Source organism: Primulina huaijiensis, chromosome 4 (assembly GCF_012295235.1).
Source record: "Primulina huaijiensis isolate GDHJ02 chromosome 4, ASM1229523v2, whole genome shotgun sequence".
NCBI lineage: Eukaryota > Viridiplantae > Streptophyta > Magnoliopsida > Lamiales > Gesneriaceae > Primulina > Primulina huaijiensis.
In genome coordinates, this window is record NC_133309.1 from 25,828,034 (window position 1) to 25,951,420 (window position 123,387).

Sequence of the window (123,387 nt, forward strand, 5' to 3'; positions counted from 1 at the left end):
TTCTAGTAAAAGGACTTCGATAGATAGGTTACCACCATCATTTGGTACTGGACCTTTTTACACTAAAAAAGGACGGCCAAGGTAATGTCAAAACCTTTAACCGACAAAGAGAAAACGATCAATCTAATTAAAATGTCTAAGAAAATATATTAATATGATGAAAACTTTAGAAAGTATTAGTCTCGATGATCTCCAAAACCTTGTAGAATTTTTTGCAAATAGCAGGGTCGTAGATCTAAAGATGAATACAACTGGGGGTGAACCATCCGCAATAACATGGGCATCTTCTCATGAACCACCAAGAGAAAGTATGAGATCTCATAATACAAATACGAGATGACCCCAAACAGATTTTCATGTTGGTGGAGAAGCACACACAACGGAAACCAAATCAAGGAGAAGTCAAATTCCCTTGCACCAAACAACTTATGAGAAATCTGTTTAGAACTTATACATCCTTATGGGGTTATGCTTAACTTTGATGTACTAGACTTCAAAAATAGAGAAGATCACATAGATGATTGGACATCGGTTATAAGAATAGTAGTAGGAACACTTGATCTCAATATAGAATGATTCATTAAATTTTTAGAAACGAGTCTTATGAGATATGTTAAAATTGCATGAGACATGACTTTGGTAGAAACCAAAGAGTCGCTCATGGCCAGAGAATCTCTCAGTGAGATAGAATAATGACTACGATATTTAAAACACAATTTATAGGGGTAGACTATTTTAACAGTCAAGACATAGAGAAGAAAAATAAATATACTCAAGCTCTGTATAGTCTTGAATTACATGAAATCTGATTAATAGATGAATATCTTATGTTATTCACTGAATATAGATGTAATTCAGATGTCGAAGAAAACATAGCAATGTAACTTTTCTTTGCCAAAATGTTAAGTCCCTGGAGAGAAATGCTAATTAGGAAATATGTCACCGGTAATTCAGATACTTTGGCACGGAGAGCCTCTTTTCTTAAAAGAAAATTAGCATAATGGTGTCATATGACACCATTACAAAATAATTACAAACAATTAAAGTTTATTAATAAACGTGCTCCTTTATGTTGTAAAGAAAATGATCTCCCAACAATCATTGTAAGTAAGCCAAAGGTGGAAAATGATTAGCTTTAGTTCTCATCCTTATACCAGAAGTGAAAGAAGTTATTGGAAACCAAGAATAATATGTTCCAGACAAAAAGCCAGATCATATAAATTTGGGCAGAGAAGTGGATCATCAAGAATTAGGATGTCATCCCAAGCGTTGAGCATGGGAAAACACCTACAAAGAAAACTTTCATTAGCTCATCATCAAGAATTAGGATGTCATCTCAAGCATTGAGCATGGAAAAACACCTACAAAGAAAACTTTCAGAAGAGCTCACACCCGAGCTTTTGAAAGTTTTAAATATTGTAATTGCTGGACATGTGTAGCAAAATGTCACATTTCGACAATTGTCTAGAAAATGATAGAAGGGGAATAAAACGCTTCGATCCGATCCCGGATATTGAAAAAACAATTTATTACCAAGATATTGTTCATTTATACATGTTTGAGGATATTGCCTCATATGAAAGTATATATGAAGAAAAAGAAGAACTTTTGATTCAGGAAGAATCTGATGGAACAAAATCAGAATATGAATGAAGACGAGGTGTTTCAACACGAAACACATGAAGATTTGTTTGGTTTATTTAGTTAGACAACAATATCTCATAACATGGTCCAAAAGATAATGAGGGAAAATCCTAGCCTAAGAAAAAGAAAACATAATCTAATCTATAAAAATTTCCAGAAGAAAAATGACAGTCCAATGGAACTTACGGAAACCAGATGGAGATGCAATTAATTGCTTATGAAGAAATTAAAGAGGAATTACAAAAACTCAAGATAGAAGTAGCACAACCATGTCCTGGATTTATATTGGAGCAATCCAGATTATGATAAAAGCTACTTTTAAAGAATGAATAGATTCACCAATTGACATTGCTATATGCGATAAACGAATGGGTAACATTCAAGATTTAATACTGGGAACTATCTTAGGGAATCTATGTGCATGAAAAATTATAGGAGTAATTTATTCAAGAATTTTCTACAACCTGGCAGATCGAGACTTCAGCCGAGCTTTGACATTGTATCAAAACTTCAAGGAAAAAAACTGAAGAAAGAGATTAATAGACCATATTCTATTACCTATCAGATTTCATATGCTCTATCTAATATACTTCATTCAGAATTATTTATTAGAAATGAGTTTATTGAACTATTAGAAATATTTGGAAAAGTTTCTTAGACAATTTTTCCAAAAAAAATCGAGTTTCCTATAATACAGGAAACAGATATCAAGATCCAAGACAAACCGATTCTACAAAGGAATCAAAGTCTAAAACTAGAACAAAGAAGATTACCTTTTCAAGAAGATAGAATAAAAAGTCACAGGTAGGGGAAAACACTTGTCCAAGAAGTCCAACGGATAATAATTTTTTTTTCAACAATAGGAAAACTTAGATGTCTGGAAAGATGCAGAGAAATCGAAATAGTATTTGATATTACAAGATAAAGAAATCAATTTTCTTATAATACTATATAATACTTGGAACAACCTATGATAGAAACTTACCAAGAAATTATCAATATCGGAGAATTGGAAGTTTACATCAAAAGAATCCCTGGAAAAGAACCAGATCAATTGGTTCTTGGACTAGAGTAGCGAGTAACACAAACCATAAAAACGACTGGAGATTGGGCTGAAATTCATGACATATGATAGAATGTGGAAGATCCAATGATCATGAGCCCATTCTTGATATACATCACAGTATAGATGTTATTTGAACAATATAAGACATAATATTTTGCTGCTTATATTGATTCAAGAGTTGAAATCTGTACAACAGAAAGAAGAGTTTTTTCAAAAAAATTGGAAGAAGAATTACCTCATATTGCCGGACGAGATTTCTCTAAAAGAATCTCAATATTATGTTAAGTGATTAAGATGACAAGAATTTTAATTGCAGGTGCTGGACTAACACCTTGGTACAAGAAAAAACACCATCGATTTATTTTCATAATACAAGATTTGACATTCTGTTAGGAAATAATTTCCTACAAATGTTTAAGTCTATACACAAGAAAATGAGATTAAAATATCAGTGTTCACAACAACATGTGATCACAAAGTCATAGTCCAGAGACTAAGAGAGACATTTTACATAAAATTGTCAATCTAGTTTCGCAACAAGTATGGTGATAAAGGAAAACTTCTGAACCCAAAAATAAAAGAATCTAGAAGATTTGTAGTAACAATACTCCAATTGAGAGCAGATAAGGACCTTCGACCAGAAGAAAAAGAATCTCAAGATAACTCTATACAACAATGATGTAGAGTTTGAATTGAAAGTATTCTTAGAATATTTCAAGAAAAAGATCAAAGAAATTTACAATGAAGATCCCTTGACATCGTGGGATAAAATCAACTCAAAGCCAGCCTTAAAATCAAGGAAGATAAATAGTATGAATTTGTCAGATGCAAGCCTATCCTGATTAACATAGTTGATAAAAAAGATATGCATATTATTATCAAGGAACAACTGGACTTTGGTTTAATCAAAACGGAAATTTCACCGCATAACAGTCCAAGATTTTTTTTTGTAAGAAATCATGGTGAGATAAAAAGAAATATACATAGATTAGTTATTAATTACCAAGAAATTAATAAGATTCTGAAATTTGATGGATATTTTATACCTAATATAGAACATTTAATCAGTTGTATACACAACGCTAAAATATTCTCTAAAATTTGATTGTAAGTAAGGTTTCTATTAGATACAGATGCAGGAAGAATGAAAGAAATTCAAAGCTTTCTCCAAACCACAAGGACATCATATTTGAGAAGTCTTACTAATTGGATTGGCTAATTCAACACATATATCTCAAAGAAAAATAGATAATCTATTTAAGGATTATTTCAAATTCATGTTTGTCTATATTGATGATGCTTTAATAGCATATAAAAATATGGAAGAACATATTAAACACTAAGAGATTTTCTCTAAAGTTTGTAAGAAAGAATGACTGATTTTATCTAAAAAGAAACAGTAATTGCTAAAAGAAAGATTGAATTCCTCGAAATAGAAATCAATGAGTCGGAATAATTATGCAAGAACACATAGTGGAAAAAGTACATAATTTTGCCAGATAAACTGAAAGAAAAGAAACTACAAAGTTTCTTAGGGTTCTTAATTTTGTTGGGATGTTTATTAAGAACCTAGCAAAACATAGAAAAATGTTTAGTCCATTATTGAAAAAATATGAAAAATTTATATGGACAGAAGAACGCAAAAAAAACCTTAACCAACTAAAGGAGATGTGTAAAAATCTTCCAAAAATGGCTATTCCTCAAGATGATGATGATCTGGTATTATATACAGATGTTAGTGATTATTTGTGGGCATCAGTTCTTACGAAGCTCACACCAGATGGAGAACAACCATGCATGTGTTATAGAGGTTTATTCTCTGATGTAGAAGCTATAAGATGATATATCAACGAAAATGAATTTTATGTAGTAAAAAGAGCTTTGAAAAATTATCATTATTTTTATTTGCAAAGAAATTTACCTTAAAAGTTGATAACACACGGGTAAATGCTTTCTTAAAGAATATAATTGAGTCTAAAAAAAATGAGAAAGCTATATTATTAATATGACATGCTTTATGTCAAAATTATATTTTTGATTTTATTATTATTAAATCTCATAAAAATATTCTTGCAGATTTTTTAACAAGAGATGGACAACGGTGATATTATTGTTATCATAAAAATGCAGAAGCATTTGAGAGAACACCTTGAAATAATCAAAAAAAGTTTAACAAACGTGTTCTAAATGTAGAAGTTGCGGGTATGTTACAATAAGCTAATAAGAGAATTGTTTCTGATTGAATTACATGATGTTTACATGTTTATACTCGGCTATATCTGTAATGCAAATACCTATCATCCAAGGCATTGAGAAGCCACTAGTTTCTCAATAGAGAGTTTTCGAGTACATGACTCTATACATGTAGCAGGGGATTCATGTACCATAACACAAGTGTTAAGTCGGGATCATCTCCAGATGAGTCGGCCAAAACAAAAATTTAAACTCCATATCCTTATCTCGAGTCTTCAAGTCAACCCATCACCTCGGGGATTGAAAAGAGAGAGATCAACCTTAGACCTCATATAGACAAAGGTAAATCTAAGTTTGGTACTAATGAATTTGTATTTTCTCCATTTTAGGTATATCAACAGAACTGGAAGAAATTGAAAACAAGAATAGACATTAACACTGCCACAATCCGGGTTGATGTAGCAGGAAAATATCACAGGGTATGGATGAAACCAAATTCATATCCAAAGAAAGTCAATCCAGGACATGGTTGTTGTTCTGGTGTTGTACTGAAATTTCTAGGAAGCTGGGTGATGTAGTATAAACTGAGGCAAGAGCGTTAGCTTGTATCTTTTGAAGCTATACTTCTTCAGTACAACACCAGAACTAATACATAATGGCTCATGAAGCATTTCATTTTATCAAGCTAATGAGATTAGATAAAAATATCAGAAATTCTGCAAAGATCATCCATTTGAAGAAACACACTTTGTTGCTTCATTCATTGAAGATGACATCTCTATCAGAAGAGCATGATGCATATGAGTCTGTCTAACCAAGATGGACAAATTCAAGTTTCCATTTAAGTTCTATTAGAATTCTGTAAAACAATATTTTCTGTTAAATACTATGACAGGAAAAACAATAAATTTTGCAGAAGACTTATTTGAAAAGAAAAGAAATCTTCTGTGGAATAGTAAGCTGTTGGGCAGCAAAGAAACTAATCAGAAATTCTGCAACATGGCTCCAGTGGGAAGATAGTCAGAAAACATCTGTCGAGAAGGCCCGAACCAAAAAGAGCCAGAATTGATAAAGGCTTTCTACCAAGAACAGACCAAAAACATTTTACAGAGATATGACCAAATGGTGAGAGATCACTTAAAAAAATTTCCTCGAGGACCATACAAAAGCAGAATATTCCCCGATACATATATAGCAAGCATGTGATCCAACCGCTCCATTAGCGGAGGATGGACCACCACTAAAAGATGATTCTATTAACTAGTGGAATATGGACCACTCAACCGCCCATAAAGAAAAGCCACTAACAAGTGGTTCAAGAGACCACTACTCACAAGATGCCGTCAGCCATAACTAGCAGAATAATTCACAAGATTTGATGTCCATATTTAAAATCCACAATACTTCTATAAATACCAAGGCATAAGGAAAATGAAGATATCATTCAACATTTTCATTTTTTTCTCTAAATAAACATTTGCAATAGTTTTCTTTATTATATGTGTGTTCAAATTCTGGCTACTATAGCTAGCTAAGCAAGTTCCCCATCCTCTAAATAATCCTCTACATGAGACTACTATGTATTAATAAATTGTATGTTTGAATAAAAAGACCAAGTCTTACTGCCCCTCTCATGTATTATTTTCAAATTGAACCAATTTACTATATACTCTGAGGTAAGAAACGAAACAGTGTTGTGCTAGGTGTGGTTGCAATTGTGTAGTTGGGCTGTGATGAGCAGTCTATAAAACCGATATATACAACCCGGCTACACTCCGATCAAAGAGGTAAACTGTTCAATATATTATAGTAAATCATGATGAGTCATATAAAAAATCATCTTAGTGCAGTTGCATGTCTTTGGGCTATATGCCTTTAAGAACATGCTCGATAGCTATAACAATGTCACATAAAATCGATGATATTTTTGAAAAATTGAAATGATTAGGAAGCTCAAACACCTCAAACAAATATTTGAAGAAATAGAAAATGATGAGAAAATAAATTTAAAAGTTGTATTGTCAAATTGCACATGTTATAATCGTGGAAATGAAGCTTAATATGACAATATTGACAAGTGGCAAAAATATGTATTCAAAAGCAAATAGTCGGTCAACCCATGTTAAAGCAAATATGAAGATTGCTCATACGCAACTATTTATAAATCCAGTCCAGCTGATTTGTATATGAAGCTACTGCTATTATCAATTTCGAACTCAAATATATTCCCGATTCGTTTTCTTCTCGATTCGTTTTCTTCTCCTGCTTATGGATTGTTGCTGCAAATTCACCGTATGAAGGACGATTCCCTTTACTGTTGTAAGTCTTAAATCTGTTCAAGAATCGAGATTTCTTGCTTACTCAAATGGGTTTTCTCAGGTATTTTTCTTTTTGTAGTTGTGGGGTGGCGATGATGAAGAGAAAAGATTGATTTTTTTCGCTGAAAATGGTGGCGGGGGAGAAAAGGGACTTTGCTCTGAGACCCGTACTCGTGAAATTTGGAGTGGGTTTTGCTATTTCGCTTGGTGGGATTCTTTATACCTTTTTTAGAAGTAGAGGAATCAAGCCTTCTAAATTAAAACCTCCACCGCCTTCTCCAGGTTAGATTTTCTTCAAATTTCTGTTTTTGTTTCGTTTCCTGATTTTATTCTTTCTTCATGGGGCATATTAATTTGATTTGCAGATAAGGTCATTCTGTCTGATTCAATTAGAGAAAGTGAGAGGTTCGGTGCTGATGATTGTGCTTTGAAAAGGGTATTCATTTTCAAGTAACTTTGATTGGTAGTATAGATTTTTTTCCATTGAGGAAAAGAAATTGGTTTGATCGGTGGGTTTTGTTGGTGCTTACTCAAAACTTTTCAATAAAATCAGTGTGCTTTTGAAAGACAACTACAGAGATAGCTTTGCCTGTTACTGATGAACTTCTAAATTTTTGCATAAACGTGCAGAGCCGAGCTGATGGAACACATATGAATTTTCATTCACGGAGTAAAATGTTTTCATACTAGTTTATCAAATTGATTTATTTTTATCTTTCAGGAGTCATCTCTCGCGGAGATTAATTTTTTGACCAATCTATCTCCAAGCGTTGAATACAGTGGAGATAGATATGGCTTTCTCTTGCCAGAGTTTACCAAACTTGTTACAGAATGCGATTTGGATGTCACAGCCTGTTCGATTCCTCCAGAGAAAAATCTTGGAACTCAAGTTCTTGATGTAGAATCGCCACAGGAATTCAAATGTTCTGAACCTGATGAACACAATAGTGAGATTAATAGCCTACGGAACCAGGTTGAAATTCTTGAGGAAAGAGAGAGATACTTGGAGATTCAGTTGCTCGAGTATTACGGTCTTAAAGAGCAAGAAACTGTTGTCGTGGAGCTCCAAAACCAGCTAAGAGTAAGCAACATGGAGACTAAACTTAATAATCTGAAGATCGAGTCTTTGCTATCAGATAACAGAAGATTAGAAGCGCAGGTGGCTGATTATGCTAAAGTGGTAACTGAGCTTGAAGCTGCAAAAGCTAAGATACAGATTCTAAGGAAGAAACTTAGATTTGAAGCCGAACAGAATAGGGAGCAAATTCTATCCCTTCGAGAAAGAGTGATGAAACTTCAGGATGAGGAAAAAAGGGCCATTGAAAATGGTAATGATATGGAAATGCATCGGCAGAAAGAGAACGAATCGGAGGAGTTAGAGGCGGTGAAGATGTCCAATCACGATTTGAAGCTGGCAAATTCCGAATTGGCTCGAAAATTGGAGTACTTGCAAATGCTTGCCACATCTGCATTAGACAATGAAGAGGTAAATCTACATATATTATTCTTTTCATAAAAAATGGATTATGAGTATTTTGTGCAAGAATTATGCACTTTGTTGTATCAGGCACAAGAGCTTAAAGAAGAGAACCAGCGTCTACAAAAACAAAATAAAAGTTTGTCAGAGGAAATCGAGCATGTGAGAGCTGATCGATGCACAGACATCGAAGAGCTTGTCTATCTCAGATGGATAAATGCTTGCTTGCGCTATGAATTGAGAAATTACCGGCCTTTCCCTGGTAAAACAGTTGCAAGGGATCTCAGCAAAACGTTGAGCCCGAAATCAGAAGAGAAAGCCAAACAGCTCATTCTTGAATATGCAAGTAATGAATGTTCTGACTTGTCAGAGTTTGATCCTGAGCAGTGGTCAACTTTCCATGCTTCACTTACAGATTATGGGGAGCACAATGATTCTCTGTCAGCAAAAACGACACCCCCTTTGAGCAAAATGAAATTTTTTGCCAAGTTGATGAAGGTATTGCGAGGAAAAGACAGCGATCATCATAGTCAGACATCTATACCTGTAGATAATGTTTTAGAGAGATACTCTAGTGACTCTCTTTCAGTCATTTCCGATGGATTCTCAAAGATGTTGCGGACTCCATGGGAGGAGTCTTCTCGCCTTTCACTAGAGCTACAAAGATCTTATTCACGAGGTGAAAATAGTATTGTTACCGGGGAAAGCCACGACTCTTCTCGAAGAACCAGTGAGGATAGCTCCTTGAGTATATTTAGACAAATCAACTCGATAACAGAAGATATCAACGGTTTTTCTCTAGAGAATCAGGATGCTCAAAACACAACAAAAAAAAAACTGATAAAATATGCCGAAGCTTTGAAGAACTCGCACATGAAATCATCATTTCATCGTAGATCAGCACCCCCGTTTAATTCCTTTTGACATTTTATGGATCTATGAGAACAAAGGTGAATGACTTTCTTGTGTCAAGAAATGTTGGTATATAGACAAGTAGCTTGCCAGTTTCAAATTTATAATACATATACATGTGATTACTCTGTTTTCTATGTTGGTTATGTATATTTTTGGCTGATACAGATTCTTTCTCGAGTGTAGATATATCATATTATTGTACTTATGCACGTTGTAATATATTTTCTGAACTAGTAAGGTGTACGTGTCATGCATGTGCCTGAGGAGCCTATAATTAGATATATGTTCATATAAGATATATGTATGATAATTATCTTTTATTAAATTTTCAAAACTAAACATGAGAAACATAAAACCCAAACTGAATAAACATCAACAAGTTTGAATATTTGTGTCAGACATTGCTACACAAATTTACATTAGTTTTATATGGTTAAGAAAGCGTACAAAAGCATCAGTGGATGTTGTACGGATACGATTGTACGAGCTCTGAATTGAGATATTTGGAATTATATATATTATTTTTATGCTAGAAATGTAATAGAATGATAAGTTGCAACGGGTTGCAGAATGTTAGTTGAATAATTTTCCATTATATATATATATATATCTCATAACTGATAGTTTTAAAATTGAATATGATGGATTTATCAAAGATTTATTCTCTATCAGTTACAAGAATATCGTGCAGGGAACAAAATGACAAGTTTGTTTTGTTTTAGTTTGATCCCAGGAATTTAAATAACCACCCACTGTCTTTTAAATGGGGGAGGTTATTTTAATCGATCAGTTGATACCTTATTACATTTTAAAGGAAATAACAGTTGTTATCATTACTGCTTATAATGAGTTATTGCAACGATGATATATGATAGATAATCGAACCTACTAGTGATTATTATCATGACGTGGTTCGATTATGATTGATTGATATGTTTAGGTGAAATTTATGTCATGGTTATCCGAGTTGAAATTCCTTTGATAGATGATAATCGGACTTGTTGATTAATAAATTATGAGTTATGTATTCGTGATCGAAACTAATATTTAATAACACATTGGCTCGTTGGTATATGAAAAACTCAACGTAACTAGCATTAGAGCTATTTTTGACTACATTTGATTAAGACCTCGAGCTGCTTCCTGCCCTTATATATCAGATCTTGGATGAGGGATGTCCGAGCTTTGGTATATCTGCACACTTAAGATAACAGAGATCGTTAGTGGGGCGCCAGAATAGTCTCCGGTGTACCAATTCCGACGCTCAAGTCAGTCACGTGATTTTATATCAGGAGAATGTATAGAGAGTATGCGTGTTTACATAAAATGTCTGAATAAATTAATATCAAGCAAAACTGATATTTATAGGAGAGAAGTCAATGATGACTTTGTTTTCAATGCCCAGCTGCTACTCATGGCAAGATGGTCGTCTATGCTTCTATTCACTGATATTGTCAAGTCTTACAACTCATACCTACTTCAGCCTAGTCACATCACCCTCACGTGCGCTGAAAGACCTTCCAATGATGATAAAGACAGGGCGCCCCATACCTGTGAGCTCTTACTACTCGGGTTGATCTACATGCTGGAGGGCTTTGCTCAACCTTCCCGGCTTCCTGACTATCCAGAATCCGGACTAAAGATGATCAGAGTATCTCTTTGATGCCCCGGATATATAAGGGGGTATCACCACTCCCCTCTTAGATAGTCGGGCTAGAGTCCTACTCGCTGTCCCGAGCAATTCGAATGTGTTTAGGCAGGAAATTCATGTGATGTTGGGCTGATGTTAGCATGAGGTAAGCCATAGGAGTCGAAAGATCGGACGTCGCTTCGAACTCTGTACCCGTCTTTTCATACCTCGCAGAATTTTCGAGAAGCGTTGTGCTTGCTCATTTGTTTATAGATTAACGGTCCAGATCGAATATCTTCCATCTATATAAAGTGATCGATTCTCCCCATTTTTCACTTTTACATTTTTGCGTTTAGTTCACTAGCTCTCCGTACTCAGGCGTCTTCTGTTCCCTTCTCCGGTGATTGTCACGTTCTCCGTCCAGCCTTATTCCCAACCATTCGTAAGTTTTTCCTCCTTTTTTGCTAGAAAAACGTCTAATTCCACTTCTGGAGCAAACACACGTGGCTCATCTGGTTATGAGTGTAGCGATGCGTTCAGCTTCTTCTTCCCCTTCCTCCAAAAGACCAGTCATCCTTCCTGCCAAAAAATCCAAGAAACCAAAAACAAAGCCCCAATCTGTCGAGACTTTCTGGGCTTCGAAGAAGGGCAAGGGTAAGGCCCGCACCTTCAGCTCTTCTCAGCCCGATGTCCCGAGTATCCTCTGGTTTTCTTCCATGGGGAGCACCCTTCGCCCAGGGGCCGACGAAGACCTTAGAGTTCTCGGGTCCATCCCTTCCTCCTACCAAATCCTGATTCCTAGACCCTCTAATCGGGTTGATCAGACCACGGAGGGTTTCTTTACCTACCTCCTGGATCAGGTTCGCAGTGGTCTAAGATTTTTTTTTCCCCATTTCTACGTTGAGGTGACCCACTTCCTTGGGATCCCCATAAACCAACTATACCCTAATTCCTTTCGGATAATGGCCTCAACCTATATCCTCTTCAAAATGAATAATCTCCTCATTAACCCACTTATTATTCACTATTTCTTTGTATGCCGGTTTGGGGACAATGCCTTTTCCCTGTCTGCCTGCAAAAAGCCAGCCAAGCACTGAGGAAGGGAGGGGAGATTGATATAAAAGAATATGTTTTTCCATCCCTTCAAGGAAGAAGATATATCATCAAGGAATCGATTCTGTAACCCGGCAATTTGGTGGCCCATGGGTTGAGTGCCCGGACAGAGGACCCTATAGACAAGGTGATCGATGAAATATCTGGCTCGGACGCTTAACTCGGTAATTTCTTTTTTTCTCTATGTACTTCTTTCTTACCTTTGGCTCTTTTCCCATTTTACTACTTAACACTTTTTTTTTTTTTTACAAATAACTTGGAGAGGCAGGAAGCTTTTGCCAGGCGGCGCGTTGCTGAGAAAGCAACTAAGGAAAAGAAAAGGGCCGCTCGGAAAGCGGCTCTGGAGGAGAGAGTTTTGGCCCGACAAGTGGCTATGGAAGCCCGGGCTGTTGCTGAGATTTAAGCCTTTGGGGGTAAGCCCGTTGACGAAACTAGGGCGGGGGGCCATAAAGCAGAAATGACATAGAGCCCTAGCTCTCCCGGGGACTCCGTAGACCATTTTCCCCTCGTCCAGAAGAAACGAAAGGCGAGGTCCAACCCTGAGCTGGTCCTACTCAAAGTTCTTCTAGAGCAGTTCACTTTGTTCCCTCATCTTCTGCCCACCTTCCCATCGAGTCTTGCCAACCCAGCCCCCGAACTAGATGGGGTTTCTTCAGCCGGGGTTAGGCTTGTGCAGGGCTTACTCTTCCCCGCCGAAGGAACCCATCTGCGGAGCCTGTTTCCTAACCATAAACTGTTCGAGGGAACCTCTCAGGCTCTTCTAGTAAGTTCTCCTCCTCAAACCCTCTTCCTTTTGCTTCTTTATCAGTTGTAATTTTTCTTACCCATCATTCTGTGCATGGCCTCCAAATGTTGATAGCGGCTTATGAGGAGGTGCTTCTCTGGCCAAGAAAGAGGCCAACCGGGCTCAGGTTGCTAATAAGCTTCATCGGCAAGTACAAGGTGAGCTGGAGCGAGCCCGACACCTTCATGAAGAGGTAGTGATCGGCTTGAGGACTATCTCGGAGGTAAATTATCAGCAATTGGAGGTGGCCCATGGGGATCTTCGACTGGTCCGGATAGAAACTGAAGCTGCCAAAGTCCGGGCTGAAACTCCAAGGGCCCAACTCTGAACTTTGGAGGCACATGTTCAGTCTTTTGTCGAGGAGCTCCACGTTGAAAAGGTCCGAGCTGCTGAAGCTGAATCTGCCCTGGTTGCCCACCGTCAATCCGAGGAACAATGACGAGCCGCCTTTTCCTCTGTTCAGGTGAGTTCAAGGCAGCCGTAAAAGACAAGGCTTACTCATTCTTTCGGACCGGCTTCGATAAATTCCAAGAGCAGTTTGCGAAGGCCGGGCTTATTCCAGAAGATAGGGAATGCTTCTCTGACTTTGATCGAGCCATCTATTTTCTTTCGAAAGAAGGTGAGAAGCAGCAGACAAAGAAGCCAGTGGGTCTGAAAGTCCAGCTCATGTAGATAGGCTTGTAATCAATCATGTATTTCCGGCCTCCGGGCTTTATTAATGAAATTTCGTTTTGCATTTTCGTTGTTTTCTTTATTCTAACTACCGGCTAATTAAACCGGGCTCAAATCACATTAAAATCTTATAAATCTTGAAAAAAAATCTTCTTAGTGTTTAAGAATAACCGGGTTATTTCTGTTTATAAACACTTATTCCAATACAGAATTCTTAGAACCTTGGGTTTATAGATCTTATTGAATTTCCAAGTATAAGGAAGTAATCGGGACTTCAAGCCTCTCGGGTTTAGATAAAATACTAGGGTTTCATGCCTCTCGGGTTTAGATAAAGTACTAGGGCCTCATGCCTCCTAGGTTTAGGTAAAATCCCGGAGCCTCATTCCTCCCGGGTTTAGGTAAAATACCGGCTCATGCCTCCCAGGTTTATATAAAGTATCGGAGCCTCATGCCTCCCGGGTTTAGATAAAATACCTTGCACATATTTGAAGAGAGTGAAATAACTTCATTAATATTCTGATAATAAATACAATTTAAGCATAATAATTTTTCAGATGAAAAGCATTCCTGAGTCTTTTCAAAGATTGACCCTGGTCATCTTCTAAATATAATGCTCATGAGCTAAGTCTTCGCACCATTTTGTAAGGTCCTTCCCACCGGACCTCTAATTTTCCCACATCTCCAACTGGGTTGGTCTTCTTCAAGACAAGATCACCGACTTGAAATTCTCGAGGTCGGACTCGCTGGTTATAAGCTCGTATGACTCGTCGACGATAAGCTTCCGTGCGGATAGCTGCTCTTTCTCTTGTTTCTTTTATCAAGTCCAATTCTTGAGCTCGAGCTGCATTATTTTCTTCTATCCACGATAAGTTTCCATCCGAATAGCTGCAAATTTTATCTTTTCTCCCGTGAAAGAAACTAGAACGACTTCCACCCCACTACCTTCCTTGCTGGCCGCACCATCAACAAACACTCTCCAAACTTCTTCCTGCCAGACTGTGCCATATCGATTAGGAAATCTGACAAAGCTTGAGCTTTTATGGCGGTCCTCGGCTGGTAAGTGATGTCATACTCTCCGAGCTCTATTGTCCATTTTATCAGCCTCTCCGTTCGGATTAGTCATGATTTTCCCTAGTGAGCTATTGGTAAGGACAATGATAGGATGAGACATGAAGTAGGGTCTCAATTTTCTTGTGGTTATGATCAATGTCAATGTTATCTTCTCCAGCTCAGTATACCTCAACTCGGGACCTCTAAGAGCATGTATCACATAATACACGGGCTTCTGATCAGTTACTTCTTCTTAAATAAGGACCGAGCTGATGGCATATTCAGTGGCAGACAAATAGATTAGAGTTTAACCAAGATGGCAACCCAGCTAGATGATTCTTCAAGTCTGGAAAGGCTTGCTCAGTTTTATCATCCCATCCGAATCTTCGGGCTTTCCTCAATGTATGAAAGAAAGGATAACTCTGATGTGCTGATCATGATATGAACCAAGACAAAGCTGCAATTCTACCCGTTAGCTTTTGTACATCCTTGATAGTTTTAGGATAAACAATCTCCTAAATAGCCTTCACCTTCTCCAGGTTGACTTCAGTACCCCTCTCGGTTACTATGAAGCCTAGAAACTTGTCACTCTTCAAATCCATAAACTATACTATTAGGAGTTTCTCTAGTAGCAGTCCGGAGAGGGGTTCAATAAGCCCATAGAACAATGGACACTTCTTCCACCCAATCTTTTCCAATACCCTAAAATATGGCCTTTAAAGCTTGAACAATTATCCGGTTAGTGACTCTAGTTTTCCTGTTAGCTTGGGGATAAGCTACTGAAGTGAAGGACTAAATAATCTTCATTTCTTTACACCAGACCGTAACTTTTCACCCTTGGATCTGTCGGCCGTTATCAGATTTTAACTTTCTTGGTAGCCCGAATCTGCAAACTATGTTTTTCCATAAAAATTTTAATACTTCATCTTCAGTGATTTTGGTCAAGGGCTGGGCCTCCACCCACTTAGAAAAGTAGTCAACTGCTACTAACAGGAATTTCTTCTGGGCTCGGGCTACTAGGAAGGGCCCAACAATATCTAGGCTCAATTGATCAAGAGAGCAAGATGCTCGAACATGCTTTAAAGACGAGGCCGTACTGTGGCAAAAATTACCACGACGTTGAAATTCTTCATAAGACCAGACCATCTCTCGGGTATCTGTATTCATAGCAGGCCACCAGAATCCAGCGAACAGTGCTTTTCGAGTGAGTGCTATGGTCTCGAGATGGTCTCCACAACACACATCATGAATTTTTCTTAACACATATTTAGTTTCTTCCGCGGCCAAACACTTGAGCATTGGACCCCGGAATGATCGTCGGTACAATTCTCCATTGATGAGACTGAAATGGGAACATTGCCTCTTAATTTTCTGACCTTGTTGAGGATCTTCCGACATCCAGTTTGTTGAAATGAACTCGAGTAGGGGCATTCTCCATGAATTTTCTTGAGAAGTCACTGGATCGGTATCTATGGTTGATACTAGCTTGGTGTGATAAATAACATCCTTGCGTGCATCGGCCTCAACATTTTCTTCCCTCGGAAACTGTTCTGCACTCCATTCAATAAAACTTTCCGATAGTTCTTGAATGACTTTTAAATATTCCTTTAACATCCACTCTCGGGCCTCATAAGAGCCTTTGACTTGCTGAATAACTAGTTGAGAGTCTGAATATAGGATGATTCGGGTAGCTCCAGCTTCCCGAGCGGTCTTCCTGCCGATTACCATTGATTTATACTCAACCTCATTATTTGAAGCCCGAAAGTCCAATCTCATTGCAAATTTTATCTTTTCTCCCGTGGGAGAAACTATAACGACTCCCACTCCACTACCGTCCTTGCTGGCCGCACCATCAACAAAAACTCTCCAAACTTCTTCCTACCCATATTGTGCCATCTTGATTAGGAAATCTGACAAAGTTTGAGCTTTTATGGCGGTACTTGGCTGGTAAATGATGTCATACTCCTCGAGCTCTATTGTCCATTTTACCTGCCTCCTCGAGATGTCCGGATTAGTCATGATTTTTTCTAGTGAGCTATTGATAAGGACAATGATAGGATGAGACAGGAAGTAGGGTCTCAATTTTCTTGTGGTTATGATAAATGCCAAAGCTATCTTCTCCAGCTCAGTATACCTCAACTCGGGACCTCTAAGAGCATGTATCACATAATACACGGGCTTCTGATCAGTTACTTCTTCTTAAATAAGGACCGAGCTGATGGCATATTCAGTGGCAGACAAATAGATTAGAGTTTAACCAAGATGGCAACCCAGCTAGATGATTCTTCAAGTCTGGAAAGGCTTGCTCAGTTTTATCATCCCATCCGAATCTTCGGGCTTTCCTCAATATCTCAAAGAAATGATAACTCCGATATGTTGATCTTGATATGAACTGGGACAAAACTGCAATTCTGCACGTTAGCTTTTCTATATCCTTGATATTTTTAGGAGAAACCATCTCCAAAATAGCCTTCACCTTCTCCAGGTTGACTTCGATTCCCCTCTCAGTTACTACGAAGCTTATAAACTTGTCACTCTTCAAATCCATAAACCATACCATAAGGAGTTTCTCTAGTAGAAGTCTGGGCAGTGGTTCGATAAGCCCATAGAACACTGGGTACTTCTTCCACCCAATCTTTTCCAATACCCTGCAATCTGGCCTTTAAAACATGAACAATTAACCGGTTAGTGACTTCAGTTTTCACGTTAGCTTGGGGATAAACTAGTGAAGTGAAGGACTGAATAATCTTTATTTCTTTACACAGGCCGTAATTTTTCGCCTTAAGAACTGTCGGCCGTTATCGGATATTAACTTCCTTTGTAGCCCGAATCTGCAAACTACGTTTTTCCATAAAAATTTTAATACCTTATCTTCAGTGATTTTGGCCAGGGGCTCGGCTTCCACTAACATGAATTTTTTCTGGGCTGGAGCTACTGGGAAGGGTCCCACAATATATAGGCTCCGTTGATAAAAAAGGCAAGATACTCGAACATGCTTCAAAGATGAGGCCGGGCTGCAGGGGACCACACGAAGATATCTACAGTGTAGGATATTTTCCCCAAACCTTCTCTTCCCAGGCTCTTTCAGCTGAGGGTAGGCTTGGTGCGATTTCCGAGCATGGGCTCGGAATTCGGGCCAACGGGGTCTAACCGGGGATGATTTTTTCTCAATTGTTTGCACTCGCTGGTGTCGTGGAAACATTATCTATGGAATGTACATAACTTTAAAGCTGGCCTCGGGCCCTGGGAAGGTCGGTGAGAGCTGGTTGCCTTCACAAAGGTGCACTGCTTGGTCCTTCGGCCTTCTTAGAGGAGTATAATCGAAAAAACGCCCCAAACGATTTCCCTTTTGCATTCGCTCTTCCATCTTCCCGGTCTGTCACTTCTTTCTTTTCTGACAACCTCCCTCTTCTGTTTCTGAGCCTCTTTCATGTTGATATATTTCTCTGCTCTTTTGGCAATTTTTTCACCAGAGACCAGAAGAAATCCTCTTCCTGGAGCCCCTGTGTGAACGCCATAGTTTTGGTCTCGGGAGCGCATGAAGATACTTCCAATGCGGGTTTATTAAATTTGCGGATGTATGCCCTCAATGATTCATCCCTGTTCTGCTTGATCTCGAACAAACTAAAAACAGTCTTTCTTGTACCTTTTGTTATTGCTGAAGTGATTTAAAAAGACGCATTTAAGTCCTCAAAATTTTGTATACTCCGGAATCTAAATTGTCAAACCATCGTTGGGCTGAATCCACCAACGTGGTTAAGAAAGTCTTGCACTTGATCTCATCACCATAACAATGTAACATGGTCATATTCTCAAAAAAGGCCAAATGCTTTTCAGGGTCCGAATTTTCGACATAATCCTTGATATTTGCTGACTTATAGTGGGCCGATAAGGGCTCATTGATTATGCGGGTGGAGAAAGGACACCCTCTTGGTTGAATTCGAGGATTTTGAGAAGACCTGGCTTGTACTTCCAGCTTCTTCACTTTCTGTCTCAAATCTTCCAGTTCTTCCTCCTCCTCCTTTGTTTGTCCTGAGCAGGAGATTCTCTTTGAAATCCTTCCTCACGGGGTGCCCGGCTGCTACTCGGAGGTAACTTTTTCTATCATGGCCTTCTGGACAGCCGCTGCTGTCCATTGAGTCAATTGTTCGAGATTGATCATGAAAGTTTGCTGGGGTATGGGGTTGAGGACTCCCTTCTGGAATTGTCCATCCGAGCTGATTTTCGAGGGGAAACCATATATTCATTTCAGATCTATTTTTTCCCACAGACGATGTCAATGATGATGATCGGGTGGATTGGGTTTGAGAGAGGTGGGCAATTTCACCGGGTTATATCGGATCTTGGCTGAAGGATGTCCGGGCTTTGGTATATCTGCACACTTTAAGATAACAGAGATCGTTAGTGGGGCGCCATAATATTCTCCTTCTGTTCACTGATACTGTCAAGTCTGACAACTCATACCAACTCCAGCCTAGTCACATCACCCCACGTGCGCTGAAAGACCTCCCAATGATGATCAAGACAGGGTGCCCCATACCTGTGAGCTCTTACTACCCAGGCTGATCTACGCATTGGTGGGCTTTGCTCAACCTTCCCGGCTTCTTGACTATCCAGAACCAAGACGGGGGTATCACCACAACCTTAATTTAGCATGTAAATTGTAGCTTGCTAATGTTGAAATTAACCTTTTGATGTTCTACACTAAACGATTAGTTATGTCTCCTAAACTAGGAAGATAGTTTTGTGCGGTAAATCTATTTCATTGATAAGATTGTGGATTAGACTCGACACAGAAGAACAAATTTCAGATTCATTGATTTTGTTTAATGCTAAAATATGTTTGATTGTATTTTATTTCATTCAATGTCTTCCGATTATAGTTCTAACTTGTAAGTGTTTGTGATAAGTACAGGTGAGATTTCGAGAACGAAATCTTTTAAGTGGGAAGAGAAATATAAGGCCCACGTACCGTATTATTGAGAATCATGTATACTCATAATAATCATATAATAACTATGATTCTCATAGTCGAGCTAAATCTAAGAGTAACAAATGATAATGTCTTCAATATCAAATTAGATCATGCGACGTCTTTTACATTCAATAGAACCCATTATTCTGGACTAGATTTGTAAAAATTTAACCAAGCCACTTAAAGAATTAGAAAAATTTCCGAATGCAGTCCAATAGTTTGACTTGGGAATTGAAAGGCAAAGATAATATAAACTCTACCATCACAAACAATATGATATATGAGTTCCCATCAGTGTCAAAAAGTGTAAATAAAACAATATGATAGAAATGCCATCAATCAATCAAGAACCTAAAAAGCAGAACACATTGGAAAATCTTATTTTTAACAATTTCTTTTGTAATTTCAATAATTTTTCAGTTTGAAAACTCAATTGAATTCCGAAAATATTTCACGAAATTTGTAGAAAATGGAAGAAATTATAACATGAGGAATTCAGAAAGTACCTCAACCGCCTGCACACATTCCAACTCCGGCTCCTCCGTTTTCTAGCAAAATCTTCCCGGTGTCCCATTTATATAGTAATGGGAAACAATGCAATTTGAGAATATGCGCATGCGCAAACTTATATTTTTGGGAAGTTTCAATATTAATTGTATTTTTGTTTACATATATTACGGGAAAAAAACTTGTAAATATTCATTAATTCATTAATCATTAAATTTCTAGAATCTAAAAAAATTGTAAAAGTATGAACTTTTAAACATAAATTTTTGTCAAATTTATAGAAAATAAAAATGTTAAAGCTAAACATTTTAAAATGAAATAAAAAATTTATTTGTAAAGATTTAAAATAATAAAGAAAACCCAGGCGAGTATAATGTAAAACATATCAAATTTTCTCATAAATACTTCAAGAATACAATCAATTTTTTTTTAAAAAAAAAATCGAAGGCTTAAAAACAAAAAAACCCAAGAGATGAGAAAGCATAGATTGAATAAAGACGACACCCCGATAAAAGTTCTAGTCCAAGGATTTCTAAACTCGGTATCATCAAGTTTCCGAATCTGATTAATCAAATTCTTAGGATATTATCAAAAGGAAAACACCAAAAGCATAAAAAAATCTACAACAAATGTAATGTCTACCATTTACTTATAGCATAAATCTCAACTCATCGCAATTAGTATAATCAACCAGGCCATAAGTTCTTGTTTGAATAGAAGGTTTCAGTGTGTAAAAAAGTTCAGGAGTTGCTCCGATTCAAACAACAAATGTGCAAACGTTAACCGTCATTCATGACTAAAATGTCAATTTTTGTTCATTAAACTTCAAAATCATATATATGAGAATGAAAAAAATTAATGATAAAAAACAAATGTACGATAAATAACAAATGTACGAGATTTAAACATCTATAAAAAGTTGAAAACCGGACTGTTAGCGACGTAAGTCGAACAGAATATTCAATACTAATTATGTTTCAAATATTTTCTGAAAAAGAATGAGAAAAATTATCTATCATCAAAGTTTTGTTGCGAAGATCAATAGAAAAGTAAAAATAAACAAGCTGATCATTTTAAAATAAAAATTTTTTTTGAAAAAACTATTCATAAAAAATTATAAATTTAATGATATATGAAAATTTTACATGACAAGGCTTCAAAAATTAAGGTTATAAAGACTGAATAATTCATATGCATGCTAGGCTAAAGATTTCATTATGTATATGTAAATATAAATGACCATCCACAATCAGCCGACAACCATTCCAAACCAAAACAACCAAAAGTTCACGTATCGATTAAGAGGCTGTGCTTAAAGTTCTAAGGTCGTAACTAAAAGAAAATTCAAGAATATGGAATCAAGAAAATCTATTTCATTGATAAGATTGTGGACTAGACTAAATACAGAAAAACAAATTTCAGATTCATTGATTTTGTTTAATGCTAAAATCTGTTTGATTGTATTTTATTTCATTCGATGTCTTCCGATTATAGTTCTAACTTGTAAGTGTTTGTGATAAGTACATGTGAGATTTCGAGGACGAAATCTTTTAAGTGGGAAGAGAAATGTAAGTCCCACATACCGTATTATTAATAATCATGTGTAAACTCATAATAATCACATAATAACTACGATTCTCATAGTTGAGCTACATCTAAGAGTAACGAATGATAATGTCTTCAATATCAAATTAATTTCATGCGACGTTTTTCTCTTTTACATTCAATAGAACCCATTATTCTGGACGAGATTTGTAAAAATTTAACCAAGCCACTTAAAGAATTAGAAAAATTTCCGAGTGCAGTCCAATAGTTTGACTTGGGAATTGAAAGGGAAAGAGAATATAAACTCTACCATAGCAAACAATATGATATATGAGTTCCCATCAGTTTAAGAAAATGTAAATAAAGCAATCTGATAGAAATGACATCAATCAATCAAGAACCTAAAAAGCGAAACACATTGGAAAATCTTATTTTTAACGAATTCTTTTGTAATTTCAATAATTTTTCAGTTTGAAAACTCGATTGAATTCCGAAAATATTTCACGAAATTTGTAGAAAATGGAAGAAATTATCAAATGGAATTCAGAAAGTACCTCAACCGCCTGCACACATTCCAACTCCGGCTCCTCCGTTTTCTAGCAAAATCTTCTCGGTGTCCCATTTATATAGTGATGGGAAACAATGAAATTTGGGAATATGCGCATTCACAAACTTATATTTTTGGGAAGTTTGAATATTAATTGTATTTTTGTTTACATATATTATGGGTAAAAAAACTTGTAAATATTCATTAATTCATTAATCATTAAATTTCTAGAATCTAAAAAAAAATTGTAAAAGTATGAACTTTTAAACATCAATTTTTGTCAAATTTATAGAAAATAAAAATGTTAAAGCTAAACATTTTAAAATGAAATAAAAAATTTATTTGTAAGGATTTAAAAATAAAGAAAACCCAGGTGAGTATAACGAAAAACATATCAAATTTTCTCATAAATATTTCAGAATAAATCAAATTTTTTTTTAAAAAAAAATCGAAGGCTTATAAACAAAAACCAAGAGATGAGAAAGCATAAATTGAATAAAGATGGTACCCCGCTAAAAGTTCTAGTCCAAGGAATTTCTAAACTCGGTATCATCAAGTTTCCGAATCTGGTTGATCAAATTCTTAGGATATTATCAAAAGGAGAACACCAAAAGCATAAGAAAATCTACAACAAATGTAATGTCTACCATTTACTTATAGCATAAATCTCAAATCATCGCAATTAGTATAATCAACCATGCCATAAGTTCTTGTTTGAATAGAAGGTTTCAGTGTGTACAAAAGTTCAGGAGTTGCTCCGATTCAAACAACAAATGTGCAAAAGTTAACCGTCATTCATGACTAAAATGTCAATTTTTGTTCATTAAACTTCAAAATCATATATATGAGAATGAAAAAAATTAATGATAAAAAACAAATGTACGATAAATAACAAATGTACGAGATTTAAACATCTATAAAAAGTTGAAAACCGGACTGTTAGCGACGTAAGTCGAACAGAATATTCAATACTAATTATGTTTCAAATATTTTCTGAAAAAGAATGAGAAAAATTATCTATCATCAAAGTTTTGTTGCGAAGATCAATAGAAAAGTAAAAATAAACAAGCTGATCATTTTAAAATAAATTTTTTTTTTTGGAAAAACTATTCATAAAAAATTATAAATTTAATGCTATATGAAAATTTTACATGACAATGCTTCAAAGTTCTAAACCAAAACAACCAAAAGTTCACGTATCGATTAAGAGGCCGTGCTTAAAGTTCTAAGGTCGTAACTAAAAGAAAATTCAAGAATATGGAATCAAGACATTAAAACTGACCGGGAAAATAGAAAACTAAGTTTTCGATTTGCGATGGACAGAGTTAACTTGACTGTACCTAGTCTAAAATAAGGTTCAACCTACATTGGAACTCATAACATTTTCTTTTTACAAATTAACTCGTTCTTGTCAGGTTACCACAAGGAATAAGAATGATTTAAGAATACTTACAGCCAATTAACTCATTCCTTGTACCTATAAGTGTCTAGTTCACTTAAAGTGCTAATAAAATTCAATAAAGTTCAACATAAGAGAATACACGATGCAAGGATTACATACTCTTCCTCTAGGGGTCTCTGCTCCTACGGACACTCCTACTTCAGCTTCTTACTGGACTACTACCCTTGTATCCCTTAACCAAAAGTTAATGGTGAAACCAAGCACATGCCCAAATAAAAAATTACAGCTCATGGTTTTTAGCATTATCGAATTTACAAAGACATCAGAGAAATTTCAATTCACCATATTCTCTAACAGCAAGTAGTGAAATTCATTTATTTTGTCATATGTTACACTTTAAAATCCAAGCAAGTTTGCAAACATAAGCGAAAACTGGAAGGTGAAAATTTTAAATTTTAAGGTCAGTCAAAAAAAATTTATAAAAAAAAATTTAAGTCAAAAAATAAAATACTTGGGAAAGCATAGCTTGAATAAAGACTTTACCCAGATATAAGTTCTAGTCCAAGAATTTCTAAACTCTGTATCATCAAGTTTCCAATTTGATTGATCAAATACTTCGGGTATTATCAAAAGGAAAACACCAAAAGCATAATTAAATCTACATCAAATGTCTACCATTTACTTATAGCATATGACTCAAGTCCTCACAATTAGTATGCTAACCAGGCCACGAGTTCTTGTTTTAATAGAAGGTTTCAGTGTGGAAAAAGTTCAGCAGTTGCTCCTATTCAGACAACAAATGTGCAAAAGTTGACTGTCATTCATGACCAAAATGTCAATTTTTTGTTCATTAAACTTCAAAATCATATATTTGAGAAGAAAAAAATTAATGATAAAAAAACAAATGTACAGGACCTAATGCTATATAAAAAACGAACATGAGCAAACAACTATATATAAAATTAAAAAGAAGAAAATGTAACACCTTCAGAGTCGAGATAAAATTAAGCATAACAGACATTCCCTGCTTTTCTTTCTCATATGATCCTGAAATGTTACACAAGTAAATAACACAATAGCTAAAAAGATAGGTGATAATCAACTGACCTTCAAATCTTGCCAAGAGGACGAAGAAGGAACAAAATGTCTACCATTTACTGACAGCATATTTCAAGTCCACATAATTAGTATAATCAACTAGGCCATAAGTTCCTATTTGAATAGAAAGTTTCAGTGCCGAAAAAATTTCAGAAGTTGCTACTGATTCAGACAACAAATTTGCAAACGTTGAACTTCATCCATGACCAAAAGGTCAATTTTTTGTTCCTCAAACCTCGATATCAAAGATCGAAGAAGGAAAAAATTAATGCCAAAAAGGAAGTGTATGGCTTGTATTGATCAATAAAAAAAACACAAAAGCAAAGAGCCATACATCAAATTACAAAGCTAAAATGCAAGACTTCAGCAAAACATACATCCCTAGCTTTATTCATATGATCCTGAAATGTTACACAAGTAAATAACACAAGAGCTACAAAGACCAAAACTTACAGCTTACAAAGCCAGGTGATAATCAACTGACCTTCAAATTCCTCCCCATTGCACCTACGATAACCACCACGACGATTACTTGAAGATGGTGGACATCTGCCACCGTGTGGAAGCTCAACCTAAATTGAGTGGTAATAATAATTGCAAACTTACACATTTCCTTGCACTACATTATAAATTTAATGATATATTAAAAATATTTATACCATATAAACATCACAAAGCCTAAAAAAATAAAGGCAATGAAGACGGAATAATCCATATACACAATATCCAAAAATACGTCTTCAACTTCCGATTCTCTAATTAAAACTTGTAAAATACTTCTTCAACCTCCGATTCTCTAATATCAGTAGGATGGTTGACAACATAAATCATGTGAGATCACCAACCACTCATTCTTGGTTCATGTGAAAGACATGAAAGCAAATACCGCATGGTAAAAATTAATCATAAATATGAGCTCCAAAAAAATTTAAAATATTTTAATATGAGTTTTACAACAAATTACTTATTTAAATTACCAACTGGTAAAAATCTTGCCAAATAAAATAGTTCCTCTAGCATAGAAAAATCCCTTGGGATGAAAAGTGTTAGAAGAATTATTTTGCAAAAATCAAGTTCTCACGTCAAATAAATCATGAGAGATTGTCGTCCACTTGTTCTTGATCGTTGTGGAAGACGTGAAAACAAATATTGCAAGTGAAAATTAATAATAAAGATGAGCTCCAAAAAATATTAAACTATTTTAATACGAGTTTAACAACAAATTAATTAGTAAAATTATTAATTTGTTGAGAATCTTGTCAAACAAAATAGTTCCTCTAACATAAAAAAATCCGTTCGGATGAAAACTGTTAGAATAATTATTTTGCAAAAATCAAGTTCTCATGTTAAAGTTTAGGTGACTTGGTTTTAGGATGTTTAATTATCTAACTTTCTTTCACCACCAATTTTGAAACGATAAAAATAAAGAAGAGGAAAATCACTTATCTTCGCTTGAAATGTCATAGAGTAATTGCACCCATAAACAAGTCTGCAAAACCCAACAACACAGGGGCAGAGAAAGGATAATTGCATTGTTCAATCAGACTTGTAAAACTTCAACCTCCGATTTCTATAATATCAGTAAGAAGATTGTCAACATAAATCATGAGAGATTACTGTCCACTCGTTCTTGGTCCTTGTGGAAGACGTCAAAACAAATACTGCAAGTAAAAATTAATAATAAAGATGAGCTCCAAAAAAATTTAAACTATTTTAATATGATTTTTTACAACAAATTACATATTAAAATAATTAATTTGTTGAGAATCTTGCTAAACAAAAAAATTCCTCTAACATAAAAAAATCCGTTGGAATGAAAACTGTTAGAAGAATTATTTTGCAAAAATCAAGTTCTCACGTCAAAGTTTAGGTGACTTGGTTTTAGGATGTTTAATTATCTAATTTTCTTTCACCACCAATTTTGAAACGACAAAAATAAGGAAGAGGAAAATCACGTATCTTCGTTTGAAATGTCAGAGAGTAATTGCACCAATTGGGTTTTAAAGACTTGTAAAACTTCAACCTTCGATTCTCTAATATCTGTAAGAAGGTTGTCAACATAAATCATGCGAGATTACCGTCCACTCATTCTTGGTCCTCGTGGAAGACGTCAAAACAAATACTGCAAGTAGAAATTAATTATAAAGAAGAGCTCCAAAAAAATTTAAACTATTTTTATATTATTTTTTACAACAAATTACATATTAAAATTATTAATTTGTTGAGAATCTTGCTAAACAAAATAGTTCTTCTAACATAAAAAAATCCGTTGGGATAAAAACTGTTAGAAGAATTATTTTGCAAAAATCAAGTTCTCATGTCAAAGTTTAGGTGACTTGGTTTTAAGATGTTTGATTATCTAACTTTCTTTCACCACCAATTTTGAAACGATAAAAATAAGGAAGAGGAAAATCACTTATCTTCGCTTGAAATGTCATAGAGTAATTGCACCCATAAACAAGTCTGCAAAACCCAACAACACAGGGGCAGAGAAAGGATAATTGCATTGTTCAATCAGACTTGTAAAACTTCAACCTCCGATTTCTATAATATCAGTAAGAAGATTGTCAACATAAATCATGAGAGATTACTGTCCACTCGTTCTTGGTCCTTGTGGAAGACGTCAAAACAAATACTGCAAGTAAAAATTAATAATAAAGATGAGCTCCAAAAAAATTTAAACTATTTTAATATGATTTTTTACAACAAATTACATATTAAAATAATTAATTTGTTGAGAATCTTGCTAAACAAAAAAATTCCTCTAACATAAAAAAATCCGTTGGGATGAAAACTGTTAGAAGAATTATTTTGTAAAAATCAAGTTCTCACGTCAAAGTTTAGGTGACTTGGTTTTAGGATGTTTAATTATCTAATTTTCTTTCACCACCAATTTTGAAACGACAAAAATAAGGAAGGGGAAAATCACGTATCCTCGTTTGAAATGTCAGAGAGTAATTGCACCAATTGGGTTTTAAAGACTTGTAAAACTTCAACCTTCGATTCTCTAATATCTGTAAGAAGGTTGTCAACATAAATCATGCGAGATTACCGTCCACTCATTCTTGGTCCTTGTGGAAGACGTCAAAACAAATACTGCAATTAAAAATTAATTATAAAGAAGAGTTCCAAAAAAATTTAAACTATTTTTATATTATTTTTTACAACAAATTACATATTAAAATTATTAATTTGTTGAGAATCTTGCTAAACAAAATAGTTCTTCTAACATAAAAAAATCCGTTGGGATGAAAACTGTTAGAAGAATTATTTTGCAAAAATCAAGTTCTCATGTCAAAGTTTAGGTGACTTGGTTTTAGGATGTTTAATTATCTAACTTTCTTTCACCACTAATTTTGAAACGATAAAAATAAGGAAGAGGAAAATCACTTATCTTCGCTTGAAATGTCAGAGATTAATTGCACCCATAAACAAGTCTGTAAAACCCAACAACACAAGGGCAGAGAAAGGAGAATTGCATTGTTCAATCAGAATTGTAAAACTTCAACCTTCGATTCTACAATATCGGTAAGAAGGTTGTCAACATAAATCATGCGAGATTCCCGTCCACTCGTTCTTGGTCCTTGTGGAAGACGTCAAAAAATATACTGCAAGTAAAAATTAATAATAAAGATGAGCTCCAAAATAATTTAAACTATTTTAATATGATTTTTATAACAAATTACATAATAAAATTATTAATTTGTTGAGAATCTTGCCAAACAAAATAGTTCCTCTAACATAAATAAATCCGTTGGGATGAAAACTGTTAGAAGAACTATTTTGCAAAGATCAAGTTCTCACGTCAAAGTTTAGGTGACTTGGTTTTAGGATGTTTAATTATCTAATTTTCTATTACCACAAATTTTGAAACGATAAAAATAAGGAAGAAGAAAATTACTTATCTTCGTTTGAAAGAAAGGTCACATAATCTCCAAGATAAGAAAAAGGCATGTCTGCCTCAGTTTCTTTATTTTTATACATAGTGGATAAAAGAATCAAACCATCTTCTTGTCAAGCTCTACGCCAAGCTTCTCAAAAAGCTTGATTTCCCGATTAACTACAAAATTTAAAACATAAGGTTATCGTCGCAAGTTGATGATATTCATAAAAAAAGAACTAGCACGTAAAATTATAATATTGAAGGATGATGCTAAAATATAAAAAAAGACTCCCTCTTGATTGGAAATCAACCTCTTCTTTCACATAAGTTGTTTCATTTAAGAATCTAGCACATATCATTTACAAGAAACTCAAAAAAAAAACACAAAAAAATTGATATTTTTGAAAAAAAAAATTGTAATGGCAATTATATTCAAATTACAGAAAATTCAGTATTAATTATGTTTTCTTTTCATGAAAAAATAAAAAAATAAAAAAGATCATTAATCATCAAAGTTTTATCAGCGAAGATCTATAGGAAAAAAAAATTAAAAAGTACCTAACATTTTATAATGAAATAACTTTTCACAAAAACTATTTTCTGCATACAAATGAAAGAATTTTTTACAACAATAATATTAAATGATTTTTAATTTTTTCGAAAAAATGGAAAAAAAATTATTGATCTTCAAATTTTTTTTCAGATGTACAGAAAAGTACAACATTGTGAAATGTTGCGATAAAATAACTATTTGTAAGGATTTAAAATAAAATAAAAAACCCCACTGAGTATCCTGCAATACATATCAAATTTTCTCAAGAATACATTAAAAAAAAAAACAAACCAATTTATGATATAGTTTTTTATATTAATCATCAATAATGATAGCAAACTGAAATATTTTCTAGTACTAGAATATAAATATGATGATATATGAAACTTTTCATACTTTATAAACATCACAGGGATTTCCAATTTATTATTTTGATTTTCTATAAATCATGAATAACTATTGCAAACCGTAATACTTTCTTGCACTACATTATAAATTTAATGATATATGAAATTTTTATACCTTAGCAGGTAACGCCTCATCAAAGCCAGCGCCAAACCTCTCAAGAAACATGATTTCCCAGTAAACTTCAAAATTGAAAACCAGAACGTCAACGACGCAAGTTGACAACAACAACAACATTCCACTTACAGAATATTCAATTTTAATTATGTTTTACAAATTTTTCTGAAGAAAAATGAAAAAAATATATCAATCATCAAAAATTTTCCAGCGAAGATCATTAAATAATCTATTGGTAATCTAATTACAGAAGTCCACCGCTATTGGTAAAAATAAATTTCAACACAATGCCGAATACCAGAAACAAAATTAAAAGTTCAAAACTCGGTGCAACGATCAGATTCAAAAGTTTTGCAACACGATGAACAGAATATGGGAACATTGAAGTTTCAAAATATAAAGCTTCGAAGTAAGAAATTTATTGTGATAGGAAGAGAAGACGCGAACCTAATCAAGAATCGTTGATTCTTGAATGCCAAGAAATCTGTCCAACTCGATGCCAGAAGTAGGAAGAGAGGAGTGGAGACGGATAATCGATAAGAACGTTAGGTTTGAAAATTGGGGGAAGCATCAAATGGGTCTTCTTCTCACCTTTTCAAGCACTCGATTCTTGAACGCCGGAGAAATCAGCGCGAATTTGGGGGAGAGGAGCGAAGAGGGATAATGGATCAATGGGTTTTCAAGTGTTGCCATTTATTTGGGGCTGCGATTGCTTCGTCATTTGACCGTTGTGATGAGAGTATTTTTGGAAATAAAATCCGATAAGATTTGACATACCGTAACAATTCATTTTTGTAAAAATATTATATTTATTTAAAAATTAATATTATATTATAATTATAATTATAATAAGACATAAAATAACTTACTCTGTATATTAAAACATTAGTATATGTAATAAACGGTTATTGCAATAAAAAAAAATAAGAAGATATTTCTATAATAAGAAAATTAACCAAGGTTAAGGAAATTTTAACGACACAATAATCTGAATTTTCCATCCCCAATTTTGAAAATATCATTTTTTTTAATTGATGCTATTAATTTATATATTTCATCTTTTTTAAATATTTCTGATATCCATCAAATATACTATATGTAAAGGTTGAGATTATTAGTAATCCAACCTTGTGACACCAATGAATGTTTACAAAAATACTCTATCCATTTAAATAAATAATGTTTTTTTCATATAATTTACTCATAACTACAATATCTAATACATTTTAAAATTTTAAAAATTCACTTATTATCTCTACAAATTACATATTTAATAAAAATTGCATTATCATTATCTAAAAAATAATTAAAACTATAACAAAATTTTATGAATCAGCTATATCTATTAATGATCACGATCACGAATCATATATATAAGAGTCGTTATTTTACACACGCGTCGTATGTGTGTCGTTAGCTAGTATTTATTATACATTCATGCATTAGGCCATAAGTTCCTAGTTATGTAAGCTCAAAAAAATAATAACATACCATATAAATTCAATTGTTATAAAACTATAAATATAATTTAATCATAATCCAAAGACTATCAATTTAAGTAAATATTAAAATTTACATTAATATTTTTATTAATAAATAAAAGGAGAAGAAGAAAGTTTTGAGCTCAAAACATTTTTTTATTATCAGTTTTCTAAAAACTTCTTCAATAGTTTTTGGAAACATAAATATTTTGATATTTTGAAAGAATTTTTTATATCAATCAATTTTTTTCAAAAATTTAAAAGAAATAAAGAAAACCCAGAAAAACCAGGTGAGTATCTTGTAAATATCAATCAAATTTTCTCAAAAATACTTCAAGATATCCATTTATAATTTTCTCACCTGAGATTTTTTTTATTTTAAATCTTTACAAATATTTTTTATATAAATTTATTCCATTTTAATAATTAATAGTGATATATTAAAAAAAAATTTTGAAAGGATATATTAAAATTTTTATATCTTATAAACATCACAAGGCCTAAAAATATAAATGATGGAATATGCACACTATCCCAAATTTTCCATAATGTATAGTGTAGGGATCGGTTTAAAGCTTAGAGAGTGTGGATAAACTCTTTTATAATTTTATAAATTTTGAATTAGGCTATTAAAAATATTCTTGAACATCTGGTTTTGCTGGACCACTAAAAAATGAAAAAGTGTGGAAATGTTCGGCTTGACTAATGATGAACTATACGATGTAATTGACAGTTTAACAAGAAATAAATTGAAATTTGATTTGCAAGAATGTAAAGTGCAAAAATGTCGTACATATCATTACATGCTCAATTAATGTTTTTTGTGCTTTTGCAACTTTAAGATCTTGTTTTTCATCAAGCTGACACACCATGTCCGAAATATATAACTTTATGTCATTTAGGAATTAGAAAGATATTGTGTAATCATTCTAAATATGGCATAAGTTGAATGGCTTGACTTTTGGTATCATATTTGAAATAACTCATTTCTGATCGATGGCAGTGAAGTTGGACTTTCAACGATTTGAACACGTGTACTGCTGATCAATTTAACGGATGATATATTCTAGCTTGAATTCAGTCATTATACGGCTTGAATTCTATCCAAAATGTCTTGATCTTCTGATGCTCTTGTCCGAAGGGATTGAACTGCTCCAGCGGTTTGAAAACCTGAAAATATAAGCGGCTGTATATGAAACAACTCGATGATGTTATTTTTTCAATCACAAAAACTTTGGGTAATAGAAATATTCTAACAATTTTTTTTTAGTGATGACAAAACTAGACTGCAAGTTTATATAAAAATTTACATTAAGCAAGGTAGGCGACACATGAAAAAGAATGAATTTCATTGGATAAATGATATGTCATTTTTATAGGCGAGGTGAAATACAAGTCCTAATAAACCTACGAAGAAAATAGAAAAACCTCTATTATGGCTTGCACCTCCACCACTACCACCTCCTTCACTTCTTTTCTCATCCTCTTCCATTCTCCTCTTATCATCCAATCTCTTTGACTCTTCATATTTGGCTATCTTAGCTCGATGTTTCTGCTCTTTAATCTTTTTGTAATCCACCATTTTTCCTTTTTTTGGCATCAATACATTGCATATACTTAATAATTTCTTGCAACTGACTGTCCATAGTATCAATCCGCTCATTCATATGATGTCTGATCTGAGCATCTTGAGCTTTCAACTCAGTATTTATAAGAACTCGACTTCGTGAAATCTGAGTTGAAAGTTATATGTTCATGGTGACTGCTCGATTTTTCATTATGGTCTGATCGACCATGGTCAATCAGAATTATTACGTGATGAGTAAAGCTTGTTTGTATTTCAGAAAAATGAATTGAAAAACCGTTCACTTGATACAGAGTTTGTGTCGTGTATATATTCTTGTATTAACTACTTGCACATGGCTTGTTAACCAACCAACCGACTAACTAACTAGTAAGTTTTTATATCTAATATCCCCCCTCGAGATGTACTATAAATGTTTTTGATAGACATCTTGGAGAGTAAGAAAGAGAGAGTGGATGATGGCAATGGCTTGGTGAACATATCCGCTAGTTGTGAAGCCGATCGAACGGGGAGCAGCTTGATGGAGCCATCTAGGATCCGGCCTCGAACAAAATGACAATCTATTTCTATGTGCTTGGTTCTTTCATGGAACACGGGGTTATGAGCAATGTGTATGGCCGATTTACTGTCACAAAATAAGGTGGCTGGCTGAGAGGCATGAACGTGAAAGTCGCGAAGGAGATGAATGAGCCAAAGTATTTCACTAGTAGTGCTCGCCAAGGCTCGGTATTCCGCTTCTGTGGATGAACGTGAAATTGTGGCTTGTTTCTTGGCTTTCCAGGAGATCAAGGCATCACCAAGGAAAATACAAAAGCCAGTAATAGATTTTCTGGTATCTGGACATGACGCCCAATCCGCATCAGAGAAGGCACTTAAATGAGTGGATGATGAGGCTGAGAAAAACAAGCCCTGACCCAGTGTTCCCTTGAGATAGCGTAACAGGTGATGTATAGCATGTAGATGAGGTGTGCGTGGCTTAGACACGAACTGGCTGAGCTTGTGTACTGCAAACATGATGTCCGGGCGAGACAAAGTGAGATAGAGAAGACGTCCAATGAGACGTCGATATTGTGAAATATCTGGCAGCGGCTCTCCATCAGTGTTGTTAATGTGAAGTCGTGGTTCCATTGGTGTTGAGGTTGGCTTACTAGCCAAGAAACCAGTGTCCTCTAACAACTTAAGAGTATATTGGCGTTGAGATAGACAAATACCAATTTGTGACCTGGCAATTTCAAGACCAAGAAAGTATTTAAGGGAGCCTAAGTCCTTGAGTTTAAAATGCCCCTGAAGGTGAGTCTTTAATGCTTGAATAAGACTAGTGGATGGCCCTGCGATGATAATATCGTCGACATAAACCAGCAACGCAATAAAGGAAGACCCCATGCCTTTAGTGAACAACGTATGATCGGATTGTGACTGAGTAAAACCAGATTGCAGAAGAGCATGGGAGAACTTTGTGTACCACTACCAAGATGCTTGACGAAGTCCATAAATCGACTTGTGAAGCTTGCATACAAGTTTGGGCGATGAAATGTTAGCTGGAACTTGAGTGGTATATCCTAGAGGTAAGTCCATATAGACTTCCTCCAACAAGTCACCATTGAGAAATGCGTTGTTGACATCTAGCTGGGCGAGGCACCATTGTTTGCTGGCCGCAAGGGCTAATAATACTTTGACAATAGCTAATTTAGCCACGGGTGAAAACGTTTCAAAGAAATCAACACCTTCTTGTTGTGTGTATCCTTTGGCTACAAGACGGGCTTTATGTCTATCAACTGACCCATTGGAAGTATACTTAATCTTGTAAACCCATCGACAGCCGATGGCATGTTTGCCTGGTGGTAGGGGAACCACGGACCATGTGTGATTTGTTTCCATGGCATCAAGTTCATCTTTCATGGCTGCTTGCCATTGGGGGAGATGTTTGGCTTGATGAAAAAATTGTGGTTCAAATTGTGAGGACACATTAAGTGTGAGATTTCTATATGACGGTGATAGGGAGTCATAAGAGATGTAGGAGCTTAAAGGATGAGGAGACTGAGAACTCAGCTAGGCCTTTGATTGCAATAAGTTGCAATGGTAATCACGAAGGTAAGAAGGAGGTTGAGAGTTCCTGGAGGATGTGCGTTGTGGCATGGAAACTGTTGGAATTGAAGCCGGAACCAGTGGCGGAGTGGTGTTGTTTGAATCATTGGATGCTTGGGGATCAATCAATGCTGGAGTGACAGAGTCAGGGTTCGGTGTATCCAATGATAGCGGGAGAACCACCCCAGGAAAGGGATCAATATGAATCTTGGACAAGAGTGTTTAAAATGGGAATGTAGTCTCATGAAACGTGACGTCCCGTGAAATAAATTTTTCTTTGGTATTGATGTCCAGCAGCTTGTATCCTTTGATATTGGAAGGATAACCCAAGAGAACACACGCACGAGCTCTGGGAGAGAATTTGTCACGATGAGCAGCCAAAGTAGAAGCAAAGGCTAGACATCCAAATGTGCGCATTGAGGAATAGTCGAATGCTTTGTTATAAAGTAGCTCATAAGGAGACTTGTTGTGGGTTGTATAGGATGGTACCCGATTGATCAAATATGTTGCTGTTAACACACACTCGCCCCAAAATTCAGCATCTATATGAGATTGGAAGAATAAAGCTCTAGCAACATTAAGAAGATGTTGATGTTTTCTCTCAACCACAGAATTCTGTTGTGGTGTCTGGACGCATGATAGTTGATGAATGATGCCTCTTGCCACGCACAATTCTGTGAAAGCAAGTTCTTTTGCATTGTCTGTACGAAATGCTTTGATCTTTTTATGAAATTGAGTGCTAACCATAGTGTAAAATCGGGTGACAACTCTATAAGCATCGGACTTGTGTTGCAGCAAAAATACCCACGTAAATCGAGTGCAATCATCTACCAAGGTTAGGAAATATCGTTGATTATTTATTGTTGCAACATTGTATGGTCCCCAGATATCACAATGGACAAGATCGAAAAGAGAATCAGACATGTTATGATGAGATATAAATGCAAGTCGTCTTTGCTTAGCTATTGGACAAATGACGCAAGACTTACACTTATATAATGTGCTTCATTGTATTGTAGCTGGTCTTGTTAGGTATGTAGTACCTTAATAGATGGGTGTCCAAGACGACTGTGCCATGTCTCCACCAAAATCTGATTGATGAAAATGTTCTTAAGGCCCGAGCTTGTATCCAGAACGTAGAGTCCTTCGATTTTCCTACCTTTGCCAATCATCTTCCTCGTGATCACCTCCTGGACAATGAACGAATTGTGATAAAAACTGATCATAGATTTAGTATTGGCGAGAAGAGAGCTGACAGACAATAGATTAAACTTGAAGTGTGGTATAAACATGACATCCTCAAGAGTCAAATATTCACTAAGCGTAATGATGCCGCAAAATTTAACCTCAATGGTTGTGTGATTAGGTAGGGTAACGGCGGAGCCAGTGACAGGTTGTAGGGAGTTAAACAATGATGCATACGAGCAAATATGTCTGGATGCTCCGGAGTCAACAATCCAACACGACGGAGAAGATAAACCATTATGAGCATATGTGGATAAGCATATACCTGTGGTGTGGACTGTTGCTGAGTTACTGACAGAATTAGCATGTTTGTCAAGTGAAGAAAGCTGCTGATCAAACAGTTGTCTCAACTGATGCAGCTGCTCATTGTTGAATCCTTGAAGAAGATTCTGAGATATACCATCATTTGTGGTAACATGATCTGAGGAACCGCGTGTTTCAGATACTTGGTTTGCATTAGCTGCTTTGTATCGAGGCGTGGGTGTTCCTCAAAGTTTAGAGCCTGGAGGATATCCATGAATCTTATAGCACGTGTCCACTGTGTGGCCATGAATATTGCACTTGGTACAAAATGGTCTTTCCTTGGGAAACTTCGGTGGCCCTCGACCTTGAGCATGTCTCTGTGGTTGATCATTCTTGAATGCGAATGCCATGTCCCCTGTAGAATTATTAGGGGTTGTAAAGTGTGTACCAATTGTTCTTTGCCTTTCTTCTTGAACAACCAAGGAGAAAACTCGGTTGATGGGAGGAAGCGGATCAAGCAATAACACCTGACTTCGAATTTGGGCAAAAGAATCATTAAGTCCCATAAGAAAAGTCATGATATATTCCATTTGAATGTGATCATCCATTTTCTTTACCCCTTCACAAATGCATTTACCACAGCTACACATCGGACGAAAATTATTCAATTCTTCCCATAAAGCCTTGAGTTTTGTGAAATATACACTTACAGAAAGTTGTTCTTGACGCAAGTTCACGAGATCACGTCTCAATTGAAATATTCTGGGCCCATCACTTTGTTGAAATCTCTCCTTGAGATCATCCCATATGTTGGCTGCGGATTCGGAGAAGAGAATACTTGCAGAAATATCTTTGGATACAGAATTGAGGATCCAAGATATTACGATGTTGTTGTTTCTAGTCCAGAAACCCAGTAGATGCGTATCTGTCTCTGATGGTTTCACAATTGTCCCATCCACAAAACCCAGTTTGTTCTTGACTGATAGGGCAATTCTCATGGCTCTGCTCCAAGAGGCGTAATTGTCTCCAGTCAGAGATTGTGATACTAACGTGAGACCCGGATTATCTGAATGATGCAGGAAGTAAGGACTCATTGGATCGTCTATGACGGAATGACTGCCCAGCCGAGGAAATTCGGACTGATTTCCAGGTGCCATGAAAGATACAGCTCAGATTTTACCGAAGGTAGATGATGAAGAAGCTGTTCGATCTGGAGGGAAAAAGAAACTCACCAAGCACAGACGATCAGTGCATAGAAACCGAAAGTCGAAGCCTCGATTGACATTTCCGGCGCGGAAGCTCTGATACCATATTACGTGATGAGTAAAGCTTGTTTGTATTTCAGAAAAATGAATTGAAAAATCGTTCACTTGATACAGAGTTTGTGTCTTGTATATATTCTTGTATTAACTACTTGCACATGGCTTGTTAACCAACCAACCGACTAACTAACTAGTAAGTTTTTATATCTAATAAGAATTGAGATTCAATGGCACTTAGGTTCTTCATCATTTGAGCCTTGAAACTGTCGAACTGCACATGATAAACATAGTTTTTGACTTCTTTGTCATTCACAGATTGAGAGATTGTGAGCAATTAAGACATAAAATGATCAAAATGTGTCTTGGTTGAGAGTCTGATTGTTCGGTTAGAAAATCATCTGGAGGAGATGAGGAGGGACCAGCTTGATACGCAACACCACCACCGACTGGACTTGAGATGATGGCACTGGCGGCTAGAACTTGAATTATTCTAGCTCCTGAACAACCACTTCTTCAATAAAAACCTGCTCAATTTCTTCTCCATAAATATCCAACTCCTTGCCGGACAGATTCTCTGGAGAGAGCATAGTATCTTCAGGTTGTTTCATTAAGGTAGGAGTGGTTGATAGTTATTCCAAATTCAGATCTTCATATGCGTAATTTCCCCTTTCTCAATAGCAAAATCTTTATGAATGGGAGGTTAGGGATCCATTTTGCTTTCACTGAACTCGAACTGGGACTACCTCATCCACATATATTAAAGAAATCTCTGGGAGATCTTCTGATGGCACTTGATGCGGCGAGGAGGATGAAGCTTCTTAATTCAATGGTTTAGACCGATCCACTTGACCACCAGTTTGAAAGACAATTTCTTCAACTGTTGGAATTTGAGGGAATTATTCCACATGGATGGGTATCTCGGCCTTTTTCTCAAGCATTACAATCTCAGCAACAACTTGATTCGTAGGAGCTTTGATGTGAATGATTTCGGATTGTTTCGCATTCTGTCTTTCTCCTAGATCAAAGATTGCTTCAACTGTTGCTTCCTCAGCGGCTGGAAGCTCAAGCTCTTGTCTCATTACTCTTTATAAATAAAGAGAGAACATCCATCTCCAATTGGCTAATCACCGATGAATCGTCTACAGAGTCTAATTGTGAGCAACAAAGTGTTTCTATCTTCTGATGTATCAAGTATTGTAATATACTTTCTTTCAATTCTAGATCGAGTCTCGTGCTGCTGGAGAGCTTCAGAGATAACAACAATTTCAGCCCACTTGAACATATTCTGCTCGAGGGCAGCTACCTCCTTCACCTTCTTCTATTTTCTAATCACTTCTACTGGAAAATGTTCCGAAAATCCACTCATTTATCAAAACCATCCATTTTATGTTAGCACTTTGATTCCCTCGCACTATTGCGAGGTTAATGGATGCCTAAACGTTGGAGATTTTGGGCTCCACCACAATGATTTCCTTTACTTTGGATTTAGGATTGATAAGGGGCAGACTGGGCAGGTGAGAAGTTTGTTTTGGTTCCAAAACTTAAATTCCCTTTAAGCCAGAAATTGGGATGACTTGAATTGGAGCAGGTCGAAGCGGCTTAGAAACGTGTTTGATCAATTTGATCTTCTTTATTTTGGACTTTGTCATTCTCTTGTTCTTCTTAAAGAAGACTTGAGTGAAAGGAACATTCTCTCTATCATATTGAGAATCTAAAGAGATAACTAGTTTTCTCTTAGTCTCCTTGGCCGCTGTTTTGGCCCTGCCGACCTGTTTCTTCTTCTCCTTTTTCTCAACTTCCTCTTCTTCTCTCTCGAGTTTAACATCCAACAACTCGATTCTGGTTGACATCTGCTTCTTGCGGGAGCTTTCAACATTTGGCCAGTTCAGCCACTTGGTTTGTAAAGCCGAAACAAATTGACCAGCTTGACAAGCATCAACTCCAACAGATAGCATAGAAGAACTACAAACCTATGATATGGGACTTTCTTCTTCACCATGCAGGTGAAAGTCTTGAACATAATGTCGGACCAGTTGACATTGATTCTGGAGGAGATGGTCTCCATGACCAAGAACTTCTCAGTAGTCATTTGTCAAAAGCCCCAGTTTTGAACAACAACAACTTGTTAACAACGCCTGCCAACAACCGGTGTCCCACCTTCAATTCATTTTTCTCGGCGATGGAAGTAGCAATTGGAGAGCCTGACAAACTGAACTTTATCCTCCAGTGAGCAGAGTTACATTCTGGCGGTTTTGAGAAGGAGCTAAGTCCAACCGTTAGTAGGTCCAACATTTCTGCAAACAATTTATAGGTAATGCAGAGATTGGTTCCTTGGATTGTGCAGAAGATGAATCCATGCTCCATCCTTGTGGTCTCGAGTATCTCATTTAGAATTGTCTTTGAGTATTAGAAGCTGGATCCCAAAAACTTCTTGAGGCATGAAGCCTCTAACATCTTGAACATTGGCACCATGGCCTTGTCTGTCATGACCAAAACAGAGGCGACTTTAATTTCAAGAGTGTTGTTTAAGTAGCTTTTCATTTTGAAAGTTGGTTTGAATGAACGGTAAGAATTTTTGCAACAAGTTGTTAGAAGGCAAATAGAATAGTATTGTTCGAAGAATATGAAAGGATGAAATGTAATCGGAAAGAATGAAGGACAATTAACACTGAAATATATATACGATCTGATTTGATAGACATGATAGATCACATGTTTGTATGTCACTTGTGTTATTTTAAAATTTTGAAAACTCAAAATAATGACTTTCGGCTGTTCATATATCTGATTAAAAATATAATATTTAAATATGGATAATAACCATAAAATCAGTAAATGTTGAATTTAAATATTAAAAATTTAAAATATTTAAAATCAGATCGTTCAAAAAGATTAATTTGTTTCAAAGAGAAAAATTAAGAGCATTTGATAAGATTAAATTTCCACAAACTCTAGCCGGAGCGGTTAGAGTTGTGTACTGACTTAATACATTATTTTATCAACTTTAATTTTGTCCCCCCTAAATTTATGCATTAATTTAAATCAAATAAAACATAGTATATTTCGGAAATAATAAAACTTGGCGTCTGGAAGTGGTTTAGTGATTATGTCAGCGGCTTGATTGTTTGTTGAGATGTATTCAAACATGATATCCTTCTTTATTACATGATCTCATATTAAATAATGTTTGATGTCAATGTGTTTGGTCCGAAAATACAAGATAGGATTGTAGGTGATTGCTATGACACTTGTATTATCATGGAAAAAATTTTCTTTATTGTTCGATTTGATTATTAGACTGGCTATACCCGCTACCGCTGTTTTTACCAATTGCTTTTCCATACTTTTTTAGGGTGAGATACATGTTTGGTTTTGAGGTTGTTGATCAAGCCATATCAGATGCACGTAGTAATGCCAGCATTTGTCCAAGTGGATCTCAACCAAATCGATGAGAATTTCGGAGAATATTTTCCCAAGCCTGATATGGCCGTTACATGTTCTCTCTTTTTCTTTAGTTGCAATCTCTCTATTACGTCTTTGGCAAAAACTTGTGTGAGACCGTCTCACAGGTCGTATTTTATGATACGGATCTCTTATTTGGTTTTTATTGTGAATATCAGTAGAGTTAACCCGTCTCACAGATAAAGATTCGTGAGACCGTTTCACAAGAGACCTACTCTACGTCTTTATGTGGAATGTTGCATACTATCTCATCTGTAACAATCACTTGTACTGTTTAAAATGATGCAGATCCGAATCATCCAGGTATTAAAATTATGATATTAAAAATCATATGGGATATAAATATTTTCTAAAATCTCTGTATATATATATGTCGAGATAAATAAAAAGAATTGTTTTTTTCTCACCCTACAACCAAGAAAGATTTCCATTTTGGGGACCTCGAAACGCAAAAACGACCCCACAAATTACTGAACAAATTTATCTCTCTTCCACTTTTTTGCACTGCGATCTTTTGAGATTCTAAGGTGACCCTCGTCCTTCGCTGATTCTCATCTATCTATCTTCTCCACCTGTGGATTAAGCCCTTAACTCTAGCCACCTGTCTCTCACTTTGTATGATATGATCTTCTGTTCTATATAGTGCTGCATTTTCTTGGTTTCAGTTAAAAGCCTTTTTTTTGGCTGGGGTTATTTTACATTTGGTGATTTGTAAAGTGATCGGGATATTTTTCTTGTTTATGGGGCCTACCCGCTTGAGTTTACTGGTTGGAAGTTGGTTTTCTTGAAGTGAGTGTATCTAGGATGCTCTTAATATTCATGCATAATAAATATCCCACCTACAAACTTAATATTTAGCCCGTGCTCTTTGTTTGAAGATTTGATTGTGCGTTCAAGAATAGACTTTGGCTTGTCATTTCACGTACTTCGCTCATTGCTATTCAAGCCACAAGAACTGAGTTCTGAGGTCGATTGGTTGTCGAAGTCTCATATTTAATTTCCAGTTCCTTAATTTCCGTTGTTCTGGAAGGGGTGGATTTGTTTATGAAATAAGTGGGATTTGTTTAATTGGTCAAGTTTTAAGATAATTGTTAGATGAAAGGTGTGAAAGATGAAGGGAAACAAATGGATCATCCTCTGTTTCCTAGATTTCATGTCAATGATGCTGATAGAGGAGGGCCAAGGGCCCCCCCGAGGAATAAAATGGCTCTTTCTGAACAGTATAAGCATAAATTATCTACTCAAAATCTGAGGTACAAGTCTGGATCCATGAAATTGCTGCCTCTTCCACCAAGCAACGGATATAGTACCTATGTCCAACCACCATCCTCAAGCAATGTAAGCTATGGAAATGGCTAATCTTTATTATTATTATTTTTATCATTATCTTCATCTTTATCTATTTGAGTCATTTGTCTGTACCAGAGGATTTTCTTGAATCATTTACATGAGTGTGTGGACTTTGCATTCCTTTGGCCTTTTAAAGAGAAGATTTACCCCATAAATCTTATAGCTGAAACGGCATTGTCATCACTTGCTGACATTGATTACATTTGGATAGCTACATGTGCTTCGATTTAGTTAGAGTTGAATGAACTTGACACTAGTTTTCCTCAGTTGAAGAAATTCAAATTTTATGAGAATCTTATCAAATTCTTTATCATTATCTCTCCCTCGAACTAAAAAATTCGCCATGATGTCTCTCAAATTCTTGATGAAAACAGGCTGGAAATTCCAAAGCACTTCCTCCTTTCTGTAGTTTGTCAGGATCTTGTCACTCAGCGGACATGATTAATTATTCTAGTGGCTTAAATTTGAACATTGGATTAAAGAAATCCGAGTCACCGGTGTCAGGGAATACAAATGATCAAAATCCCCTAGTTTCAGGAAATTCAACGGGGATCAATGACTGTAAGTCCTCTCAGCCTCATGGTTTTTCCAGCTTTCGGTAATAGTTATGTTAACTTTCCTGGAGATGCAAATGATTGTCGTGTTCGTCTTTCGAGCAGATACGGCACAAAATTATTGCAAACTTCAATTATGCTTGGATAATGAAAGAAATGCTACCTTTAGTTCATTTGCTTCTGGGAAACTCCGTAATATTCGGTTGAACCAGTCAGATGAGACATGTGTGGCAGATCAACAAAATCACATTGTAAAAATCAGTCAATTTTCTCAAAACATTGATGATGAAGAGGGACAAAAACCCGTGATATTAACAGTTGAGAAAACTTCAGCAGATGCAACTCCAACCTCTCTTGCTGGAAATAAAATCTCAACCGACGATAGAGACCTTAGCTTGATCCGTGATACTAGCAGATTATATGATTCTTATGCACATCCGTTTCAAGAATGTAGAGTTCTGCAAGAAAGCAACGCTAAAACAACGATGAGGAAAAGGCAGGCATCTGAGATGGATGATTTGACATGTTCCTTTTTGCGATTTATTGACAACAATAGGCCACCTGAAATCGACTGGATTGGGGAGGGTTCTGAAGACAAGGATTCTGAAGCAATGCGATTAGTAAGTACTGGCAAGAAGCAAGAAAATTCAGACACTTCTGTGGAAAACTGTATACGTGGTCTGCATTTAACTCCTGATGACATAGCAGGAGTGATTGGTCAGAGATTGTTCTGGAAAGCAAGGCGAACAATTGTCCAGTAAGTATTTCGGTTGCTTGTTCTTGCAGCAGCAAAGTTTTTCGAATTTGAGGTCATCTACCCGTTTTTATTGAACTTCTAGTCTTTCTCTCATGTTTTTGCAGTCAGCAAAAGATATTTGCGGTTCAGATATTTGAGTTGCACAGACTGGTAAAGGTAAGTATGCCTGTATTCAACTGAAGCAACTCCTTCTGTGGCGCATCTGTCCAAATTTTGTGTTAATTTCACTCTTCTAACGATATATTTAGTTATTTATTAATCTCCATGTGATAATATTGACAGGTGCAGAAACTAATTGCAGGATCACCAGAAGTGATATTCGAAAAGAATTTCAATCTCAAAAAGCCGTCTATCAAGTTTCCCCCCATGAAAAAGCTTCTCTTTGTTACTCCTTTGGATCCTTCTCCAATTGTAGCCAAACCAAAAGTAGATGCCGTAAAGTCAAACCCTGACAAGGATGGAAAGCTTCTACCGCCCCTAAATGCTGCTGAAAAACGATATTTTACCCAGCCTCCTGCTTCAAATACACCATCTACATCAGCATCCACTCCCACAGACGGTAACTTAGCACCTTGGTGTTTCTACCCACCACCTGGAAATCAATGGCTTGTTCCTGTAAGATCTCCTTCCGAGGGACTAATCTACAAACCCTATACAGGGCCATGTCCTCCATCTTTTGGCTTCATGGCGTCTGTATATGGAAACTACACTCCTATAAGTTTAAGCACAGTGTGTGGAACAGCTTATGGTGTTCCTGCATTGACCCATCAGGGTAATGGACGTTTTTCTGGCGTTCCACTCAGTCAAAGCTATTTCCAACACACCATGCCTGTATCAAGTGTTGGTGGTTCAAATGTTGAAATCAAGCAAGCAATCCCATTGCATGGACCTCAGAAAAACTCACATGGGTCGAGCCAGCAGAGTGGTGTATTATCTGATGTTGGTGAAAAACTGCATGGATCCCAAGGCAGTAGAACAAGCAGTCCTGCCGAGCAGTTGGAAGGAGATGTGCTGCCTCTTTTTCCCACCACACCGTCAGTTCAGGACACAAAGGATTCAAGCAATGAGCCGAGGATACAAGTGATAAAGGTTGTGCCTCACAACCCCAAGTCGGCACCAGAATCAGCGGCTCGGATTTTCCGGTCTATACAAGAAGAAAGAAAGAGACTTGAGTAGCTTTTGTCGAAGCTTTTCTTGATCAAAAACTTTTTACATTTTTTTTTATCTAGACCCCTGTTGAAGCCACAATGGGTCAAATAGAAATTTAGAGTTGAGTTGATTTTTTCACAAGTAGCTTAAGTGAATTAGTTGACACTGTAAACAAATACACACACACACAAAAATATCACTAACATTCATCACTTTCAGTCCAGTTCGTTCTTGGCTTCTATTTTTTTCATATATTATAGTAAATAAATATCAATCAGAATAAATTCTTTTTACTTAATATTGGAGGATTTTTTTATATTATATTTAAATTCAAATACTAGCAAACATTTGTTGGTCGGTCATATTTATTATATATTTTATTATTCTCATGGTGAATTATATGTATTAAAAATTTTAAAATAGAAGATAGCAAATATACTATTTTTAAAGATAATTAAATAAAAAAAAATCATATGTTGAAACATACAAAAAAGTGTTGTGAAAAAGTAAAAATTTACGGTAAAAAAGTAAAAATCTCAAACTCTCAAAATTATCACACTACACACTTTATAATATTTTTCTCTCAACTCAATTGTGATTTTCTTCACAAATGAGAGATCTATTTATAGAAAATTTTTACAAATAATCCAAAAATAAAATACATCATTACCTACATCATCACACACTAATTTTCAATATTCAACACCTAATTTTACCTAATTTTCAACATTCAACATTCACATTTTCAACACAAATATTTAACACATTTTTAAATAATTTTTCAACACTCCCCCTTGTGATGATGATCATAATGATTGTATACATTACGTGTTTTTATACTGCCTCGTTAAAAACCTTACTAGGAAAAACCCATTGGGATAAAAACCATAGTAAGGGAAAAAGAGTGCAGTCACGTAAACTCCCCCTCATGTTGACACGAACAATTCTTCACAAATTTCGTAGATTGCGCATCCCAATATTATATATGTGCTTTCTGAATATTGTCGTAGGAAGTGCCTTTGTGAAGAGATCTGATGAGTTTTCACTTGATTGAATGTGACGAACATCAATACATTTATTCTTCTCAAGCTCCTTGGTGAATGCGAAGAACTTAGGAGGAATATGTTTAGTTCTGTCGCTTTTTATGTATCCTTCTTTCATTTGAGCAACACATGCAGCATTATCTTCATATAGTATCACAGGCTTCTCGTCGAATGATAATCCGCATGAGATTTGGATATGTTGAGTCATTGATTTTAACCACACACATTCACGGCTTGCTTCATGTAGTGCAATAATCTCGGCATGATTTGATGAAGTTGTTACAAGTGTTTGTTTCTGTGAACGCCAAGAAATTGCAGTGCCTCCACGAGTAAATACATATCCAGTTTGAGAACGTGCTTTGTGTGGATCAGATAAGTATCCAGCATCGGCATAACCAATTATACTTGGATTAGCATCTTTTGAATACAAAAGTCCCAAGTCTGTCGTTCCTCGTAGATAACGGAATATATGTTTAATTCCGTTCCAATGTCTCTTTGTTGGATATGTGCTAAATCTTGCCAATAAATTTACGGCAAAAGATATATCAGGCCTTGTACAATTTGTAAGATACATAAGGGCACCGATAGCACTTAGATATGGTACTTCTGGACCAAGAATATCTTCATCATCTTCACATGGACGGAATGGATCCTTTTCTATGTTTAATGATCTAACAACCATTGGAGTACTTAAAGGATTTGATTTGTCCATATTAAAACGTTTAAGGATCTTTTCTGTATAATTTGTCTGGTGAACAAATATTCCACATTCTTTTTGTTCAATTTGTAAACCCAGACAATACTTGGTTTTTCCAAGATCCTTCATTTCAAATTCTTCTTTCAAGTATGACACAACTTCTTGAATTTCCTTATTTGTTCCAATGATGTTTAAATCATCAACATATACAGCAATAATTACGCATCCGGATGTTGTTTTCTTAATGAAAACACAAGGGCATATTGAATTATTTACATATCCCTTTTTCATCAAGTGATCACTTAGCCTATTATACCACATTCTGCCGGATTGCTTCAACCCATATAATGATCTTAGTAATTTCACAGAATAACATTCTCTGGGTTTTGAACTTTGTGCTTCAGGCATCTTAAATCCTTCAGGGATTTTCATATATATATTACTATCAAGTGATCCATATAAGTAGGCTGTAACAACATCCATAAGACGCATTTCTAAATTTTCAGATACTGCCAAGCTAATCAAATACCGAAACGTAATTGCATCCATCACAGGAGAATACGTTTCTTCATAATCAATTCCAGGCCTTTGAGAAAAACCTTGTGCAACAAGTCGAGCTTTATATCTTACTATTTCATTTTTCTCATTTCGCTTTCGAATAAAAACCCATTTGTATCCAACAGGTTTTACACCTTCAGGTGTAAGGACTATAGGTCCAAAAACATTACGTTTATTTAGCGAATCCAATTCAACCTGGATGGCATCTTTCCATTTTATCCAATCCTGCCGATTTTTACATTCACCAAAAGATTTTGGTTCATGATCTTCATTATCATTTATGATGTCGATTGCCACATTATAAGAAAATATATCATCAATTTCTTCTATATCTTTTCGGTTCCATATTTTTCCAGTATTAATATAATTGATAGAGATTTCATGATTCTCGTCAGTTTGTGGTTCTGACAAAACATTTTCATCATCATGTGTTTCTTCAGGAACATCATTCTCTATTTTGTGATCATTATGTGTTTCTTCAGGAACATCATTCTCTATTTTGTGATCATTGTGTTTCTCTATGAATTTTCTTTTTCGAGGATTTTTATCCTTGGAACCAACTGGCCTTCCACGCTTCAGGCGTTTAATGACATCATGACTATCTTCAATTTGTTTCTTCGGAATTTCAATTCGAGCAGGGGCATTTGCAGCATGTATATATGATTTAGTTACCCCTTTTGTGTCTGCAAATGCATCTGGTATTTGATTTGCTATTCTTTGCAAGTGCACAATTTGCTGTACATCTTTTTCACATTGTTTTGTTCTTGGATCCAGATGTAACAATGATGATACATACCATGTAATTTCTTTTTCGGTATGTTTCTGTTCTCCCCCTAACATTGGGAAGATTTCCTCATTAAAATGACAATCAGCAAAACGTGCTGTGAACACGTCGCCTGTCTGTGGTTCAAGATATCGAATGATCGATGGACTATCATAACCAATATAAATTCCAATCTTTCTTTGAGGTCCCATTTTCTTTCGTTGAGGTGGTGCAATAGGCACATACACCATACATCCAAAAATTCTCAGATGAGAAATGTCTGGTTCTTTACCAAATGCAAGCTGCAATGGGGAGTATTTATGATATGCACTTGGTCTGATGCGAATTAATGAAGCAGCATGTAAAATTGCATGTCCCCATATAGAAATAGGGAGCTTTGTTTTCATAATCATTGGTCTAGCAATCATTTGCAGACGTTTAATCAATGATTCAGCCAATCCATTTTGAGTATGTACATGAGCAACAGGATGCTCAACAATGATTCCCATAGACATACAATAATCATTGAAAGTCTGGGAAGTAAATTCACCAGCATTATCAAGTCTAATTTTCTTGATTGTATAATCGGGAAATTGATTCCTCAATTTTATTATTTGAGCAAGTAATCTTGCAAATGCAACATTTCGAGTTGACAATAAACATACATGTGACCATCTGCTGGAGGCATCAATCAATACCATAAAGTATCTGAATGGTCCACATGGTGGATGGATTGGTCCACAAATATCACCCTGAATACGTTCAAGAAACATTGGTGATTCAGTTTGGATTTTGGCTGGTGATGGTCTTATAATAAGTTTTCCAAGAGAACATGCTTTACATTGAAACTTATTATTCTGAAAGATCTTCTGGTCTTTCAATGGATGACCATGTGTATTTTCTATAATTCTTCGCATCATTGTTGAACCAGGATGTCCTAATCGATCATGCCAATTGGTTAATATTGAAGAATTATCAATTACCATGTTTGATTCAATGGGACGTATATGTGTATAATGCAATCCAGTAGGGAGCATTGGTAGTTTTTCAATCACATATTTCTTTCCTGATTTATATGTGGTAAGACACATATATTTCTCATTCCCTTCATTCATTGTTTGAGTATCATACCCATGGGAATATATATCATTAAAACTCAACAAATTTCTTTTCGATTGTGGTGAATATAAAGCATCATTGATCAAAAATTTTGTACCATTAGGTAACAAAAATTGTGCTTTACCACATCCTTTAATCAAGTCTACAGGACCTGATATTGTATTCACCGTTGTTTTTGTTGGTTTTAGTTCCAAGAAATATCTTTTATCTCGGAGGATAGTGTGCGTTGTACCACTATCAGGTATGCAAACTTCAGCTTGGTTCGTAGCATTTTCCATATTTGAACTTCAAAAAAATATGCAATGAAATAAAATTATTGACAATAAAATACAATACAATATAACACACTATAAAACATTATCATACGAATACATAAAAAATAAAATATTTTACATATTTATTCCACCATCAAATTGATCATTATCTGAGAAATCAATCAGAAAATCTCCAGCATCAAAATGAGTTGAACCACTCAAAGGTTCACTGTGTTCAGTAAAGTTGGTCTCCTTTTCTTTCCCCTTTATTGATTCTTTATAAAGTTTACAAAGGTGCTCAGGGGCTCGACAAATACGGGACCAATGTCCTGGAGTACCACATCTGAAACAAGAACTTTCAAATCTTTTTGAGTGATTCTCATTAACACTCATATTCTCTTGATGCCTTTTCGGTGGGTGGTTTGGGACGTTCTTTTGAGATGAGTTATAGAAATAACTATCTCGATTATTTTCAAAACCACGGCCGCGTCCACGACCACGACCACTTCCACGTCCACGTCCACGTCCACGACCACGACCACGACCTCGATTTTGTCCTCGACCAAAATCTTGTCTGTAACTTTGATTTTGGTTTCCAGGTTTAAATTCATTTTTGCTTACAGCATTTACTTCTGGAAATGCTGTTGATCCAGTGGGTCGGGACTGATGATTTCTCATTAATAGCTCGTTGTTCTTTTCCGCCACAAGAAGACAGGCGATGAGTTCAGAATATCTCGCAAATCCACGCACTCTATATTGTTGCTGTAGTGTTATATTTGATGCGTGAAACGTGGAAAATGTTTTTTCAAGCATTTCCGATTCTGTAACCTCATGTCCACAAAATTTTAACTGCGAGATTATTCTATACATCGCTGAATTGTAATCACTGACTTTTTTAAAGTCTTGGAATCTTAACATATTCCATTCATCACGGGCGGTCGGAAGTATAACTTCCCTTATATGTTCAAATCTCTCTTTTAATCCTTTCCACAGAGCCATGGGATCTTTTTCGATGAGATATTCACATTTTAAACCTTCATCAAGGTGTCGTCGTAAAAATATTATAGCTTTTGCTTTTTCTTGTGATGAAGATATACCATTTTCTTTAATGGTCTCGCTTAGACCCAATGACTCAAGATGCATTTCTACATCAAGAGTCCATGGCATATAGTTTTTCCCAGTAATATCAAGAGCGATGAATTCGAGCTTTGCCAAGTTTGCCATGGTGGTACTAAAAATTACGATGCATTTTATTAGTTAATGAATATTGCAATACAAAGTAATGGATAAACAACAAGTACAAGTATTCGTAAAAATAAAGAAAACACACGAGGAGGATATTCTCCGATAAATACAAGACTGGTGAGTATGATAACCAAAATAATTAAAAATAACCTCGTGAAAGCCATCTTCTTTTTTTCTTCGAAAATTTGATGAAGAATAATTTTTAGAGAAGAAGAGAAAGTTGGAGTGATTGAATGTATTTGTGAGATTGTATTTATAGAGCAAAAACTAGCCGTTTTGTTACCGTTTATTACCGTTGGTGTATAAGAAAATAAATGTATGTATTTGTATAATTTTATGGTAATAATATGGTGTATATAATATTAGTCATATTTAAATAATTATGTATATCATATCACATTATTATAATTAGGTGTCATAAGTTATTTTGTTTAAAAAACCTTATAGGCTTTTATACTTGTCGTATCCCTTACCGGGAGTGTGGGATGTCGTCTTAACATCCTCCCAGGATTTATAACAAGTTTTTGAAAAAATTATTTTTATTATTTCTAACAATAACATTATATTATATATTACATATATAAACAATAAATAAATAACAGTAAAATAAATATTATTACTTTTGTTACCTTTTTCTTCTGTTCGGAGCTTGGAAAAATATGGAGGACTTTTAGAGCTTCGTGCTGATAACGTGTTGTGAAAAAGTAAAAATTTACGGTAAAAAAGTAAAAATCTCAAACTCTCAAAATTATCACACTACACACTTTATAATATTTTTCTCTCAACTCAATTGTGATTTTCTTCACAAATGAGAGATCTATTTATAGAAAATTTTTACAAATAATCCAAAAATAAAATACATCATTACCTACATCATCACACACTAATTTTCAATATTCAACACCTAATTTTACCTAATTTTCAACATTCAACATTCACATTTTCAACACAAATATTTAACACATTTTTAAATAATTTTTCAACAAAAAGCTATTTTTTCGACATTATTAGTTTACCATTCAAAAAATATAATATTTTTAATAAAAAAATTAATCTGGCAGTGAGAGTTATTTTCGTCATTCAGTTCTATAACTAGGGCTTTTAGTCTCCCCTCTTCCGCTCCCCCCAAGCCGCCCAATCTCCTCCGGTCTTAAGGTAAACCTGAGGCCCCCCAACAAATTGTGGATACGTTAATGCTGACGTTTGATGATTTTGTTTTCTTCTCCATGAATTAGGGTTTCTGCTTGTTAGAGATGGCGACAGTGCCTGGGCAGTTGATCTGGGAGATCGTTAAAAAAAACAACTGTTTCCTGGTGAAGGAATTCGGGAATGGAACCGCGGGAGTGAAATTCAGCAAGGAACCCAACAATCTATGCAACATCCATTCATACAAGTACTCTGGTTAGTTTCATGTTTTTGGCATTTGTTCTAGCTTCATTTACTCAACTTTTTGTTTGGTTTTACTTGAACGTGAAGAAAGGATCCGGATATGGAAAATAATGATAAAAGGTCGACTTATTTTATTTTCAAGGTAAATTTTATGTTAGTGTTAGTGGTCATTTGATTGTTTAGAAGTTTGTGTGGGAGTATTTGCTACATTTGTTGTCAGTAAAATCGAATGGAAATATGACCATCCCAGATTTATCGGAAGATGGTGGTGATTAACCTGGTTTTTGGTTTCGCTTTTTCTATTGCTGTTTCATATAATTGAAATTAGAGACTGATACAGCCTCCTGATGTTGCTATTACACTCTTAATAACTTTGATAATAACTGTGCCGATTGTTAGCTGGACAATTCTCTGTTGGCTTTTTTGAATATAAATTGCTTTTGTTGTAAATGAAGACCTGCGATGTTTGTGGATTCATGAGAATCTTTTATTTTCTTTTCTATTTTATTTAAGAGAGAATATTTTGTTTTGGTTCTTTGCAGTTGAACTCTCTTTTATGACATCTGAAATGACTTGTTTTGTGGATTATTTTCTTAGGGTTGGCAAACAAGAAAACTGTGACCATTCAACCTGGCAAGGACCAGTCGGTTTTGCTTGCTACTGCAAAGACCAAGAAGCAGCACAAGCCTCGCCATTTGCTTCACAAGTCTGTCATGAAGAAGGAGTTCCACCGCATGGCCAAGGCTGTTTCTAACCAGGTACATTATCATCAGTAAATCCCTTTATGTTTGAGATTATTTGGTTTCCCTGCATTCTATTTTAATACTGTTTCTTTTCCTTATTTAATCTATTTTTGTGTTGCAAAAGATCTTTACTTTCCAGCCTTCTTTTAAAAGTTAATGTGCCTTGCTTTCTACTTTTGACGAGCAGTACAGCTGAAAATCTTTCCTTTGATCCAGATGCAATCTTCATTACTGTTTTTTAAAATGACTATTCTATTTGTAGAAGATAAAGGATCTAATGCTCTAGATATCTATTCATGTCATATATTTGTTGTGGAGAAAGACATGCTGGCTTATTTTTCGCTTGCTCAATTCACTAAATGTTGGGTTTTAGATGTGGCTGTGTAGTAATTAAACCTCTTGAGTTCAGGTGGCAGATAACTATTACAGGCCGGATCTGAAGAAGGCAGCTCTTGCAAGGTTGAGTGTTGTTAACAGAAGTCTCAATGTTGCAAAGTCTGGAGTCAAGAAGAGGAACAGGCAGGCTGCTTGATATAGTGTCTTAAGTTGATGGAATTTTCCCCTTTCCCAACTTCACCAAGTCAGGGTAGCGCATTGTTATCTACTTTTGGACTCAAAATGGACTTAGATTAAATCTTGAACTGTTTTACTTTAAATTTTCCTCCATTTTTGAGTTTTAATGGAGTTGTGTTTTATCGTAGATTTTGGATTCTCTGGTTCAGATTGAAATATGGTATGATTTGATTGCACTAGGCTTAGTTTGCTATATGATATGACAGTTTATACCCAATGTCGAGCTTCTTTGTTGTTTAATTTTGTTTTTGTTTCTTTGGACTCTTTTTTGTTACATCACCACTTCCATGAAGTTTGGTTCAGTCCCCGAATAACTGAAAATAAAGCGGAGTGATACTTCATTTTGCAAAAATAAATTCTAAGTTTTATGCTACACGAGGCATTCGAAGTTGTAATTTAATCAGGGGAAAATGGCAAGGTTAAAGGAACTGATAAGGAGGCTGAATCATGTGCATGAAGAGGTATGGTACCATAAAGAGCAGTGGTTCGAAATGTTACATAGAAATACCTCGAATCATTTCTCCATTCTATTGAAATAACGAATTGTTTCTTTCAAGTGAAACAGTTTTACAAACCTAAGCTGTCGAATTAAGCTACAAGAAGGATTTACAAGCTTTGAAATCCGCAAATTATATGACAAATGATCTTCGACCACATTATTTAAGCAGCTTCTTGTTACATATTGGCGAGATGTTCGACGCACAAGCTTTGATCGGTCATGTTGCTTGCAATTGTCAAGAAAGCAGATGGTCTAAACGCAACCTTGATCGGTCATATTGCTTGCTATCGTTAAGAAAGCAGAAATGACCGCTCCATGTACCAAAGCCCTGCGCCAAAGGGAACATGAATATCTCAATAAACCAGGTATTCTTTTATCAAATAAGGTCTCAAATTATCTGATCCACAAGCAATTCGAGGCAAAATCAAGAGTAGCCTTACTCGGGACTCTCTTTCTGGTAACCAAAATCAGTCGCTGCTTTAAGTGTTCTTTGGTATGTTTGCTTCATTGCTTCCTGCCATTAAATAGAATGAAATTGAAGTTAACATGGATGAAAGAACTTGAAGTCTCAACGAAAAATAGAGTGGATAGTTCATAAGAACAACAATTTTGAGTCCTCTAGCTGGAAGGCCATAAAGAAAACTGCACGCCAAGTACTTTCCCAAACCATGAGAGTAGCACTCACCTGTAGTTTAGATTCAAAATCTTCAGGAGACCAATTCAAACTACACTCTTTAAGCTCAAGTTCCCCTGCAACCACCTGCAAAAAATTGCCTGTAGATAAACCTACACAGCATGAGAGTAGTTGCAGACTGTATCTAAAGGACTAAAAGATGTACCCCTCCTGCACCAGCAGCCATAGATGGCGCAACTAGAATATTGGCTTTTCTCATAATATCAACTGCTTCAGGGGTGCATGGCATATTTGAACCTTAGAATATTACCAAGGCAGTTAGATACAATCTGAAGACAATAACAAATTCAAACCACGAAAATGAAGATTCTGTAAATAAGAGGAAGTCTACAAATAGAATTTGACAAGATACAGTGACAGGTACCAACCTTCCACTAGTATCCGACAACCTGAGTTTACCAAATTCATGGCATCAGATTGATCAATCTCATTTTGATAAGCACATGGAAATGCAACATCACAGCTTTCATTCCAAGGCTTTGTTTCATCATAGTACTTTGATCGGGCATAAGTTTTTGAATATTCTCTGAAAATATTACTAATAAGATGGTGTGAAAACGGAAAGTTAAAAGCGAGGGGAGGGGCAGGCAGCGTACAAACCTCAAACTTCTATTCTGAGCCTTGATATCTCTCAGAAGGGATATTTTCATGAAGTCAAATCCATCCTCATCCACTAAATAACCTTTTGAATCTGTGTTTACAACAGACATAGAATACAGGATGAAATGCTGATAGAAGAAACAGAAAAAATTTCCTTCTCCGTGATTTAATTCATTTAGACATTAATGAAGATAAAATCCAAGAATAGGCATTTCTAAGACAAATTATCTGGTTAGAAACCCACATGAAAAGCAAACATGTTTTCACCTCCAGCTTTACTCGTACAACGATGACCACCAATTAATTAGTGGTAGAAATCACATTCTCAAAGACTAGGTGCTGGTGTTGAGTCCAAGTCACACTAATCAAGTGAAAAAGAAAATTACTAACCAGATTTGTGGCGACAACATTGATAATGATTGAATTCATATGGACAAGATATTAATGAGAGGTTTATCCTAAGAAGAAATACAATCCATGCGGTGTGAGGTTATTACACAAGAAGAGCAACACCGAGAGATGTTACTGTTAAATGCTAGAATATAATATTTGACACGCTCTCTTAACAAGGAAAATTGAGAGTACTGCAGAGAGATATAATTAATCATGTGTGTGTGTGTGTGTGTGTGATTAAAAAAACAGAAACTATTACACGAGTCTTCTCCAATGCGTCTACAATCTAAATATGAAGCAATAATTGACATATTCTGGCAAGTTTATTCTTTTACAATTTCAATTCTTTAATACAGTGAGATCATTAGGTACACCAAGATAATTAATCAGAAGAAGTGAAATTCCAAAGCATCTAACTGAACAATCACAAATTTAACGAAAAATATGAATTTGGAAAATGACAGTGCTTTACCTGATACTGTTTTAGGAAGAGCACCGTAAGCAATAAGCTTCTCCAGGACATGCATAGATATCTTTCCAGAGCCACTAACAACACATCTAGTGAAGAAGATATTAAACAAAAAGTAAAATATCAGATTCCAAGAGACTTCATGCATAAATTATCTAATTTATTTTACAAACTAATTTCCTGCGCTAAAATTTGTTCCTCAAAATGACTCTTATGCAGATAATAGCCATACTAATTTCTATTGGTAAAAACCTGATAAAAGGTTTGTGAGTCCAGACTAATCTTGATTCCTCCTTCATTATATCCTATTGATACAGTCGTCTCTCATAATAGAACTTACATGAATTAGCAAAAGCAGATGATCATTTCAGATGTCTAAGGATGAGACAGTGATAAGACAGGGTAAGCGACTAAGATGGAGAAGGAAAAACAAAAGCAACACTATAGACATTCATACAAGTAATGCTTTGGAGAAAACAAATACAAGCCATGAATAAGCAGTAAATATGTAGCACCTTAGCCCTTTCAGTTCTTTATTCATGTCAGCAAGCATAAGTTGGGCAAAAAATACCTGCAAGAAATAAGAAGATTAATTAATAAAAACAGGCATGGAAGTACAGACATTACAATGGAAAGTTTGTCACCAATCCATAGCCAGTAGCTTCAGTTCGAAGACTAGAGCCAGACCAGTTTATTCTTGGGCCAGTAAAACTTCCCTGCATGGTTAAAGCAGATGCATCACGCATAAAAATCTTTTGTAGGAAGATTGGTGATGAATAAAAACTAAAAGCATGACCAAGTACATGGATAAAAAATCACTTGAACAAGTTTCTACTCGTTCTTAATTTAACAGATCTAAGCCAACATGGAAGACCACAAGATGCTGATAGTACTGTCTTCAATTAAGTACTAGTGATTTAACTGAAAGTACTAAAAGTTATAACAAATTTTACATGAAACAATAATTTTCAATTATTTCAAGCAATAAAATACATTTGATCAAGCCATGACAATAGCAGCGTCAAAATAAGTAATAAAAGTGACCGATCTCTACAGAGTACACAGCTTTAACCTGAGAGTGACCAACCAGGCGCCTGTATTGTCCATATAGATAACCCATTTCACGGGTGCCAACACCCATATCCTCTGAAGGAAGATCCTAGGTTACAAGAAAAAGGTTAGCAAATCACAGATATCTCAGAAACAGGCTTCAAAATTTTGACAAGAAGCCATCTTGCAAACCTTGTCAGGCCCCAAATAGCGATACAACTCACTCATGAAGCTCTGGCAAAACTTCATGATCTACAAGTGTTGTTTAGGAACCACATTAGAAAAAGGTCAATACTTCAAAGATACACCTTTGGTAACTAACTGCCGCAAAATTACAAAAATATCACCTCACTATCGCTTTTGCCTTTTGGATCAAAATCACTTCCACCAGAAGAGCCTCCAAGTCTATACGGAGATAACGCATTTTTTAGCGTCTGCATGCAAAATTGAGCATTAAGTCCTAAATACTGAATTGCTTAAATCATATATTTCATCAACTTTCGACCATTGCTCAACATTACATATCAAGTTCGAAGTATTTTTTTAGATAGCATTATAGGAAACAATATTATATTAATTGATCAAAAGCTATTAAATTACAAAAGGTGAACATGTAATCCGCAATGGAGAAAATGGGAAACAAAGCCCTAAACTTATCAAAAACATACATAGCTCCAATCTCTGACTAAAAATTCTATCAAGTTTGACATTTTGTGCAAACCACACAAGTGGAAGAATGTTCAACCAAGACAGATATCACTGTAAGAGCCCAACATAGAACAAAAGCTAATGTTTGGAACCATGTTTTTAGTAATGTTTTCATTCTCCTAAAATGAAACCCAACATATATCATAATCTACCACAATCTATCAAATTCTATCTTCTTTCAGTTTTGGATCTCCCAGTACAACCATTACTTTTAATTCAATTTTCTTTCTTTTTGAAAAAAACTCCATTTATATGTATTATATTTTAAAATACCTAAAGATTATTCAAATAACAAAATTATATGATACGCCATCCAACAGATGATTGCATGATATGGCATCTACCGTAGAAAATGTCTTGCAGAAATAAAACCAAAACCACTGACATATTCTCCATATTTTCCTAAAACAATTAAAAAACACTTCCAAACTTTACCATAGAAAATGTCTTGCAGAAAAAAACTAAAACCACTGACATATTCTCCATATTTTCCTAAAACATTAAAAAACACTTCCAAACTTTACCAAAAAGTGTGAGCGTTACACGGGCTATCTGAGCCAAGATATGGATCAAATTCCGCATCATTTTACTAAAAAGGGCCCAAGCATTTATACATAAAATCGACCTCTGCAGAATGAGTGCATAACAGAATGACAAATACCTGTTCAAAACTAAGAAACTTGGCAACGCTCAAGTTCATTGATGGATGAAAACGCAGACCACCCCTGCATGGACCAAGTGTCTGGTTGAAGTGAACCCGATAACCGCGGTTAACATGTGTTTCACCTCTATCATCAAGCCATGGAACCCGAAAGATAATTATGCGCTCAGGTTCTAATAATCTCTCCATGGTATTCACATAGCTGCGACATGGTTAGCCTTTTTGTTACAACCATTATTATAGTCATCTTGCAGACCATGAGCATCTAAAATACTTAAAGCTGGCTTCAAAAAATATATATATAAGCCAACTTACTTGGAATTTTTTGAAATTACTCTTTCCAAAGCATGGACCACTTCTTGAAGAGACTGTATGAACTCAGCTTCATGAGGGTCTCTTCTCAATGCAGCTTCAACAATTGATCCAGCTGTTTTAGACATAATAGCTGCAACGAGTTCAACCATTGTGTGAGAGCCAAGAAAATTACGGAGATCACTTCAAACATCACAGAAATGTGATTAGAAATTAAATCACCTATTCACTTATAAGTTATAATGTGGATTTTAGTGCAGAAAAACTAAGGAATATTATTTTCCTGCATTTAGAGGAAAAAATGCTGAAGCCATATCCCCAATCAATTAAAGAACAAAATAATTGAAAAAAAAAAAGAACTTTTATCAGCAAATAAGGAAAAAAACTTACTTTTCACATAGATAGGCTTATCAACTATTATTTTTTCTACAGATGCTTGCTGCAGACGGAGAGCCTCTTTGTGGAGCAAGCTGTTATTGTGCTCCTCCAGCGCACTCATCTGCATGTTCCTACTGCCTTCATTTCCGTATGGGTTCCGCCTGTGCTTCCTTCCATATTCTCGACATATAGAACAGAATATCCTCGCTGTCCCTTCCTTTACATCAACATATGCCCATTTATATGTATCAGCCCACTCCTCTCTCCATCTTTTCACGACCTTCTTTTTCCTCTTTCCTGTCTGTGCCTTCGATAAATCTTGATCCTCACTGGGAAGTTGAGAACCCATCAAATGCTTGTTTTCAGTGTGCTCTTTGGCAGAGGATTCATTTGGCTGAACACCAAGAAGAGAGTTCTGGTGAAAAGTTGGGTCATCGTCTCCAGCACCAATTTCCAAATCGATTTCTTCACCAAGTTCCCTGACAACAAGATGATGCCTCTGAGACTGCTGGATCAAGTTTATATCATCCATTGCAGATGTCATCCCAACCCCACCAGCTGGAAGCAACATTCAGCATCACAATTTGACTGTTGGGCTATGATGTTTTACTTTCTGCAAAAACAAGTAACTCAAATCTTTAAGGGATAAATCAGCACCGACTGAAACTTCCCTGCCATAATAAATCATGGCTTTGCTCTTTAATTGAGGACGAGTATGTTTCACACATAACCTACTTCAATCCAGTGAGAAGATGAGATCCTCTTCTCATGCAATAGAAAAAAGCCTAGTTGAACAATCTTGAGTTAATCATCCTTGACCAAGAAAAGCATTTCTCTGGGGTCCAGAGACTATAACACTACAATTTTGTTGTTGAAATTTGTGTGTTATGCACTGGCCATGCCATTTATCATGTCAATCCCACGTCTGTACTAAAATTTTGCTTATCATGCACACTAACGAATTTGCAACATAATTACTTTAATGGCATGCACAGCAACCTTCCTTAAAAATGCTGCATGGCTTCGTCGAAGCTTTCTAGTGTACCGTGTAATTGTGCACCATACTCCATGCGAAATAACTTTTAATTTTCCGTACCCAGATTTTGCAATATCGCATCACGATTCACGATCAACATCAATAAAAAGGAGAGAAATCCTTAAAATATTCTATAATTCCATGGTTAATCATAAAACATAAACGAAGGTTTTTCAATTGAATTGCTCGATTAACGAAAGTAACTTTACATTAAATTAAACGAAGAGTGGCAACTCACATCTTCTAACCATCCCAATGCTAGAAATATATATATAAAAATTACACACCTTCAAATTCCTAACACAAAATCAAATAGTTAAAAAAAACACAGATTGTACCTGAAATTAAAGTCTTGAAGAAGTCCAGTAACGAAACTGGGCTCAAAATCTTTCAAATGATACAAAAAAGTTAAAGAAAAGGATCCCGTTTATACAAGGTGAAACCAAATTCAACCGGGATCGGATTATTTTCAGAGGAAAATGATTCCGCAGTAGTAATCCCGAAAACAAGAAGGGATCCGAAAAACAAATACGCGAATTCGATTTGAAGAAAGGAGAAAAGGGGATAAGTGTGTGAATTTGCGAAACAATTAGGCGCAAGTGACCCTAAAGATTGAGCGAACAAGATAGTATACAGTATACTGAGCTGGTAAGAAAATGGCACATTTTTAGGAAGAAAGCAACCGATGAAAATCCCAACTCGGTGTATGAAATTGATTTTATTGTAAATCTTTATTAATTATAATGTTTATCATATATTACAGCAAAATAATACTGTCATAATTTCCTAATATTAGTTATTAATTATCCTGAAATTCAAAGAAAAGGGTGGAGAAGAAAGCAACTGATGAAAGTCACAACAAATAAAAATTTTTATTTAAAAATGATGGAACTCAAAATCAATTTCACACAAAAAAATGCCATAAAATTCTCACAAAATTATCCATTACACAAATCACGCGATTTTACAAACATTTATCGTTAACCATTTTATTATTTATCGAGAAAAGATAAATTCGTAGATCTTATGAATCTCCATTTTTTTCCCTGCTCAAGTTGTTGGAAAAAACGGCTCAAGTTGCTACAAGAGAATGTTTTACATTTTAATATTTGATACGACACGAAAAAATAAGTGATTATAGACTTGAAAATAGGCCATGACAGCATTTGGAACCGAAATTGCATCCATTGCACCGAACAACGCCCAACAGTAACCATGCACTAAACTCTAACACAAGCACAATGCATCACTTTTTACAGAAGTATTGGCTGTATCTGATGCAGTGTAGGAACAAACAAAGAGCTGTATTATTTTCGACTACATTTGGAAACAGAAATACAGAATCCAGAAAGTATCAAGTGCATGGAAGCTCCCACGTGATTCAATGTCCTTCAAAAACTGTTTCCCGGGAGACCAAAAATGAACAAAACGTGTCAAGAAAGCAGGGGTTGCCGTTTCTACTTCAACGTCTCCCAAGAACCATCAGATCTCTAGTAAAAATATCCCAGCACTTGGCCGCTAACATTTTGTCGAATTGCTTCCTCATGATCCAAGACTCCATTCGGAGTTGTGATTATGATATAGCCCCCTGCATGTGGAGAAAAAGATTTACGGATTGTCAACATATTTCCTCAAAACTCGAGGATCATGATGCAGACATACCTAATACGAGAATCACACGAGAATGACTTTTATAAAAGATCAGAAGTGAATAGATACAACCAGGGAACTAAAGTTTAATAATTTTGCAAGAATGACAATCTTTAAGGGTTCTAAACTATAATTTTGCGGTTGATAGCTTACATATGAAAATTATATATGATAAATTCGCAACAAGAGTCATGTTTTGCCCACGAACAACCAATAAGAATAGCTAAACTCTGCACGACGACCTAGACCAGGGCAAAACAAATGGATTCACTGGTATATGATTGAGAGCCATACAGCAAAAAGTCGAGCCTTTGTTTTTAATGTGAGATCCATAACCCATCATACATCGAGCCTTTTGTTTTTAATGTGAGATCCATAACCCATCATACATCGTATTTAGACCAAACAAATGACAAACTGGGAAAAACATTATCGTCTTTTCTACAACAAAGGTGCTCAAGTAGACAACCTTCCAATTCCAATGTTAGAAACTATCACAAAGGAATGCAATTAGTAATCTAAAAGAAAACAAAAAATGTACTTCCCAACAGTCATTACTTCATTTAATTGCTCATCATAAATGATTCTACCAAATATCGAAACCAGACACAATCAATCTCGAACTCCAGCAAAAATCCACAATTTCATCTTTCTTCCATGATGCTCGAGCATGACAAAATCTAATTAATCACAATCACAGAGACTTAAAATGTGAGGGAAATACACAAACCTGGTGTGTTGGAAGAACACGGGTTTTGTATTTCTCGATGTCCTGAGACTTAATGTTTTGTCTACACGTGAGAGCCCGGCAATCTTAACCCTCCCTAAAAGTTCAACAGTTATCCTCCCCACCCTTTGTGGATCATGCACTTGAAAATCTTTAATGTACCCTGTGATTTCAAAATCATCACTCTCTTCTGTCCCATTATATTTCTCAAAGCTTCATTTGGATTAAGAACTCAGTGATGGGAAAGTGAAAAAGAAAAGCAGAATCAATAAACACTTAATTCATTTCATTTGCCAGTTGGAAATATATATTAAAAAAAAAACGATTTCAAGGGCTACTTTAAAACGCACACAATTAAAAAGATTTGAGGAGCAAATACGAATAGTTAATCGTTTCTCAGAATCAAATTCGTTCGGTCGGCTTCTTTAAAACTCTTATTTTCACTAAAATCCAATCTCAAACACAGCCTCACAAAAAATCTGGAAAAGCACGGACTTTTAAAAACAGTACAAAGAACAAATCCAACCCATTTTCTCATCTTATTTTCCAAGTAAACGGCACCAATCAAAATCAACAAAGAATACATAAAGAGTCGCTACTCAATTACAACAGCACACAAGAATAGATACAGGTATACCTCTGTATTTCATGATTTGAAGAAAAGATGCCATGACATTAGAGATGGGGTTGAGCTCAGCAGAAGCGAAACCTCTCTTTCCGGCAATGACGATGGTTCTCAAGGCGTCGTTCAGTATTCTTCTTCCCATTTTTTATTAATAAATGAGTGATCGGTCATGGATATGGAATTTTTGGGTACTTGAATTTTTTTTAAAAAATTCAAATTCGATAAAAATGCAATTGTAAATGATAATAGGATATTTGGATATGGTACGAAGATGAAGATGGTGTGCATGAAAGTTGAATACCGGAAAGGGATGGTTATGGTATGGGTATAATAAATGGAGATGAGAATGAAGGCATAGAATAGTACCTGAATCCGATACATTCTTTGGTAGGCAAAAACTTTGGGCTGTAGTCACTCTTTGGGCCGTGTTGTTGTGCGCCACGGTTTTGGGCCGATACAGCCTTATTTCTGTCATTTTCATGGATACTTGTTTTGACATATTTTTCCTAAAAAATTAATTTATTAATTCAATTTTTATGAAAAAATATATTTGTTTTTTTTTTCCCTGAAAAAAAGTTGACAATCGGGTCTGTTTTTTTAATTAATTTTCTGTAAAACAATCTTCATTTGAAAAAATTAAAAAATATGCTATTATTTTTATCCGAATTGAGACCCCATTAAGTCATTCATGCTCATTTTCAAAAATTGTCCTTACTACATGTAATTTTTTTAAGAACTTTAGTTGGATAATAAATAAAAGATTAAAATATGATGATAATTAGCTATTTCATCATATAGTAATATTAACTAATGTGTACTGCATTGATTAAAAACTGAGTAATTTTTTTATGAAACGGTTGATCTGATAATTTTTTTGTATAAAAAATAATATTTTCTCGCAGTTCAAGTATTATCCATAAAATTTATGTGCAAGACCATTTGACACTAATTTTTGTGATTCAAGTTTATAACATATCATAGTCTGCATATTATTTATTTTGTTTTTACAGTGAAAAGTTAAAAAAGAAAAGAAAAAGAAATAGAAAGAAGGATTTGTCTCCAAAACATATACGCACTGTTACACAATCAGTATATCGACGCATTGAGGGAGAAAATCTGAATCATCCTCCTTTGTAATGATAATCGGCGTTTGCCGTTTTTTCTATGAACGCACTGAGAAATGGTTGAATCTGAATCCGAATCCCCTCTGTTAGCTCTGATCTTTTTCAATTCCTGAAACATCAATTCAATTGCTTCTTTTGATGAACTGGAGATAGGGAGGAAGTGAGATTAGATGTTGCCTTTTTGATATTGTTTTTCTGTTGCTTTTGATTCTTATTTTCTTTTATCGAGGAGAATGAACGGTGGTGATGGTGAAGAGGGGGATTCAGCTGCGTTGGGTCCGCCAGCGCCGCTCGAGTGGAAATTTTCTCAAGTATTTGGCGAGCGGACAGCCGGAGAAGAAGTACAGGAAGGTAGATTTTTTATTGTTGATTCTATTAGTGAGGAAAAGATGTTTGCTTTGGGTTTGGATCTTCTCGTTAGGGTAAGGATTTCTGTAATTTGATCCCTTTTGGGTTTGTTAACTGCTTGATTTTGTAGAATTTCAGTGTGATTGATTGGGGATTAACGTGAGTGATCTGCTTGCCATTGTTTTGATCAATGATACCAAAGGTTAATGGTGTGGGTGTGAAGTGAATAGAGTTCAACGTTAGTCTGATAGTGGGTTTTCACGCGGAATGAACCTGGTTTCTGGCCTAAAGAATGTGTTTTTACTGTGGGTTTTGATTACTTCAAATAGTCTTTGCTATGTCTTTGAACTTGTTTTGTGTATGGTTAGTTTGAAAATGATGCAACTTCTATAGCTTCAACTCCTAGCTCTTTTTATGTTGTTGGGGAAGTGAGAGCTGGTCTCTTTGCGCACTCCATGCAGTGACTGAACCAAAGTTGGAGGTCCTTCCAAGACTTTGCTGCTGTTGTTTTGTAGGTCTACTGATTTGTGACATGGTGCTCGGTGTAATGTTTTTGGCCAACTTTTGGCTGTGTCTGTTGCTTGGACTGGAGCTTCCAGCTTGTACTTTTTGTTGTTTTTGGTCCTGGTATGAATAACCTGTCACAATGTGTTCTATTGCTTCCAAATTCTTCTATAGGTTGAAAGGCTTCAGGACTTCATGATGCCCAAACGCACTGATCTGACCTATTTTGAGATTCAAAATTATGCTTGTATTTTGTTATGGCTTAACAGGGCCATTCAAAACATGCTTGTATGGTGTCATTTAAAATGAAACAAAAATGATGTCTGTTATAATTTTGTTTCCATGTAAGAGGGAAGGTTATCTCTTTTTCTCGTTTGTTCATTTGTCGACTTTTGTCGCATAATTTAATTTGCATGTGATTTAATTTGCAATCACATTATATGCTGTTCCCTGTACACTTTGTGTCGGTTCAAATTAGCAAACTGGTTCATGTAGAGGGGGTGTTGGCTGGCTAGGAGAAGGGCAAGAAAACTTGTGATCTGTTATGTTGTAGGGTTATTCTAAAATGGACCGAGATCACCATATTTGGTTTTTCATTATTTGTCTCTTGCAAAAAAATAAAAAGGAAAAAAAATCTCGCAATCTGCACATGGTAAGAATTGGACTCTGTTGTCTTTTGCAAAACATTCAGATTGTGACATGTGCATGCTGAAGCAGGTGACTGTCTTGTTGTAAACTTTTATGCTTTGTACGTAATTGGACTTCAACTGTTAGAAAGGCTGAAGTTTGAAATTTACTTCTTAAGTGCATGCTTCTATTGTGTGCTTTTTTAACCTGAAATTACTTGAAATGCTATTTATTAGAGACATGGTAAGGACCAAGTATTCTGCAGATTCAAGAAGTTCAATTGCAATAAGCTTCTGGGCCAAATTTTTACCCTCAATACGCAAAATATTTTTCTAATTATTTACTTATTCATAGATTTTGTTATTTTATATAGCTTACAATTTCCCATTTAGTAAAAGGTTTATGGATACGTTGCCCTTAAGACTCTGTGTCTCTTCTTTGGTAGATAAGAAGATTGACAGCAGCGGTTTTGTATGAATGTTTTTTTCTTAATGTTTCCTGAATCATGTTTTAGTGGTTGTCCGTATTATAAGTTAATCGGAACTGCCGACTAAGAAATTTAGGGTGCAACTGAAAACTGTAGTTTTGTTTTGAATTCTTTTCATGGCAGTTGACATCATATCCGCAATTGAATTTGACAAAACTGGTGATCATCTGGCTACTGGTGACCGTGGTGGAAGGGTAGTCTTATTTGAAAGGACTGATGTGAGAGAGGTAAGGTCAACATCTGATGGTTTTATTTAATTGTGGACATATTCATCTTGAAAATTTATCTTCTATTAACAAGTTTAAATTGCAGCATGGGGAAAATCGTAGAGATTTAGAGATGATGGACTATCCAACTAGACATCCGGAGTTTCGTTACAAAACTGAATTTCAGAGCCATGAACCAGAGGTATTTATTAAAATTCCAGCTCGTGTCAAATTTTTGTTATCTGGGGTCTACCTTCGAATTCAATCATTTTTCCAAATGCACAGGCCTTGATTTAACGGAGAGGTTTCCGTTTTCAATTGGACAAATGCTTGAAGGCATCTATTGCTTTCACTGTTTTTACTTCTTTTTCCCAGAGGGAAAAATTGGATAAAAGTTTGAATTGTAATAACATGGTGTGAAAATCTTTTTACTTCAGTTTGATTATCTCAAGAGTTTGGAAATTGAGGAGAAAATCAACAAGATTCAATGGTGTCAGACAGCTAATGGTGCACTCTTTCTCCTTTCCACGAATGACAAAACTATTAAGTTTTGGAAGGTTAGATATAGAGTTTTTCCTTTTTGTTAATTATGATTTTTTTGTTTAGGTATAATATGTTATAATAGTTAATAATTTGCGGTTGTTTATTGTAGTAATTATGTATTCATACTTGTGCTCATCTTATTCGCATTCTGGATTTGTTTTTCTCATATTGTAATTGATTTTGAATGCTGTCTTAAATTTATCTTCAATGTACTTTTAGGAGTCAAGATAAGATAAGACATTGATTAATACAACCTTTTCGCATTACTAAATTACTTTCACCCACTCCAGAATTTTTTACTCTGCATACGTTGGTTGATTCCATTCCCATTTCCTTTTTTTCTCATGAATGACTTTTTACGACCAGACAGCATTAAATGCGGTTCATTTTATTTAATACATGTGCACCAATATGAGATAGAATTTATTATTCATCAAACTTTACATGCAATCTAAATAAAATAAGCTGCAAAGTTTTTTTGTTTGACATTAATAGCCAACAAAACCTGCTATGACTTGACATTTAAAGCGGAAAATGTCCCTAGATACAAAACGAAATATACATGAGCACTCCTGTGCACACTTGTGGTACAAATTCCCTGAAATATCTTGAAAAGAAAGAAAGAAATTCGTTCTACCAAAAAGTGCCTTTAATTTTCAATTTGAAAAATTGCCTAGTGGTTGTTTGAAAACAGGTTCAAGAAAAGAAGATCAAGAAAATATCTGATATGAATGTTGACCCATCTAAACCAGCTGGAAATAGTATTGTTGCAAGCTCCAGTGTTTCTTCGAATTCTAAATTGCATCTGGCAAATGGTGGCAGTCCAGATCGATTTTATAACTACTTGAGCAATGACTTGTCCTTTCCAACTGGGGGTATCCCCTCACTTCGATTACCGGTGGTACACATACTTAACTTAGCTACACTACTATTTGTGGTATAAATAATTATGTGCGATGTGCTATCTTTTTTATGTGTTTGGTCGAAAATTGGTTGTTAGGTTTTAATGAATGAAAGCTATTTTGATTTGTTGTCCGTTCTTGTCCATTTCGAATGTATAAAATCCATTTTGTCCACTGAATGATTTAACATGCCTGGGTATATGTCTCATTACATTTATGACTTCCTCATAACTGTTGAATTCTAAGCTGTGGTGCCTAATGATGACATCATTAGGATTAATTGCTCAACTATCAATCTTAAAATTATCGTAGGCATTACCTCAAAAATAATTTATGCACATCATACAATTCACTATTTTCTCGCTCACTTTGTTTCTTGTGACACTTGATTGTACAATCTATAGGTCACATGCAGTGAGACCGGTCTTGTTGCGAGATGTAGGAGAGTATATGCCCATGCCCATGATTACCATATCAATTCTATATCAAATAACAGGTAAAGATCCAAAATTTGTCTCATCTTACTATGCCTGCATGTATGTGGGGCAGCTAGAATTAAAAAAAACAAAAAGATGGCATAGTTAGGTTCTCATCTTTGGTGAGAACTTTAATTATGGTAGTAAGACTTGGGGATGATGACAGTTTATCCAGAGGGTAAGGAATATTGTAGAAATTGTGTTCCCAAGTATTTTCCTCGAATTACGAAAATAGAAAATAGAACTGTGTGGATGTCATTGTTTTGTGGTCATTCAATGCCCATGCACCTTTCCTTACTGGGGCACTTCTACTGTTGTGACTTCATGAAAGGCTGATTGCTGTTGACGCAACGAAAAATATTCACTAGGTTTTGGCACGATGACATATTGTTCTTTGTTTCTATTGATTTTCGTTTTTCTGATTTCATGATTAATTCATATTTGAAATGCTTTGCAGCGATGGTGAAACATTTATATCAGCTGATGATCTAAGAATAAATCTCTGGAACCTGGAAATAAGTAATCAAAGTTTCAACATTGTTGATGTGAAGCCCACAAATATGGAGGATCTGACTGGTGTGTCTTTATGCTATCTTCTTTTGTTGCAACCACAATTTATATGTAATAATTGATGAACAAAACTAATATAAAGCTGAAATAGACCCAGAGATAAACTCTGTAAAAGAGGAAGACTCCTCTTCCCTAGCCTAGGCTAGTATTTTCTCGAACAACAAAATAACATAATGATCCCTAATTTACCTCCCCTCACGTTTTATTCCCTTTCTCCATATCTAGATTCCTCAAAGGGCTTGGGCTTGGATTTGCATCACTTGAACTGCATTGTTTTAGGGCCCTGGGCCCACCATAGTAAAATCATAATAATATTATGTCCGTAACATCTTTCTTCATGTATCTTTTTCCACATTTTAAATAATGACTTATTGCATAAGATTTTGCGACATTTCCTCTAAGTTCTCGGTGACTGTCGTGATAAATGAACGAGAGAAGAGAACTGCGCTTCTAAATGAGGCCTCCCCTTACAATTCAAGAGTTTAGAAAGGCTCTTTTTCTTTTTTATAGAATATAGGAAGGAGATGAGCTACCTAGATCTTTGTATATACAGGTCTCGATAATTGAAGTAAGTGACATACATATCAAGAGGCTTAAAGCTATTGTAATTCTTGCTCTATAATATGCGATATGCCTCTCTTACGATATAACTTAACGTCTGGGAGCTTCCTTTTTGGGAAAAAGGTTGAAAGAACAAGTAATGGGGTAATCTTCTATTCACTTATTTTTGTTTCTTTTGCAGAGGTGATAACTTCAGCTGAATTTCATCCTTCTCATTGCAACATGTTAGCGTATAGTAGTTCTAAGGGATCAATTCGTCTCGTTGATCTGCGGCAATCTGCCCTGTGCGATTCACATTCTAAAATGTAAGTGATTGGTTGCATTTTAAGTCTTCTGATTAATGATTTTGTACCTTATCTGCTTTTTAGTAAAAACTCGTTAACTTTTCCTAAGAAGTTGAATGCTAATTGTGGGAAATTCTAAGTACTTTGCAAGGACATTGTTTTTGTGCTCTGATTTCTTGCGCTTTCTTTGGATGAGATATTAATGTTCATTCATAAACAGATTCGAGGAACAGGAAGCGCCTGGTTCAAGATCATTTTTCACTGAGATAATTGCTTCGATTTCAGATATTAAGTTCGCGAAGGATGGAAGATATATTCTTAGTCGAGACTACATGACCCTTAAGGTTTTGTTTTCTGTAGTTATTTTTGCCCTTTTATCATTATTGGTTGTTAATATTCTAATTGACCTACATGTTCGCTGTTTATTAACTTTTTTGTTACTTACAGCTAATTTAGCTGATGTCAGTGAATGCCTTTAGGCACAGTTTGCTCAGTAAAGAATGCAGGCTGGATAAAATTTAGTTTCTATGACTATTTTAATGTTAGAAAAATTTATCTGTTATCATGAATAAGTGGTTTGAGATAAATATTGAACAAAAACTATTGATCTCAGATTAACGTGTCCATATTTTATCTGAAAATCGAAAACTCAGAGCTCAAGTTTGGCACTGGAAATTGAATATGATATTGTAATTCAATTATGCTCTTCATTGACTGGCTGTAGAAAACACTTAAATGCATTGCTCATAAGATAACATGTTTCTATAGTTTTTTGAGTTTCCGTGGATATCACATTTCTATTTTCAATATTTATCGTGGTCTCAGTTTTGTTTTTCACTGATTGAATATAAATTGGTTTCAGTTGTGGGATATTAACATGGATTCTGGTCCAATTACAACTTTCCAGGTTCATGAGCATTTAAGACCAAAGGTGAGTTGCCTTGCTACTGCACCATTTTGCCCGAAGCGTTTTTGTGACCTTTGAAGCTGATAAAATGTTGCTATTTTAATAATGTCCAGCTCTGTGACTTGTATGAAAATGACTCCATTTTTGATAAATTTGAATGCTGTCTGAGTGGTGATGGTCGCCGAGTGGCTACTGGTTCTTACAAGTAGGTTGAAGTTTGTGCTCCATTTTATCATACTGTCATTTGCATGTATGTCTCTCTATCAAAAATGTGACAAAATACTTGGTATGATTCAGCAATCTGTTCCGGGTGTTTGGCTGTGCTTCGGGCAGTACTGAAGCCACTTCCCTAGAAGCAAGCAAAAACCCAATGAGGTACTACTACCAGTTCTAAGTTTTGATTTGTCGGGCCAACTCTAGTCTCAGTTCTCATTTTTACTTGTTACGGACGAGTCTCTTTCAGAAGGCAGGTGCAGAACCCTTCAAGGCCTGCCAGATCCTTGAGCAGCAGCATCACTCGTGTCGTCAGAAGAGGTATAATTCCCATTCCCATCTCCTCATCTACTTGGTTTTTGTGTCCATGCAACATAATCTCAACTGACAATAATGTTGTGCTCTATGTTGTAGGTGCAGAAAGTTCGGGAGTTGATACAAATGGGAATTCATTTGACTCCACTACAAAACTACTCCACCTTGCGTGGCACCCATCTGAAAACTCAATCGCTTGTGCTGCTGCAAATAGCTTGTACATGTATTATGCATAAAAAAAAAAACTCAATTCCTGAACACCGGTTAACAATTTTAGGCTAACTCATTTGAAGATGCCTCTTTCATCAAATAGAAGAGAAGGTCGATCACTTTCTCAAGCCTCTGTGCTGTGTTTCATAAGCTACCATGACAAATTTCAGAACAGATCTGCATGTCTTTGTTGTTACCTGAGCAAGACAACTGTATTCCCTTCACCTTCCGTTGTTTTACCCTCAACATTTCTTCTATTTATTTTTTCTTCACCTCTCATCAAAGTGTCGCGTTTGGTCGGGTCGAGTCGGGTCTGTTCGTATCTTGTAGAATTCCGGAATCTAAGTTGGTCTTATAATTTGCTCCTAGTAAATGTTAGTTTTAGTTGCAATACTTCTGGAAATTCATTAAATTTAATTGTAGCATAACGCTTGTACTTGTTCCTTCTGTAGGATGATCTTTCACCTAAAGTTTCTCGTTCAATATTTCTTTTGTATAAAAGTATTAAACTTTGTCTTTACTTAATTTTGCTTAAAGGTGATTTTTTTTAAGGACAAATTTTGGTTTCGAATCCGAGAAAGCCATATTCTACAATTTTTTGAATAAAGTGTGGAAAGAGGAGTTTTTGAAAATAAAAATGGTAGAGACAAAGAGGGAGCATCAACATTATATTATATTCTAAGCTTTATACTGGGCTCCTCAAAATCTAAATTATTTTTTGTCTTTGCTATATGATTAACCTTAAAGGTAACAATTATTATTAAACAATCAATATTTATTTATTTAGTAATTATTTTTTTTTATTAAATATGAGTAAGTCTTTTGTACATTTATATTTTACATAAAAAGATAATATCTTAGATAATATCTTTTTATAGATAAGATCGGATAAGATATATATCTCACAAAATTAATTGGAGATAATTTTTATGATTAAATATTATTATGATCAAGAATTAATTAAATCAAATTTGCCTAAAAATATGAAATGAGAATATGTTAATATTTAAATTCGAATAATCTCGACAACAACATAAGATAAAAAGATAAATAATATATAGTCTATTTAGTTGAATTTGAAGCAGCCATTATGAAAGGAAAGTGGATTCCTAGTTGGTCTACAAGAACTCATGGAATATTCTCTTATCAGATTTTTTTTTAAAAGAAAAAAAAAAAAAAAACCACCTTAACATTACACCTGACCGTTGGATGAAGCTAATCCAGCGGCTGATTTGAACAATAATTTAAAAATTATAGAACAATTTTGAACGAAGTAATATTCCACTGGAATCTGATTGTTACATGACGCAGCCCACCTGGATTCCCTTCCAACCCTATAAATACCCCTATCCGCTACGAATCTCCATGTGTATCAAATCCTATGTATTTACATATAGAAAAGGAAAATCTTTTCTCTGTCAAACGATGGCCGGAATCTTGGTGGTTTTCGACTTCGACAAGACGATCATCGAGACGGACAGCGATAATTGGGTGGTGGACGAACTTGGCGCCACCGATTTGTTCGATCAGCTTCTGCCCACCATGCCTTGGAATTCACTCATGGTACGTATGTATACCTACGTACGTACGTGTTAAGTTTCAAGTTTTTTTACTGGGTATTTGCATATTAATTAATTCATATGGAGAGGCTGGCTGCATATATTCTTATATTTTCTCTCTTTTTTTATTTTACAAAATACAGGATTGGATGATGATAGAGCTTAACGCACGAGGAAAAACCATTGAAGACATCAAACAAGTGCTGAGGACGGTTTCAATACATCCTAGGATAGTCCCTGCAATCAAAACTGCTCATGCTTTGGGTATGTATTTATGATAATATGCATGATTCTAATGATACATGCATACTCTATATATCAAATACGGTCATCGAAAGTTTCCTGAGTTCTGATTTATGTTTTGGTAAATTATTAGGTGTGATCTGAGGATAGTGAGTGATGCGAACAACTTCTTCATCGAGACGATTCTTGATCACCTCGGAATAAAGGATTGCTTCTCTGAGATCAACACGAACCCGAGCCACCGGGACAATGAAGGGAGGTTGAGGATTTCTCCGTACGTTGATTTCAAGTCGTCTCTCCATGGTTGCAATAATCCTTGCCCTCCAAACATGTGCAAGGTATATATATATATATATGGTATATCTATGCACGTCTCTTTGAATATATTTATTGTTTGAACCTGTCCTGAATCTGATCTTGCGTTTGTTTAATAACGAAAGGGTATGATTATCGAAACGATCAAATGCTCTGTAGCCAAAGAAGGGAAGAAAAGGATGATATATCTTGGTGACGGGATCGGCGATTTCTGCCCGAGTTTGAAGCTGGAGGAAGGGGACTTTATGATGCCAAGAAAGAATTTCCCGGCGTGGGATTTGATACGCGAAAATCAGGGACGCGTCAAAGCAGAAATCCATGAATGGGTGGATGGAGGAGAGCTAGAAAGTATTCTACTAAAACTTATAGAAAAAATCACGATTCAAGAAAGCTCGGTTCAATCTTTGATGGTGGGCAGTAAGTTCGGCAGCATTCCAATGGCAGCACATGAGAGCAGCCCACACGTTCTTCGAGTATAATGATTATTATCGAAGAATGATAAATTTCATTGTTCTTTTTGAATCTTTCTTTCAGCTTCATCAAATGAAAATGTATTACATCATTAGTGATCATGCATCGTTGTATTATACCTCTTCACAATCGTCAGAGTATTATTACCTTCTTCTTTGATCGTATGGTTTTCTTTGTGACCTTCTGTTTTCAGTTAGTAAGTTATAATATAGTCGATTTCATCTTTTATACTAAAATATTAATCACTAAACTTAGCTAAACAATCAATAATGAATCGAGAGATGCGTTTGTTATAATTAAATTTAGAATTCTAAATCCCATTCCAAATTCACACTACAATTAAGGGTAAAAGATGGATCAAAATTATGAGATCCAAATATTTACTTACGGGTAACTCTCTTATGTTCTAATTTTATATATATATATATATATATATATATATATATAAATGTAAAAATTATAACATGCAATACTAATAAATAAAGAATCCACATATTTACGGATTCATTTGGTTATAATTTTCAATTATTATTCGTCACAGTAGCCAGCTGCCAACGGACTAAGCACACTCAGAAACCCGGAATCGACAATGGCGGCGGCGCCTCCCATCTTCAGATCCTCCTTGCTCTACCCACAGCCGCTTCCCCACCACTCATCCGCCATCTCTCCGGAAATTCGTCTCACCCAGGTCATCAGAGCCACTGCCACGTCCTCCGCCTCCGCCGCTGTGCCCCCACCACCATCTTCATCCAACCACCTCAAGGGCCGCCGCTCGGCAGATGAGAACATTCGCGACGAGGCCCGACGCCACACGTCATCCCATAGCTTCTCCGCCAAGTACGTCCCCTTCAACGCCGAACCCACATCCAGTGAATTCTATTCACTCGACGAGATCGTCTACAGAAGTCGATCTGGCGGCCTGCTCGACGTTCAGCAGGATATGGAGGCGTTGAAGAAATTTGACGGCGAGTATTGGCGTACGTTATTTGATTCACGCGTGGGCAAGACGACGTGGCCTTACGGGTCCGGAGTATGGTCTAAGAAAGAATGGGTTTTACCCGAGATCGATAGTGATGATATTGTTAGTGCATTTGAGGGGAACTCGAATCTGTTTTGGGCTGAGCGTTTCGGTAAGCAGTTTCTAGGCATGAATGATTTGTGGGTGAAACATTGTGGTATCAGCCACACTGGTAGTTTTAAGGATTTGGGCATGACTGTTTTGGTGAGTCAAGTGAATCGGTTGCGAAAAATGAACCGGCCATTGGTGGGTGTTGGTTGTGCGTCAACTGGTGATACATCTGCTGCTTTATCAGCTTATTGCGCTGCGGCTGGGATTCCATCCATCGTGTTTTTGCCTGCAAACAGGATTTCTCTTGCTCAGCTGGTTCAGCCAATTGCTAATGGAGCTTTCGTGCTCAGTATTGATACGGATTTTGATGGCTGTATGCATTTGATAAGGGAAATTACGGCGGAGCTGCCTATATATTTGGCAAATTCACTGAACAGTTTGAGATTAGAAGGCCAAAAAACTGCAGCTATAGAGATTTTGCAACAGTTTGATTGGCAAGTTCCTGATTGGGTGATTGTTCCTGGTGGAAATCTTGGTAATATATATGCATTTTACAAAGGGTTCCGAATGTGCAAAGAAATGGGGCTGGTTGATAGGATCCCAAGGCTTGTTTGTGCTCAGGCAGCGAGTGCCAATCCTCTATACTTGCATTACAAATCTGGCTGGAAGGACTTTAAGGCTGTCAAGGCGGGAACAACTTTTGCGTCAGCTATCCAGATTGGCGATCCGGTTTCTATTGATAGAGCGGTGTATGCACTGAGGAATTCAAATGGGATTGTGGAGGAAGCAACAGAGGAGGAGTTGATGGATGCTATGGCGCAGGCCGACTCGACTGGGATGTTCATATGCCCGCACACTGGTGTGGCATTGACTGCATTAATAAAATTGAGGAATAGCGGGATTATTGCACCAACAGACAGGACCGTGGTGGTGAGTACTGCTCATGGATTGAAGTTTACACAGTCCAAGGTTGATTACCATTCTAATGAGATCAAAGAAATGGCTTGCCGGTATGCAAATCCTCCTGTGCAAGTTAAGGCGGATTTTGGGGTGGTTATGGATGTTCTGAAGAAGTATTTGCTCAACAAAGATTCCAAAGTGCATTGAGTGCTTAAAATGTGTGGTTTTTGTTTCCTGTTAGTCTTGAACAGAGCTGGTAGCTAGCTGTAGAGACTCAATTTACCTTTGACCTTTATTGTCGTCGTTTGGTACACCAATCGTGCAAAGATTAGATGTACTTTGAACCTGGAATCTGAATAACGGATATGCATGATTGGTTTTTTTTTTTTTATACTTTAAGAGCTGTTTCATTTCATGGTTATGATGGAATTTCTGTTTTTAATTAACATTATTTTCAGTTTATCATTTGTTTTTGAAGCCTCTATCAATAGCATATGTCATGCTCTCAGGCTACTGTTTTTTGCCCTTGTTACTTTTTTTCTGTGGTCTTTCTCAATAAAGTTGTTCAATTAATTTACACATAATATGCTATAATTGTTTTTCTGCTTCAAAGGCGCATACTGTTCCCCTTCAACTGGCCAATTGTTGGAGGGGCTGCACCCACCCAACTGCTTAAGATTAGCTCTATCGAAAACTAACCTGGTCACAAATTTTTGTTGAAATCTTAGTTGGATACCTTGCTTTTTAGTAGCCTTCTGTGGGAGGAAGTTTTACCGCCAGAGTAACTCTGTTGATTGTCATGCCATTTACTTCCTGCCCAGTACTTCTAATTGAGAACCAGAAGTGAAATGGAAATGGGAGAACAATGTTTCTCGCCAAAGCAATGGGGACTTGATAATCAAGACACTTTTCATAGAGCAGCAATATTACCGAGCATACATACTTTCAGCCCTTACAATTCTTGCCCTGTTTTTGGTATTTCAAATTAGTTAATGGTAAGAACCCTCACCTATTCTCTCTATCCTGTTTGAGAAATAGGTTATTTGATGCAATGGCATCGAGTTTTTTGTACGAGGTAATTGTTCAGGTATCAAGAACTAGTTATATACTCTAGAATCTTGCATATAGTTGGAATAGAGGATACTTCGTAGTAAAGAACTTGATATTGATCCTCCACTTGTGTGTTAATAATGATCAAAACAGGCCATCATCGACAAAGAACGAAACAAAAAGAACAAAAAAATAAAACTCAAATGGGCACATATCGCTTCAACGCCTGCTTCCCCGCGACAGCAATCCCCACAATCACGCCGCCAATGGCCCCCGCCACCGCGGCAGACCTCGGTCCTGCCGCTGCCTTGTAAAGTGCTCCAGTTCCCAACCCAGCCACGACGCTGTTGATGATGTCATCCTCGCCCCTGATAGCCACCATTCCACTCTCAAGAGCGGCGTACATGAGCCCAATGACCCCGCACCGATTCCCGACCTGTCGACCCGTATGACCAGATCCGTTTAAAATCCGATTGATTTTCAGCTTCGTCGTATCAGTTTGCTCGATTGACTTCACCCCGGAGACAAAACCCCTAGCAGCACCGGCGGAGGAGCCGGCAAGGTAGCCGATACCGGTATAATAAGTGAGATTCTCACCCCAGGAGCGGCGTTGCGCGATCGACTCTTCTTGGAAAAGGTATTCTGGGTGTAAATTTTGGTATGGGTTGTATAGCCGGCGAGCTGAATCGTCGTCTTGTCGAGCCATCGTTTGAGAAGAAGACAAGAGGGATTTTGCTTTTTCTTGCTGTAGGGTTCAAGCTGAGGTTTTAGTGTTTTACTCCAAACCAAATCACCCACCCATCACATATATAAATTTATAATTACTAATTATTCAATTCTTTTTTAATATCTATTATATAAACGATTTTTGTAGCATAAAAAATTATTATTATTTTTAGATAATCTATAAATTTAAGTATTTTTAGTTTTCAAAACTATTTTTCATTGAACTCGAAACCTATATTTCAAACTCCATAATTTATTTTTGGTTGAGCTCTTACCAATATATTTAAACAAAAATTCGATATCACTATGCAAATTGGCAACACAATTAAGTATATAACAGCAAAAAAATTATTTCAAGAATAAAATATGCATGCATCAACCTATTCTCTCAAAGGAAGGAGAAAATTCACCGGCGAGTTTACGGTCGTAATGTTTAAAAAAAGTGATTATGAATTTTTGTTGATTATTTTCTTCTAAAAAGAGCATAATGATGCAATCAATGGCAGCACCTAAAAACAACATCAAAATAATGGCCTCAGAAATGTCCAATTTTTATGTATAATCAAGCAAATTATTGGCAGCCATTTAAGGCTTCATGTCGAGATTTACAAGGAGAGTGACTTACCATATCAATAACTCGATGATCACATCTCTGTGTTAGAGTAAAGAAAGCCCCAGCTCTGTTTTTAGGCAATGTGCAAAACAAGTCAAGAAAGAAACAAAAAGGAAAAGAAGGAATAATTACACCCATGTCTTGTACCTTAATCACAATATCATTGACAGATATCTTTTTTCCACCTGAAGCTTCTTGCAATGCATTAATTAGCTGGCGCCGCAGTCTAAAAAAGGGAGAACATAAGAGGGAAAAAAAAATCTTCCACGTGCATAATTTTCATTACATTACACAAAACTAGAAGAGCTTAACGTAACACACGCTCCATTTGGATGAGCACTATACACAATAACACAAAACCAAAGAGGTCATTCAAAAGCATGCATTGTCAAGTGGAATAAGGGCCTGACAAATGAAGACCAAGAAAGATAGTATTGGCTCATATGCAAAGCTGAATGTAGTACTGTAAAAAATACAATGCCAAAAGCCTCTGATCAAGTGTTGCATCTTTGAGATATCTAGAAAGAGAGACTGCAGGATATGCAAGAGATTCTGATTAGAAATTCTCACACCGTATATATTACAGATTCTGATTACAGTGGGCCTAGACCAAAGAGGGCAACAAGGATATTGTACGTGGGTTTCCTTGAGTGAAGGGGCAGGGTTGGGAAGATCTTCTTCTTCTTCTCTGTTTTAGGTTTGTTACTACAGTAATAATCCACAAACTGTAAATCCTTGGTTTTTATTTCATTATCAATACATTTATTTCATATATTTTCTGAATTGGTATTTGTGGTCGTGTCAAGTAACTTCAACATGTCATATATACTTTCAGATAGCAGCGACAATTGTGACACTTGGTAAAATATTAGAGTTGTATTGTTATTGTTAATTACAATTTTTTGTTAACACAATGAACGCTATGTTCTACCACGTCATAAAATCTTTCGAAAAGTTAATTGAAAATAATAATCTTAATTAATTGCCAATAAATTAATTAAAATTAAGCACAGGTAAGTACTATCACCATCAACATCTAAATCCATTGCGACTTTAATTGTTAAACATCATTAGGGTTTGTATTGTCTTACCCTCATAAATACTAAATTATAATATATATGTGTTCATGGTCATATATCTTAATGCTCTCTCTCTTTTCAATGCAATAGTAAAAAAATAACGCAGTGCCGGCTCCAGGGTGAGGCAGCCTAGGCTGCTGCTTAGGGTCTTCCATTTGAGCGAGGAAACCTTGTAATTTGTTTTATCTGGTTTGTAGACCGCTTTCTACTCAATTGACTTATAATTATTCCTTGCATCTTTTAGTATTTAAATTATAATGTGTATTTGTTTTGTTACATAAAATAATTATTTATGCATTTTTATTTTAATGATACATTCATCTATGACTTCTGAGATTAAGCCTATAGCTAGAGAGTTCATTCATTAATGAGATTTTTTTTATAAGTTTATATATGTTATCATCTCATATATATTTAATATTTTTATATTTAGCTTTTATTCCTCATAAATATGTAAATTCTTTCAATTTTTCATATTTTGATATATTAATTTAATTTCTATAATATTTAATTAAAAAACTTTAAAAAATGATATTAGTCAAACATTATTTTTGAATTGCGACTTTTTTTAAAATTACCTTCAAATGTGCAAGAAAAACGAAGACCAATATAACGATTTATTAATATTATTATAATAAAAAAAAATTAAAGCATGTAATTTTGTAATTTACAGTACTTTTTGACAAAAATCTGAAAATATTTCGGCTCAAATAAAAAATCTGAAAATAATTGGTCGGTGCCCTCCCCTGTGAAAGGACCTGCATTTTTCCGGAGACACCTGAATATCCTAAATGGTTGTACCTATCCCTTTCGGTATTGTACGTCCGATTCCTTCTTCATGGATCCAGCTGACTCGTACAATCAACCCGCTTTATCTCTACACAAGGTCACCATTATCGATTTTAAGAAATGGGTCGACTCGCTTTGGCCCTATTTTTCAGGCTTCCCTTCATTCAAGTGAGTTTCAATTCATAAAAGCTTTGATTTGTTTTATTGCATGGCGTGTTTCGTATTTGTTTTTATGTTTGATTAATTTCGTTGAAGTGTTCTTGTAAAGATTTATTGTTTATGTGTTTTTTTATGTTACTTGCAGCTAATAAAATGGACAGTTCGTAAGTTATAAGTGAGAAGGAAACTTTTTGGTCTGAAAGTCTTGTGTTGATTGTTTGAAAGTCATTTTAGAAATGTGATTGTTGAATCAAGAGAAAGACGTTGAGAATTAGAATTATAATGACTTTATTGCTTATCTCTTTAGTCTGGGTTGATCATTGTATAATACATCATCTAGCTTCAAATTGAAGGTTTAGCCAAAATTTGTGGAATTGGTAAACTCAGAGGTATTATATATATGTTGAGTTTTTAAATTGAACAATATTTGCTTTTTGTTGCTTCATGTGTTTGGTGTCGGTTCATTATAAAAGTAGGTGATTTCATCTCAACTCTAGAATGTCCTGAGATACCAAATGTGAACTTAGAACTGTTAAGAACATTTCATTGAGTAATTTGAACCTGGCTTGCTCGCTCAGTTGCTTCTTGATGTTTCGATTAACCTTTCTCTAGTAAGAAACAAGGAATTTGGAATATAATCATTGTTTAAGATCGATTTCTTTTTAGAATGTTAATGCTTATGGTATTGAATGTGGATATTATTAATATTTATTAAGGGAACACATTCTTGATCCTACTTACATGGTTGAATTCAGCTTTTTTTCCTGAATTTAATCTATAAAATAAAAAACTTTGTCAATCGTAAACCAGAAGAAATAAAAGAGAATATGCATGTTTCCAGTGACCCGACAGGTTTTTTCCCAGCTAAATAGTTGATGCACATAAGTCATTTTTGGGAGGTGGTACTTTGATAGTGGGCTGACTCTATATTTACTCCTTCCCTAGGCAGTATCCCCCCCCCCCCAATCCATTTCTATATTCCGTTTGCTTGTATAGAAATTTTAGATCTCTGTAGTTGTTTAACAGGGGTGAGAATGTTTCGGCTTTACTAGATCAATTAGCTCATCTTTGTAGGATAGTGTGCTGCTTGACTGTACCTCATCCTGATTTTTTTCTTTCAAGAATGAATCATCTCTAAGGATATGTTTGATTTTCTCACAGGTTCTGCTAATGATTCTGGACAAGCTCAAGTTTCTTTAGACCAATCTGAAATCACTTTTATTGGAACCGGGACTAGTGAAGGGATTCCACGCGTGAGCTGCCTTACTAATCCCAATAAGACATGCCCAGTATGCCTGCGCATATTTCATGCTTGCAGAATTCATGATTATGGTTTCAGCAATGGGAATGTTAACTTACACGGACTGATTACTAAAATAAACAGGTTTGCTTCAAGGCCGCAGAACCGGGTAACAAAAATAAGAGACTTAACACAAGCCTCCTCGTCCGCTTACCAAGGCCATTGGGAGAATGTAACATTCTTATTGATGCCGGCAAGTATGTTAAAAGTTCTTCCATTTCACATAATAAGATTTTTCTTGATCGTCGCATGCATCTTGAATGATTGTTGCTGTATCGTTGTATTTCACTCAAATCTTTGAGGTTTTTTCATAGGTTTTTTTATTCATTATCTTCTTTGATATGATGTGTCAATGTGAAGAAAAGTAAAAGCTCATATCCCTTGTTCGATATTTTGATTCTGGTTGAGATAACTGAGCACGCACCACTTGTTCAATATCGTATATGAGAATAATCTGATGTGATTGAATGCATCGTTTGTCTTCCATGCATTGTTCTTGCAACCTAGCTCCAAGTAATCTTCCATCACAATGGCTTTGATGAGAAAATTTTGACATAGAAACAATGGCTTCCTTCAATTTGAACCGGGATTACAAATTTATCACGAATAAGTACGATGATTTTCAATACTTTGAAAGATACTTCTGTTTATTGAGAGGAACCTCAAAATATAGATATTCAAGAAATTACAGTTTTGGCTGTAGGCCATTAGCTTTGTTGGATTGAATTTAGTAGATATTCAGTTGTTCATTCTGTGAAGCTATGGTACACACTAAACCACCACTATCCTTGCTCGATGCAGGTTTTTCTATCAAAGTGCTTTGAGATGGTTCCCGACTTATGGGTAAGCTTACTTTGGTTAAAGGTCTGCTAACCGTTATTTGTACTTCATCACATAATTTTTCAGAATTTATGTTATGCATTTATTACTGAATATTTTCCACATACGGTTGCATTAATAAAGTGATGGGAAAGAACAAGTAATGGTGTCTTTATCGGGTATTTTCATGGAAGTTCCTTGTTATAACGACTCAGATTTCTGCCAGGATAAGAACAATTGATGCCGTTATTATTACACATTCTCATGCTGATGCAATTGGAGGTCTCTCACATCATTACTTTTAACATTTCTATGGATGACGAAGTCATAAAGTGCTAAGCATTTATTTATAAGAAAGCTTGCTTCTTTTCAGGTTTGGACGATCTTCGTGACTGGACAAATAATGTTCAGCCTTCTGTTCCAATTTATACTACATTGCGCGACTTTGAGGTTCTTATTGCTTTTGAATCTATATCCCTCAATAAAATTTTGTTGATATTTTACTACTGATGGTATATTTTACCTTTTCTTAAACAAACTCATACTGGATGGATATAACCAGAAAATTGCTCACCGCTCCCGCTCCCTCCACCCTCTTCATCCAACATATGTCCACATGATAAATATAAGTATTTTTTTATACAATTTTAGTTATTAATAACCTCAAGGACTTAAGAAATTAATTTCCACAGCTTTCGATTTCCATCTGAAATCTCTTGAAGCGTGAATGATATTTCCTGTAGAATTCATAAGCCAATTATCACTTTTTCAAAAAAGATAATATAGTTTTTGTCCCACTTGGGCTTTATCATGTACATCCTTCATTTGGGTTTTAGATGTTTAACGATGTTTCCATTGTAATTGGTCACTTAGACTAAAGTCTGCTATCTGTGCATGGAGTATATTTGAGTCTGTAGTTTGTTGAGAGTTCCATATGTTTGGTCCGTCTTAACAACAATGATAGCCATTGCTTATGGTAAAATATCTGACTCTTGTTAGACTGACGTAACCCTTATAATTTTAGGTGATGAATAAAACTCATTATTATTTGGTAGATAAAAGTGGTGTGACACCTGGTGCTGCAGTTTCAGACTTGCAGTTTAACATCATACAAGAAGAGCCATTCTCAGTACATGATCTTCAGGTGAAATTTTTCAATATGTTCCTTATTGAAGTATGATATTCTATTATTAGGGCTTAGGCTCTGAATTTTATAGATATGTGTATCTATATGGAATGCTTGAGCGTTCTTTACTAATTTATCTTCTTGTTTTGTTAATGTTGTCTTGCAGTTTATTCCCTTACCAGTCTGGCATGGCCGCGGTTATCGTTCTTTGGGTTTTCGTTTTGGCAATATTTGTTATATTAGGTAATGGTTTTAAATAATTGTGGTTTATTCAATCTTTTTTTTAATGGAGGCTGATAATTTTTCTGTGTGTTTGTAGTGATGTTAGTGAAATACCCGAAGATACCTATCCTCTTCTCGAGAACTGTGAAATTCTTATTCTGGTCTCCATCTCTTTTCCCTCCTTTGCATTTTTGTGCATAATTCTTTGCCCCACTTAAATTTCGAAAGGCATTAATTTAGCTTATGAATGTAAATTTTATTTCAGAAAATATTTAAAAATTTTGGTTCTGCCCGCATAAAAATATAATTCAAATTTTATTCCCCAACCCTTGGGTGGTCTTGGCTCTGCCTCTCGTGAGCATCATCTTCGTTCTTTTAGTTGAGTGGGTTTTGTTGTCATCATTTCTTTTTCCTGTATTTCCACGATTAGGATGCTCTGAGACCAGATCGATCTTCTTCAACACATTTTGGACTCCCGCAAGTAAGTTACTTCAGTAGCAAATCAGGACAGGCCCTGCAGATGCTTAGTCACCCGTCATCTGATAGTCATATTTAAAATTTCCCAGGCATTGGAGGAGGTTCGAAAAATCAGACCAAAAAGAACACTTTTCACCGGTATGCTTTCCATTGCTGATATATTGTTGTACTGTCTCTTTCTTTGGACCTAGAATGTTTTTGTTTCCTCGACTTTGATATGTAACTAGGCATGATGCATCTCATGGATCACGATGAAGTGAACTCGAATCTCGTGAAGTTGAAGGAGACCGAAGGACTTGATGTTCAACTTAGCTACGATGGACTCCGTGTGCCAGTATATCTATAACCAACCTGAAGGAAAATTCAATCGTACTCTGCCCATTGATGCATGATAATTGAAATCGATTTCTTAAGACAGAGAAAGAGGAGACAATTATATCATCATTCATTAGCTGATTTTGGTTCAACAATGAATTAGTATTAAGATCTATTTACTGCATTTTGTATTCGATCGCATTATATGTTTAAATCAAGCCTAACGAAATCCATGGTGTATCATATCATAAAATTATATTAAAAGGTGCACATGTGATAATATAATTTGAATTATAATTCATAAATGATTTACTCTTTATTCAATGTAAAAATGAATCAAATAATTATAAAAAGACAATGCAACTTACATCTTCAGCAATCTATACCAACAAGGCATGCGACATTCTAAAAATAATAATAATAATTGGAAAGTAAAATAATCATGATAGCTACAAAATGAAGTCAAACCAATGCGTTGAATACATAGTTTGCTAAGTTAATCAATCACTCAAATTTTAATTAACCAATATCGACAGACTCACTATATGTCCTAAGAAGGATTTACGATACATAAAATTGATGATTAGCAAATAATTACGAAACAAAAGTTAAATAATTACAAAGACTTAATCAATATAATGACTGATCAATACAAATCTGAAAGGCGTATATTCTACTGCCAACTTTATTAATTACACTGTAAAAAATCATGCAAATTATCAATGTCTCTTTGTGTATATTAGAAAACCAAGTCTCTTTTTCACTTCGCGGCTCTTCTTTATATAAGAGAAGTGAAAGGTGGAGTTCAAATTGGGAGCAATAATAGCTTTTTAAAAAAGCAATTAATAAAGATCAGATTTTCTTTTTTAAGTTTTTTTTTTCTTGGGGTTTGGAGAAGAGAACAAAAGTAAAGACAGAAAGTGCACGTCAGAATTAGCCGTAGGGCTGTGTATTATTTTTTTGCAAAGAGGGGGTGGATTAATTTTCAGGGATTTCTTCTCATCCACATCTCTTTCTTCTAAAAAACACACACACCACACACTGAAAAAGCCAATTTTAAAAATTTTTAAAAAAAATTCATTGACAGAAGTTGGATTTTGTTTGTCATTTGTTCTTACAAGGCGCAAGCTTGTGGTTTTAGCAAGAAAATCTTGAAGAAAAACTTGTGGTTTTTTCTTCTTCTTTTTTGGTATAATCTTCAGTACGATTTTAGCTTTATCTTCCTTCTATTTTATTTTATTTTTCAAGAAAAGAAATAGTACTTGTCTGTTGTGGTGATGCCAAAGGGTGGAAGAAGCCATCATCAAGAAGGGAGTTGAAGTTTTTTTAAGGTTCAAACAAGAAACTAGACTTTTAAGGAACAAATATTTGTCCAGTTTTCACCTACTTTAGCCTTTTTCTAGATTAGTATTTTGTCTTTAGATCTCAAAAATCCCGTCTTAAAGAAAAAGTTAAAGATCTGTGGACTCATCCTCACCCCATGATGCAACAGTACTTGGATTTCTAGCTAATGATTATGCTTTTGCTGATGTATTAATTTGCATCTGTTTAAAGAAATATTCAGATTTAAAAGGAAAAAAATGATGAAAAGTTTGGCATCAATTCAACAAACTCCTGTGGAAGAAAACATGTCTAACTTGACTACTGCATCTGGTGAAGCTAGTGTTTCTTCAAGTAACAGGAACGACAATGGTGGAATTTACAATCCACTGTATAATTTTCCTCCCACAAATCAGCCACAGCCACAGCCACAGCCACAGCCACAGCCAATCAAGAAAAAGAGAAACCAACCAGGCCATCCAGGTAAAAAAAAACAAAGCAAAAGCCCACCAAAAAAATCAGCTTTTTTCCAGTTTTTGTTATAGGCGATTCAAGAAATGAAATTCTTCCGGTTTTTTATCAGACCCTGATGCAGAAGTAATAGCTTTGTCACCGAGAACCCTTTTGGCAACCAACAGATTTGTGTGTGAAATCTGCAACAAAGGGTTTCAAAGGGACCAAAACCTGCAGCTTCACAGAAGAGGTCACAATCTGCCATGGAAGCTGAAGCAGAGAACAAGCAACGAGATAAGGAAAAAAGTGTATGTTTGCCCAGAAAGCAGCTGTATCCACCATGATCCATCAAGGGCATTGGGAGATTTGACAGGAATTAAGAAGCACTTTTGCAGAAAACATGGGGAGAAGAAATGGAAGTGTGAGAAATGCTCAAGGAGGTATGCGGTTCAATCAGACTGGAAAGCACATTCAAAGATTTGTGGCACAAAGGAATACAGATGTGATTGTGGAACTATATTTTCCAGGTAATTAAACTTAAGAGTCTCTATTTTAGTTACCAAAAATCACCATTTTTTTTATCAAGTAAATTGAGTTACAAATTTCTTAATTATTATGTTAGTTTATCAAGGTTTTTCCTTTTTGGATCTGTGTGAAGTTTATCCTATCAATCAGTGTATGAAAATGGCTAGCTAGTTATAGATAGCATTTCTTTTAATTTTATAACTGTTTTTGTCCTTTTTTTCTCAAAATTATTCCTTTTCCAGGGACTTAATTTTCAAATTTCAACAAGAGTGAAAAAGTCTAGTGATTTGACACACACTTGTTGATTAAAATATTCCTCTGTAACTTTAAATTATACATATTTCCCATATCCTGTCAAATCAGACCCCCACTCACTATTCATAAACAAACAGGCTCAGCCAATAATTTTTTATTCAGCATATATCCAATAAACACATATAGTGTTTGTGTGTGTTTCTTGAATGTAATTTTCTTGCTCTATTTCAGGAGAGATAGCTTTGTCACACACAGAGCTTTTTGTGATGCTCTAGCAGAAGAAAATGCAAGAAATATCACACTCCCGTTTCAAGTTGGCGCAGGAGCTTCTTCTCATCACATGAATCTCCAACAAATTCGATCCCAATTCAATAATAATACAAATGAGCAGCTCCCATTTCCCATCAAGAAAGAGCAACAACATCAAAATTTCAGCCTGAGGCCAGATATCCCACCATGGCTATCTTGCACATCATTTCTTGGCCCACAGCCCATTGACCTCATCAGCAGTACCACTCCATCATCAGTATCACTCTTTCAAGATTTTCAGCACAACCAAGGTCATCATCATCATGATCAGAATCTGAATCCAAACCCTAACCCTAGCAACAGCCTGGATTCCACCGCCCTACCCCCCTACCACCACCCCCAACCACCCTCTCCGCACCTCTCAGCAACTGCATTGCTGCAGAAAGCAGCACAGATGGGCGCAAAAGGCATCAGCAACCAATGTGTATCACCCGCGGGTGTGTTTATCAGGCCCCACCAAACTCACATGTCCGCTGCTTATTCCGGTCAAAATATTATAGCTGGTTTTGGTTTAAACTTGTCTTCACGTGATGAGTTTATCAATGGCTTGACTTCATTTGGTAATAAAGCTGCAGCAATGACAGGTGGTTCTAGCGCAGGACCAGGTGCATCAGGAGGTGACGCTGGCAACAACAATAACAATACTAATAATGACCCTCTTTCTTCTTCGACTTCTTCTTTCCTACATGAAATGATAATGAACAACCCCGAGCATCCTCTAATTTCTTCAAGCACTGGATTTGATGGAGACATGCATGCATTTGGTGGAATCTTTAATCATCCTGTGGCAGCAAAGGAAGTTTGGGGTGCGAATGAAGGTGGTGGAAACGATGGATTGACAAGGGATTTCTTGGGACTCAGGCCTTTGTCTCGAAGTGAAATTCTGAGTTTGAGCAACTGCATGAACAACAGTGCTGGTGCTGCATGTGCTCAGAATAATGATGGAAATCAAACGTAAAAATCTTGGCAAGGTTAAATCTTTTGAGGACCCTTTTATTTTGTTTTCTTTCAATGTTGATCGGGAAGAAACTATTGTTGAAATTTGAAACCCTAGCTATCTCTTTGTAGCTCAGATATATAAACGACAAACGTACGTATATCGAAAGATGCGAATCATGATTAATTTTGTAGATTACATTTAATTAATTAATGAATTTGGTTTAATGTACACGTGAAAGAAAATATAGCATGAGTCAGTCTACTGTCTTTTGAGTGCAGTATTAATGAAATTTTGGTTATGATTAAAATTGAATGCTTCTCGGACCACATAAATGCATGCTTGCCTTGTAATAAATAATAAATATTGCGCACTTGTGAATTCTATTTCTGTACAAAAATGATAATTAATTCCAAGTTGAAGCAGATAGTAAATCAAGGCAGAGATAGACAAGTTCCCAATGAAATTTAATGGATTGAGATGTTGAAAAGTACTGTTTGTCGATGATCTGCTTTGAAAAGTTTAATGTACGTCTTTGTTCGTTCACAATTGTACTTTATTTTGTCGAATGCAACATGTGAATATTACAGTGGTCAAGTAGCATAGGATTCTTTCTTTTAATTTTTGTAAAGATTAAAAATAAGGTTGTATTTGGTACTGAAATCTAACATACGTATAAATATACAACTTTAATTGTGAATTTTCTTATATGTCCTTGTTCATTTAAGTTGATCAATTAAATTATTAGGTTATCTTAAGGATTTTTTTTGTAATTCATTGTCCAAATTTGGACATTAATACATATTCCTCTTTATTTCTTAAATTTTATGCCAAAAAAATTATTATTTTACATTTCCTTGTTCATTTAAGTTACCAAATTAAATTAATATATTTTTTAAGGGTTTTTTTTCTGATTCATTGTCCATCTTAGAATAAATATACTACTTTAATTGTGAATTTCCTTATATGTCATTGTTCATTTAAGTTGATCAATTAAATTATTAGGTTATCTTAAGGATTTTTTTTGTAATTCATTGTCCATCTTAAATGAATTTGGACATTAATACACATTCCTCTTTATTTCTTAAATTTTATGCCAAAAAAATTATTATTTTACATTTCCTTGTTCATTTAAGTTACCAAATTAAATTAATATATTTTTTAAGGGTTTTTTTTGTGATTCATTGTCCATCTTAGAATAAATATACTACTTTAATTGTGAATTTCCTTATATGTCATTGTTCATTTAAGTTGATCAATTAAATTATTAGGTTATCTTAAGGATTTTTTTTGTAATTCATTGTCCATCTTAAATGAATTTGGACATTAATACACATTCCTCTTTATTTCTTAAATTTTATGCCAAAAAAATTATTATTTTACATTTCCTTGTTCATTTAAGTTACCAAATTAAATTAATATATTTTTTAAGGGTTTTTTTTGTGATTCATTGTCCATCTTAGATAGATTTGGACATTAATTCACATTATTTTTTATTTTCTAAATTTTATGTATAAAAAATTATTTATTTACGTTTCTTAGTCAATTTTTGTGATTTATTGTACATCTTAGATATATTTAGACATTAATTCACATTTTTTTTTTCTAAATTTTAAACTAAATTTATGATATAATCTTTTAAAAAAATTAATCAATATAATCCTTATAATAAATATGAATTATATTGATAGTTTATTATCATTTGTTATATATTACAATTTTACATATAATTTTTTTTAACCGAGTATTACATATTATTTTATTAATATATGTTTTTTACTATATATATTTGCTTGAGTGGTATTATGTTAAAATTTTATTTCTCTTAAATTATTAATCATCAATATTAATTTATAAATGATTGATTCTGATATAAAATTAATTATCTATAATATATATTCTTAAAAAAAACATAGAAATTAAATAAAATCCGCAATGTGTTAAAAGTTAGCAAAAGCAAAAGTGATATTTACCTTAATAACAAGTTTAATGATTTTATTTTAACATTATTATGATAATTTAGTAAATTAAGATAATTTTATTTGACGTTTGTCTATGTGTACTCTATTTAAGTAAATTTTAGTTTTAATTTTGGTAAAATTCATTATTCTGTTAATTTTATTTTTATTGTTTTTTATTTTTAATGTTATTTGATTGAAAAATATTTTTGCTGATTTATCATTTAAGAGAGCTGTATTATGTCGCGGATTGAAAAATATCATATAAATAAGTAAATATATATGATTTATTGTCATAATGTATTTTTATGTATTATGTTTTGATATATTTAGATTTATAAATACTTATAAAATGATGTTATTCAAACGACTTTAAACATTATCAATTATCTAATTCTCTTAATTATATTTTTCATTATTAATCACCTACGTGCATCGCACGTGTACATTCCTAGTGTTAATAAAATGCAAACTCAAAAACGAGGATTTGCTTTGCCTTAGATGATCAGGTGACCACATCAACCCTAGCCCCGCCTCAGATAGGCTGCATACCCCCCCCCCCCCCCCCCCCCCCCCCCCCCAGAGGCGCCCCCCCCCCCCCCCAACCCCTCTCTCTCTCTCTCTCTCTCTCTCTGTGTATATATATATATAACGTGGGAACAAGCAAGCTAGAATGAAAAGGACCGGACAGATCAGGTCCACCGTCATGTCACTATCATGCAGTAGCTTTAGGCCGTGTAATTATCTATCGAAAAAAAAAAATTAAAATATTAATAAATATTATCATTCATATATTTATTTTCTTTAAATATTTTTTTATGTGGTGTGCCTAGATGGGGTCATTTAATTCATTTGTACGTACAAAAGATTCCTCCCTTTTCAACATTTTCATCATCTCTCGATCTCACGCCATCGTTTTGTTTCCAAAAACATTTCAAAATTTTAATTTAATCTCTCCCTCCCAAACTATTATTTATGATTGTTTCATGTCATATTAATTAATTTTAAAATATAGCAATATGACGAGTTAAACTAAATCGACAAAGAATCATAAAATACACTAGTGAAAACCGAATATATTGTGTGAAATAAATCATAAACATCTATGAATAATGTAATATCAAGCTATACAAAACAAAATATTTCAGATACCCCAAAAATTAAATGATATGGTTTTTTTCTTTTCTTTTCTTTTTTGATTTATCACCAATTCAATTTATTAAACTAGCTTTAACTTTTTGTAAACATTATAAGGTTGATAGAGTTGGAATTCAGATTCGACTTTATATATAAATCTGTTTTTTTGTCCGTCAATATTATGTTAATAATGGATCTTCTAAGTGGAAATGAATTTGGCTCGTATGGGGATGACAAAGCTTACATGCATTATTTTGGTTAAACTAGCACGGCGGCTCCTTGGAGATGATATCATATTGAAAGATGGGTGCATAAATAGGTGTAGAAGTCTTTGATTTATATTCTTGAATGCATTTGGTTCTGCAAGTGTGACTCTGTGATGTTGTAATAATACGATTTTGTTGTATCTGTCTTGTCATGCGTATTTAGTTCGTGGTAATACACTTGAGGTTGAAGAAAATAATGGGTGTTTCCTATATGTGTTCTTTAAACCTTATAATCACTAATTGATATATTTTGGTTGTTCCTTGAATTACAACTATTTTTGTAGGTATACTACAGATGGAGGTTCCAGAGAAACTCTTGAGAAAGGAACAATTCGAGGGGAAGCTGTTTTCTCTGGTTAGAATAATTAAATTTTAGAATCATTCACTCAAGTTCCCACAGTTTCCTTGTGATACTAACTTAGTCATTCGAAACTGATTATTTACTGAGAGCAACTGTAGCCAATCTTGGAGCTTAGAGAAGTGTATTCAATAATTCATGTTTCCCAACTCCATTGGCACTGATTGGGGTAAGAATTTATCCAAGTGAGAAACGCAAGTAAAGACCTAAAAAAAAAAAAAAAAAATTTTACTTCCGTAGAGCCTGTAGCATTTCTGCCCTTTTTGATACACCTTCGATTACATATTTAATGCAACTTTAACGTCAATTTAAGAAATTCATATTATACGTCATCTCGCTGCTCTTCTGTGGCACATATGAAGAATAAATTTTTTGATTAATAAAATTAGTAACAGATCTTAAAGGAAACCATATACTTAAAATACAGAATTAGCTAGCAATCCAAGATTTAGTAGACAACCAAATCGTCTTCTTCTATAGAACTTGTCTTCTCCGCCTTTAATTTCTCTCCTCCAATCTCCGTTCTTTAAGTTATCACCGAAAAAGTTTAAATGTATGACAAATTTGTTTCACTTTTGGGCAAATGATTTCTAAATCTATGCTGCATTGCCTCAGATTGTGAAACACAGCAAAAAAAATTACATTATTACAAGATGATGCAGATGTACTTGGGCCATTAACATCCATCATGACGTCTGGTAATCGAAAAATTACGGTCTCAGAAACAGGATCCTAGATTTTTCGATCTACAACGCTTTAAAAGTCTCCATTCTATCAACACAGATAAGAATGTCACAGAACCATCGATACAGATTCACAATCTTTGTTTCAATACCCCATGTCATCCATGTTCGGCATGCGATTTCTAAGGGGATTTTTCTCACATTTAGAGTCCACGACGGCTGCCTCGGTGGTAGTCAATAGAATGGAGACACTACGCGTAAACAGTTAGTTGATTAGTGAAAATATAACTTCACACATATTCAATGGCGAACAAATTTTTTACCTTGCAGCATCTAACAAAGCTGTTCTAATAACTTTCACAGGATCTATGATTCCAGCCTTTACCATGTTAACATATTCACCTGGTTTAGAGATATAGTGAATAAGCTAGCGACCTATCAAATTAAGTCTGGCCACAAAAGATATGCTCAACATGAAGCTTATGCAAAAAGATAAAGTCAGTCTATCCTATGACAAAAACAGATATACCAACCAAATTAACAAGATAAAATTAAAAGGGACATCAAGATAAAATCAAAAACAGCTTATGCATAATTTCGTTCACTCTTGTGAAGTTAAATCAAATTAGCCACGCCTTCAGAATTATTTATACATGTTTTCCTTCAATCTTATTCTATTCTTAATCATGAGATTAAGAGTGCGTTTGGATTTAAAAGTATTTTGCTTAAAGAAGTGTTTTTAAGTTGGCTTTTAAAAGTGTTTTTTTAAGTAAAATTTTTAATACTTAGTGTTTGGATAAATATGTGAAGAACATTTTTTTTTAATATGAGATATTTAGAAAAACCCTTAAGAGCTATAATTTTGGGCTTTTGAAAAAGCACTTGTTTTAGCTTAATTAAGTGCTTTTAAAAGCACTACTTACCTATCCAACCACATAAAAACTACAAAAAGCACTACTTACCTATCCAAACACATAAAAACTATAAAATCACTTTTTTTAAAAAAAAAAACACACTTTTAAGAAAAAAGATACTAAATCCAAACGGACTCTAAAAGCCAAAAAGTTTCAAATGCACAAAACAGTTTCAAATGCTGGTTCTCCAATAACCTCTCCATCTATAGAGGGAAAAAAAGCTAACAAAAAATTAAATTATTAAAAAACAGCACAAGTGGCTATATGATGTTTCTCAATGGGTTTCCATTTACACGGGGGTGTATCTGTCAAATTGAATGGATGTTCATTCTTAATTACAGGGAGCCATGTTGAAAATCATGGAGCCATGGAGCCGAACTCAAACACACTTCACTAAACATTTAGAACTTGGATCTGGAATCATTCAGTATTTCTTGTGATTTTCTCCTAATGGTAAAGTTAACGATGTAAGGGTGGCCTTGGTTATTTGAGTAGGCTACTAAGCTGGCACTCGGAAAAGAGCATTGTCTTCATTGATTTTCATGGTTTAGCCATGGAAAAGGTGGACTTGGTTATTGGAGTAGGCTAATAAGTTGGCACTCAGAAATGATCATCATCAATTTTTATTTTTTTGATAAAAAAGTAACTTCATTGATGTTCAGATGCTTCGCCGGATAAAATTCAGATAAGGAGTCTGGCTTATACCTTTACTGGTAATAAAAAACAATAGGAAAGCCTCCAAAAACAAACCTGATGCAGCATCATAGCCCAAATTCAGATCATCTTGTTCCAATAGCTTGCCTACAACAAGAGCTCCATCAACACCAGCATTTGATGCTATAGTAGAAGTAGGTGCCTGTTAACCAGAAACATGTCACGACAGCACAGCAATCAAACAAAATGTGCACACATTTCCGTATGAAATTAAGATCGATGATGTGTAAAAGAAGGACTTAGAAACTCAACTCTTATACGGAGGTGCATGTTTGTGTGTTTAAAGAAGGAGAAGGAAAGAGAAAGCAAGAATGCAGAAGAACAAACCTTTAGAGCGTTCTCAATTATTTCCACGCCTCTTCTTTGGTCCTCATTCGCAGTTTGAAGGTCCTTAAGAACTCTAGTGGCATACAAAAGAGCAATGCCACCCCCTACAAGAAAATCAACCATATAAAAGGGAAAAAATGTGCTTATAAAAGATACTTTCAGATGACCACATATTTTCTTCCAGGGGATGTTTCGTGCTTCCACGGCTGGAAACTCTATTTCAATAACATCAAACACCACCTCCAATGTTTGTTAAAGATCTAACAGTTCCGTTCCGGAAGAAGTTCTACTAACTTTAGTTGCATAGGAAATATTTAACAATCAATTTAATCCAGATTCATACCGAGGACCTTTTTTCCAGGAAATTCAAATATATTAATAATAAAAGAAAAGATAATTTACAAGGCAGGCTAGAGGTCAACTCAAAAGAGAAAAAGGAGAAACCAAAACGGACTAAGCCTACTAACAAAAAAAATACCCCGATCCCCACAAATCTGACACTGAAAAAAGTTTAAAATCCACCATCGCCTGAAGCCAACAAAGAACCCTAAATTTTATCTTGTCCCAACGACCCTCCAGCAAATCTTCTTGATCATAAAAAATCCTCTTGTTCCTCTCCCACCAAACTGACCGGCAAATGCAATTAACCACCATATTCCAAAAGATTCTTCTCTTTCTTCCCAAGTCAGAGTCCTAAATCCAATTCAAATAACTCTTGAGTGGTTTTAGGGATCACCCAAGCTAAATCCAATTCCCCCAAAGCCTTGAACCAAAGAATGCTCACAAAATGACAATTAATAAGAAAATGATCTTGAATCTCCGCCTCCTGCCTACACATCACACACCAATTAGGACCGAGATAACACAAGGGATACCTCGTCTACACCAGCTCACAAGTTGGAAGTTTACCAAGACCAGCTGTCCACGTAAACACTCTAACCTAAGAAGGAATTGGCACTTTCCGGATGAAATTAAAAAGAAGAGGAACGAGAGAATGAGGGAAAATGGACTCAGAAGAAAGATATAACTGAAAAGAAACCCAAAGAGTTCAAAACCCAGATTCTGATATCTACAGTCCCTTCTAAGAAATTAACCCTCTCCAAAAAACCTAACACCACACTCCGCTCTTCCAACTCGCCATCTTCAAATCCCTGCGGAAATGCAAATTCCAAGAAAGAGAAGTAATGCCAAACGACAAAGCTGAAGAAAAAAGGAAAAAGTTCTGAAAAGAAGAATCCCCCAACCAATTATCCTCCCAAAATCTGATCAGATCACCCCCATTTACCGCTGCAAAAGACCGAAGAAAGCCGGGTATATCCTAGAAATGAATTTCCAAAGACTCTTGCAAGTGGCATTCTTGGCAAGACCCGCATCCCGCCTGTTATCCTGCTTTACATGAATACTAACAACAGTCTTGCACCATAACGAATCCCTCTCCCTAGAAAACCTCCACCACCACTTACCTAGTAAAGGTTTGTTCTTCAAACAAATACTACCGATACCCAAACCAACTCCAACCCCCCGCTCTTTAGGTCTGCACACTTGGTCCCAAGCAACCAGGTGACAGTGGTGATCTCCGTCGCCACCATCCCACAAAAAAACCCTCATAATCTTTTCCATGACGTCCGCTACCCCTAAGGGATCCTAAATAAAGACAAGAAATACATAGCCCGAGTATTTCAAACCGCTGAAATCAAAGTCAGTCTCCCCCCTCTGGACAAAAACATTTTTGTTCCAACTAGCTAATTTCTCGGCAATCTTAAAAGGAGAATTTTAAAGGATTACCTCCCAAAGGGATCTCCAAAATATCTAATAGGTCGCAATTCTACACCACGTCCGATGAGACTAGCTAGCCCCTCCTCATTCTCGTCTGCGCAATTAAGGCCTAGCGAATCACTTTTCTCCGTGTTAACCTTTAACCCTGACAGCGCAAAAAGATTTCAAAATCTCCACCAAAAATTTGACATGATTATTCTCTTTCACGAAAAATAATGTATCGTCGTCCGCAAATTTACTGTCAGAAATTTCAACCCTACCCTTCCAATTTTTAACCGTCGGATAACGTCCAAATCTTTAGCCTTGTCTATCATTCGACCCAACACATCCACTATCAAATTAACAGGAAAGGAGAAAGAGGATCCCTTTTCCTGAAATATTTCACACCCTTGAATTTTCCCCCAGGCCTCACATTGATAAGGACCAAAAACGACACAATCAAAAGACAACAATACGAAACCCAAGAAACTCCAGTCTACATTGTCATAAGTCTTCTCAAAATCGACTTTGAAAACCCAACCTTGTTTCTTTTCAATAGCAATGAGACAACATTCTAAAATCAGTCTGCCTTCAATAAAAGCGCCTCGAGTGTCTGTTACTGTCATTGACATAACTTTCTTCAATCTCGACCAATAACCAAGCTAATAGGGTGAAAATCTTTAATTAACACGGACTCGTGCTTTTTAGGAATCAAGCATATATAAGTTTTGTTTGCAATGCCGTTGACAATGCCCCTCTCAAAAAACTCATGAAAGACCTTCATCAAATCTCCTTTAATTATGTCCCAACATTCTTGGTAAATCAAATAATATAAACTAAGAGAAAATATTGACAGAAATAGCCAATTTGAGTTTTCAATCAGTTTTAATATTTTCTGATAGTCTTTTAAACTGATATATACTAAAAGGTGGCATACAAGTATGACATGAGACACAAACTAAAAATGTGGTTGGACTTGTTGGATCACATACTGCAAGGCTACCAATTGTAAGTATGATCCAATTTTTAACATTTGAAAAAAGGTGTCTTCCTTATTTAAAGAGCACACAAACTTTACCAGGAACAATGCCCTCCTCCACAGCAGCCCTTGTTGCATTAAGAGCATCTGTCACCCTATCCTTCCTTTCTCCAACTTCTGCTTCACTACCCCCTCCAACCTGAGAATGTTAAGCAGAAAACAGTACCAACGGATGAAACACAAGTTTGCATCTGAAATCAGTCTGTGGTAATGACTATACCTTGAAAACTGCAACACCTCCAGACAATTTTGACAGCCTTTCTTGTGCTTTCTCCTTGTCAAACACTGCAGTACTGGTCTCAAAAGCAGTTCTTAACTGTAGAGACGTAAAAGAAATTATCAGAGTCACAATGATACTGGTTCCGCATTATTGGCATTCTCAAGCCAGAGCAATTTTCTAATTTTTCTTCACAAAATCTAAGCAGGTAGTAAGTACGACAATAGGCATATAAAAAATCAAACTTCATGAGTGTATGGTTAAGCTCCACCCTTAGGTGAAGTAAAGCAGTGTGTAGTCATTTATTTGATTTTCAACAAACTTATACATGCAAGGCAATGGTTTAACGAGACAGTTACAGCTAAACTTGACGGAATTTTAAGGTAGAGCACAATAGAAGAGGGAAATATTTCAGATAATACAGCCTTTAGTCCATCATAAAAACAAAGAATGCAAGTGAAATTCATCAACCCACATTTCGAGGAAAAAAAATCGGTAATATCAGCATTCGTAAAGAGCAAGAGTAGGTTCTATTTAGATTTTTACAGTCTCCATTAATACCTGCTCGCACCTTTCTTCAATCAGTTTCTTATCCCCTCCTCCATGTAGAATTAAAGTGTCATCAACTGAAACTGTTACCTGCTCCACCAGGGTATAATAAGGATTCTGGTCTGTGGAAGTGTTCGACCAAACTTTCATTAGAGAGCACCCTCACCTTTTTAGCAGAACCAAGCATATCAATCTGAACTTTGTTCAGACTAGTTCCATATTCTTCACTTATAATCTGCAGAAATCAGTGAGTTCAATACTAAAAAGGTACAAGTAATAAAAATATGGAGGTTAGTGGAGCATGTCTCACCTCTCCTCCTGTGAGAATGGCAAGATCTTCTAAATTTGCTCTTCTGTTATCTCCAAAACCAGGAGATTTGATAGCACAAACCTAAATTTTATTATAAACTAAATACAATCTTTAAGGGAAAAAGTGGAATTCTCGGGAAATAAAACAGAAACAATAAATCCCAAACATTTTGCTTCTTGTTTAAAGCATGTCTGAATTTTACAGAGATTCAAGAAAATACGATTAAGTTACTAAAAACATAGCCCATTTACCTTCAAACCTCCATGATGCTTGTTGAGGACAAGCATAGTAAGTGACTCGCTTTCCACGTCTTCTGCAACAATTAATAGAGGTCGGTTTCTCTGTCAATTGGTAAAGCCACAAGATCAATCAAAGCTCATTGTGTGCATTCAAATATTTCCAAATGACCTTGACTTTATTTACCTTCACGGTCAGTTCCAATACTCTAACAAGTGCTTCCATGTCCGAAATTTTCTTCTCATGGATTAGGATTAAAGGATTTTCAAGTTCCTGTACATTGAAAGGGAATTATAGTAAACAAGCACAACTATCGATTAAAATGAAATAACAGAAATGCATATGTTTTCACTGGACAATCACATGCTTCCACAAGTATGCATATATTGCAACTTAAATTTCCATACACATTTTTTGGTTTTTTCATCAGTAACAAAATAAGGAGAGATATAACCACGGGCTAGCTTCATCCCTTCCACCACTTCCAACTCATTATCCATGGTGTTACCATCCTGAAGAATTTTGAATAATAACTCTCATTATCTTTTAAGACTAATCATTACAAACCCAAGTCAAGCTAATGGCAAGACATACTCACCGCAACTGTAATGACTCCTTCTTTCCCAACTTTCTCCATAGCCTGTGCTATCATTTCACCAATTTCACTTTCACCATTTGCAGAGATAGTGGCCACCTTTATAGGATACACCAGTTAACATCAATCAAAGAAGATGAAGAAAGCTAATTTTGTCCACTTTATGTGCAATTAAGAAAGAGTTCGAACAGGTTAAAAAATATGTTTATTTTAACAGGTTCAATGCAAATGTATCAAATAATAATCTAGAAATTCATAAAACTGAAAGAAGATATATTTTACCACTTTACCTTGAAATCTTAAAACTATCAAAAGCTGCCAAAAAGGGGTACATAAAAATAGTTAATGAGAATAGTTTCTTAAGATATAGATGGATGGAGATTAAAAATTCACCGATTCATACCTTACTTTTTTTAAGGTGCGGAATTGACCAAGAAACATGAGACATTTTATAAACATCAACCTCATCAAAGTTATCTACTATTGTGAAATTTATCTATAAAAAAGTAAACAATACAAAGTTTCAATACTGTATTGCAAGATCTAGCCACCTGTGTAATTTCTTCGGGGGTGCTAATCATGAGTGCTCCGCTCTTCAAATCTGCAATAACAGCATCAACAGCCATATTGATACCTTTACGCAGGTCCATCACATTTACACCGGCAGCCACTGATTTGCATCCTTCTTTGAATATTGCCTGAGTGAGCACAGTAGCACAAGTGGTACCTAAGGCAACATCATATTCTGTGTGATATCATATTCAACCTATAGAGACCATAAAGTGTAGATTAAAGTAATATGCTTAGTCATAGGTTGTTAGTTTGTTACCTTATACTTAGGATCGCTTTAGTTAGGTTGTTATTTTTGGATCCTATTTTCTAGCGTGTAACTCTATTTAAAGGTTTTTTACTGTTTAATGATTAAGCCATTTTTATTCTCTAAAACTACATGGTATCAGAGCCAGCAAACTAAGGTTTCTATCCTATGGCTGCCAAATCAGATTCTGGAATCACATCTATCTCTACACCTGTTCAATCAAGTGTGACGAGTGAGTCTGTTCATTCATCTATGCAAGTCACTGTGCATAATTTGAATGGTCAGAATTATCTTGAATGGTCCCAGTCAGTGAAACTTGCCATTGATGGTAGGGGAAAATTAGGTTATTTAACAGGGGAAACCAAGGAGCCGGAGTATAAAGATCCTGGCTACATATTATGGCGTTCAGAAAGCTCCCTTGTTATGGCTTGGCTGCTCAATTCCATGGATACCTCAATTGCAAAGCCTCATCTATTTATGAAGTCTGCTCAAGAGGTATGGGACTCTGTCCGTGAAACTTTACTCTGACTTGGAGAATTCTTCACAGATCTTCGAGTTGAAGACTCGACTGTGGCAATCCAAGCAAGGGAATCGTGACGTCACCAGCTACTATAATGAGATGGTGGCATGGTGGCAAGAACTAGATCAATATCATAATGATGTATGGGAGAGCCAAGCAGATTTTCTCCGACAGAAGAAGCGTGAAGAGAATGATCGAATCTTCATGCTGCTCGCCGAGATTCATCGCAACCTAGATGATGTTAAGGGGAGAATTCTCGGCCGCCGTCTCCTTCCTTCCATCAGAGAGGTATTTTCTGAAGTTCGACTGGAGGAGAGTCGCAGAAAAATTATGAACAACAACGCTCCTTCCGCAGCAGATCCCAGCTCTGATATGTCTGCACTGTTTATCAAAAGAGGTGAAAAAGGGGCTGAGTCCAGTGGTGACAAAAAAAAGAAGCCGTGGTGTGACTTCTGCAAAATATTCTGGCATACTCGTGAAACTTGCTGGAAAATACATGGGAAACCACCTGGTGGGAAGTCACCTCGTCCTGAGCGAGCCCTTCAAACCATGGCTGACCCATCTCAAGAGCACTTTATCAACTCTGGGCAGTCTCCATTCACGAAGGAACAAATAGAGCAATTGTTGAATTTATTGCCGTCATCTCAAGATAAATCTTCCTGTACTTTTGTTCACAATGGTAACACGAAGCTCTTGTCATCCTTTGTTTGTTCCCAATCTAAGACCACCTGGATTATTGATTCAGGGGCCTCTGACCACATGACTAGTTGTTCTAGTTTTTTCATCTCATATAAACCTTGTGCAGGAAATCGCAAAGTTAGGATAGCAGATGGTTCTTTTTCTGCTATTGCTGGTATAGGCGATATAAAAATCTATGATGTGCTAACCTTGTCTAATGTTCTGCATGTACCTAAATTATCATATAATCTTGTCTCTATCAGTAAACTAACATAACTCTTAATTGTTCTGCCACTTTTCTCTCCTCCCATTGTGAATTTCAGGATCTGGTCTCGGGAATGATGATTGGCAGTGCTAAGGAGTGTGATGGTCTTTACATTCTAGATGAGGGAATGTACTTGAATAAAGGGGCTCGACAGAATTCTTGCCTGCAAATTGCTTTAGATTTCAGTAACGAAGAGATTTATCTATGGCATTTTAGACTAGGTCATGCAAATTTCCATTATTTAAAACAACTGTTTCCTGCTTTATTTCGTCATAAAAATCCTTCTTCTTTTCAGTGTGAAATTTGTGTGTTATCCAAGCATCATCGCAGTACATATCCTCCACGAGTTTATACACCTTCAAAACCTTTTGCACTAGTACATAGTGATCTTTGGGGTCCTTCAAGAGTGTCTACTTGTCATGGAAAACGTTGGTTTATTACTCTAATCGATGATCACACTAGAGTTAGTTGGGTTTATTTACTCAAAGAAAAATCTGAAGTAGAAGTTGTTTTCAAAAAATTTTATCATATGGTTCAAAATCAGTTTAATACAAGTATACAGATTTTAAAAAGTGATAATGGTCGTGAATATTTTTCCCAAGTCTTAGGAAAATTTTGTGACGAAAAAAGAATTGTTCAACAAAGTTCTTGTAATGACACTCCTCAACAGAATGCCGAGAGGAAGAATAGACACCTTCTTGAGATAAGTCGTGCTTTACTTTTCTCTAATAAGGTTCCTAAATATTTGTGGGGAGAGGCGGTTTTGCATGCCACTTATCTGATGAATAGATTGCCATCTAAAATCCTAAAGTTTCAAACACCAGTCACTTGTCTTCAAAATCTGTGTCCACAATCTCGTTTGTTTAATAATACTATGTCCTTGAAAATATTTGGATGCACTGTATTTATTAGGAATCCAATCAGGAATACTAGTAAACTTGACCCAAAAGCTCGAAAATGTGTGTTTGTTGGGATTGCTCCGAATCAAAAAGGGTAAAAGTGTTTTGACCCCACTGTTAAAAAAATGTTTGTCTCAATGGATGTTAAATTCTTTGAAAATATTCCTTTTTTTTATCCTAATCTTCAGGGGGAGAACTTGGTTGAAGATTCAAAGTTGAAAAATCTAGGAATATCAAATAATAGGTTTAATCTTCATCACAACCTCAGGAACATTGCAAATAACAAAAGTTGTGATCCCTTATTAAATTTAGATTTTCTAGATTCTGATTCTAACAGAGAAAGTGAAAATATAAGGCAAAAAAAGGAGATAAATGTGAGAGAAAATCTAGAGTTAGCTAACCAAAGTAACACTTCCTCAAGTCTAGATCATATTGAATCTCAACAGCTACTGGAAGCAGAATGCGATGATAAGAATAGAAAACTATTTGGGTAAATATATGAAAGGAAGTTCCCTCATTGACAAATTGAAGCCGCTGCACCCTTGCCTTGTCAAGAATCTGAACCAGGACCGGAAAATGAAATTGGTAACTCTTCTGTCTCTTCTAACTCTGAGTTTGATCTGCCAATAGCTCTTAGAAAAGAAAAAAGGTCTTGTGTTAAATATCCTATGTCTCAGTTTGTATCTAACTCAAAACTATCATCTTTGTTTGCTGCTTTCACAACAAATGTCTCAAGTGTTCAGATTCCAAACAACATATAGGAAGCTCTAAATGTTCCAGAGTGGAGACAGGCTGTTCTTGAGGACATGAATGTTCTTGAGAAAAATCAGACATGGAAACTTAAAGAACTTCCAAAGAATACTCCCACAGTTGGCTGCAAATGGGTTTTCACACCAAAATTCAATGTCGACGGAACACTTGAAAGACACAAAGCTCGACTAGTAGCCAAGGGATTTACACAAACCTATGGCATTGACTACACGGAGACTTTTGCTCCGGTAGCCAAACTTAACACCGTTCGAATATTGTTATCTATTGCAGCAAATTTAGACTGGCCTTTACGACAGTTCGACGTAAAAAATGCATTCTTGAACGGTAAATTGGAGGAAGAAGTCTACATGCTTCCNTGTCGAACTGTCGTAAAGGCCAGTCTAAATTTGCTGCAATAGATAACAATATTCGAACGGTGTTAAGTTTGGCTACCGGAGCAAAAGTCTCCGTGTAGTCAATGCCATAGGTTTGTGTAAATCCCTTGGCTACTAGTCGAGCTTTGTGTCTTTCAAGTGTTCCGTCGACATTGAATTTTGGTGTGAAAACCCATTTGCAGCCAACTGTGGGANCGATCTCTTAAAGGACACAGGAATGAGTGGTTGTCGTCCTATAGATACTCCTATAGATCCGAACAAGAAGCTTGGTAATGTCAACCAAGGCAACTTGGTGAATATTCAGCAATACCAGCGACTTGTAGGAAGACTTATATACCTCTCTCACACACAGCCTGATATTGCATTTGCTGTGAGCATGGTGAGTCAATTTATGCGCTGTCCTTATAAAGAACACCTTGAGGCCGTATATCGAATTTTGAGGTATTTAAAGAGTAGTCCGGGTAAAGGTCTTTTTTTAGGAAGGGAGACAATAGGAGCATCGAAGTCTTTACGGATGCAGATTGGGCTGGTTCGATCACAGACAGAAAGTCAACTTCGGGATATTGTACCTACGTATGGGGAAACTTGGTAACCTGGAGGAGTAAAAAACAAAATGTGGTTGCTCGGAGTAGTGCAGAGGCTGAATACAGAGCAATGGCTAATGGAATTTGTGAGATTCAATGGATAAAACGAGTTCTCAAGGAGCTGAAACTGAAAGCCAATCTCCCTATCAAAGTTTTTTGTGACAATAAGGCTGCAATAAGCATTGCACACAACCCAGTTCAACATGACAGGACCAAACATATAGAGGTTGATCGACATTTCATAAAGGAGAAGTTGGAAACATGAATCATTTGTATTCCTTTCCTGAAGTCTGAAGATCAGACCGCAGACATCTTAACAAAGGGTTTATTCAAACCTACATTTGATTTTCTTGTAAACAAGTTGGGCATGTATGATATTTATGAACCAACTTGAGGGGGAGTGTAGATTAAAGTAATATGCTTAGTCATAGGTTGTTAGTTTGTTACCTTATACTTAGGATCTCTTTAGTTAGGTTGTTATTTTTGGATCCTATTTTCTAGCGTTTGTAACTCTATTTAAAGGTTTTTTACAGTTTAATGATTAAGCCATTTTTATTCTCTAAAACTACATAAAGCTCCAAGAATTCTGCCAAAGGATATTTCTATAAGAAAAAAAAAATTGTAATTATAAAAAATGTAAGATATACCACGCACACTCCATGCATATAGGGGCGCAGTTTAAATGTGGGCATTCAGAGGACTAGTATTACGCATATTACCTGGAAAAATGGTGCATTCTCCAAAATTCTAATTCTATGCAATTGCTTATATCCAAGAAGTACATGTTTAGAAAAGTGCACATATGATTCAATACAAATAAATAAAAATCTCTCTGACAAGATCCATCTAATTTTAGCATGAAGCCAAAAGAATGAGAGATTACCATCACCAGCAACCTTATTTGTTGCCTCCGCTACCTGCTTCACAAGATCCGCGCCGATATTTTTTGCCTTATCCAAAAAATTTATGCTTTTGGCTACAGTAACACCATCCTTTGTCACCTGGGGGTTCCTTCTACTTTTCTGAATAATTACGTTGCGGCCCTGTAAGGATTTTAGGAAGGAATATCATTTATCCGAACTAATAAATGAGTTTATAGGGCCACCGCAAATTATTGGTGAGCGTCCTACTCCTAGGAAAACCAGATAATGGCAACAGTATTTATTATTTCCATCATTGATACGTGATATTGGACTCTAGTAATATCCTGATGATTCCATGTCTTACGGAAAAACATATAAGAATGACTGCATGCACAACGAAAATGAAAATAAGGAAGGGCAAAAAAAAAACAATAATAAGGAATCTGAAGTTGAAATATTTAAGTGGAACCAATTCTTGCATCGTATGGAAATAAACCACACAAAGACAAACTCCTTGCTTCTCTCATGTATACGCTGAGCCCCTTTTCTCCTCGGCCCACAGAGACAAACGCTGTCATAAGCAAGGACAGGTACTCTTGGGGTGACACACCTAACAGAAAACTTCCGATCATTCTTTATTTCATCAACTTCAATTTCTTGAACCCAACCATAAATGGCTATCATATTTATGCAGTACAAGTAACGACAATCAGATGCTACATGTACTTTTCGACTGGATTTGTTGTCTATAGTTTATTTTTCCCAGATAGCATAGAAATGCAAGAAATGCCAAAACATAGTTACCTTTGGACCCATGGTCACTTTTACTGCTTCGGCGAGCTCATCAACTCCAGCTAGCATAGCTGCCCGAGCTCCGGTCCCAAAGGTAATGTCCTTGGCAACATAATTTCTGCTAGAAACAACTCTACTACATACCTTCCAATTCAGAAACATCGATAAATGAGAAACCCAGTAGGCAATTTTACAAACACCTAAAAAATGAAGCTAGACCAGAACAATGTTCTAGTTTTACCTTGACTAAGTTCCTGGAGGTAGATGACCTGCAGACTAAGAGCATTAAGTAAAATACGTTCATACAAAATCGATTACGATTCAAAATGTGAACTTTCTACCTGAATGACGAAGCAATAGCAGCGGCGGCTCTGTACATAGTAAAATTAGTTTAAAATGGAGATCAAAAAAAGGAAAAATAACAGCTGGTTTGGAGATTGGAAGTTTAGGGTTTAAGAAGAGGGGCTTAAACCTCCCTTTATTTATTTAACATTATTAAAATTTATAATATTTAAAGTGCTGTCAAAAATAAAATAATAATAAATAAAAGGGGCCGGGCCCAAAAAATTTTGTAATCCCGGAACATTTTAGATTGGCGAGCCCAAAATAATATTGGGCCGGGTCAAATCAATTAGTATTTCTTTATCAAATAATTATTATTAGTAGTATTAATCTTTTATTTTGAAAGAAATTATTATTAATATATTTCGACATCCAACTTGTTTTTAACCCCCTCACACTATGAAACTACGTCACTTTTTACATTTTATTTCATAAATATAATCGGAAAAAAGGAGATAAATTAGGTTGGATCCAATTCATTTGATTTGGAATTTTAGTTTAATGTATCTGTTTATTTGATTTTTTATTTGGTAAAATATTGATTGAATTGATCCGGATGTTAACTAACATTTTGAAATTTTGATAAATTTAAACCTATTATATTGTTTAATATTTTGATAGTTATATATATATATAATATATATACATAATAATTTTTTAAAAGAAGTAAATTCTAATGTTTGATTATTTGTTTTAATATATATGGACCAGTTCTATCCGGTCTTGCAATGATAAAGGAGTAGCTCTACACAATAGTGATTCATTTTATTATCAAATTACAAATAAAGTGGTTAAAAAATAAAAGTACTTTAAAGGGCTGCGGATGAAATGAAAACTATATATATAGTTGAGGGATGCCCAAAAAGTCATACATCAAAATGGACTTGTTCTACATCCTCAATTACAACAAGCTCCTCACTCCACTTACAAATTAAATGCTAGCCTAAAATGGAGGATGACAAAGAATATCATTCATTTACTATAATCAGAACAAATTGAACATCTTCTACTTGTAATTGTTGCTGATCCTTAAACTCCTGCTGCTGTTCCTAATCTTTCTCTCAGTATCTTAACTCCCATATACCTGCATTCGTAAAAAAAATTTTTTTAAGCAAGTGAATTCTCAATTCCTTTCTACTTTCTCGTGATCTAAATCTTGAAAATAATGGTTTACAATCCCACCTGCCCATCATCATGACCGTGGCTTGAGGATTAGTACCAGGAGAATCGTAGAATGTCGAACCATCAATAACACGAAGATCGTCGGCTCCAAGAAGTTTATATTCAGAGCTCACCACCTTGCCCACGTGACAGCCTCCATGGTAATGCCAGATAGTAATGACTGTGTCTTTGCAAAACTGCTCCAATGATTTGGTGTCGTTGGTATGCTTGGGAATGAGGTTGACATTGGCTTGCACACTTGTGTTGATCAGCTTCTCCATCGTTTCCTTGTCACACTGCGTGAAGTTGGTGAATGATTTCGACCTAAGAATCTTCTCTATGATGCGTATACCATCTACACAGCGTGCCACATCCTCAGGATGGCTAAAGTAGTTAAAGGTGACCAAAGGGTTGTCGTCGATATTCGTGTTCACTAGGCTGATTTGGCCTGTTGACAGGGGCCAGGCAACTTTTTCCAGGATGAAACCTCCTTGAAAAGCTTCATGTGGGAGGTTTCTCTTCCTTTCTCTGTAGCCTTGAATGGCATCATGTGTCCTTTGTTTTGGAGGAATAGTCGACAACTGACCGATCTGCTTTCAATACATAATATGATAAACTCGAGTTTCAAGATTATTTATCTTTGGGAAATAAAAATATTACAGAAGTATAAGAAAAGTGTTCAGCTTTTCACGCACTTCTGCGGAAGCAATTCCATGGTCCCGATGAATACTATCGGGTGACTGTCCAAAGCCACTGCTGGCTTCAATGTAGACTCCCGACTTTGTAATTCCAACTGTTTGTATGAGGGACTGTTCGACTGGCTCATTAGTTGGAACAAAAATTGTATTGAGAGGGTTATCAGCCATGCCCTTTCCGACAAACTCATTCTCAAGCACTACAGAGATGTTGAAGCTTTCGAGTTCAGCCCTCGGACCAATGCCACTGAGCAACAGCAGGTGAGGGCTACCAATTGCACCAGACGACATGATAATTTCACTCCCTGGCGTCTTTAAGAGAAATGCTTTGTGCGTATTCCCGTTTTCATCGTTGAAGATAACTCCAATGGCCTTAGGCCTTGCCCCTGTTTTTGAATTTGTAAAAGCAACATAATCGCATTACTTGATCTTTAAATTTTGTTTGCAGACCGCTGTGTGCTTATCAGTCCATGCCATTTAAAGTATAAAAAGATTCTGTACCATACCTGAAGTGTCAAACTCGATTTTCTGAACTGTCGCATATACCAAAACATGCAGATTTTCAGGATTAGCCGAAGCAAGAAGCTCAGCTGCCGTGTGGCGGCGTCCAAATCTGTCAAAGATTGTTCCACCAATTTTGGTACCATACACGTGATCATAGGTGAATCCATTGAAAGGTGATATCCCAACTTCTACCAGGCTATCTCTGATCGCTCTTTGCCATGGCGGTAGCGATGGCCGATGGACTATTTGCTTCTCAATCCACTGATATGACTCATTTACTAACTTAGCATCCCAGCCTACTCTGTCAGTGTAACTGAAAGCCACAAGATAGTTATCGAGTACGATCTTTACTGTCCTAACTCCACAGTTCTACAACAAATTTCAACTTAAAAAATCTCAAATTTGAAGAGCGGATTCGCAACAAGATGGAAAGGGATCAAGAAAAGGAGAGTAGTAATAATTTTTTTTTAAAACAAAGGAGTTTTACCTCGGGCTGGCCCTGGAATAAAATCCAGCATTGATACAAGTGCCTCCTCCCAAAACTCTGGCTCTAGAATTGAATACCCCATCGGTGGAGATAAACTCCTGAGATGCGGAGGTGGGCGAGACGTCCGCCAGCGAGATGTGAAAATTCTGCATGAAGGAAACATTAGCGTTTGCGAATGGGGTCCCTCCTCTTTCCAACAGCAACACACTGTAGCTTTGGGAGAGGGTGGCGGCGAGGGGACATCCGGCGGTGCCGCCGCCCACGATAATGTAGTCGAACGCGGCAGCGCCACTGCTCTGAGGCTGCCATGTGGCGGAAGAGGAGAATGAGCTGGCGGGTTTGATAAAGGGATAGCGGTATTGGGCCGTGTGTTCCTCTTGTATACCTGCATTACGGATTATGGCGTCAAAAAATAATGAAGCAAAGTAAGCTGGAAATTAGTGACACTAGTCTCGTAAAAGAAAAGACTTTTTCTTGGCTTCACCATTGATACAAAAGAAACAAGGTTAGGTTACCCTGAGAGCAAGTGAGCAAAGTGGTGATCAACCAGAAGAACTGAAGCACCATTATTGAAAAACCTCCTCTTTCTTGATATTATTTATATAAATGTGTGTCTGTCTGTCTGTGGCTTTCTCTGTGGTTGGCCTTTGCGTGTATATATGAGTTGTATCCATTGCCATTTAATGATAACAGTTGGAAATATCATTCATTGCATCTAAAAAGCTTTGCACCGTTTGGATCTACCTGCACATTATGTTTGCTTATTTACTTTTTAAACTTTTACCCGAAAAATGACGAGCATTGATCGTATTAATGCATTGATCGTATTAATGCATGGGATTAGTGCTGTTAATTACTTCACTGCTGTTTATACTAACTAAACAGAGAATTTAATCCTCTGACCATGTTTGTTTTTGCTGTCTTCAAGTTACCTTTTAATCTTATAACTTCATAACTGATCGAAGTGAAAATTCTGGTCATTGATCGGTGGTAAAAGTTCCAATAACGTGCACTGATGAAATAATTATAAAATCATAGGCTCTAGCTAGTTAAACGCCTCCAAACCTAATCTTTTGATTAATGATCCTCAATTTGTTTTAATCTTTTTAAAGCATTAATAATCACATAAAAATACGTTGAAATGACAGCCAGTGTTCTTGGTAGTTGGTCAATATGAATTAAAGACCGACATTGAACTGCAATAAAATTAAATCGCCACATGCCTGCCGCGTGTAGGTAAAAAGTTATATGTTTGTAATATGAATGCATAAGAAACCCAACCTTCAGATTTACACCTAACTTCTATGACTATTAATTGCCCAATTACTGTCATTCAATATATTTGGCCAGTTGGTTCTCTGTCTAATCGATTTTATTTATTTCTAATACAAAAGAATTTATCATTTTAAATATATTTCATATAAATGTTATTTATTTTTTCTACTTTTGAATTGGGAGGACGAAAATCCATTTGGCAGTTGATACATTATTTATTTTAGAAGTGCAGATGATTTTTTTTTTAAAAAAAAAAACAAAGGTTACAGTAAAAAGAAATGGTTGGAATAGTTAAAAAGTAGTTAGACGTTTCAATATCATAATTCAATAATAAAGCATCGTGTTTTACTATATTCTTGAATGACCTCCACACATTTCACTTGTGGATTCAATTAGATTACATCACTCGTTTCCCAGTCTGGTTCAATGAAAATTCGTATCAAGATTTAGGGTCCGACGATACAAAATTGAAGGAAAATCGCAAGTAAACCAATGCAAGTAAGAGAATACTACTAGATTATCACCACAGACAAGGAAAATAATCATCATAAAAGAGAATGACAATTAAATGACAATTAAATGCTACCAGTGGGGCAATTTTTATGAAAAAATATAGCCCATATATGCAACCCCTAAACCAAAACCAATGTACTCAACGCATGTTCTTCGTGCAAGTAAGATACTCCAATAGAGTATGGGTGTGCTCAGCATTGTAATTCTAACAATCATGAAGTTGGAATCCTCATGTTTCTGTGTTTTGTGATGAACCGACGGGCTAGAGAATTCAGTTCCGTTTTCGGAGTATGTTACCTCGGAAGAAGCACTTGATGACAAGTTGGTATGATTATTTGCACCACTTTGTAAGGTGTTTGATTGAAGCGGGGGGTCTACGTTGGGGATCAGAATTGGCACGCCCTTGCCCCTCCTCAGCCAGTTTTCTAAGAAGGTTCATGATGGTTGGGAGAAATTTGGTTGAAATTGAGAGTATTCCAGGCAACTAGGATATGCAAATTGGAAGTTAATCAGATGAGTTTATCTCAATTCTTCACATAAAGAAACAAGCAGCAATTGGTTCAAAATAGACTGTGTAAAGCCCATAATACCAAAAAAAAAAAAAAAAAAAAAAAAAAAAAAAAAAAAAAAAAAAANGAATATATCATCCAGAACATCATTAATGTAAGCAGAAAGAGGTTGGACACAAAAAAAATCACGAGGGGAGCAGCTTAAAAAACAAAAGTGACAAAATGCTGCTCTTAGAAAAGAGGATAATTACTATACATAGTCACTAAAGTAAAACCAAATAGCCTTACAAATTTCCACGGAAATCTTCTCCCGTATTCTCATTCAAGTTGCAGGACAGCAGGAGTTAGTAACTTTCTACTTGTCCGCAAGAAAAGAGATTGTTGTGCGTAAAGTTATATGAACAAAAATAGGATATTTCCCATAAAACTTTGACAATAAGATAATTTGTAAACTAAGAAGGTAAATATAATAATAATAGGAGACCAATTCACTTACAGCTCCATTACTAAATTCACCAGATATGTCTAATTGCATCCAAATGGCTTTTATAAGCAGAAAACCAACTAAAATGACACCAAAATACAAGGGATTCCTGTCAAAAGCAATGGAGGGATGAATAGAATATGAAAGAAGCTGAAGAAGGAGCAAATGATAGTCCATACAGCCAACCACTAAAAATCTAAATAATGGAAAATAAAAAGAAAGGAGAAACATAAGCAGAAAATATCCACCCATAGACAGGATTAATTAAAATGTGAAGAACCTAAAACAAAATCCATTCCCACTACCAAGACAAAAGGTAACAATAGGATACCTCAAAAGGGTCATAAATTCATTAAAACCCAAGACAACTAAAGCAACTATTGCCCATGGGGGAGGTGACCAGTTGTTACTTCGCCTGCTAGCTTCCTGAAAATTGAGAAATAAGAGATCGGTGATTATATACCAGCACACAATCAATCCATCACATCAAAAAATAAAATAAACATGCATTAATTCAGATGTCTGCACCAGAATTATAACATGTCACCCATCACAATATGATCAGCAGGTATGCAGCAATTGCTTGAGTAATAGTATACTCGGTCTCAGTTTTGAACTGCCGCCACAATGATTTACACTGGACAGGTGTTAACAAGGTTTTTGACAATGGAACCTGGATTAGGTAAATGTAACATAATTCAAGAATTGCTGCATGGTGGATAAAACACATGTTCACATGCCACTGAAAAGCCACAAAGCTCCACAATCCACATGCTTAAAGATAATACATAGTTTAAGATCTGGCTTAAGAGAAAAATAGTTATAGATAGAAAGTTTGAATCAAACGAAGCATAGAGTCTTACAACAATAAAGTATACATTCCATTTCTTAGAGTCTATTTGACAATAAATTAATGAAAGAACGCCGACTAAACCTACTATATTCATGCCAAAGGACACCTATTTTGCAAGAAACGTATCGAAGACTATAATAAATTGTTACGAAACTCTTGATGTAAGTGCAACAAATTGACAATGATTGATTGCATGTTGAGTAAATAAATTAATAAATAAGCCACCGTTGGTAATTTTAAATTAAAATTATAGATCTTGTTATCTAATAAACCAGAAATATTTGATATCAATATAAATTAAACTTTGAAGAATTTGCATTGATAAAATCTTGTGTAGATGAAAGGATGCAAGAACAAGGAAAAAAATTTTGAATCCTCCGTATAGGAAGAGTAAGGACAAATTTCCACAACATACCATTGTCACAATCCAATACAACATAAAACAATGTTAATCTATCAGTTATTTGTACTAGGATACTTGTCACGAAAATTCCTACAAGATGAGAAACAGAAGTTTGGCCAATATAACGTTCAACTCAATTATTTCTGGTGGCAGTCGTAAAAGGGATACAAATTAAACATAGAAAGAAGCAAACATTTTTTCTTAAAAGAAAGTAAAGTATTGGTTATCAAGTAGCATAACATGGAGACTATTTTGACTGAAAGTCTCTTCAATTTATTATCTATTATAAATATATGAGTTTGAATTGTGAGCTTACCTTTTTACCCTTTTATTTATTTTATAATTTGTCATGTTCATTTGGTTTTTAAGTAATTTTCCATGTTAGTTTAATCTGTTAATTAATGTGTATTTAACTTTCATTTGTGAGTTTTCTTTTTAACCTTTTCATTTGTTTTATATTTGTCATGTTCATGGGGTTCTTTAAGTCATTTTTTTCATGTTAGTTTAATGTGATAATTAATAGTGTACTTAACTCAATCAAATTAATTATTATTTTGATTTTTCTTATAAATTTATCACAATGTTATACATTTAAAAAATTTGCTAATATTACTAACATCTATTTTATTTTATTTTATTTTATTATTATAAATATGTGAATTTTATTTGTAAATTTACTATTTTACCTTTTAGTTTATTGTCATTTTTCATATTAGTTTAATATGATAATTAATAGTGTACTTAACTCAATCAAGTTAATTATTATTTTGATTTTACTTTGTAAATTTACTACCCTTTTTTTTTGTTTTATTATAAATATATGAGTTTGAATTGTGAGCTTACCTTTTTACCCTTTTATTTATTTTATAATTTGTCATGTTCATTTGGTTTTTAAGTAATTTTCCATGTTAGTTTAATATGTTATTTATTATGTATTTAACTTTCATTTGTGAGTTTTCTTTTTTACCTTTTCATTTGTTTTATATTTGTCATGTTCATGGGGTTCTTTAAGTCATTTTTTCATGTTAGTTTAATGTGATAATTAATAGTGTACTTAACTCAATCAAATTAATTATTATTTTGATTTTTCTTATAAATTTATCACAATGTTATACATTTAAAAAATTTGCTAATATTACTAACATCTATTTTATTTTATTTTATTTTATTATTATAAATATGTGAATTTTATTTGTAAATTTACTATTTTACCTTTTAGTTTATTGTCATTTTTCATATTAGTTTAATATGATAATTAATAGTGTACTTAACTCAATCAAGTTAATTATTATTTTGATTTTACTTTGTAAATTTACTACCCTTTTTTTTGTTTTATAATTTGTATAATGTTCATGATGTTATTTAAGTTATTTTCTACGTTAGTTTAATAAGATTATTAATAGAGCACTTAACTCAATCAAGCTATTTATTATTTTAGTTTTACTTTTATTTTTAAATTTAAATTTAATTACTTTAATTTATACAATGACATCAAATTAATAAAAAATCACTCTCATAATGTTATACATTAAAAAAATTATTAATATTACGAAAATTAAAGTAATAATAGGAAGACGAATGGAGATGAGTGACATTGAAAAAATTAAATAATTAAAAAATATTAAGGTCATATAAAACATCTTCTTCCCATTTGCGATTTTAAAACTACTTATGTATCAACAAATATATGTGATTGAGAGAAAATATTTGTATGTAGGTGATTTCAATATAAACATTTAAGCTATTTAGTCAATTTTCGATATATGATGTTAAATAAATATTATCTATTAAATATATGATTTTCATTTGTAACCTTACCATTTTACCATTTTTTACAATTTGTCATGTTCATGATGTTATTTAAGCCGTTTTTTATGTTAGATCAATAAGATCATTAATAGTGTACTTAACTCAATCAGACTAATTATTGTTTTAATTTACTTTTAAATTTAATTTTAATTACTAAATTTATACATTTTCCGTCAAATTCATGAAAAATATCTACCATATTGATTATAGGTAATAATAGGCATATGAAAGGAGATGGGTCAGATTGAATAAAAATAAATTATTAATAAATATTAAGGTTATATAAAACTTCTTTCTCCCATTTAGAATAAAGATATTTTCAAACTCTTTATGTGTCAATAGAGATACATGATTGAGAGAAATGTTTGTATGTAAGTTATTTCAAACACTGTTTTTAAGCTATTTAGTCAATTTTTTATATATGCTGCTAAATAAATATTACTAAAAATATGTTTCATTTGATCATTTTGTATTCTTGCAATGATATGAGTTTTTTTAACATAGCATTACATGTTTTGGTGTTATATATCGTTTGTATTGATCATGTTGTGTTTGGATTTCCTTATGTGATTTGTTTGTTCACCGAAAGAAAATATAAAATATAACCATATATCCCACAAAAATGATTATTTTTAATTCTTTTCCTTGAGATATTTTGTTAATTCTTAAACACATAATGCATGTTTTCAGTTTACTTAGATTACTTAGTTTGAAATATTAAAAATGATGAAATATTTTTTCGTTTTTAGCTTATATCTCAGAATTTAAAGAGATAATATTTTTTTTATTTATTGGGACAAATGTATTTCCAGACTTCTGTCTATAAATCAGTATTCAAAATTTTTACAACATTATTATATTCTTTATTCAAAATTTTTTATTTAAATTGATTGAAGGTATTTGAATTTGAGTTTTTATGTGTTTGATAATATTATTTTTGTAGTATTATTTATTGTGAAACTAATAGGTGGACTAAAAAATTAGTGGATCTATGATTCTTTTGGTGGATGACAAACATGGGTAAATTGTTAAAAGAGATAATATCAAGTAGATTTTTGGCATACGATTTTGTTCTAATTAAATGATTATTCATGATTCTAAATTTTAATTGTATCACAAGTTAACGTATGTTTTGTCGTTGTCAGATATATTTTGTCAATGGTCTAATATTTTTCTTTGATTTAAGGAAAATTGTGTGACTTTGTATTATATTTTTATTTCTTAAGGTTTTATTAAATGATTTTTCATGATGATTTTGAGGCACATTTTTTCGTTTGTGTGTTTTTTTAAAAGTAAAATATTTATGAAACCATGACGTTAATAAGCCGCCTTCTTTTTATTTGAAAAACAATATTGAAAAATTTATAAAAATTTTGAATAATATGAGTTAGTATTTAATTTGAGAGTGATTTATGTTTTTTGTTGCTCGTATATACTTTAATTTCTTTGTTATTGTACTAAATAAATTATTTTTGAACTTTGAGTTATCATTTTTTTATGGAGGTTGTTTGTGTCATGAATTTTTTAAATTCATTTTGTTTAGTATTGTTGGCGGCAATTGATTTTTTCTGATATTCTATTATTTGTCTTGTTTATATGAAAATATGTATGAAAGTACACCAATCAAAGCCACATATTTTGGGTCTTATGTTCTACGAAGAGAGTAATATATGATTTCTGTGAATTATATAATTTATTGGTTCTTCATACATGTAGTTAAGAAATTAATCAAATTTTGAACAAAAAATTTATGACAAACATAGTAGATGAAAAAAACATGTTAAAAAAAATAATGTTACGTATTACTAAGTCCCTATTTCTGTATGAGATAATTCAAACACATTTTTTTAGATATTTGAAATTAGGTCTAACTAAGTGACATGAAACATATACATATATATTTGAAGGTGTATTTAAAGCAAAATATTAAGATCAAGAATTATTTATATTTAAATTTCAACGCAGCACAATGAAGAAAAAATTGGAAAATTGTATGTGTAAACCTTTAAGGGTTATATAGTGATTATGTTGCTACTTCATGGTTTGCAACATATTGATGCCATATAAAATATCAATATTTCTCAAATAATAAACAAAAAGAAAAAAAATTCATTCAGAAAAAAAATACATGAAAAAAAAATTGTGTATAATTTTCATTCTATTTTTAATGGTATAAGAACAATTCTAAAGCTTTGTGGAGACAATAGATCAATTTAGTGCATTTTTAGTAAATTGGGATATTGAGCCGGTTGCACTTTATTTCTTCCAATATTATTTCTATAGATTTCGAGGTGGCTAAGAGCTTGTTTTTGTCTATTTTTTAGTTAAAGTAGCTAACAAACTAATTCATCAGATATATGATGGTGACATAGAGAAACTACTCGCTAAATAAATTCACTTAGCCGAATAGTGAAATTCAAATTGAATTATACAATATTTCATCAAATTAATTTTGTCTATTATAAGATGGTCATGAAATCTAAACAGTTGTATTATTAGATGAGATATTGAATAAGACAAATACTTTGATATATATATATATATATATTTGAATGATATCTCATATACATATCTTAATTACGTTATCCGTGTCCTTCTCAAGATTTTTAAAATACAATAATTAATTTTGTATGTCATTCCAGAAATATAAAATATTATAAAACAAAATGTAAACTCGATAGAATAAAATTTGTTTTGTTTATGAGATTGAAACTATATCATCCCCATGATATGATGCACGCAATCATTGTTCCAAATCTTCTAAAAAATGATAAAGGAAATGACTTTCCTGAATTGCGTCAAATTAAACGATGACACAGTTCTAAGATATAGTCATTTGAAAAGATTTTCAAGTTTTTTTCTCACACTGATTGAGAAATAATTGTTAAAAATTTATTAAACTTATAGCTATATGTTGATAATATTGATACTAAATATATAAAAATGATATTACAAATATCACGATGTTTGAAGAAATTACAGCACCGTTTATTGGTTATGTTGTTGAAGAATATATATGTTATACATACTTTTAGTCACAAGTAGAAACCATTCACGACTAAAAACAACATTTATTCTTATGAGTTATAGTTGATGATTGTCAAAAACTGAAAAGTCATTCAACAATAAAATAAATATTTGGAAAATAAGATTACTGGATAAAAACAATGTAGAAAACTGAAGAAACGTCCTAATAGAGAATAAACTACGAGCATGTCAGATCCCAGTAATAGATGTTAAAGACAATCATATATTTGCTGAGTATATCAAAATGGTTATATGTATATTATAACAAACTACGACAAAGAGTTGTTGAGTTATCAAAATCAACCAATAAGTATATTGAAAATTTTGTCATGTAGATAAGATAACTTCTGAGATTCATATACCGTCTATGGTCATGATTTTTGCTTTTGTGGTTTAGTTTGTTTCAATTAATAAATGCTATTAGTCATATTTTAATTCATTTAAATATTATCAAAATTTCGTACTTATATTTCCAGCAACTTAGTTGCTCACGTGCAACGCACGTGCATTTTTCTAGTAATATGATATATATAACTAAGCAAACTACCTTTTCCCAACTGCTCGAGGCAAGAAACACTTTTGTTTGTAGATGCCCCCACTTCTGGGCTCCAAAAGAGCAAGGGACAAGGTATTCTCCACAGTATCAGAATCATCAGTTAAGCGGATATCAGCCATAATTGACAGCAGTTTCAAAGACTTGTGAGCCATATGTAAGTGGAAAAAAAACTGTAAATTTCCCATTAGATGACAAAAGCATAGTCACACAGGAAATTTTGTTCAAGCATATCATACAGCTGAACAAGCAGTTTTGGTGATTGCTCGAATATCCTCCTTTCCTGTCCAGACCCGTGGCATTGAGTCAGCGTCCTGGCCAAATAAAGTCGAAAACCTGTCAACATTAGTCTGGTTAGTTCCTAACAAATATACACAAAGAAAAGATCCAAACTGCATATATTCTTAAATAAATATATTAAGAAAACACTGCAAAAGACCTGTCTTTCATACGGATCAAAACCCTTTCGGCTTCTTCTTTTGCTTTTGCTTCAACCAATCCAGTGGCATAATCTTCCAAATTTGAGACCAATTTTTCCTTTGTAACCTCATCCATTTCAAAACCAAAGTGTGCACAGTTAAGTAATAAAGACCCACATCAGCAGTGGTGGTCTACATCAGCAGCACATGCGAGACTCACACATGTGCAATATTCTAGAGTCATCTATGGATAGAATTTTAGTGTAACAAACTCAACAAACTCTTGTTATGTATTTCTTTATTTACCCTTATCAATTGTGTATAAATAGTGTAGGGTCATATTATTTTAATATACAAGAAGGAAAGCTTTTCATCTTTACCATTACGTGAGTCTTCTTTCCACTTTCCTTACTTGGTATCAGAGCTACCAAAAATGGCGGAAGCTACCTCACTAAATAATTCCAGCAACATTTCCCAAAACAATTTCGGCACCACCTCCAATCTTGTGCTCATTAGCCCAGCAAATCAAATCACCCATGTAAAACTTGGTGATGATAATTTTCTTCTTTGGCAGCTTCAAATTTCTTCGGGAATTAATGGTCTGGGTCTGGAATATTTGCTTACGGAAGAAATGCCCACTCCACAAAAATTTTTGATTACAGAAGATATGGCTGAAACAATTAATCCGCTCTACGTCTTGTGGTGTCGGCAAGACCAGCTTCTATTCTCTTTTTTGCTTGGTTCAATGGCCGAAGGTATTCAAGCCCAGATGATCGGTTGTACAACCACAGCTCAACTCTGGTCGCGAATCACACACCTCTTTGCCACCAGATCTAAGGCTCGTGTAATGCAGTACAAATTGCAATTACAAACACTGAAGAAGGGAAGTCTTAGCATGAATGACTTCCTAAGCAAAATGAAAGGTTATGTTGATTTATTAGCTGTGTGTGGTCATACAATTTCTGATGATGATCATGTGTTATACATTTTGGGAGGAGTTGGAGTGGAATATGAAGCTGTTGTGGTTCATATTACCTCCCGAGTTGATGCTCTTTCAACCGCAGACGTCAGTGCATTACTAATGGCACATGAGGCACGAATTGAGTCTTACACAACCAATACTGATGGAAGCACTCCTAACATCAATGCTACCACTTTTTATCAATCAAAAAGCCGTGATACTCCAACTCAAAGTTTCACTCCTCGTGGACGTGGTCGTGGCCGCTTCTTTAGAGGAGGAAGAAAAAGCTGGAACAGCAACAATCGCCCAACATGTCAAATATGTGGGTACTCTGGACATGTTGCTGAAAAATGCTATTATCGTTTTGATAAGGACTTTGTTCCACAACACAGAAACTCAGGTCCTCCCTTCCAACCTACTGCCCATCCAAAGTGAGGATAATCATATATTCCCTCTGCTGCCGTAGCCACGAAGCAACCAGATATGCTCAATGCAGATTGGTGGTTCCCTGACTCTGGAGCATCCCATCATGTTACAAATGATCTTGGTAATCTCACCATTGGCTCTGAGTTCACAGGTGAAGGTAAAGTTTACATGGGTAATGGATCTGGTTTACCTATTTCACATATAGGAGCATCACGTTTTCACTCTTGCTCACATAACAACTCTCGCATATATCATCTAAATAATTTGCTTTGTGTTCCTCATCTTACCAAAACCTTGTTAGTGTAAGCAAATTTGCTCAAGACAACAATGTATTTTTTGAATTTCACCCACAATTCTGTGTTGTGAAGGATCTAGCAACCAAGGTTCAGCTTCTCAAAGGCACCCTACATGAAGGACTATACAGATTTCATCTTGGCAAACTTGATCGTCCTTCATCCACACAAGCATCCTGTCTCAATCTCACTTCTCCTTTAAATCAAGTGCAGTAGGCACACCATCATCCTCAAGTGGCATCATCCACATTAGCTAGGTGGCATTATAGGTTAGGACATCCCATGTTTCCTACTGTAAAGAAAGTTTTAACCAATTGTAATGTCTCTTTTCAAAGAAATGACAATATTGCTCTCTGCTCTGCTTGTGAGTTGGGTAAGAATCATAAGTTACCATTTCCAAAATCTCACACAGTCTACTCTAAACCACACCAACTTGTCTTCTCTGATGTTTGGGGTCCAGCTCACCATATTTCCAATAATGGGTTTCGATATTATGTTAGTTTTGTTGATGCGTTTAGTAGATATACCTGGATTTTCTTTCTTAAACACAAATCCGAGGTTTTCCATATTTTTCAAAGGTTTAAAACTAATGTTGAGTTGCAATGCAATCACAAAATCAAAGCTCTTCAAACAGATTGGGGTGGGGAATATCGATCATTGGTTCCTTTCTTTCAAAAATTTGGAATCGAACACCGTGTAACATGTCCGTATACTTCCCAACAAAATGGTGTTGTGGAACGAAAACATAGGCACATTGTCGAAACTGGTCTTTCTTTACTTGCTCATGCACATATGCCTCTTAGTTATTGGGATGATGCCTTCTCCACAGTCGTTTACTTAATTAATAGGCTACCTTCCTCCACTCTTCATAAAAAAATTCCTCTTCACAGGTTGTTTAAAATTACTCCTGATTATTCTTTTCTCCGTGTCTTTGGTTGCATGTGCTTTCCTTATCTCCGCGTATACAACTCTCACAAGCTAGCCTTTCGTTCCAAGGCTTGTACATTCCTTGGCTACAGCACGAAACATAAAGGATATAAATGCCTCAGTGGAGATGGCCGTCTTTATATTTCCAGACATGTTAAGTTTGATGAAAACTCATTCCCTTTTCTTCTTTCTCACCGACCGTTAACCACGCCCTCTGCATCCATCAGTACACCTCCATCTTCTCTTGTCCCACCTCATATTCCTTTTCTTGCTCCTCATATGCCAACTCAGCTTGAGTCCAGTCCTTCCCATCCTATAGTCACTACTTTGCCAGACACTCCTGTTTCCTTCCCTTCCTTATCTTCTTCTCCATCCGTTTCTGCTCCTATATGTGACACAGGTAGTACATCAGATAAGATACCAGGGAATACTCATTCTATGGTCACTAAATCCAAGGCTGGAGTTTTTAAACCCAAGCTATATCATGCTCTTCATCTTCCTACTACTGAACCCACTAAATTTCAAGATGCTTTGCTTTATAATGAGTGGAAACAGGCAATGCAAGATGAGTATCATGCTTTACTCAAAAACAACACCTGGTCTTTGGTCTCTCCTCCATTGAACTCTCCCATTATTGGCTGCAAATGGGTGTACAAGCTTAAGAAACATCCGGATGGCTCCATAGCTCGCTACAAAGCCCGGCTTGTTGCTAAGGGATACTCTCAAACTGCTGGCCTAGATTACTCTGACACTTTCAGTCCTGTTATGAAGCCAACAACAATCAGATTGGTCCTCAAAATTGCTTTAACAAAAGGCTGGATCATCCAACAATTAGATGTCAATAATGAGTTTCTTCATGGTAACCTTAATGAAACCATTCATATGCAGCAACCCCCAGGATTTGAACAGCGACAGGGGAATACCATGCTAGTTTGCAGATTGCATAAGGCCATTTATGGGCTAAAACAAGCACCTCGTGCTTGGTTTGAAAAACTCAAGACCACTCTACAACACATTGGTTTTCATGCTTCCAAGGCTGACTCTTCTTTATTTGTTCGATTTCAATCACTCTCAATTATTTATATTTTGGTTTATGTGGATGATATTGTCGTAACAGGAAGCAATGCTACAGAGATTCAAGCCCTTATTCATCGTCTGAATTCTGAGTTCTCATTAAAACACCTTGGTGATTTCTCGTACTTTCTTGGTATAGAAGTCTCTCGGCCAACTCGGGACACTTTGTTTCTTTCTCAAGCAAAGTATATTCAAGATCTACTTTCTAAGACTAAGATGGACAAGGCTAAGTCCCTTCCTACTCCTATGATTTCTTCTCTCAAACTCTCAACTCGAGAAGGCGATCCCTTTGAAGATGTTACTATTTATCGTAGCACTGTTGGTGCACTTCAATACTTGACATTCACAAGACCGGATATCGCATATAGTGTGAATAAAGTGAGTCAGTTTATGCATCATCCTCTTCACTTGCACTGGGTGGCTGTCAAAAGAATACTTCGTTACCTCAATGGCACAATGCATTATGGAATTCATCTCACTGCAAATTCT

The 123,387-nt window shown here is 35.1% G+C and overlaps 15 protein-coding genes, 1 long non-coding RNA gene and 1 pseudogene across 38 annotated transcripts; 9 read left to right on the forward strand and 8 right to left on the reverse strand.

Annotated features, from left to right (window-relative positions):
* Nucleotides 1-7,012: 7,012 nt before the first annotated feature.
* On the forward strand, nucleotides 7,013-9,816 carry LOC140975803 (uncharacterized). Its single transcript, XM_073439738.1, has 5 exons — nucleotides 7,013-7,222; nucleotides 7,301-7,503; nucleotides 7,587-7,657; nucleotides 7,943-8,707; nucleotides 8,789-9,816. Exons 2-5 carry the CDS (start codon nucleotides 7,350-7,352, stop codon nucleotides 9,620-9,622), a joined length of 1,824 nt encoding a protein of 607 aa, XP_073295839.1. The 5' UTR covers nucleotides 7,013-7,222; nucleotides 7,301-7,349; the 3' UTR covers nucleotides 9,623-9,816.
* A 4,610-nt stretch (nucleotides 9,817-14,426) lies between these two features.
* On the reverse strand, nucleotides 14,427-18,998 carry LOC140975042 (uncharacterized). Its single transcript, XM_073438530.1, has 5 exons — nucleotides 18,833-18,998; nucleotides 18,340-18,520; nucleotides 17,102-17,522; nucleotides 15,698-16,740; nucleotides 14,427-14,697 (listed from the first exon to the last, which is right to left on the reverse strand). Exons 1-5 carry the CDS (start codon nucleotides 18,996-18,998, stop codon nucleotides 14,427-14,429), a joined length of 2,082 nt encoding a protein of 693 aa, XP_073294631.1.
* Nucleotides 18,999-20,817: 1,819 nt separating this feature from the next.
* Nucleotides 20,818-30,590, reverse strand: LOC140975804 (uncharacterized). 19 transcript variants are annotated; one of them, XR_012175046.1, is made up of 10 exons: nucleotides 30,342-30,590; nucleotides 29,895-29,959; nucleotides 28,838-28,996; nucleotides 27,934-28,032; nucleotides 27,353-27,471; nucleotides 26,554-26,597; nucleotides 25,682-25,789; nucleotides 25,390-25,555; nucleotides 24,350-24,885; nucleotides 23,611-24,070 (listed from the first exon to the last, which is right to left on the reverse strand). XR_012175046.1 is itself a non-coding variant. In XM_073439739.1 (7 exons), exons 3-7 carry the CDS (start codon nucleotides 28,918-28,920, stop codon nucleotides 25,324-25,326), a joined length of 273 nt encoding a protein of 90 aa, XP_073295840.1. In that variant the 5' UTR covers nucleotides 28,921-28,996; nucleotides 29,895-29,959; nucleotides 30,342-30,590; the 3' UTR covers nucleotides 25,297-25,323. The 19 variants fall into 19 exon arrangements, 1 of the variants encoding a protein (XP_073295840.1); XR_012175048.1 differs by having other exon boundaries at nucleotides 25,390-25,508; nucleotides 25,656-25,789; XR_012175045.1 differs by having other exon boundaries at nucleotides 25,656-25,789.
* An 11,081-nt stretch (nucleotides 30,591-41,671) lies between these two features.
* Nucleotides 41,672-45,283, forward strand: LOC140975806 (protein HEADING DATE 3B-like). Of its 3 annotated transcripts, XM_073439741.1 has the most exons (6): nucleotides 41,672-42,595; nucleotides 42,982-43,168; nucleotides 43,267-43,918; nucleotides 44,023-44,074; nucleotides 44,201-44,826; nucleotides 44,902-45,283. In XM_073439741.1, exons 1-6 carry the CDS (start codon nucleotides 42,353-42,355, stop codon nucleotides 45,092-45,094), a joined length of 1,953 nt encoding a protein of 650 aa, XP_073295842.1. In that variant the 5' UTR covers nucleotides 41,672-42,352; the 3' UTR covers nucleotides 45,095-45,283. The 3 variants fall into 3 exon arrangements, with proteins under 3 accessions (XP_073295842.1, XP_073295841.1, XP_073295844.1); XM_073439740.1 differs by having other exon boundaries at nucleotides 44,201-45,283; XM_073439743.1 differs by having other exon boundaries at nucleotides 42,352-42,595; nucleotides 43,017-43,168; nucleotides 44,201-45,283.
* Nucleotides 45,284-51,876: 6,593 nt separating this feature from the next.
* On the forward strand, nucleotides 51,877-53,668 carry LOC140975808 (large ribosomal subunit protein eL28z-like). Its single transcript, XM_073439745.1, has 4 exons — nucleotides 51,877-51,901; nucleotides 51,982-52,147; nucleotides 52,733-52,893; nucleotides 53,288-53,668. Exons 2-4 carry the CDS (start codon nucleotides 52,000-52,002, stop codon nucleotides 53,408-53,410), a joined length of 432 nt encoding a protein of 143 aa, XP_073295846.1. The 5' UTR covers nucleotides 51,877-51,901; nucleotides 51,982-51,999; the 3' UTR covers nucleotides 53,411-53,668.
* A 292-nt stretch (nucleotides 53,669-53,960) lies between these two features.
* Nucleotides 53,961-60,960, reverse strand: LOC140975807 (uncharacterized). The gene is made up of 16 exons (XM_073439744.1): nucleotides 60,590-60,960; nucleotides 59,228-59,828; nucleotides 58,841-58,970; nucleotides 58,526-58,727; nucleotides 57,504-57,590; nucleotides 57,349-57,408; nucleotides 57,179-57,265; nucleotides 56,751-56,822; nucleotides 56,622-56,677; nucleotides 56,110-56,195; nucleotides 55,245-55,335; nucleotides 55,013-55,170; nucleotides 54,790-54,881; nucleotides 54,636-54,710; nucleotides 54,391-54,464; nucleotides 53,961-54,278 (listed from the first exon to the last, which is right to left on the reverse strand). Exons 2-16 carry the CDS (start codon nucleotides 59,784-59,786, stop codon nucleotides 54,203-54,205), a joined length of 1,905 nt encoding a protein of 634 aa, XP_073295845.1. The 5' UTR covers nucleotides 59,787-59,828; nucleotides 60,590-60,960; the 3' UTR covers nucleotides 53,961-54,202.
* Nucleotides 60,961-61,658: 698 nt separating this feature from the next.
* Nucleotides 61,659-63,563, reverse strand: LOC140975809 (uncharacterized). 2 transcript variants are annotated; one of them, XR_012175055.1, is made up of 3 exons: nucleotides 63,266-63,563; nucleotides 62,632-62,791; nucleotides 61,659-61,839 (listed from the first exon to the last, which is right to left on the reverse strand). It is a non-coding gene; the product is annotated as an uncharacterized lncRNA (long non-coding RNA). The 2 variants fall into 2 exon arrangements; XR_012175054.1 differs by having other exon boundaries at nucleotides 61,659-61,913.
* A 714-nt stretch (nucleotides 63,564-64,277) lies between these two features.
* On the forward strand, nucleotides 64,278-71,923 carry LOC140975810 (serine/threonine protein phosphatase 2A 55 kDa regulatory subunit B beta isoform-like). The gene is made up of 14 exons (XM_073439746.1): nucleotides 64,278-64,728; nucleotides 66,467-66,570; nucleotides 66,656-66,751; nucleotides 66,987-67,106; nucleotides 67,787-67,993; nucleotides 68,399-68,490; nucleotides 68,928-69,046; nucleotides 69,783-69,906; nucleotides 70,106-70,229; nucleotides 70,748-70,816; nucleotides 70,906-70,997; nucleotides 71,090-71,167; nucleotides 71,256-71,326; nucleotides 71,420-71,923. Exons 1-14 carry the CDS (start codon nucleotides 64,611-64,613, stop codon nucleotides 71,554-71,556), a joined length of 1,551 nt encoding a protein of 516 aa, XP_073295847.1. The 5' UTR covers nucleotides 64,278-64,610; the 3' UTR covers nucleotides 71,557-71,923.
* A 961-nt stretch (nucleotides 71,924-72,884) lies between these two features.
* On the forward strand, nucleotides 72,885-74,141 carry LOC140974839 (inorganic pyrophosphatase 2-like). Its single transcript, XM_073438329.1, has 4 exons — nucleotides 72,885-73,093; nucleotides 73,233-73,357; nucleotides 73,466-73,670; nucleotides 73,773-74,141. Exons 1-4 carry the CDS (start codon nucleotides 72,896-72,898, stop codon nucleotides 74,124-74,126), a joined length of 882 nt encoding a protein of 293 aa, XP_073294430.1. The 5' UTR covers nucleotides 72,885-72,895; the 3' UTR covers nucleotides 74,127-74,141.
* A 503-nt stretch (nucleotides 74,142-74,644) lies between these two features.
* LOC140975811 (threonine synthase, chloroplastic-like) lies at nucleotides 74,645-76,511 on the forward strand. Its single transcript, XM_073439747.1, has one exon. It carries the CDS (start codon nucleotides 74,708-74,710, stop codon nucleotides 76,292-76,294), a length of 1,587 nt encoding a protein of 528 aa, XP_073295848.1. The 5' UTR covers nucleotides 74,645-74,707; the 3' UTR covers nucleotides 76,295-76,511.
* A 720-nt stretch (nucleotides 76,512-77,231) lies between these two features.
* On the reverse strand, nucleotides 77,232-77,922 carry LOC140974840 (mitochondrial import inner membrane translocase subunit TIM23-1-like). Its single transcript, XM_073438330.1, has one exon. The coding sequence runs from the start codon at nucleotides 77,841-77,843 to the stop codon at nucleotides 77,337-77,339; it is 507 nt and encodes a 168-aa protein (XP_073294431.1). The 5' UTR covers nucleotides 77,844-77,922; the 3' UTR covers nucleotides 77,232-77,336.
* A 2,315-nt stretch (nucleotides 77,923-80,237) lies between these two features.
* On the forward strand, nucleotides 80,238-84,970 carry LOC140975812 (putative hydrolase C777.06c). Of its 2 annotated transcripts, none has more exons than XM_073439749.1 (12): nucleotides 80,238-80,512; nucleotides 81,665-81,756; nucleotides 81,888-82,000; nucleotides 82,605-82,646; nucleotides 82,849-82,904; nucleotides 82,996-83,072; nucleotides 83,647-83,766; nucleotides 83,915-83,991; nucleotides 84,068-84,131; nucleotides 84,401-84,451; nucleotides 84,537-84,585; nucleotides 84,675-84,970. In XM_073439749.1, exons 1-12 carry the CDS (start codon nucleotides 80,347-80,349, stop codon nucleotides 84,791-84,793), a joined length of 1,026 nt encoding a protein of 341 aa, XP_073295850.1. In that variant the 5' UTR covers nucleotides 80,238-80,346; the 3' UTR covers nucleotides 84,794-84,970. The 2 variants fall into 2 exon arrangements, with proteins under 2 accessions (XP_073295850.1, XP_073295849.1); XM_073439748.1 differs by having other exon boundaries at nucleotides 80,239-80,512; nucleotides 81,665-81,792; nucleotides 84,675-84,960.
* Nucleotides 84,971-85,575: 605 nt separating this feature from the next.
* Nucleotides 85,576-88,871, forward strand: LOC140975815 (protein indeterminate-domain 7-like). The gene is made up of 3 exons (XM_073439750.1): nucleotides 85,576-86,565; nucleotides 86,666-87,062; nucleotides 87,547-88,871. The coding sequence occupies exons 1-3, from the start codon at nucleotides 86,343-86,345 to the stop codon at nucleotides 88,580-88,582; spliced, it is 1,656 nt and encodes a 551-aa protein (XP_073295851.1). The 5' UTR covers nucleotides 85,576-86,342; the 3' UTR covers nucleotides 88,583-88,871.
* A 3,849-nt stretch (nucleotides 88,872-92,720) lies between these two features.
* On the reverse strand, nucleotides 92,721-106,661 carry LOC140975816 (chaperonin CPN60-like 2, mitochondrial). Its single transcript, XM_073439751.1, has 18 exons — nucleotides 106,525-106,661; nucleotides 106,425-106,452; nucleotides 106,196-106,327; nucleotides 105,412-105,571; nucleotides 100,172-100,347; nucleotides 99,624-99,719; nucleotides 99,433-99,537; nucleotides 99,212-99,298; nucleotides 99,040-99,129; nucleotides 98,789-98,869; nucleotides 98,645-98,713; nucleotides 98,491-98,568; nucleotides 97,933-98,028; nucleotides 97,752-97,851; nucleotides 94,919-95,022; nucleotides 94,628-94,733; nucleotides 93,287-93,365; nucleotides 92,721-93,214 (listed from the first exon to the last, which is right to left on the reverse strand). The coding sequence occupies exons 1-18, from the start codon at nucleotides 106,560-106,562 to the stop codon at nucleotides 93,109-93,111; spliced, it is 1,731 nt and encodes a 576-aa protein (XP_073295852.1). The 5' UTR covers nucleotides 106,563-106,661; the 3' UTR covers nucleotides 92,721-93,108.
* Nucleotides 100,488-103,919, forward strand: LOC140975817 (uncharacterized). Its single transcript, XM_073439752.1, has 2 exons — nucleotides 100,488-101,636; nucleotides 101,959-103,919. Exons 1-2 carry the CDS (start codon nucleotides 101,057-101,059, stop codon nucleotides 101,991-101,993), a joined length of 615 nt encoding a protein of 204 aa, XP_073295853.1. The 5' UTR covers nucleotides 100,488-101,056; the 3' UTR covers nucleotides 101,994-103,919.
* Nucleotides 106,662-107,359: 698 nt separating the features above from the next.
* LOC140975818 (protein HOTHEAD-like) lies at nucleotides 107,360-110,036 on the reverse strand. Its single transcript, XM_073439754.1, has 6 exons — nucleotides 109,888-110,036; nucleotides 109,373-109,757; nucleotides 108,888-109,198; nucleotides 108,382-108,767; nucleotides 107,708-108,276; nucleotides 107,360-107,609 (listed from the first exon to the last, which is right to left on the reverse strand). Exons 1-6 carry the CDS (start codon nucleotides 109,937-109,939, stop codon nucleotides 107,555-107,557), a joined length of 1,758 nt encoding a protein of 585 aa, XP_073295855.1. The 5' UTR covers nucleotides 109,940-110,036; the 3' UTR covers nucleotides 107,360-107,554.
* A 1,028-nt stretch (nucleotides 110,037-111,064) lies between these two features.
* On the reverse strand, nucleotides 111,065-119,367 carry LOC140975819 (protein ROOT HAIR DEFECTIVE 3-like; annotated as a pseudogene).
* Nucleotides 119,368-123,387: the final 4,020 nt, after the last annotated feature.

Coding starts and splice junctions, on each gene's coding strand:
- LOC140975811 (XM_073439747.1), top strand. CDS start 74,708: ATGGCGGCGGCGCCTCCCATCTTCAGATCCTCCTTGCTCTACCCACAG.
- LOC140975808 (XM_073439745.1), top strand. CDS start 52,000: ATGGCGACAGTGCCTGGGCAGTTGATCTGGGAGATCGTTAAAAAAAAC. Junction 52,148..52,732: donor CCATTCATACAAGTACTCTG/GTTAGTTTCATG, acceptor TTATTTTCTTAG/GGTTGGCAAACAAGAAAACT. Junction 52,894..53,287: donor CCAAGGCTGTTTCTAACCAG/GTACATTATCAT, acceptor TCTTGAGTTCAG/GTGGCAGATAACTATTACAG.
- LOC140974840 (XM_073438330.1), bottom strand. CDS start 77,843: ATGGCTCGACAAGACGACGATTCAGCTCGCCGGCTATACAACCCATAC.
- LOC140975812 (XM_073439748.1), top strand. CDS start 80,347: ATGGTTGTACCTATCCCTTTCGGTATTGTACGTCCGATTCCTTCTTCA. Junction 81,793..81,887: donor ATCCCAATAAGACATGCCCA/GTATGCCTGCGC, acceptor TAAAATAAACAG/GTTTGCTTCAAGGCCGCAGA. Junction 82,647..82,848: donor AGATGGTTCCCGACTTATGG/GTAAGCTTACTT, acceptor GATTTCTGCCAG/GATAAGAACAATTGATGCCG.
- LOC140974839 (XM_073438329.1), top strand. CDS start 72,896: ATGTGTATCAAATCCTATGTATTTACATATAGAAAAGGAAAATCTTTT. Junction 73,358..73,465: donor ACTGCTCATGCTTTGGGTAT/GTATTTATGATA, acceptor GTAAATTATTAG/GTGTGATCTGAGGATAGTGA. Junction 73,671..73,772: donor GCCCTCCAAACATGTGCAAG/GTATATATATAT, acceptor TAATAACGAAAG/GGTATGATTATCGAAACGAT.
- LOC140975815 (XM_073439750.1), top strand. CDS start 86,343: ATGATGAAAAGTTTGGCATCAATTCAACAAACTCCTGTGGAAGAAAAC. Junction 86,566..86,665: donor AAACCAACCAGGCCATCCAG/GTAAAAAAAAAC, acceptor GTTTTTTATCAG/ACCCTGATGCAGAAGTAATA. Junction 87,063..87,546: donor TGTGGAACTATATTTTCCAG/GTAATTAAACTT, acceptor GCTCTATTTCAG/GAGAGATAGCTTTGTCACAC.
- LOC140975818 (XM_073439754.1), bottom strand. CDS start 109,939: ATGGTGCTTCAGTTCTTCTGGTTGATCACCACTTTGCTCACTTGCTCT. Junction 109,758..109,887: donor TTTGCTCACTTGCTCTCAGG/GTAACCTAACCT, acceptor TCCGTAATGCAG/GTATACAAGAGGAACACACG. Junction 107,610..107,707: donor ACGGTCATGATGATGGGCAG/GTGGGATTGTAA, acceptor TTACGAATGCAG/GTATATGGGAGTTAAGATAC.
- LOC140975810 (XM_073439746.1), top strand. CDS start 64,611: ATGAACGGTGGTGATGGTGAAGAGGGGGATTCAGCTGCGTTGGGTCCG. Junction 67,994..68,398: donor CCTCACTTCGATTACCGGTG/GTACACATACTT, acceptor TACAATCTATAG/GTCACATGCAGTGAGACCGG. Junction 68,491..68,927: donor AATTCTATATCAAATAACAG/GTAAAGATCCAA, acceptor AATGCTTTGCAG/CGATGGTGAAACATTTATAT.
- LOC140975804 (XM_073439739.1), bottom strand. CDS start 28,920: ATGTATAAAAATAAAGAAACTGAGGCAGACATGCCTTTTTCTTATCTT. Junction 26,598..27,527: donor GGACCAAGAACGAGTGGACA/GTAATCTCTCAT, acceptor TTTTACTTGCAG/TATTTGTTTTGACGTCTTCC. Junction 25,509..26,553: donor GGACCAAGAACGAGTGGACA/GTAATCTCTCAT, acceptor CACTCAATTTAG/GTTGAGCTTCCACACGGTGG.
- LOC140975817 (XM_073439752.1), top strand. CDS start 101,057: ATGGTGGCATGGTGGCAAGAACTAGATCAATATCATAATGATGTATGG. Junction 101,637..101,958: donor CTGTACTTTTGTTCACAATG/GTAACACGAAGC, acceptor TGTGAATTTCAG/GATCTGGTCTCGGGAATGAT.
- LOC140975042 (XM_073438530.1), bottom strand. CDS start 18,998: ATGGACAGCAGCGGCTGTCCAGAAGGCCATGATAGAAAAAGTTACCTC. Junction 18,521..18,832: donor AGAAAGTGAAGAAGCTGGAA/GTACAAGCCAGG, acceptor AAATCACTTCAG/CAATAACAAAAGGTACAAGA. Junction 14,698..15,697: donor AACGGCCGACAGATCCAAGG/GTGAAAAGTTAC, acceptor TAAAATTTGCAG/CTATTCGGATGGAAACTTAT.
- LOC140975803 (XM_073439738.1), top strand. CDS start 7,350: ATGGTGGCGGGGGAGAAAAGGGACTTTGCTCTGAGACCCGTACTCGTG. Junction 7,658..7,942: donor ATGATTGTGCTTTGAAAAGG/GTATTCATTTTC, acceptor TTTATCTTTCAG/GAGTCATCTCTCGCGGAGAT. Junction 8,708..8,788: donor CTGCATTAGACAATGAAGAG/GTAAATCTACAT, acceptor TTGTTGTATCAG/GCACAAGAGCTTAAAGAAGA.
- LOC140975806 (XM_073439740.1), top strand. CDS start 42,353: ATGAAAGGTGTGAAAGATGAAGGGAAACAAATGGATCATCCTCTGTTT. Junction 43,919..44,022: donor GCAAGGCGAACAATTGTCCA/GTAAGTATTTCG, acceptor ATGTTTTTGCAG/TCAGCAAAAGATATTTGCGG. Junction 44,075..44,200: donor AGTTGCACAGACTGGTAAAG/GTAAGTATGCCT, acceptor TAATATTGACAG/GTGCAGAAACTAATTGCAGG.
- LOC140975807 (XM_073439744.1), bottom strand. CDS start 59,786: ATGTTGCTTCCAGCTGGTGGGGTTGGGATGACATCTGCAATGGATGAT. Junction 57,591..58,525: donor AGTTTCTTAGTTTTGAACAG/GTATTTGTCATT, acceptor TTTTGCATGCAG/ACGCTAAAAAATGCGTTATC. Junction 54,882..55,012: donor TTGTCGGATACTAGTGGAAG/GTTGGTACCTGT, acceptor TAATATTCTAAG/GTTCAAATATGCCATGCACC.
- LOC140975816 (XM_073439751.1), bottom strand. CDS start 106,562: ATGTACAGAGCCGCCGCTGCTATTGCTTCGTCATTCAG. Junction 97,852..97,932: donor GAGGTGTTGCAGTTTTCAAG/GTATAGTCATTA, acceptor TAACATTCTCAG/GTTGGAGGGGGTAGTGAAGC. Junction 95,023..97,751: donor GGAGGAGGGCATTGTTCCTG/GTAAAGTTTGTG, acceptor ATTTTCTTGTAG/GGGGTGGCATTGCTCTTTTG.